This window comes from Amaranthus tricolor, chromosome 12 (assembly GCF_026212465.1).
Source record: "Amaranthus tricolor cultivar Red isolate AtriRed21 chromosome 12, ASM2621246v1, whole genome shotgun sequence".
NCBI lineage: Eukaryota > Viridiplantae > Streptophyta > Magnoliopsida > Caryophyllales > Amaranthaceae > Amaranthus > Amaranthus tricolor.
Genome location: NC_080058.1, coordinates 9,497,205 through 9,641,383, shown reverse-complemented (window position 1 = coordinate 9,641,383; position 144,179 = coordinate 9,497,205). Strand labels below are relative to the sequence as shown.

Here is a 144,179-nt window from a genome sequence, read left to right as displayed (position 1 = left end):
AAGTCCGCATATTTGAAATCAATAAGCAAATTTAGATAAAAAAAAGTCAGAAAATAAGTTTGGAGTAAGCTTATTTCAAAAAATAAGCACCTTTGATTCCGATGCTAAGGTTTCGGTATGTTCGCATTTAACAACAATGGGCCGCTCTTAATAACAACGGCCGATTGAGTTGACCTTCATTGACTTTTTGGATATAAGTTTAACCGAAGCTTATTTATGAATTTGTTTTTCAAGAAATACTTATTTATTTCTAATTGTCACCATTTAAAATATCACTAATCACTATGTAGCCCAATGGTCCAAAATACAGAAAATTAGAAATAAATAAGCATTTCTTGCAAAAAAAAATTCATAAATAAGCTTTGGTTAAACTTATATCTAAAAATAAGCGCTTCCAAACCAATGCTAAGGGTTTGTTTTTGTTCGCTGTTATTAATAACGGGCCATTAACATTCAAATTTAACAAGTCAAAAAGTCAACAAAAGTCAACTCAATCGGCCGCTGCTAGTAAGAGAGGCCTATTACTTGGCTGAATTTTGTTGACTCATCCTTAAAAATAGTCTGCTATTATTAAATGCGAACATACCCAAACCTTAGCATCAGAATGGAAGGCGCTTACCTTTTAAAATAAGTTTACTCTAAACTTATTTTTTGACATTCTTTTACCTAAATTTACTTATTGATTTCAAAATTTCCGAAATACAGTACTCTTATATGAAGTGAAAGGTTAGGGGTTTGATCCATCACCGGCCCATTCACCCTTTTCAATTTCTTTTTACATCAACAAAACACAACTAACCCAAACAACTACTCGACTGCCTTCCCTTTGCAATCCACGATTGCCAGCCAAACATTTGTTGTCGGCTTGTGGCACACTCTAATTATAATGAGTTATTTTTGTGAAAAATCGTCTTTTAATTAGACGATTTTAATCAAAGAGATCAAAATTTTCATAGCATGCATTAGATGAACTATTTAACCCATGTATAAAATGCATTTCTCAGTGAAACCATCTTATAAAACAATTCATGAATTATAATTTATTTAGCAAAAGACTTTGTTTTACATTTGTATCTATAAATTAAATCAGTTTTCTTTAGTAAAAGTCTTTGTTTTACATTTGTGTCTATAAATTCTTGAGTGTAGTGAGTAGTTGTGATTGTAAACAAATACTGAATACACTTTATTTCTATGACTATTTGAATTTGTAATTGAAGAATAAGAAAAAATTACAAGTGGATGGAAGAAATTAACAATTAAGAAAGAAATAAAGAATAAATCTGTAAATAACATTAAAAGAAAGAAATTGAGATCAAATATGCATGAGTGAAAGATGAGAGCAATTTGTTGTTGAAGATGTGTTTTGGATAGTGGCTTAAGTCAACTCGACTATTCTAAAAGGCCCTCAAAAAGCTCAATCAGATTCATGTTTGTTCACTTTCTTTCTCTTGTTTTGTTTTTGTTTTGTGTATCACATGATTCATATGAAAGGGTATATACATAATAAATACCTCATTACATTAGAATTAGTCTTTTAGTTTTTCATTAATTGTGTTCTCTCTCTTTTGTGATTCTCTAGGGACCCTAATTCACTCTTCTCCTACTCTTTTTAAATTTCAATTGTAATTCTTCATAAAAGTTTGAAGGAAACTTGTTATTAACATCAATGAAACACGTAGGTTAGAGAGGATGTAGCCTACATTGGATGAACTTCGTTAAATTTAGGGTATGTTGATTAATTTTTTTTTTCTTGCAATAATCTTTTAATCAAATTAGCATTTTTGATTTAAAATTTTTCCAAATCGATTGAGAATCTAATCATTGATCCTAGGGGCATTATTATGTGTTTTAATGACTTTAAGTTCTTCATTGGTATTTGGGTTGAAGATGTCATCCATGGAGTTGGATATTAATAATCTTGATAGAAACCAGTTTGAATGATGTCCCGAAAAGCCTCTTTAATGCTTAAGTCAGACCGGGATATATAAGTGATAAGTGTCAGTATGAATGTGAGAGTAAGATTGCGTACCCTTTTCATGTAAATGAATGATGTATTTATAGGATTGTGCAAGTAGTTACCTTATTAATGGTATTTCATGGTGATCATGCTTTTGGAAGTGGGAGTAGTGGGTAGTTATTTTAGGAGTAATGGGTAGTTATTGAAAGTAGCAGTTTAGGCGTTGACTTTGTATTGACTTTGACTTTTAACTAGAGGTATTTTCGACATTGTAGGTATACTAGATATTTAATCCGTAACATTAGCCACATGCATATGGAGGAAGAGAGGACAACCAATTAGAGGAAACGATCTTGGTCTATGTGCAGAAGGAAATGATAAGGTCATTCAGAGAAAATATCTCGGATTTTGGATGTTTCAACATTTGGACGTCTCAAAATTTAAAAGATTAGATATCTCGAACATAAGATAAAATTTTCGCCTTATTTAGGCCCCAACCTTTCTAGTTGGGCCAATAGGGGGTCCGACTTATAGAAGTCTCGGACCTGAATTAAGACGGCATGATTTTGGTCCCAACCCTTTAGGTTGGGTCAATAAAGGGTCCGACTTATAGAAGTCTTGGACCAGGATCAAGACTTGGCTTGATTTTTCCCCCAACCCTCCAGGTTGGGCCTATAAGGGGTCCAACTTATAGAAGTCTCAGACTAGAAAAATGACTTAGGTCAATTTGGCCATAAACCTCCAGTTTAGGGTGATAGGGGTCCGACTTATGAAAGTGTCGGACCTGGCAAATGACTTAGGTCATTTGGGCTCCAAACCTCTAGTTTGGGGTGATAGGGGTTCGACTTATAGAAGTCTTGGACGTGGCAAATGACTTAGGTCATTTTGGCCTTAAACCTCCAGTTTGGGGTGATAGGGGTCCGACTTATAGAAGTCTCGAACCTGGCAAATGACTTAGGTCATTCTGGTCCCAAACCTGTAGTTTGGGGTGATAGAGGTCCGACTTATAGAAGTCTCAAACCTAGCAAATAACTTATGTCATTTGAGCCCCAAACCTCCAGTTTGGGGTGATAAGGATCCGACTTATAGAAGTCTCGGACGTGGCAAATGACTTAGGTCATTTTGACCCCAAACCTTTAGTTTGGGGTGATAGGGGGTCGAACTTATAGAAGTCTCGGACATGGCAAATGACATAGGTCATTTTGACCCCAAACCTCCAATTTGGGGTGATAGGGTTCCAACTTATAGAAATCTCGGACCTGGCAAACGACTTAGGTCATTTGGGCCTTAAACCTCCAATTTGGGGTGATAAGAGTTCGACTTATAGAAGTCTTGGACGTGGCAAATGACTTATGTCATTTTGGCCCCAAACCTCCAGTTTGGAGTTATAAGAGTTCGACTTATAGAAGTCTTAGACCTGGTAAATGACTTAGGTCATTTTGGCCCTAAACCTTGAGTTTGGATCAATAAAGGAGTTCGATTTACAGAAGTCTCAGACCAGATGATGACTGATTATTTTTGGCCTAAACCTCCAATTTGGTCCTAGGAGGGGGTCTGATTCATAGGATTCTCGGACCAGATAATTAACATAGATGATTTTTGGCAATAAACCTATAGTTTGTGCAAATATTCATAGTTTCATGCTAGGTGAAAGTTTCAGATTTGATTTTTGACTTATCCTAGGGGAACTTTATTCCTTTTGAATCTTTTAATAAGGATCCGAGTTATCAAGCTAAGTGATATTCGCAAGAATCTCACTTTCAAGCTAGGTGAACGCTTTAAAATTAAAGATACTTGAATAAATAACGCCCTTATTTTGGGGCTTAATAATAATTCGTTGGAAAATTTATTTATTTTTTTATATACTAATATTATTTGCACAAAATATGTCTAAGTCCACAATTACTTGTTCCTTCAATTTATTAAATTTACCTCTCTTCTTATTGCCAAAACCTGTGACCTTAATCACGTTTGATTTCAAATATGGGTCATCTAAACCATAATATTAGCCCCATGCTTAAAAGTGATAAAGAATGAAGTTTTACGAATGAAGATATCGACTTTTATGCAGAAAATTAATTAAACCTCGGTGGATTCATTTTATGTGGAAACCCTCAGCCCTAGGTTCTCAACTTGTGGACCAAGTTGAGTTCAACAATAATAATTTACTAGATAGATTCTCACCATGCACGAAGATTGAAAAAAAAGTTTTTGAGTTAATTTTATACATGTATAATATTTGTTTTAAAGATTATATATATACTTTAAAGATTATAAAGAAGGTTATTTGTTAGTGTTTTGAAGAAGGTTATATTTATTTTTTTCATAAATATATTTTTTATGAATAAATTTTCTTTAAAAGTTTTTTATAAATTAATATAAATTTATTTTTTTATATTAAAGCTTAATTTATTGAATAATTGAATGTTTTTTTGAATATTTTTTAAAAAGAGTTTAAAATATTACAAATTTGGTCTCATTTTAAAGATTTTGAAAAAATATTACTATTCGTCTAATTATTTTCTTAAAGAAATTAATTTTATAGGTGAAAAGACCCATTTATAAATAAAAGTATTTTGTTAAGCAAATAGAATTATGAAGTTGATAAGTAGCATTTACATGAATTTGCATGTCTAATTATGAGGATATAATTATTCTACAGCTGGTAAATAATCTTAAAAAATATTTTCCTATATCAAGATATTATTCTCTTTTGTTATGGAAGTAATATTGGAAATAATATTGAAAAATAATATTGGTTTACAAATTTAGTCATGTTTTATTTTGTCATATTAAGAAGTTATTCTCTTTTACTAAGCTAAATACTTTTGAAATAATACTACTTACCAAATCTTCTTATGCACGTTAAATTGTACTATATTAGGAAATGGTTTTCACCATAAATTCATCTATTACGTCAATATAAAAATAAGCGGGAAAATTTTCGCTGAGAGTCTGACACATGTCATTCTTGTTTTTTCATTAGTAGTTTTTATAGATTATAGATTTGAAGGACGGCTATTAGAAAGACATGATTATCATAAAAACCATGATTTCCAATCTCGAATTTATAATTAGTAGATTTCAATTTCCACTGATGTTTCTGATGAATAACCAATCAAAGAAGGTTCGACTTATAGAAGTTTCAGACAAGGATCAAGATTTGGCTTGATTTTAGCCCCAAACCTCCAATTTGGGCTAATAGGGATCTGACTTATAAAAGTTTCAGACCAAGAAAAAGACTTAGGTCATTTTGCTATGTGAATCCTTCAAAAGAATGTATAAATATTCAAACATAGATCCGCAGCATAATTAATAATTAAAATGGAATCGAGTTATCAAACAAGGTGATACCCACGATAAATGCTTATTAGGGAAACGACACTGTTTGAGTAACTCTAAAATATTTACCCAAAGTTGGCGATGCATGTTCGTAAAAACCAATGATGAAATGCTTTCAAACTTCAATTTGATGAAGACAAAGGTGGAATTAATGACTCCGAGATTGCATGCGCAATATAATGCAACATAGCATGGTAGTGATTATATTAAGGAATATCATAAAGGCAAGATGACAGTTCAAATCTTCTTGCTTGTGAAACCACATTAATATATATATTTTAACTTGGCTAAAATTTCACCAAAATCACATTTTGGGCTTCGTATAGCGATGATGACTTGCGCCATCTTTTTAAGTTCATTCGAATGTTGCCCCTCGCTCTTTCGGAGATCGTATGTAAGGATGATGTTGCTGAAGCCCATTATGATACTCATAATAAGGTTGATCGATAATAAGGGCCAATCCTGAATTTATTATACTTGAATACAACTGAATAATCATCATCGACTTTGATTATTACTTAATTTTCCGGTAGGATATCCCATTGGCCCTAAATGAAGATGATTATTCAACATTTTTCTGTTGACCGAGTGGTATCATAATTACCATACTATAATTAACATTACGGGTGCTGAATTGCATATGATCATACACTAATGGCATTCTGGGGATGAACAATGACACATCAATGTTGCTAGTATCATTCGGCCCCTCCAGAAGCATCCAGGAGATCATATACTTAGAGCCCAAGAATTTGATGAAGATGATGACATATTTCTGTACAAGTAACCAATTTACACCCTGATAACCACGATTCTCCAAGTTTTTTACTTCTTTAATCATGGCAAATTGGCAATCGCCGAATCAAACAATCCGATGAAATTCGAAAAATCCAACCCTATCAAATTCCCACAATTTGTATCCCAAACCGCCAACCATCACTGGTAAAAATACTTAATTCCATGCATGCTTTGATTGAATAGGGTAAAATGATTTGCGCACTAAAGAAAACAATTTCTTATCTTGTTGATTTTTATCATAGAGACAATCAAGAATAAAAATTAATTGTCAAGAAGATAGAAGTTTTTCGATGAATAAAAGAGTGAGTTATTGCAAATTAAATGCTTAGGATCGGAATAGGGATATCGGTGGATGATTAGCATGAAGCGGTTGCAGTTTAAAATAAATTGGCAGCTGCAAATGAGAAACTTATGGCTATGGCATTTAATTGGTTTATATGGGAATTTCAAGAAACTCTAGGCTGCCCATTTAATATAAGGAGACGTAATGAATCAACATATTAGAAAGTGTCGTAATCGAATAACAACCAAATTTGGGTGATTGTGTTTTTGTTACGAGACGTAATTGAATAAGGTAATTTGGGTTGATTAGGAGATATGACTTTTATATTCGTGATTCTTTAGATGGCGTCAAACTATTTCTATTAAGAAATGGTCAAATTTATAAAAGGGATTTTAAGTAGGAAGTATATTCGATTTACGAAAAGTGAGATGCTTTGACCACCATGAGTGGTGTACCTGCTACCATAAAGAAAGACTAAATCAGGGGCTGATGTCCCGAAAAACCTCTTCAATACTTAAGTCAGACCGGAAAATATAAGTGATAAGTGTCAGTATGAATGTGAGAGTAAGATTGCATACCCTTTTCATGTAGATGAATGATGTTTTGTAGCCATAATTCGTAGGATTGTGGAGCTGGTAATTACCTTTAAATGGTAGTTCATGGTGATCACACTTGTGGAAGTGGGAGTGGCGAGTAGTTATTTTAGGAAATAATGGGTAGTTATTGGAAGTAGTAGTTTAGGCGTTAACTTATGTATTGACTTTGACTAGGGGTATTTTCGACATTGTAGGTATACGAGATATTTGATCCGTAACAAAGCTATATATGATTGTTTTTAAGGTTTATGTAATTGGTTTTAATATGATCAATTTTTGAGCTGTGTGTAATCACTAGGAACCACTATGTTATCCGTTTTAAGTTGTAAATGATTCATTTTATGATGTACATGATCATTTTTTATCTGTTAGTTTTACACATTTTAAATTTTAGTTGCAATGAAATTTTAAACTGTATGTTTTCATTTTAAAGCTATATGTGACGAATTTTTAACTTAATGTGAACGTTTTTAAGTAGTTTCTGGTGGGTTGTCTCAAATGCGGCGTCCTAATATTGAGATGGACGCATATGAGACGCGCACAATAATTTGATGGAAATCGACCAAATTTCAATCCCATTCCCTAGCTCATTATTTTTAATTCCATTCCCATTAATCAAACACGAAATATTCACATTTTAGGATTTTTAATTCCATTTTCATCCTTAATTTCCTTCAACCAAAAACACCCAGAGTGCATATAGCTTTGGATATGATTTTTAAGATACCAAGCAGAATAACAATTACATAAGAAGGGAGAAATATGGATTTAAAGGATCTTTATGCAATCAAATTATGCCTATGAAGTTTTGACATGTTGTGAAGGAAGGTAATATACTTGAGGTTTTTTATATATTGTTGCACAATTGTGATGGTTTTGCATTATGTTTTATTGTCAAGTTATGATATCTCTAGTACTACCATTTTTATTGTGATTCTAATATTTCATTTATGTACACATAAATTGAATATTAACAAGAAATTTCGACCATAATATTTACTAACATGATCGAAGTAAAAATAAATGGAAAAATGATAATAATAGTGGAAAATAAGACTGTAATTAAATTTATTAATGTAGATCTTGCTTGAAATTATGATCATAAGGTGGAAATAACAATATGGGTTGGTTACATGGTTGCACGTACTAAATACTTAAAAAGTGAAACACGAGGAAAATAAAACATGCCAAAGTTAACCATATTAAGTTAGTATTGCTACCAAGTGGTTATGAGTTGTTTGTCTTATACTGTTTGGTCTTCCTTTTTATTTGATCGAATCATAATAAATTTATCTAAGGCTACTCATGTGTCTAGTGAGATGATGACCTCCTATTGATGCAGCCGTTGGGTAAAGCTCAAACCTACTAATGTTCTCGTTCCCTTAAACTAATAATTGGGAAATAAAATTGCTCAATATCAAATTTTATACTTAAATAATTAGTATTATATTAGAATCATATTTAGGTAGAAATTTATCAGTTTAAAATCAAAATTGACACTTATAGGTCAAAATTGAAAATTTTTTTATTTTAATTGATCTGTTTAAAGTTAATTTAAGTTGAAATCGATACTTTTTATGTCAAAATTGATAAATGCCCAAAAATGGAAAAAACAAGGAAAAACATAAGAGGCTGTTATACGCACAAATTGGGTCGGCCCAAATTGACGGTCTTATAATGAGGCCGTCTTGGCTAAGTTTTTGTGAAAGATGGAAACAACAATTAATTATTCAGCTGGTCACCTGAGAGACCGTCTCTTTAAGAGGCGTCTCTATTAAACTCTAATATCCACTTACTGTATTCTTAATACCTAATTATATTATCCTTAATGCCTACTAACAATATACTTAATGCTCACTGAAAAAGTATTTAAAATACATACGTACAATATTCTTAATGCCTATCGAGAAACTTAGCCTACTAGCCTACTTACTATATCCTTAATGCCTATTTACAATATACTTAATGCCCACCAAATAAGTACTTTTTTTTAAATTTCTCCTAGATATTATATTAAGTCAAGATCCGTCAATATTTGAATACTTTAGGAAAAAGGAGCTATATAAATTTTCTCATAGTGAAAATCCGTGTTCCATCCGTATCCCATCTAACAACTAAATAAGCTATAGTATTCCTACCTCGTCTCGCATGACTACACATAAATCTAGAGAAAATGCACCAAGAGCATACATATTCTCATAAGTCATAACTCATAAGTAAGATGTAAAGGAGTGAAGCCTGCATTCGTTTTCAAGATGGCAGTAATGACATTCATAGCGTCACCTTTCAAATGGACCCAGTTGTATTCCACTGAGTAAGTACTTACAATATTCTAAATGTCTATTTATAATATTTTTAATGTCTAATAAAAAACATACTTTATAATTTTCTTTTTGAATCAGCCTAATTAAAAATGGTCTCTCTAATAGACCGTCTCTCACAAGAATTTGTGGTAATTATTTTAGGGTACGGTTATGTTTCTCCTTTAGCTTAGCTTTTAGGGTAAGATTTCACGCATAAACTATTTTGGTCATTTTTCCTTCACAAATTGTTGTGAGAGACAGTCTCTTCAAGAGACTCATTAAATATATGGACTAAATAGCTCAATTAATAAAAATCAAAGAGAAAATTAAAATATTGGCCTTATGTTATGAGTTCGTCTCTTCAAGTGACGGTCTCTTACAAAAGTAGTTGATTTTCCTTACATTTTAGGTTTTATGCCTTGTAGATGTATAAATTATGATGCACAAATTTGAATTGTGTTAAATCATCTAATTAAATTAATTAAAATATTTACTTTCGACATTTAAAATACTTACTTTAATTTGGTAAAATAGCGCAAACTAAATTAAATAAAGTATTTATTTTCGTACCTATAATACTTACTTTTAACTGTCCGATATTTAACATATTATTTTGAATTTTAAAATAAGCATTTTAGATATTAAATTTTTCTCCATACAAGAGTTGTTCTTGATCATTCATGAGACGTGCACATTGAAATATGTCTATATAAGGAGCCCTAATTAAGAAATAAGTGTTTTAAAATATAAAGTGTTAATTTTAATGGTTAAAATGGCATGCTAAATATCAAATAACTGAAAATAAGTATTTCAGCGATTAAATGACATGTTAAATATTAAACGATTAAAATAAATATTTAGTGTTCACACGTGGATTTTTTAATTGATTAATAGTGGGCTATTTAACCTAATTTAGAATTATCTCACGAAAAGACCGTCATATATGAAAAATTTATAGATTATTAGTGAATATACACACTACTAAACGTGTTGATATGGGGTTATATGTGATGATCCTAAAATTGATTCATTTACTTGAATTTGAAGAACTTATTTATTTAAATTGTTGTTGAATTTAACGTTTTATTTAAATTATTGAATATTATTTTTTATTTAAATTATTGAAATCACATTTTTTCCTAAATTCGCCATATATCTAATGTAGGATCACCTACATATAATTCTCATGAGCTAGCTAAGATCAATACAATGATACATCAAATGGAAGACGCTCAAATTCAAAGTCCAAATGTCAAGCCTTTTAATTTCGTAGTCATAAACTAAGTCTTCATTAATTTGAGTCCTTTAGAAATGATTAAGCTAGGTTTAGGATCAAGCTTAATCATGTCTCATGTTTAGTTAGTTGATTTGTAATTTTCTTTTAAGTCTAGTATTTATTTTTGGCTCAAATGGGTTCGAAATTTACAAAGTGTGTGAAGCAAGAATCGAAGCAAAACATTCAGCCATAAAATCAACAAAATGGCTGAAAATCATCAAGGATATATGAAGATTATTGAAGGACATTTGCAAATCAAGTCAAATCAAGCCAAGCACTTTATTTCCAAATATCCTCTGGATTTCAAAATATAGTTGTTAGAAACTTGCTTTTTTCCACTAGATTTAAAAAATATAGATGTTGGGAGATTGCTTTTGAATAATATTAAGATTTTTCTTACAGTTGTAATCTTTGATAGCTGAATTCTTTAGTATAACTATGCTACTTGCTCTCTTGTAATTTACTCACTTCCAAAACATCTTTAATACAAACAACCTTTGAGCATTCCTTATTCTTTCTTTGCAATTTAATTTTAACTTGGGGTAGTTGAAAGTAAGTTGAAAGTAAGTTGAAGTTCCTTGCTTTTCATTTTTTTGGCTAAAGATTGAATGTGTTCTTAGGAGTCCATAGCTTTAATTTCGTGGTGAATTCTGTATCGAAATTAAACCTTTGGTTCAACCATTTTTAAGTTGTTCAATCAACATATCTTTCTCAATTTTCCTTGTTTCAAACCACAAAAATCACAAAACAATTCCATTACAATAAAAACTAATCAGCCTTATTTATTGAATTCGAAACTTCAAAATACAAATGTGTGCTCATAGTTTGGTTCTTATTATGTAGGCAAATATTATGTAGGCAAATATATTTAAATAAGAGCATAAATTGCATAATTCATCAACACTATTTCGGATTGAAATGTATGGTAATCTCATTGTACAATAATCAATACAGCTCGTCTTGTATGAGACCGTCATATCATGAGAGGAACCCATATAATTAGCTTATTTTTTAATTGATTACTTTAAGATCGTAAGTGATCGTTTTAGAGTTATAAGTAATCATTCTAAGGCTATAAAAAATGATTATTTAAAATTGTAATTGATCACTTTAACGTTATAAGTGATCACTTTAAAACAAAAAATATATATTGGGCTAACCCAATAGAGATGGTATCACTGTGAGACCGTTTCATTTAAGAATTAGTATATAATCAATAATGTGACAAAATTCATTTCAAGAAAATAACGTGACAAACGGACGATTATTACTTTAATGAATTGACTAGTTAGTCTCAACTAGGGGTGTTAAACTCGGTCCGTTTTTAGAAGGGTTTTTAAAGGGTCAGGTTGAAAATAAAGTTGGCCAGAACGGGCTATACTATAATTAAAATGAAGTGGACCCTAAAAAGGGCTTAATAAGGGTCGAAAACGAGCCTTTATAAATAACATAATTAATGGATAACTGAATTATTATAAATGACAATGTTAATTGCGATTATTAGCATTCCTATAATTAATTATTATAAATGATAATTTAATTATTATAATTTATCAATGGGGATCAAAATAATTTTTAATAATAAAAACAAGTCGGGTTGGATAGGGCCAAGCTTTCAAAACCTGACCAATGTAAAGCCTATATTAATTTTAAAGTGCCCTTATCCAATTTGGCTCATATTTGCTTAAGCCCTACCCAACCCTTATTCAGTCCATTAAACACCCTTAGTCTAACTCACAACCAAATAAGTTATTTTCAATTTTAAATTTCACAAATGTAGAAACTGTTAGAGATTGTGAACGACAACAAGAGGGGGGTAAATTGTTGTTTTAATAAATTCAAATATTTTAGCCCTGTTTTTGCGAAATTAGATAGCGGAATTAAAACTTAAACTTAAAGCGAAAAAGTAAAAGAGACAACACAATTTTACGTGGAAATCTTCTAGGCCTAAATAGAAGGAAAAACCACGACCCCTCGGGATTTCAAAACTCTCCAATATTTTTTAGGCAATTAGTTACAATTACATAAAACAAATACACATAACTAGGCCAACTTCTCTTTCTCTTTCTCTTGCTTCGCTCGAAGCTTCTCAAATTCTCTAGCTTTACTAGAAGCTCTCTAATTCTATAGCTTCACTCAAAGTTCTCTAATTCTCTAGGTTTATTAGAAGCTTTCTAATTCTCTAGCTTCACTCGAAGCTTTTTAATTCTCCCCTAGACTTACTCAAGTCTAGTATCAACAAATCTCTCAAAAACCCTTTACAAAGGATAAATTTCTAAAGATAAAATTAAAAGTTGCACAAGAAAATATTATAAATTAATTGTCAATTTTTTGGAACAAAAATATTTCTTGTTAATTTTAATCTCTCACGTATGGATTCTCCAAGTCATATGCATACCCTTTGAAAAATAAACAACTCTCCGTTATATAGGAGTTTATGCAGCTAGTAAAAAGGGAATAACTACCCATTACATCCTTATTCCTAAGATTGTGGAGAATAAAATGGATCTTGAATCTTAAGAGAAATGAGTGGAAGCTTGATGTTCAAGTAAAAAGCCACGGCTTATTTTTTCTAATTGATTTGATCTAGTTTTTCCAGTGATTTCTAATTGAGTTGTTTTTTGGTCACAAATTAAAATTTTTTGATTATAAGACACTAATTTCTAATCAGTTCCAATATAGAATTAATTATAGTTTTTCGATTTTATTTAGAGTTCCTGTACCATTCAATCTATCTATAAAAATAAATCATTTTCATAGAAACAAACAAGCAATGTTCAATGGAACTAACATTTATAAAATAAAACTAAAGTACAACAACATAAAATAGTTTAACTTCAAACATAAATTAGTCATAATGATGACTCATTTTATTTTATTCTTAAAAAATAATCATAGTATAGACTAGATTTAACCAACATAAGGTTGTTATTTGCAAGAAAGTAATGGAATAGGAGTCCACCAACAAGGCGTCTCATATTAAATAAGATATTCTATTAATTTGGCTCAATAAAACGAGTCCAAAATGATCGATGACTATTCCATACTTAAAACACATATTATTCTCATATTCTATAAGTTCACTAACATGATATTTATTTGAAACACGAATTGCCCCATGAATATTTCCGGCAATCAAATCGACACAACTATAAGAGTATGTTTCTTCTGTCTCATGGCGAGGCCACACATACTTAAAATCTCTCAGAAAAGGAATTAAATTGCGCCTTTAAGATTCATCAAGTGGATCATATGCAATAATACGTGAACCACTGCTCCAATAGACCTTCCTACTATAGACTACAATATAGCTGTATTGTCGATAAAGTGAATTTATATTACATGGCCAATCCCAAATAAAATTCAATGAGCATTCTACGCAATATATTTCCCAACACTCCGTAAAAAAGTTATAGCATTCGACTTTCAATACGACAAAATCCATCTTATTAGAAAGATAGGAGTTCGAAGAGTAACACATGAATTCAACCTGTGAAATTTTTAACCATTGTCTAGTGAGCGGATTACTTATGTAATAAACACCATTTTTGGGTGTTTTGTTGTTTCTTTCAAAGCCACGTGGCCAATATTTTATTTGCTTAGAGATCAATTTGTGTAACAATAATCTTTGAGAAATGTCTACTCTTTCGTGAATGAAAATAGGGCGAAAAATCTAAAAATTTATCCCTAGCAGGCCAAGTAGGAAGGTTTTGGTAATCATAAGAACAACGAAGTCAACGAAAAATCTGGCACAGCTACATATTCATAGTCATAGTTACCCGGAACGCGGGATCATAGGGCGTTTTCCGATGGGGGAAGAACGTACCAAACGCGGAACGGTGGCGTGCCGAAACACTGAGGTACGCGTACCAAATCGCTAACGTGGGCGACCCGCAAATCCCACCCAGTTTTACTGGACAACTTTCTGTGTTTGCCATTAAAGTTTGTTGTTTTTTTAATGTAGAGATGGACTGAAGATTGAAGAACAGACGAAGAAGATGGAGAAAAAACGAAGATGAAACACAGAATATGAAACGACGAAGAAGATGTATATTTCTTATGTCCGACATTAGAGGACGGATTAAATGTCAGACAACTAACAAGGCTATTTTACTTTTTCTAATAGTGGGTAGGGTACTAGGGTTGATGCTACGTGTCAAGGCTATTTCGTTGTAATTTAAAACCATAATATATTATTATTTTTTATTATTATTATTATTATTATTTGGAAACGCGCTTTAAGCAATGAACATTATCTATCGGAATTTTAATGAAAATGGTAATCAAACCATTCCAACACGACTTCGATGTAATCGGTGTCTTCTTATTAGGATCATCAAAACCTTCCTACTCGGTTAACTAGGAATAAATTCTTAGATTTTTCACCCTATTTTCTTTCAAGAAAACTTCAACAATATGCAAGGTTCAAAATAGTAGGTATTTCTCAAGGATTTTTGTCACACAAATGATCTCCGAGCGAAAAAAAATTAGCCACGTAACTTTTAAAGAAACGACAAAATGCCCAAGAATGATGTTTACTACATAAGTAATCCGCTCACACGACAATGGTTAAAAATTCCACTAGCAACTCATCATTAACATTTTGCAGTTTTACAGGTTGGATTTATGTGTTACTCCTCAAACTCCTATCTTTATAATAAGACTGATTTTGTCGTGCCAAAAGTCAAATGTAATAAGTTTATAAAAGATGAATTTTTCTATGCTTATGTTTTTTCTTCTCTTACGAAGTCTTGGTAAATATATTGCGTGGAATGTCCATCAATTTTTATTTGAGATTGGTCATATAATATAAATTCACTTTATTGACGATACAACTATGTCATAGACATAGTCTATCGTGGTAAGTTCCATTGGAGGAGTGGTTCACATATTATTGCATATGATCCAGTCAAGTAACCTTACAAGTGCAATTTAATTGTATTACTCATCACATAAAATAGAAATGGAACATTAAAACACTCACTTGGGTAAATAGAAATATATTATAAGAAGCCTTATAATAAGTGATTGATTAATTGTATTACTCATCAGTCATAAGACAGCTTGCACTACTGAATTTGTACTATATATGATTATTTTGAGTTCAACTCCCCCTTTTGTGAAGAATAACCAAAAATTTTAGATCACGAAAATTAACATGTATTTTCACAAGTAATCTCAAAAAGCATCAACAACTCAAGTTTCAGGAAACCGACCAAATAACAAAGACAATGTCGTATCTTCAAATTTTAAAGAACCAAGAAACGGGTAGTTACCATATGGGCTACCAGGAAAGCCACCAGAACGAAATCCACGGTGAGGTCTTTGATCTTTCATCAGAATAATGCTGATTTTCATGAAAGAACAGAAAATGAAGGCACTCCACCATCTGCATCTGCACAATCATCAACAATCATCAACTGCACCTGTGTCCTTAGATAATTGATGCCCTATATTCTCAACAAATAATCACAGCCAAAACAGCATTTCAGAAAGTTTACCCAAGAAAAACTGCATCAACACAATGAAGATACGATATAATGTCAAAGTTATGCATAGTTCCTGATCATTAATACACAACGCAAAAAGATGTTGGTGAACTGTGTGCACATACAAAAACAACAATGCCAAAGCTTATTTGTAATTGTACACCCTATATTATGGGTACATTAACCCTATATTATGGGTACATTAGTTGTTAATAATCTTATGTTGATATTTCCCTGCAACGTAGAATGGGAATTATATTTGGATTTCGCAAATCAAAGGAATACGTTCCCACAAAACTGAACCAGTTTCAGCCTCTACTCACTCTCAGCAAAACTTTATCGGATAAGCTCTTGATTTTAACAACAACAGCAAGCACCCTACCAAATTATTGTCTAAGACATTTAATCAAACACTTAATGGGCATTCAATTAATCGATGAAAAAAACAATCAAATACCCTAACAAAAATTCATTTGATCAATGAAAAAACCCACAAACAACTAAGCCAAAATAATCAAAAATACGAATTCAAATCACTAAAAACGTACCTTCCAAAGAAATTGAAAAAAGTCAAAAAAATCAGTAGTGGTGAGAGGGAGTTGGGGATACGGTGGTTGGCGTTGATTGCCTATTGCAGGGGGTAGTAGATGTGGCGCTAGGGGGCAATGGTCAGTGGTTGTCTTTGTTGGGCGGTGGTTCTTGTTGTCTTGCTTGGGCACTGGTGGCCTCTAGTAAGGAAGGGCGTAGTATAGTAGAGGTAGTAGGAGAAGACAAGTCATGGCCTCATCGAGTAGTCTTTAGTCGTTAATAAGTGGGAAACGAAGCAATAACATTGTAGAAACTTATGATTTTTAAAATACACTTTTTTTAATAAAAAATAATTTTTGGTAACTATAATTTTAGTAAATTTAAATGACTAAACTATTTATTCTACCTTATTTATGATACAAAACAATTAAAATAAAAAATTAGTTATTAACTAAAAATAACCTCATATTAAAAAACTCTTAAATTATGTATTAATATTCAAAATAACGTCTAAATATTCGTCAGCTTAATTAATTATATAGCTACTTTAATACTTATAAAATAATAACTAAAATCTTGTCTAGAATAATTTTACAATGAAAATTATGATAAAGAAAATTATAAGTAGAGCATGCCATCAATTAAGTGTATGTGTATAGGTATACTTACTTCATAGAAGAAAGTTTGATATAATGTTTGCACAATAATTTAGCCTCTGTTTAGTAAACCTTAAATTCATATATTTATTTTGATTAATTAGTTTACTTAGAAAATAAAATTTTTCATTAGTAAAACTTATTTCTTATCATTTACCAATAATCGTTTTAGTTAGTAAAAAATAGTTATGATCAAAATTGTTAAAATCAAGATTTTACTTAGAATCGTTCAGACCTGTAGAATCGAAACGTAGAATCGTAAGATTCTACAATTAACTTAAATTTGCTATCTTGACATGATTATTCACCTCAAAAGTTTAAGTTCATTAATTAAAGTTTCACTCACTTTATTTTTAAGAATGAAATAAATAAATTTTTAATAATTTAGTTTAAATCTTCATTCCGATCAAGAAACTAATTTTTAATAAATTACGATGATGGATCGTTAAATTGTAATAAAAATTAATGAAAATTGATACACAAGAAAAATTGAAAAAACAATTAAGAATAAATTTGTAGAATCGAATCGTTAAATCGTAGGATTATAGAATCGTGTTATGATTCTACCTCTACAAATTTTATCTAAGTTAGAATCATAATATTCTACAAATTTACGATTCTACCTACGATTCGAATCGCTCGCTTATTTTTGGATTGTCAAATTGTAAATCAAAATCGTGATTTTAATAACCATGGTTATGATTAATTATAATGGTCAGTTTAAAAAAATAAAAAAAAAAATTATCATACATTCATAAACTGATATATTCATGCATTTGCAGGGGACATATACTAATAGTTCATAATCAATAAACGTGATTTGTAAATCATCACAAAAGACAAAAATAAAGCAAACAAAATTAAAAAAATAAACTTAAATCACAAAATTCTCACTCTATCAAATCCTACTATATAAGGGTGATTTGTTAATTTCACAAATTACCATTATTTACTAAGACTCCCTTAATTAACCCGCCAAAATTAATTACAATAACTTTTACGAGAGAATGTTAAATTTCCCAAAAAAGTCCTTGTGTCTATTAAATAAAAAAAAAATGTTAAATGCAACAGAATGATGTGTGCTATGTTATGTCAAAATAAAAGCAACATTTGTTCAAAACCAATTGTTCTTAAAATTGCTCTCAATTATATTTTTGAATCATTGAACTCTAAAATTACACAGAAAATGAAGTTGAAAATGGTAATCTATCTATTGAATCATCAAGAAAGATTGATATGGAGCGATTAATATTGGCCTCAGGTGATCATTCACGAATATGTGGAGGAAACGATCAAGTTTGAATATTTAGAATCAGTAATATAAAAATAATGGAAAGATCAATGAAAATAAAATGCGTTCAAGGGTACATGAAAGGTTTCTTCATATTATACATGTTAATAGATACCAATTCAACACTTAAGATGGCAATTCAATTTGTTCATTGGGTATGTCTAGAATTCGTAGGCAAGGATATGAAGGGGCTAGAAAAAATATTGAAAATCTTAAAATTTAATCCTTTATATTAAGTCTTAACTTTCTATAATCTCCATATACGGTCCATCTAACCCTATGCCTTATGGCACAGGATTAGATACATTAATTACATATTACTCTCTTCTATTTATAGAAAATCAAATATTTTTTTATTGGGTCAATTTATTGAAAATGTCTCATTTTTATTTTTGTCATTCTTTTTAGGAGTTGTAATTTTCAAAGACTCCTCTTAAATGAGGGATATTAACAAAGTAATTTAATTAATTATAGAACTATGTAATTAAAGTCTTAAGTAACCTATGCTTTATGGCACATATTAGAAAGACCGTTCCATATAAAACCGAGAGAAATCTCTGTAAGAATACATTTTTTACATCTCCCAAAATTGTAGGATTTACCTATGAAGAATTAAGAGAGAAAAAAAATTTCTAATTTGGTGTTCAATAAAAACAAATTCTCAAAGTGGTGTTCATGGGTGAGACATGTCACTAAGCTTATTTATTTTTGGTATGTCACTAAGCTTATTTATTTTTGGTTTGGAGCCTTCAAACTTCAATTGTGAACTAAAACTTCAAGTCCTTAATGTATGATGTATCTCACCCATAGAAACTATGTTCAGGGACTGAGAAGGGATTGAAGACAGCAAATCACCCCCATAAAGGAGAATACAAGACAGCAAATCACCCCCATAAAGGAGAATACGGTTAAAGAGTCTTTCGACTCATGACAAACACCCAGGTAGTGATCAGATTTCTATAACGAGAGAAAGTGAGTGAGGTTAGACCCATTAATTAAAGCAGTAAACTAACAATAAAAACTAAAATAGATAAATAATTAAACTGTTTAAAATCGTCCTTAATATTTTACCCATGCCATCCTAACGAATTTTTTTCAAATTTCCACCAACCCATTAATTAAATGTTATTTTTAGTAACATTTAAACGAGAAATTAAGTTGATTTTTAATTCTTTGTTGTGATTTCATATCTATATTATAATCATATTACAATTGATCCTATCTAGCACTTGTTCTACGATGTGTAAACAAATTATTTTGTCGGTTTCATTTTTAGGTTTGAAGTCTCCAAATCAAATTAAGATAAGTTGGTTAAATTTGTTTCCTATATAAAATCTCTTTTAGAAAATAAATTTTAGTGAACATTAGAGGATGTATTGTTTTCTTTTCTAATTCTACTTAGGCCTACTATTTTAGTGGTTTACAATAAGGTTTGAAAGCTCCAAGCCAAAAATAAAATAGCTTAACGATAAGTCTCAAATGCATAAACATTACTTTGGAAAAAATTCGTAAGTGAGCAACAAAGTAGGATTTTTTTTTTTTTTTAACTCCACTTTGATAAATCATTCCCCAAAATCCCATTTCCATATTATTTTTTATCTCTTCATTTCTTTCGGTTTAATAAATTATTTCTAATATCATCTCAATACCTTAAAATTTCATCATCATTTCAAAATGAGCAAAACAAAACAATCCCAAGAAAACAGTAACAAAACAATCGAACTTTTTCGTCGAAACACACTGAAACTAACTATGCTTTCAAAGGTCATTGAATCATTTGTCGAGGGGCGAGGTATTAAAGGCAGAAAAAGAAATGGTGCGGCTATTCTTGGCAAAATTTATCTTAATTAAAGTGAAGGGGTTTAATTTTGTAATTTGCAAAATTTAAGAAGCTTAATTATTACCCACATTTATTTAGTAGATTAGACTTGAATTTTATTTATGTTGAACACTTATATAGTACTTTACTCTTTTTTTATGATGGGAAACCCTACTTACTCTCTTAGTCTCCTCTCATTTTTTATGATGGGAAACTCTACTACTCTCTTAGACTTGTAAAATAGAATTTGCCGAGGCAAACTTTTTTTTGAATAACTTTGCCAAGGCAATTTATATCTGAGCCGCTCAATCATTACCAGAAAAAATCAAACATCCCTCAAAAATATCATATAGCACTTAAATTTGAAATGCTCATTCTAATCCCTTTTATTAACCCTGTTTTAAAAAGACGATACTTACTTCAATTACGATAAGACTTGATTTCCAACCTCTTCAACTTTTAAGTTTCATTAAGATGTTCGAATCGATCTGGATTAGGATAATGGTTTTTCAAATAGTGAAAATCATGATCCGATTTCGATCCGAGAAAATCGGGTATATAAAATTCAGATATTCGGTTTAATCCATATATCCGATTTTATAATTTTTTTTTTGGGAAATTCCACATGGTAACATCCAGTTTTCATGAAACGCTAGTGGTAGCACTTTTAATTTGTAAGATTTTTCCACATAGTAGCATCCAGTTTCTAACTACATTAGCATTTTCCGTCAAATTCTTGATAATTTTCCATTTGATTCATCATTTTGTAAGATTTTTCCACATAGTAGCATCCACTTTTTGCTCTCAAATGTATAATTCACCCATTTTAACTTTTAATTCACCGATTAATTTATCAACGCCCTTAAATATTGTAACAATTAAGTAGATATGTATTAGTGCTTTGAATAAATGCACCTTTTGAACTTATGAAACACACCTTTTAAACTTATGAAATGCACTTTTTGAGCTAATAAAATGCGCCTTTTGAATTATTTATTAGTGTTTGTAATGCACCTTTTGAATTTTATAATACCAATAATTTGAATGAAAATAAAATTGTTACTACATTTAAGGGCGTTGATAAATTAGTCGGTGAATTAAAAGTAAAAATTGTGAATCAAACATTTGAGAGCAAAAACTGGATGCTACCATGTAGAATAATTTTACAAAAATGATAAATTAAGCGGAAATTAACAAGAATTTAACGGAAAATACTACGGTAGTTAGATAGTGCATAAACTGGATACTACAATGTGGGATAATCTTACAAAAGTGATACTATTGGCGTTTCATAGAAACTGAATGCTACCATGTGTAATTTTCTTTTTTTTTTAAAAAAAAAAAAAGTTTTTACACATATCTTTCTTTAATCAAGCTTATTTTTATAGTTTGAAAGAAAATCATTTTAGGAATGTGATTGAATATTTATATTCTATTTTAATAAAAATTATATTTATTAATAAATAAAATAGAAAAAATTAGGAAAATTGGATATCCGAATATAACATTCAAATATCTTGATCTAAATCTGCTATCCGGTTTAAAAACCGAACATTCGATCCAAATCATCTAATGTTCAAAAATCGAATAAATTATCTGATTTTTTAAAATCGAATAACAGATATTCCGAAACGTATATTTTTGCACACACCTAATTTTAACCCTTTATTGTAATTTGTAAACTTGTAATTAATCTTACCCGATTATATACTGCCTTAAAATTACAATGATGGAAATAAATTAAAATAACACTAATTTTCTTTTGATATCGTCTTACTGTGAAACGACTTTAATTAGGCAAGTCAAAAATATTAAAAAAATAAAAAGTTAAAATTGGTAATAAGAAACGATTTCCTGTATGTGGTCATTCTTCTCTTTTACTAACAGGTCATTTGTATAGACCCGTTATTTCACAATGAGACGGTCTAATACAAGACGGATTGTTAAAATAAAACGCCAAACTTCCCTAAAACCACTAATTACCATAAAACCCATTTCCATTTTCGTTTAATAAAATACTTTAATGAAAACTTCCCAAATCCCATTCCAATACCTTTGAATCTCATCATCGTTTCACAAAATGGGCAATTTAGGAGATCCAATGAAAATGTTGCAAGAAATGCTAGAAACATCAACGAGACACAGGGAAGAAATAGAAGAATTGGAAGAAATGGAAGAAGAACAAGAACAAGAACTCGACTTTTTCGAGCAAAAACGCTTGGATTTAATTGGGCTTTCGCAGACCATTGAATCGCTGGAGGCTGATGTGACGAGGTACGACTTGGACGTCCGGTCGTTAGAGTTATCAAATGAAATGGTGTCGAATTTTATGAATTATTTGACAATAAACAAGGAAAAAGTGGAGATAAAGTTTCAAGAAAAGAAAAAAGAAAGAGATCAGGTAAAGGCAATGTTGGAAGATTGGATGATTAGGGAAAGAAATTACATTAGGGAGGTTAAAGAATCATTAAATGTGATTAATAGGAAAAACTATAGTTTAGAAAGGATAATTGTTGAAATAAATGACTTCATTAAAGAATTGGATTTTACAATTAAAAATATTGATCAAGTGCTTGCAGTAGTTAGGGTGTTACAAGCACTCCAACCATTTACATTTGAATAGTATTACTTAGTATATATTTTTGTTGTTTCTTTGGTGGGTCATCACTCTCATTACTCAACTATTAGCATTTTTTTTTTTTGGTAATGGTAAATTCATTACAATTGAATTAGAACAATAATACTCATTTTCCATGTCGTTCTTAATTTGTGTTTGTTTATTTATGATCTTTAATTTACATTTAATTTTAATTTATAAGTTAAAATATAGTCAAATTAAATCTTATCTGATTCGTTTTTATATGAAAATTATTAATATTAAATTTTTATAATTTTTTATTATAATTAATTAGAAATATTAAGAATTGTTAGTAAATATTTTGGATTGTATCAAAAGTCAATGTTGTAAATATTTTGGAACCCAAGAAGTATTAGTTCCTACCTCCTCTTTTTCATGAAAATTGTCCATCGATAAATTATCGGATATAAATATTAAAAAAAAAATTAAACAAGATACCACTTGATTATAATTATTAAAAAATATTATAAGAAAAATAGTGAGAAAAACATAGGAATCAGACAAGATTCCACTTGATTATATTTTAACCTACAGATTAATAATAAAATACAAATTAAGAGTAAAAGACGAATAATGTCCAAAAAGCAAATGGGACACTTATGGAGAATAGGAGGGAGTATAAAAATATGTGACTGTTGTATAAACTTAGTAGGTTACAAAAACATATGACAAATTCAAACCTTTGCTTAACATACACCAAATGTAAACTTCATCATCGGGAATCACCATATATTGAATATAGTAACAAGAAGATTTTGTATGTGACTTGATATAAGTTCTAGGCGAGACTCTCTTCCTAAAACATCATCTCCTCCCTACTACGGTGATTGGGAATGTATACCGGAAATATGTTGTGAGATATAAAGAATTACACTAAATTCCTAGCATAAGGAAATTAGAACGATATGAGAAAAACTTAAATAGAAGAAGAAACTGAAATTTACAATATCGAGGATTGCAAGTTCTCTATATACAATGCCAGAGAGGAAAAGAATTTAGAAAATGCATGTATATTCCATATATATTTCATGTAAGAAATAACTTACACGTGTCTTCTATATTTATAGAAGAGAATACAGCCATTCATGAAGTAATATGTCACTTCATGAACCGCAACATCGATTCACGAATCAATGTCGATTATAAATCAATCCTCCCAATATATTTAGTTAATATAATCATATTAACCATAGGTAGTTATAACATAACTAACAAAATCGAATAAAATGAACATTGCAAAAACCAGCGGGAAAGTCGCGGTCCGCGACCAAACTCGCGAGCCGCAATTAATGTCGCGAGTCGCGACCTGTGCTTATACCAAAACAGATCCTTTTGCAATTTTGGGATATTTTCAATTAATTATTTATTTAATTAGTTTATTGAATTTAATTGATTTACTTTTTTCCAATAACCATTATATGCTCTAAATAATAGCGAAACAAATAAAACAAAAATCTTACATATATTTTTTTTTTATAATAAACAAAATATATAAATTATTATAAAAAAAATAAAATAGCGCCAAACTTAGTTTGGCCGCAACTAAAAGAAAGAATGTAGTTGAAGTAGTATCAAAACATGTTGACAAAAAGATTTGTGAGTTTGCAAAAAGTAAGAGACATTGGTAGCTGCGGTCAATCTTTCTCCGACGAATCAGCGAACCACGTGCCTTGGTGACGATAATCTGACGGTGGAAAGGACTCTAAGAAGCAGTCAAACTGTAACTGTGAAGACGACAGCAGACCTCAACTTTGGGAAAACTGCACAAATCCAGTGCTACTATACTCGTAGTACGTACTAATAAATAATAATGGTCAAATTATGTTTTTTTTTTCTATTTAGTGAGCATTTCATTCAACGAGATGGATCAAATAATTTTTTATTTATTATTTTAAACAGCTAAATGTACACTTTAATCAAGTCCATATATTCATACTACCACTAAATCAGAATAGTTTTCATTTGATATTTTAATGGTATTTCTATTTATTTGTATTTTATTCAGAATAAATTTATATAAATTTTTAATTATACACGATTGAATATATCTAGGATTAAATTAGTGAATTGAATAAAGTAAAAAATCAAATAGGTCAATTTGTGTAAATCGGATGAAATATATGTTTGGCAAGTGGCAACTCGTCGATAATCTGCTCTATTTCAATTTAGTATCTACTTTATTTTCATTTGCATGCCTTTTGAGTTTAGGCAAGCCTTTTTGCGTTAGTATCTATAAAACTGACACAAAAGGATGGTCTAAGCTTCACTCAAGGCAAGCCTTTTGAGCGTCAGTTTCTCCAACACCAACACTATTAGAAGACGGTCTAAGCTCCGCCCTAGGCAAGTCTTTCGAGCATCAGTTTTTCCAACACCAACACTTACGAGGCTTGTCGGCCTAAAGTTTTACTTTTTGGAGGCATGTTGAATTAATTTCGAAGAAATATATTGACGAAGAAGTCTTACCTAAGCTTCATTTTTTGGACCCCTTGTGTCATTTTTCAACCGACACAAGGCTTGATGCGTGACCGCGATTGCGTCGTCTTACAATCGACACAAAAGGCCCTTTGCAACCACAACAAAGTGGGGTATTTTGTACTAATGGTGATTGTAAAAAAAAAAGTTTATAAACTCCATTATTTCGACACTTATAAGTTCGTATCATTTGGACCTCTGCAATTCGTTTTCATCTTATTTGGCTCTTTAAATATAATTAATAATTAATTGGTAATGTTTGTGATCTCTTAATAACTTTTATCTCTTTTCATACCCAAAATACAATACTAATACATATAATAAGATCAAAAACGCAACACTGATAAATATAATTGGATCAGAAACCTAATAATTTTAAATGAATGTATTATCTAATCCGTTAGATTGTGTTATTAGTTTTCTTTATAAAGTAACCATTATCGTTACTTTGAGGAAACTGGTACCAGCCCACTCTCAACCCTAGAGAAACAAATTTATGAGTATAGAAACGAAATATTTATTAGAAGTATAAAAACAAAATTACATCTATTAATGTATTATTTTGAGATCCATCTTCCAAAATAAAGCATTTGGTATAGGTGTTAAAATTATATTTCTATTTCTCATATAATTTGCTATAAAGATAAATTTTAAGCAAACAAAATAAATGGATAAAAAAATGTGATTTATGAGAAAGGGGGAGAATTTGTGAATAGGAAGAAAATATAATTTAAATGTTTGAATGATGATAAAGTAGGAGTGTGGATCTTATCCAAAAATACAAATATAGCTTATTACAAATGACAGACAATAATAAAAAAAAAATATAGCAAAATTTATTGGACATAAATAGTGAGTATTTCAGTTTTCATTAATGAATTATTAAAGAAATATGAATATATGATCAAGCAATTGCACTATTGCATGAAATATTTTGATAGTAATATACTAAATATAGGCATCAGACGGATACATGCATATAATTTTGAGAATAAATGTAATTTTAGAACCACTATAACATAATATATTTTTAATGGGATATTATTTAGTGATATTTAATCAAATCTCAGTACCTAAAATTTCTAATGGTGTACATAGTGGATTTAATGACTTTTTTATACTCTTTAGCAGCATAATAAAAATCGTAGTCAAGCTTTTCGCGACATAGAATCTAATAACTTTTCTCATAAATGTCAATATAGATTATAGTAGTAATTATATATGTCACTAAAAATCAAATAAAATATCATTAAATCACTTTAAAGGAAATGTAAATTAAAAATCAATAATCATTATACTAAGTCCTATATAAAAAAAATTAATTTTATTAATTTAAGCAAAGCATAAATGGACTAGTGGAGAGTGGAGTGAATGTGGTGTACTCTTAACTCTTGTAGGAATGACATTAATTTCAAAACTCTAGGAATGGAAGCCTCCATTTTTTGTCCTCCCCCACTACGCACATAGGGCTTGTCCTGTCACAAGAAGTTTCATCATTTCACGTTTATTTCTTCTTGGGGCTACAAATAAGTAAACAATAGCCAATAGGCGTGCAAATTCTAGCATTAGATTGTATAGATTTTTTTCAAGGAATCCTATCTATTCACAAAGGCTACGACAATAATGGTGTAAAAGTTTATTAAAGTGAAACAAAAAAAACAAATATACATATTCGACGTCTCATAATACATACTTGAATGGGTTTATATATAGAATTGTTGGACAATGATAGGGTGTTTCTGACAAATAAATATTTTAATTTAAGGTGCTAAGTGTTTTGAACATGCAAAGTAAGTATATTACAAAATGAACAATCAAGAGCTCAAAATGAGCTTGCGCGTTAATTCTATGCTCGTTCCAGCAACGTCTTACTCATTCGATCACTTTGTGTTTGTTTTTGGTCAGCTTCGAGGCCATATGCTATTGGAAAGTTTTTTAGCTCTTACTCGTTCAAGCACTCTTATGTACTAGTCCGAGCACTTCAATATAGTCGCATATGTTCAAGGATATCCGATTATTATTTCAGATAAAGAAAGTTACATAGAGCTATACTTCTTCATTAATATTGATTGAAGAAATCAATTTTATGTTGGAATAGATGGGATGAAATCATGCTAACTATAAAATATAGAGAGAGGAAATTGCATGTATGGGAAAAGATTGTTGATATTTCTGTATCATTTGTTATTCTAGAATTCATGTATTCTTGTTGTCCTCTTTTCATATGAACATTCAAAGACCTCTTCGTTTAGTTTCTGATTTCTTAATCTTCAAGAACAACACACTTACTACCAACTGTGATAGAGTAATTATTTGTATCTAATTGTGAATTTTATATCATATGCGCAGATATTAGTGTGGAAAAAATATTACAATAGTAAAGTTTTCATACAACTACAATTAGCTAGTATCACGTTTTCGAATGACATTCATTGTTGCAAATTAATTTTTACGGTGTTCTACAACTTGGCGATCATACAACAAAAAGTCCATTGCCATACTCACAGGGGAATACAATTTTTTAGTTTGTAATTTGCATTATATATTTTGGTTATATTTTTGATAAATTATTGTGATATCTTTTTGAACCATAGCAAGGGTTAAGGATCTCACTTCAAACTTTATCAGGTTGAACAAATATCATGAGTGTAGAATTTCGAAGATGGCAAAAGATCAAGATGTTCATCCGCTTGACTTCCCTCAATGTGGCCTATATGACTAATACACAGAAACCGAAGGAGCTAGAAAAACGATGAAACCGGTAATGAGGAAAAAGAACAAATAATTGAAAATTGATGACTTCATTGCCAGGGACATATTCTAAACAATATGAAGGATTCTTTGTTCAATGTTTTATCGATTTTCATGAATTTAACCTTTTATTTATGTAATATTAATTATTTATTATAGTATCTAAAATATTTTTTAACGTACTTTGTGTTTTTAATATTGAAGAAGGAGCTTTGTGTAATTCAGGACGAGAACCCAACAAAAGGACCCCTATTAGATCTATAAATTTGGAGGCCAAGAAAATGTTGATGCCACAACTGCCGGCAAATAAAAAAAAAAAAAAAAAACAGAAACGAGAAGTGAGGTCTTGATGGGACAAAAAAAGGTGAATACCTTTACAAACAAACAAAATTGATTATGTTGAATTAGAAAAATAAAATAATTGGACAAAACTACAGGATACTTAATTCCATGTTCCAAGAGATAATCTTAGAAACAGATGCGATTAGATCTTCTAGATTAACACGTATTTCCTAGAATGACAACCCTTAATGTTATCACTCTTGATTCTCTCTGATAATGAGATGGCAAGAGAAAAGAGAATATGTATAACCTAGAGACCATAACTGCTATATACATATAATAACTTAATGTTATCTCAAATAGTAGTTTTCTTAATAATTTTTTGAAAAATTATTGTCTAAAGCTAATTCGTATTTAAGAAACCGATTTTGAGATTAAATTTATACCAAACTACTGTTCATATCAAACTTCTTTCTCAAATGGTGGTTTGGTCTAAAAAAGTAAAAAACAAAAAAAAAATTATTACGTGAAGAGTACCATGAAAAATGTAGGACGGTAAGTTTCCAAATTGCAATATTTAGGAAAAAGAATCACTAAAGGCTCCATAAGAACAAAAGGTGGAGTCCTTTTCAATATAATTCCTTGGTATGAGTACACAATAACTATAGTCCCTACTTAAAGTAAGACATCTATCCATTGGATTAGGGTACTTACATTTTCAGACTTGCAGTAACTAAAACCAGTAGGAGAAGCTTTCTTTGAATACTCCTACACAACTCTTTTTTATTTTTTTTATTTTATTTATTTATTTTTTTTTTTTTGTAGCAATGGCTAATCTGATGTTTCTTCTTAAGAATTGGAAAGTAGATTGACTTTTTCTACTTTACTACACATCTGTAGTTGTTACCCTACTCTCTGTCGTATTTAGCTTTTCCAGAATTGCTTTCCCATATATTAGACCACTGTTTTAATTTGGACTTTTGATGGAAAGAATTTTATTTTTTTTTAACATTTTTATTTTAAAGAAATATACTCATGAAATATCCAAAATTGTTGTATAAATTCCTAGATTCATGATATGATTTTTATAAGATTATAAATAATCGAGATCATTTAAAATAGGTTTTTTTTTTTTTTTTTTTTTTTTTTTTGTGTCCTTGGCTCCTTGCTTTCAAAGGATATTCACATCTGTAATGAAATGCACGATGGTTTTGAGCATGGTAGATTCAAGGTCAGTCAATAATTTTAACTGACAGCATTCAAGTTATATATTTTCTTCGTTTTAAAATTGTTAAATTAGGCTGGACTTATTGTGAATGCCAGTATATTAACGGGGGGACACAAGTGCACACACTTCATAAGCCAATGAGATATATACCATCCCAAAACCATATGGCAATGGGAAGAAAGTCTCTAATAGCTTATAAAGCGTGCACACCATTTTTTAATTTATCGATGTGGGATAACTCATCCCAACACCCCCCCTCACATGCGAACCCCGTCAAGTTCGCATGTGGGAGTAATCAATTAGGGTAGGAACGCCATTCTTTTCGAACCTACCATTTTTAAATTATTGATCGAACCATCGGCTCTGATACCATGTTAAATTAGGCTGGACTTATTGTTAATGCCAGCATATTAACGGGGGGACACAAGTGCACACACTTCATAAGCCAAGGAGATATATACCATCCCAAAACCATATGGCAATGGGAAGAAAGTCTCTAATAGCTTATAAAGCGTGCACACCATTTTTAATTTATCGATGTAGGAAGAAAGGCTCTGATACCATGTAGAGAAGGTTTTGGCTAAAACTCTTGCCTTTGTTTATTGCATTACTTCCATTATATTGAATACAAAACGGTTCTCAATATGGAAAAGATTGAGATAATAGCAAAAGATTACAAGAAAAGATATGGAAAATAAAAATAATTCCTATAATCAAGCATATGATTTGGGTGATTTATCTATATTCCTAACAAAAATACTTGCTATTAACGGTGACATGTTTAGTGGAGAAATGTTACTATCAGTAGCAAATATAGCATAACATGGAAAGTATAAAATTATATATACCTTAAAATCTAATACTTCATCTAATAGTTAAGTTGATAGAAGCTTTGTTGTATCTATTGAGCTGAGTTTAAACAATCTTAAGCAATTTTTTTAAAATATCATCCACATTATTTAATTTTGTTTAACCAAGAGGGTTTTGATCATATAATAAATTGGGTTTCTATTTTTAGATCTAATCTTAGTAACAACAATGTATTCTGTGTGGTATGAAAGAGACTAGAGTTGTTCATGGTTGGGCAGGCTACCTGCTACGCTCGACTCACCTGGCTCAAAAAATGGACGGGCTTGGACAATATTTTTAAAATAATAAAAAATTTGAAAGGGTAATACCCGCCCGCCAAGATAAAAGGGTGGATAACGACACAATAAAAAATTATCCGCGGAAATACACCCGCCCGCTTAGTTTAATATATTAATTATTAAATAATAATTCTATTATTTTTTATGTTAGCTCTATATTACCCAACTTACTTTAGTACTCTAATTTTCCAAAAAATCTCATTTTTCAATCCTCATATACTCTACAACTCCCAATTCTCACCACCCAATTTCCATTTCTCAATCTGCTATAATTTTATATTTATGTAATTTGAGTATTTTGAGATTTTTTATTTATTTGGATTATTTTGGACAATATAATGTATTATTTTATTTGTTATTAAGACTTAACTTTATAATTTTTATTGTAATTTCAATTTTTATATAAGAAATACCCACTGGGTCTCACCCGCTAAGAAAATAGGCGGATAGCGACAAAAAAATATGTCCGCAAACATAGGCAGACTTTTGAATATTTGAGCTCGCGGGTAAATTTCTAAGACATTATCCAATTCGCTCTTGCCCAAGTCCGCACATGAACAACTATAGTTGAGACGTAGAGTAGTAGTGTGTACTATGTAGGTTTCCGTCACACATGTAGCTCAGAATTCACAAGTTAATAACTTACATAAGTTAATAACTTTGGAGTTGTTTGGCAAACAATCGATAGTTAATTATAGTGGCCGATTTAATTAATTGATTTGCCTAGCTAAATTTAAACCCGTTGGTATAAGTAACTTGTTTGAAAACACCTTATTCATAACAATAAGCTATTTTTATCAGCTAATTTACCAAATATTAGCATTCTATAATTTAACCATCAAACCCTCTATTGATATCAAAATAATCTAAAATTGTCCAATAACCTATTTTGTCAAACACCCCTTTATTCACTTCATCTCACAATGTATTGTTGGGAAATTCTCTTCCTAGCTACTACCCAATTTGTGTCAAAAGCAGGGTAAAAATACACTATTAAATTTAAGAATCTGTTTGTTTTATTTTTTACGAAATTTTATGGCCTAAAAACAATTGGCTTTTAATGTAGGCAAAAAAAACATTTGTTTAAGGAGATATTTGATAAATTAGGTATTATTTATTGGTTGTTTATCAACAAAAAAATGTATACTAACAAATTAAAATCCAATGAAAAAACTAACAAAATTGATCTTTTCATTTTGTCTTTAAAAACCAACTTTTTAACTAGCTGAAATATTAATAAATAAGCTTTTTGACCAATAAACAAACAAAAAGCCAGCAGAAAGCCTTTTAATCACTCCCTTGCATAACATTACCACAAGCACATGTTGGGTCAATACTTAGGAAAAGAAGAAATATATTAAATGTGAAAAAAAGTATTAAGAATAGCTTGGACAATCACAAAAATAAAATGGTAACAAAATTATATTACAATGTTACTCCACATCAGATCCGTATGACAAAAACATACTACCTGAAATAGTGAAATGTTAGAAGTTTAGAAGTGGATTGTATTTGACATAAATGGGGTTTGATAGAGTGGTTAGAGAAAGTGAGTGCAAATTTAAAGAAGCATGCGATGTAGATTGTAGACTATGTAGTCCTTTGTCTAATCTACCCCGTGATTCGTGCTAAAAGTTTGTTTTATCACAAACAAACATGGTTTAAGACCTTTGATTTGTTTGGTGAAATTAGGTCCCTTTTATTTTACCCCCATTCATTGTAGGATCAATCATGTTTTGCCAATTGCCACCATAAATCCCTATTTGCAAATGATTTTTTTTATTTATTAATAAGGTTCCCACAAGAAATATTCACGAAAATTAAAAAATCGATATTGAATATATTATTTTATTGAATAATAAATTTGATAAAGAAAAAATGAGTACAATAAACATTAATAAAATATTAAAAGAAAGTTAGTGAAAAAAATGGGAACCACAACAAATAAAAAATGGTATTACAGCGTTAGTGGGGAAAATATGGGGACTATAAAAAATATAAAAATGCTAAAATAGAGTTAGTGGATGATATGTGGGTACTATAAGTATTATTAAAATATAAAATAGGAATAAAAATGTTATTTTTGTCCAAAATTTATAATATTAATAGAAAATTTCCTTATGGAAACAACAAATAGATTACCTTAAGATGAAAAGTGATAATTTTATTTAAGGAACGAAAGAAGTATATAATAATTATATGTATTTATTATTTATCAAATAACAATTAAAAACATATTTAATTTTTATCAAGTAATTATCAATTGTATAAACTATTATTTTTTGTTTTATATTCACTAACATTTTCCTTGACATACGCTAAAATAAAAGGCAAAAAAAACTAGAGGAGTTCGGGGTTACAAACAAGTTAATCTGCCTATGAAATCGTAGGTATAACGCTTGGGGACAAAAGTAGGTCCGCATTTATGATAGTCCCCATTTTTTAAGCAACTTATTTGCTAGACAAAGTCAGAAAACCATAATAAAAAAAGAGTCTTAGTAAAAGTTTTCAACCCAAAAGTTGACTTTATAGGCAAAATCCAACTAATAAACTACCACTATTGGTAGTCTAAAAATCTAATCACATTTTCCCACTCTCCCAAACTTCCTACCCCATACTATAAACTTCCATCATCCTTTTCCCACAAAGCCACTATGTTTATAAATTTTTTTCACTCAATATTTCCCTTTTGATTCTAAACTAAAAACGGAATTTTGAAAAAATTTAAAATTAATCAACAATCATCTACTCTAAGAAATAATAATAGCATAATTAAAATATTATTTCAATAAAAAGATAATAGATATTATCATCAAAAAATATCAAAGATATTATTATTTTACTAATGTGATAGTAGACTGAGGAAGGTTAGTTATAGCTAGGATAACTACAGGGCACACTATGGCAGTGTGTACAAGCCCTTACTAGGAAGGGGATGACCGAACGACAGAAAGCTCGAGAATCCCCTAATCCCACCACTTTAATGCCCTCATTTGGGTCATGATCCCATATACTAGGGAAATCTACCACCGAAGCTATATATGTGTTAAGAAGATTGATGGAAAAATATAGGGAGACGAAAAAGGATTTGCATATGGTGTTTATAGTTTTAGAGAAGGATTCTGATAACATACCACGATATACCATTTGGGAGAACCTAGAGCCTAAGGGATTCTCACGAAGCCATATTGAAGCAACACGAGACATGTATAATGGAGCATCAACTAACATACAGACACCCTTGGGATTACAAAGTCATTTCCAGTCAAAGTAGGCTTACATTAGGGATCAACACTAAGCCCATTCCTTTTTGCAGTAATTATAAAAGAGCTCTCCAAGTCTGTTTAGGAAACTATGACATGGTGTATGTTGTTCGCTGACGATATAATGTTGGTAGAAGAAACTTGCGAAGAGGCTAATATTAAATTGGAAGAATGGAGAGTGGTTTTAGAAAGTAAAGGGTTGCGTATAAGTCGTACAAAAACATAATATTTGAGATGCAATTTTAGTGGCAATGAGCAAGTTGATGCTCAAGATGTGACAATTGGAGAACATGTAGTCGCAAGTACTAAAAAATTCAAGTTGATGGGGATATTACACATCGTACACAAGCGGGCTAGCTTAAGTGGAGAGCGGCTACCATGGTGTTATGCGATAAGAAGTTCCCGATAAGACTGAAAGGTAAATTCTACAGATGTGCCATTAGGCCAGCTCTGTTGTATGGGTCAGAGTGTTGGCCTATTAAGAAGATTCATGAACAAAAGATGGAAGTAGCAGAGATGCGAATGCTAAGGTGGATGTGCGGTAACACAATTATGAATAGAATTAAGAACAAGGAGTTTAGAGAGAAGTTAGGCGTTGCTCCATTATTTGAGAAAATGCGTGAAAATAGGTTAAGATGGTTTAAACATGTGCAAAGAAAGACTCTCGATACTCCCGTTAGAAGGATAGAAAGCATCATTGTGGAGGGTAAGAGAAATCGAGGAAAACGTAAGAAAACGTGGGTCGAGAAAATAAAGAACGATTTGAGTGAGTGAGCCTCTCTGCGGACCTGACTAGGGATAGAAATAGTTGGAGACGTCAGATCCATATCTTAGACTACTATCAGTTTCGCTAGCTGCCTTCATGACCTAGTGTCTAGTTGCTTCTTATCCACTCCGTTTTTGTTTCTTTTTTCTCTCATCGTGACTTCATTTTATCTATCTTTTATCTTTTATTTGTATTTTATTTTTATGTTATTTTATGTAGACCTAGTCTTTCTCTGCAAGTAGGTGTTATCTCGAGACAACGTTGCCACTCATATCCTCTTATGTAGGGTTTCTTCTATTTGAGGGTAAAATCGATCGCTTTCCTCTAATTCTCCCTGTGAAGGGAGTACGGGTATGGATTGTTCGTCAACTTTCTTCACCCAAACCCTGCTCTCGAGCGGGATATTGGGTATGATGATGATGATGGTAATGTGATAGTAGAGTTACGCGAAAATTTTAAGATAAGTGGATAATTAATAATGAGTATTAGGTGATATTCTTTTAGTAATGAGATGATAAATGTATTATTTTGATTATGACATGATTAATGTGTTATTTTCAATAAACAATAATTGATTATTTAATTAAATAATTAGTCGAGGCTATTTTCGTCATAAAAAATATGGTAAAATTAGTGTAAAATTCTATATGTAACTATGAAATACTTTCTCCGTCCTGAAATATTTGCTACCGATGGTGACATTTCACTGATGGTGACATATTCAGTGGAGAAATATCACTATCAGTAACAAGTACAATGAAATAGAGGAAGTATTAGAATAGAATAATATCCTTAAGATATTATTTATTCTCATTGATGTTTATAGCCGGTATGAAATTCATTATTTTGAAGAGTATAACATATAAATATAAAAGTGGATATGAATAATGAGTGATTGAGGGTTTTTCATTTCACCTTGTGATAGATGTTTGGTTGTAATACCCCGGCCCAACAGATCACTGGTGACCATTGATGGAGACTGTAGACTGGCCCTACAGACTAATACAAGTTTTTCCAAAGCACTTTGGCCTCACTCGTGCGCGCCCGAAAAACTTTTTTGGATGTTACCCATCCTAAGATTGCTCCGAACAAAACACGCTTAATTGTGGAGTTCTTAGCAAATGGACTCCCTAGAAAAGAAAATGCACATTGTTGATATGAATAGTCTATTAATCTCTTTTCAAGCTAGATCTGGGATATCACATTGCTTCTCACCATTTACAGGAACAATGAAAAAAATTAATTTTCTTTTTACCCATTGCTTGTAAAGATTGTGTAGCATGTAAGCCTCCATTGAATAAAAAAAAAACATAATAAATGAAAGAAAGTAAATATTATTAACTTTTTTGACCATGAGAATGGTAGTGAATTAGTGATTACTAGATGAAAATTTAATTCTCCTTTAAATGCTTATCTTTTAAAGGTTTAACTTTTTAATAATTCTACAAAGATTAAATCGTTGTATAATTTCTCTTTAGCAAGTTATTCAGATAAAAATTGTGCCACATGCCTTAATAAACATTTTTGAGCTTTACGTGACTAATTCCCTCCTACTCCTTTAGCGCCACACAACAGACCACCACTTTCTCTTTTCTAGCGCTACCACTTTCGCTTCGTTTACTTGTTCCACTCGCCACTCCTTAACCTTCCCTTGCCCTACGGAAGGGACGGGGTGGCCCTAGTCATGGGCGTACGTTGATAGTATAGTCGGTGTGTAAGTAGTTACGAGTGGTTACAAAAAGGCCATTGGTTAATTTTATTTTATTTTTTTTAAAAGGAAAATTGTTAAAAAGTATCTAATAATATTTTTTTTGAAAATGTAGCTAATAAATTTTTTTTCTTTAACAAAGAGTATTGACTAACGTTTTACTTTAGTTGATCTTCAAATATAACGATTAGCTGGTCAAAATAAAATTTTTTTCTTCCTCATCTTTAATTTCTTTTCGAATTTAGTTTCGATTTTGAGTAAAAAGTAGAGAAAGAAAATAATGATGAAATTGAAGATGAGGAAGAATAATTTTTTGATTTTGACGAGTCAACTAAAGTAAATTACTTGATACTCTTTGTTAAAGAAAAAATTTTATTAGGTATGGTTTGACATTTTTATTTTTATTAGGTGCTTTTTGGAAAAAAAAATTTATTAGGTAATTTCTTATACTTTTCCCTTTTAAAAAATATTTTTCTCTATATATATTTTTTTCTAAAAAAATTAACTTTTTTGAGAATTCTTAACAGTATCATTAATTTGATTCTCATCTAATCCTCTCGAGCATATCAATCAAATCCCAGTCTATAATTTATTTTTTTTATAATCTCAAAAGAAAAGATAAAAATAAAAAGGAAAAAAAAACCCACATTTCCTCGGTCAGCTTCCCTTAAAACAGAGGTGATGTCCCTCAACTGTAGGGGCAGTACTTGCAATTAAATCAAAGAGGCTCCTCCTTCTCTCCTTCAGTCTTAATAGTGCCTTAAATCCTCTGAAAATTTCTTCTGTTATCCCAATTTCCTCTTCTTCTCTAGTCCCTTTCCCCAAACACGCCCTTATAACACCCACCTAAACCCACTTTCATTCCCTCTCTTACTCAAAAATGGAAGTAAGTTATAAGCATTCTTCCTCTATTTTCCTCCATTATTTTCTTTCCGTTAACTTGAAAAAGATACACAAATTAATAACCCATGTATTTCAGATCAATTAATTAATTAATAAAATAATTATATGCTTAATAATGTTTGGAAAATGGAATGTGTAGGAATGGAAGATGCGTGAACGAGGGAGTCAAATACCGGCGTTTGGTAATTGGGAATATGTAAACGATTTGCCAATTACACAGTATTTCGAGTGTGCTAGACAAGCTGGATTAATCCGCTACAGCTCATCCTCAGGAGAATGCTGTGATCATCATCATCATCATCCTCCTACTTCTGTTTCCCCTGATTTCATCAAACCTCGTACTGTGCGTCCTAAACAGGTCTCCTTTTTCTCCTCTGATCACTTCCCCTTTATCAAAATGAAATATTATTGTTCTGAATCTGCTATTGTTTCCGTCGGAGCACATATCAGTTATTCGGGACAAGTTTTAACCGGCTTGTTCAAAATTGTTTCAACCAATTAAATTACCGACTTAGTATTATTTCATTTCATCATCTAACCCTTTATTTATACTTAAAAAAGTTGAAATTAATCAATAAACTATTTTATCAAAACACCTTAAAAAAAGTTACTTTTAGATAATAGACATATTATTTTATAAACAGAATAAAATAATTACTTTTAGATAATAAACATATTATTTTATTGAATAATAAATTTGATGAAGGAAAAAAACGGACTATAAATATTAAAAAAAATTAAGAAAAAGTTAGCGAAAAAAACATGAGAACTACAACTAATACAAAAATATTTTTATAAAGTTAGTTGTAAACATGTGAAATTCATAACATATTTTTATTTGTATTGGAATTTTGCTTAAATTTGTACTATGTTTTGTGTATCTGTAATATCTCCTTTAGCTTTCATACATACTAGTTTGGTTTCATGTATTGTACATTTTAAATATCTTAATTTTAATTATTATAGTATCTAAAAACAAACAAAATTGATAAAGTAAAAATTAATACTTCTACAATGTGTTGCAAAATTCATATGACATGAATGTTTATTATTCCTTTTTTTGAGGAAAGGCTGTATGTCTTAGATTGCTGACAATGTTGTAAGATATGGTCAGTCTATGTTTCTTTGAATAAATGCTAAATTTGTTACAACTTCAAAAGGAAAATACTTTCTATAATTATAAATTCTCATAATATCATTCACATTTAATTGAGACAACCAACTACCAAGACTCCAATACTGAATTTCAAAATATGGAGTAATGGTTGTACTTGCACAGTTCCTATCAACTTTTGCATAATTTTTTATTTTAACTTGTTTTATTTGACTTTTTATCATTTTCTATTTTTACAATGAGTCGGCTTTTTTTTACTTTAATCTCATCAACAAACTTGCTCCATCTTCTTATCTTAATTATTTATTTTTATCGTTTACTTGTTTTTTGTCTCACTTTAAAACTAATTTTCCTTTATACTAAATTTCATTTAGTTTGCAAGTTGTGCAAAAAGAGTGACAAAGGATGATGAGTAGTGAGAAATTCTAGGTTGATAATTGTTATTTGCTGACTTGGCAAATCACACTCATGTAAAAAGATTTAATAGGATGGCATTTTTTGAGTTGTAGTTTATCTTTTTGGATTTTGCATATTTTATTTATATTTTTGGTTTTTTATGGTGATTTACAAATTATAGTGATTGATTAAGATTTTCTAGATGAGTAGTATATTGTAGAACTGATGTTGCTAGTAACTGTTATAGAAGTATATTTTTCAATTCATATTGTATGAGACAGTGTCATCATGAGACAGACCTATATGATTAGCCTATTTCAACCTATTTTTCTAGTTGACAATTTTAAAATTATAAGCGAGTTTAAAAGATTAAATGCATATGAGTCAGCTCAATAAAGATAATCTAACCATGAAATTGTCTCATTTATGTGTATTAACAAATCTTGTATAAGACCATCTCACAATAAGTTGTTCTTATATAATCGGTCCATTTCTCTAACTGATCATTGTAGGATTGTAAGTGATTACTTTAGGTTTAAATAATAACTATAATATTATAAGTTATTAATTTAAGGTTATAAATGATCTATTTAAGACTCTACATTAAGGTTATAATTAATTATTTTCAAATTATATAAATGATTATTTTAAAACTGCAAATATATATTAGGTCAGCCTAATAAAAATAGTCATACCAAAAAATCATCTCATCTTAGAATTTGTCAATAGAATATTATCAAAGGGCAATTTTCATTAATTTGAGCAAAAATTCCTATACATGTTATGAAGAAATTACAGAATGTCGTTATTAAATTTGGATCGAAATACCACTTTGATTTGGTGAGTAATTAGTTTAAGGAGAAAGAAGATAATTAATAAAGGGAATAAGAGTGAGACAGCATTTATGAAGTTCATGTGAAAATGCATGGTAATTATTATACTCCGTTCGTTTTATTTTCATCTTTTCACATTCTCCGTGTAAAAATTTTAAAATAAGAAGAAAACATTTAGAACCAATCTATTATTAAGGAAATTATTATATTTACAATTTAATCCATAGAAATTAGTTTACATTTTAATTCTCAATGTATTTACTTTATATACATCAAATGAAATTTAATGACATTATTATACTTACACTATAATTAATAAAATATTTATTTCTTATACTATCTCTGATTCAGTAACTTTATCCCATTTGATTTTTTTTGTCACTATTTACAATGCATTCTTAATTTGCATTTTACTTTTAATTTGTATTTTATTTATTGAAATAAAGGGAGTATTATTTTACCCAACTTTCATAAAATCTATTGTGTAATTATTATTTTATCTTGATTTTTTCTCATATTTCAAATGGAACAATAAAAGAAAATCATTTAATTGTGGAGAAACACACCCTGAACCTCAATTGAGTAAACAAAAATTGATGTAATTAGAGTAAACAATAGCACTACAAATTTCTCAAACATAGCATTTAATAAAACTGACAGATTTCTGGCTCATCTCAGATCCTCCAAAATGATAGTAATTGTTTATAATCTACAAATTAATGACTAATTTTTAGAGGGTGACTTAAATAAATAGAAATAACTTTTTAAGTAAAAAAATAAAAATAAAATCCTACAGTGAACTAAACCAAAAAAATTGACAAATTAAGTTGAGATAGAGGAAATACAATATTTTATACAAGTACAATTTTATTTGTACATAAATATTAAACTCACAGTAAAGAAAGTGATATGTCTTGGCTTCACTTATACACTTTCACATGAGAATATTCAATATTCACATCAATTATTTGGAAACATAAAAATCATATTAAGAAACAACAAACCAGTGAAGCATTTAATACAATGCCTTATTTACCCACCGGGCCACCGCCCATTACCATTCACCGGATCCTGCAAATCTCCACAAAAATAGGCTGTGGGGTCCTCGCTCATTATCAATTTCACTGACAACTTGTATTTCCTCCGTGTTTTTCTGTTGCATCAATATTCACTTCAACGCTATATTTATTTAATTTCATTTATTTATTATCCTTAATCAATAAATGATAATTTTTATCTTCTCAATTGAAAATTTATATAACTTTTTATTTGTATTTTTAGTGATGTTAACAATTGAAAACGTGCTGAAAAATAAAAAAAATTCATTAATTTTTTTCTTTTACATAGTACTTCTAATATTTAATGCTAATCAATCCTTTTTTCTACTAGCTTGTTTTCCTATTTTGTGCTTTTGGATTTTCTATTTTTGATGTTCAAATGTAGTAATGCCTACAAAAATAGTTACATTTTGAAATAGTACTTCCTCCTTTTTAAAATACTTGTTATATACTTTCTCCGTTCCATAATACCCGCTACATTTTCTATTTTTGGCAATTTCATATTACTTGCTACATTTTCATTTTTAGTAATAAAACAATCATTTAAAGTTCTATCTACCTTTATTTTTATCCTACTCTATACTATAATAAAATACTATACTATACTCTATAAAGTAAACTAACAACCTATTTTTCTTTTTTCTTTTTCAATTAACAATAATAGAATACTATACTCTATAAAGTAAACAATCAGCTACAGTGTAGCCGTGTAGGTCAATCACTTTTTTTAATACCCGTGCCCATACAAATGTAGCAACTAAAACGGAACGGAGGAAGTAAGACTTAATTGTACTATTTATCTTTCAATCTTATTTTATATATTGCGGTTAATATGTAAGAAAAAATATAATCAAATGAAATCGTTTTTGAATTGTCTAATCGTATACTTTCATAATTTAAAAAATAAATTATCAAAATTACTTGTGCAAATTAGGTTTTATTATAATGGAGTATCCTATTCTATTATGTTTAAGGAATTTGCACCTATTGCAACCGGGATCAAGTCTACATGATTTTATCATTGTTATTTTTTTAGCGATAATAAAAATATTATTTATGACCTGCATAGGTCTACGATTATACGTACATGAGAAACATTTATGAGATCTACATAAGTACTGTATAGTATAAATGACTTTTTAACTTCTATGATTGTAGTCTAAATTTATTTGCTTATTCTTTTTTCACAATCTTATTCATTTGAAATTATGTTGTTTGCTCATTTACATTAATTTAAATTAGTATTTATTTGACAGAAATGTGAAAAAGTGCAGATGAACAAGGGAATTAGAGAAAAGAGAACAGGAGGAACGCATGGGAAGGAAGGAAGTAAGAAGCAAGGAGGGAAAGTGTTTGACGTAACGTCAACGGAGCTACCCCAATCAGAACCAAAACTCAAACGTACTCATATTCCTTCATCTACGCTGCCTTCCGTTAAAAAGCAGCAACTGCAATTCCAATCTGTCACACAACACCCTCGTAAACCTCCCATGCCTGTTGATGAAGATCTCTATAAGATTCCTCCTGAGCTTCTCAAGAGGGTAAACATTAACACATCATTTTTTACTTTTTATTCTTCATTTTATTTACCTCACTAAAACATTTTTTTTTCTATTTTTTTTAATTTTTGTGTCATCTCAATTCGGAATAAAAGTATATAATGCTTTGTTTTTAGTCTACGTTTAATATGGATATACTTAATACTTTAAATTTACAAATTTTCAGATAAGATTGTGTCATAGTAAAATCATCTCCATTAAAGTGATCATTTATTGGGTTCTTCTTATGATGAGACAGTCTTGTTAAAAGATTTGTTTGCGCTAAAAATTCACACAATACAAACTCTCGTTAATTACTCCAATAATCATTATTAGAAATTTGTGTTTTGATCTAATGCTAACGACTTGTATATTTATTTATAATAAAATGCAGAAGAAAAGGCTGGGATTCATTTCAAGATGCTTGGTTCCTCCATGTGCAGTCTAAATTCTGATGGAAGCTGAAGAATTAGGGTCAACCTAAAAAGTACTTAAAAAATTAAATGATTAGAAAACTTTTGGGTAATACTTGTAGAATTTAGTATTTAGAGTACAATAACTAAACTAGTAATTAATTAGTACCTTTTTTTGTATCAAATTTTAGTTTATCAGTCAATTAAGCTACTGTTTTAAATTACTCGTGTATTATTATAGTGAATTAATGATGAACATTTTGCTGTATTGTCAACATTTATTCTTAATTACAAGTATTTTCTACTATCTGGTTGTCTACCGCTTTGAAGTGATTTAATATTTCAATTTTAGGTCAAAATTACGAAATTATAGTCTTTGTTGTTGACTTTCATTTAGTTGATTGCTTTAGTTTTATTGGTCGATTTTTTGGATCATTGGTTAGTCGGAGGAAAGTAAAGACTAGTTGTGATTTAAATCATAATTTTGCTTTGGAAAATGAGATATTTGCGTTAATGGAGACAAGAACTAATTTCATTTTTTGGTTGTTAGGACTAATAACTAATAATTGAATTATTTTCTATTTATTTATTCAACTAATTTTGTATGAGATCGTCTTACAATGAGACGAATCCATACAAGTAGTCTTTTTGTAAAAAAAAAACATTAAAATTTGGATTGACTCATTTGAAGTCGTCTCACGATGAGATGACCTTAATAAAGAATTAATGTAATTTTTATTTCAGCCCGTTTTATATGAGACTGTTTTATGGTGAGACAACCTCAAAATAAAAAACCCATAAGATAAATGTTTCTATTATTGAGACATTTAATCTTGAGTATGAAACATATGTCATAGTAGAATTTGCATTTTTATTTATGTTTGGTTTGTGGGATGTGGCAGAGGTCAACATATTTCTTTAGTCATTTACAAATGTTTTTTCTTTTGGTGTGTTTTGTAAATCAACCTAAAAAGATGTTCAAAGTTTTTAAGCTTTGACAAAGATTTTAAGCTCGATATACAACAGACTCCAAAAGAAAAAAATATGATGTGCAAAGCGAGCTTAAAAACTTGATTATACATAAGAATAATATATATTGCAAAAGCGTAACACAAGACAGACCAAATTGACGGTTGATTTTGACGAACACAAATTGCAGTGAGAGAGATCGTCTTTTAAAGAAATGGTTTTAATTGGGCCGGCCTATTAGATTTTTTAAAAAAATATAAAACCGAAAAATATAGTGTAACTACACGCTTACTCGGTAGGGGTTTAGGATACCTAAAGTAGGCATTTAGAATACGTAAAATACAAGTTCACATTACGTCAAGTAAGTGTTTTTAATATGCTGAAGTTGTCAAGTAGGTGTTATGTACTGTAGGTGTTTAGTTTATTTGCTGTAAGAATTTAGGGTATGTGCAGTAGGTATTTAGGTTATTTATTGTAGCTGCTTTTGTTATGTGCTATAGGTATTTTTGTTATGTGCTGTAGATATTTAGATTATTTGTTGTAGGTATTTATATTATGTGTTGTAGGAATTTATATTATATGTTGTAGGTGTTTAGGTTATTTGGTGTAGGAGTTTATTTTATATGCTGTAGGTGTTTATATGTTTACTTCAATCCAAAAATGCTTACTGTAACTGATTTAAAATATGTACATCAACTATTCAAATTACCTATTTGAGCATGTAAAAATATCTACTAAAAATTACCTATTTGAGCACGTAAAAATATCTACTAAAAATTATAATGGATGTTTTTTTGTAAAATACATGCGTGTAATAAGTGTTCTTGTAAATTAAGTTGGACTTACGGTTTCTCAAAGAGATCTTATCGTTTGACAAATTAGAACACAATAGAGCATAAATTATGACTTATGAAAATATAAACAAGTATAACAACAAACGATTTTTCAAGGGTTTCGTGTATTTGAAGCTTGAGTTTTCTTGTTTCATAAAATTTTGTAGTTTCTGATCTGAAGGCTAATGAGGTTTATGTATATTAAATGTCAATACGTTAAGGTATGTACAAATTTTCGTATGAGACGGTTTCACCTTGAGACATACCTTATATTTAGGTTGAATAACCCAATAATATAAGTTTTTAACTTATGGGCTTCTTGTTTTGAGATCGTTTCGCCGAAACGACCCTATACGAAATGAGCTGTAAGGTATGAAATAAAACAAGTCCGCAATAGAATTGAGGTCCTACAACAAAAACCCAGTACTTAAACGAGCGGCCCAACTGCTCATTTGAGCGCAACTCTAGCGAAAAGAGTCTAGAGATAAAAACCACCCGTGATCGTTTGATAAGTAAAATCATTTTCAATAAGTACCAATCGCTAGCCACATTTAGTCTACATCTAATGACTTATGGACCCATTTAAGCCCTTGTAGGCTTGTAGCGTATTTGAGTATAGAAACAATTTATGAGGGCTATACTCGCGCCCACTAATTCTTAGATAATAGCCTGTATGTATATGATTATGTATATGGTTTCGTAGCTCATGAACAATTGTATGTTAGATATTAATATTGTTTATTACATTAGGATTAGGATAACTATGTGTTGAAGACTCAAAATATTGGATGGAAAGTCGATAACAATAATGATCGATGGTATATGTATTTGTCTAAATTAAAACTAAGAATTTTTGTAAGATGTTGTAGAGAGTAAATTTAAAAGTAAATTTTAAATGTTAATAAAAAAATTGTTGTCTTGACAGCAACTTCTTATGGTCAAGATAGGTCAATGCAAGTCAAGACTCTAGAAACTGATCAATGTTGGTCAAGAAGGCAGGTCAAAGTTGTTGTCAAGGACAATGCATTTGGCTACGATCTTGTATTTTCCAATGATCTAGTCCTCCAGCCCATTTCAGTTTAAAATCGTTATCCTTAACAGTTACTTTCCTAAACGCTTATTTTGTGAATTATGTTTACTCAAAGCTTTTTAAATTCATAAGTTGTTGAATGAGACGGACTTTTCGAGACACGCGCCTCACATGGGTTGAAAAGCCCATTAAATATATACAATAAGAATATGAGTTCCTTGTTTGAGGTCGTCTTACTGAAAGACGGTCTCGCACAATAATATCTCTTTTAAGTTTTTTAAATTATAGTTGGCTCATTTATTTCAAAAGTTCTAGCAGTATCCTTATTGGGTTGGTTAGTATTTGTTTCAAGCATTACGGAAAATTTGAAATGAATAAGCTAAATTATTAAAAAAAAAGTACGAAATAAGACGAAAATCAACTTATTTTCAAAAATAAGCGTCTAATTTCCAAACTTGAGGTTTGGTTCTGTTCGCAGTTACTAACTGCGAACAAGTGCTTAATTTTTTAAAAATCTATTCGCAGTTAGTAAATGTGAACAGACCTGTTCTCTGTTCGCAGTTAGTAACAGCGAACACCATCAAGCATAATAACAGCTGCAACTCTCTTCTTTCTGATTTTCCCCAAATTCAAAACCCTAACTTTGGAAAACTCGACATTCCCCTTTGAAAAACCACTCTTGGACCACCCTCAATTGCATAGTGTCTTGACTATGCAGGAGGAGCACCGGAGCACTCCTCTTAGGGATGCCCAGGTTAGTATACTGTTTTGTATCATTTGCATTATACTAATGATAACATAGTAACAACTTATTTAAATGTCTATTTTCATAGGTGTCCGATGTAGACACGTGGGGGATCGATGAGAGGATCATCCCGGACCTTGAGCGCACGAGGTTGTATGACTTTCACCTCATTGCGTACGGTAGAGTTGATCGTGCTATTATCACAGTACTAGTAGAGAGATGGCGTCAGGAGACGCACACCTTTCATCTTCCTCTCGGTGAGGCTACCATCACACTACTTGATGTAGCCTTACTAACACGGCTTCCCATCGAGGGACGTGCCGTGTCTACCGTCGGATGCCAGCTATCAAGCTAGAATGACATGGTGCAGCGCATCTTGGGAGAGTGCCCTCCAGCAGATGTCATTAGGGGGAGCGGTTTGCAGTGTACATGGTTGGTGCAGACCTTCTCACATCTCCCTAAAGGTGCTGATGAGGGCACCATTTCGAGGTACGCCAAGACGTACCTCTTATATTTTATAGGAGCTGTCTTGTTTGCTGATAAAACAAGCAACCAGGTTCAGCTCCTATATTTGACATTACCTGACGACCTGTGGGAGCGCATCACCGAGTATAGCTAGGGCTCCGCAACCATAGAATACTTGTACAGGAGGCTCTGTGGTGCTGCCAAGAAGAATGTCAAGGAGGTTGCAGGACAATTATCCATATTACAGGTAATAACAATAACATCTAATTCTAATTTATCCTTGGTAAATGATATACTAATTACATTTACAATTGTTAGTTGTGGACGTGGGAGCATATTCTAATCGACCAACCTTACAGAAGTGTTGGTCGTGGTGAAGCTGCTTCTCCGCATCAACCTCCACCAGATGTTGCATATGGATCACGATGGAATCTTGCGCGCCGAACCTGCAAACACACAGGGAGTGGTCTAGGATTCTACCAGGATCAGTTAGACCTGCTGCGACCGAACCAAGTAGATATTTTAGTACTCATTAACATTACTGCAATTTAATTAACACATCATTTACATTTTCATAACATATATTATAGTTTTTGTGGGACCCGTACCCTACCGAAGCCTACCCAACTGTGCCCGAGCACTCGGGGATTCAGTCAGGTGCGTAGAGGGCTTCTGTGCCACTCATATGCTTTGACATTGTCGAAGTACATCTACCAGAGCGCGTACTGCTCCAATTTGGGTTGGTACAGGGCATTCCACCACCTTGCGATACTGAACTCGAGTTGCATCTGATTTCGCGCAATAATCAGGGTACGACGAATTTGACGGAGATCAACGGTCGCCACATCGGTTATTGGGATCATAGACTGGAGCTGCTAGCCCAAGGTGCGCCAATCGATGCTGTTGGCGCGCCTACTACACGTGACTACATGCCGTGATTCCTCTCCATTACTCGCCGATGGATGAAACCACGTGGCATCATTGCAGCGCCTACGATGACCCAATTTGTAAGTTTTCATTCGCATTTGAATGATTAAGTTGCCTATTATATAATATAACATTACATTAACTAACTATTAATTGCAGGCACAAGGTGCGGCAGCCGTTATCCGGTCTTGCCACGAGGAGCCGGTGAGGGAGATTGTGCAAGACATGATCCTCGGCACGCAATAGTAATACTTTGTTTTGTGTATTTTTCTATTTCAATTTCGGTTTTATTAAGTAGAATTTAGATTTAACTATATAACAATTAGAGAAATTACTTTATAGAATAGTTTTTTTGATGTAATTCTCTAAGATGATAATCCTAGTCTTATTAGAAGGTCATTATGTAAATATATCATTTCAAGCAATGAAGAAGAAGCAAGCAAAGAATCGGATCAGACTGAGATGCGCGGCCCACGGAGTTTTACGCGGGCTGCGGAGTTCAGTCTGTAGGCTGGGCGGCTATTTCACTTTTCCCATTTCGGCTTTCATTTTCAAATGGATGTTTAGAGGGGTTTGAGAGGCGACTTGCAAAGAGGAATGATGAGCAAATCCAATGGCAAGAAGCTTAATCAAATCTCTATAAATAGGCAAGAAAGCTTAGGAATGAGATCATCTTGTAATTTTTCATTAAAATACTTCTTCTTCTTCTTCATTTTTGATTTTCCATGGTTATGGAGCTTCAAGTATATTAAAATACTTAATATACTTTTGATTATTGAAGAGTTCTTATTATAATCTTATAAATGTTATTTGAATTGGAAATCAACTATTGTTCTTGTTATTGCAATATTCATTTATGCTAAATCTATTTGCAAATCAGTTAGTTTTGTACTTGGATTAATGGTAGCAACTAGTTCTAATTGTGAATGCAGATTATGAATGATTAGAATCTAAATGAACTTTTCATTTTGATTGAAAAATATTTGCTTGAATAGTTTTAGCAAACCTATTTATTCTCTTTTCTTAAAGCTATTGTTGGATTGAATTTATTCCCTGATTGAAGTGAATTAACTAATAGTAAGAGCTTTACATTCAAACTGATTTTGATGTTTAGCTACACTTAAGGAGAATAGAAGTATAATCATCTTCACAATAGATAGTCAAAAGTGAATTTCTTAAGTAAAGTATTCAATGATCAATGAGAAACAAGAAGTATACAATCAACTTAACTCAAGATATCCATTCCATTGATTTTTAGAAAACACCATTGTTATAGATTTCACTTAGTTCATTGCTTATTCAAGTTATTTTATTTCAGAAAAGCAAATAAAAGCCCCCCTTTTCTTTGTGTTATTGATTGTTTTCAATTTCATCTGCTAAAACACATATCATACTAAACCTTCTCAAACCCAATCTCTTTGTGGATATGAACCTTACTACCCTACTACATTAAGTTGTATTTGAAAAGTAAGTGAATTTATTTTTGTTTAGAGTTTAGGCGACTAAGAAAGAACTTACCACGTAGTTCCAGTACTTCATATCAAAAGTTGTTGCGAAATCATCACCGGCTACCGCCGATGTGCACGTCTCATCTCCTCCTTATGACGTTCATTTGGAGGAGATGGACTTGTTATACCCTGGTGACGTTGCAGGGACCTTGTAGGCTGAGCCATCCCAGCCATCAAAGTACCAGTCCCCTCCCCTACCAGAGCGACACACGAACGCCTCTTGTTACCGTAAGAGGAGTAGGAGACCAACTCGGTTGCATAGGGTAGATGAGGGTGATGATAGTTAGCATTAGGTTTTTGTGTATTTTTATTGACTATGTATATATATGTTTATTTAGTTGTATATTTCAAACATTTGTATATATTTAGTTGTATATATATGTTTATTTAGTTTATCATAATCTTCAAACTTTGACTTACGAATGCGCGGACTTTTGGCGATGATTCATCCCGCCTAGAACATACATTGACTTGTAAAAAACTTATGATGATGTCTTTATTGCAAATACATCAAACAAAAACGACTCGGTAATTAGGGAGAATGACGCCAAAAATTCAACATAAATTCATTAACAACAATTACAAATACATAGGTAGTCCAAGAGTGGTTTTTGAAAAGGAAATGTCGAGTTTTAATTAGTTAGGTCTTTAAATTTGGGAAAAATGGAGAAGAAGAGACCTGCAGCTGTTAATAGTGTTCATAGTTCCTAACTGCGAACAGGGTCAAACAAGTCAACAGGCTTGTTCGCAGTTAGTTAGTAACTGCGAACAACTTGTTTGCGTTTTTAAAAAATTAAGCACCTGTTCGCAGTGCAGTTAGTAACTGCGAACAACACCAAACCTAAGGTTTGGAAATTAGACACTTATTTTTTGAAATAAGTTGATTTTTGTCTTATTTTGTTCTTTTTTTTACTCCCTCCAATTCAGCACTAACGTCCCGTTTGCTTTTTGGACACTATTCATCTCTTACTCTTAATTTGTATTTTATTATTAATCTACAAGTTAAAACATAGTCATGTGCGATCTTGTGTGATTCGCCTCAGTGCAAGGATTATTCATATGAACTTTTCATAATTTTTGATAATGCACATTTACTGATATTAAGGATTGAATAAGTATATTGGATAAAGTGCATAAAGTAAATGGGACGTTAGTGCTAAATTGGAGAGAGTATAAATTATCTTATCTATTTCATTTTTTCATTACACACTTGTCCCCACCTATCTGCCTCCTTTAAGCCCAAACATAAAAAATTTTAAGCCCAAAAATAAAAAATAATATTAGCTTGTCTTGTATGAGATCGTGTCACAATAAAAGGACCTCAAAATAAGAAGTTCATAAGCTAAAAGTTTTTATTATTAGGCTATTTAAGCCAAATATGAAGTATGTTTTATAGTGAAACCTTCTCGTACAAGAATTTGTGAAAATAATATCTTGCCACACATGAAATTCTTGAAAAAATTTGAAATAAGTAAAGCTCATTGACTATTGTTATAAAAAATTTCTAAATTACTCTTTGAAAAAAATATTTTTCAAACTAAATGTCTAGAATAATTACTATTAAGGAGGGTCCTATTGAGCTGTCGGCTGAATTTTAAAGGAAGTTGGATATCGTGGCCAAGGACTTCGATTTCCCTTTAATGAACAATGTTGTCTTTAACAATAATTTTGAAGTTGTTGTTTTGATGGTCAAGGCAAGGTTAAAAGGTAAGACTGGATATATGAGAGCTGAAAATCGCTGTCAAGGACAACAACTTTTACCTTTCCCTTGAAACCCAGCCTACAGCCTAATAGGACTCAAAATAACTGTCCTTGGCAAAAATTTTCGTGGAAGTTTAGTTTGAGAAATACATTTTTTGAAGTTTAGTTTGAGGATTTTTTAAAAAAATTTCGAACTCTTAGAGGGGCTCTAGCCCTAAATTTTTGTGCTAGCAGTCTCGATATGATTTAACAAACAAATAATCTCCTACAAGTTTTGGATCAAGCTATGCGCTCTCTTTCTCTTTATCGTTTAGATTAATATTATTATATGAAAAACATGGTTATATCTCACATGGCAAACTTACAAGGTAATCTTTCATTTTATTTTCTATTAAGCATCACTATAAATAATGCAACAATTATTGTGAATAGCAATTTAGTTTCTATTTATGGTTACGGTCACACTCATCGTACCGCAATTCAACTATTACATACTATTATAAATTTTCTTAATACGCTAAACTTATTTTAAATTATATTTCTATTCACAAATTTACTCCTAATAAAGTTCCCGTTGAGTTGATTTTTTTGGTTTTTCTGTGAAAGATTATGACACAAGGAGAAAATTCTAAGAAGTAACATTACAAGCAATCTTTATCGATTCCATTCTCATAGCACTAGTCTTTAGCACTCTCATTTAGGTCATCAGATATGCACTTTTAAATTTCTTACACAAATATATTCAGTTTAATTAAGCTCCAATAATATTTCTCACTCTTGTCTTTTTAAAAACAGATTAACCATCCTTTTGATGCTTCTTTATCTTATACGTCTATGTCATTTGATATCAATTATAGTGACATGTAGACTTATCATGTTAATAATATGTTTGTTATAATACTAAATTTTTTTCTTGGTAATTACAACAATTATTTATGGACTTTCCCTTTAGTAAAATATTTGAGCTACACAATATTATGAAATATTTTCGAACCTACATCCGCACCCAATTAGAAATTGACATAAAACTTCTCATTGTGACATACCGGTTACTCTTTTGATAGATCATCTCTTAAAACACAACCTTAAATAAGAAACTCACATATTTATTTTCTCTTTAAATTGTATTAATTGGGCTATTTAGCCCATACACATAATGTGTCTCCCGAAGAGATTGTCTTTCCGAGAAACGTATTAGATATATAGGCTTAAATAGTCCAATTAATACAAATTTTTTTTAAAAAAATAAGAATGTGGGCTTCTTGTTTTGAGGTCGTCTCTTTGAGAGAAGGTCTGTCACAAGAGTAGTTGATTTAATTTTATATTTAATTTTATTCTATTTATTTATAAAAAAATAATTTATTATGGAGATAAGAGGTTACCTTGATGGATTCTTAACAAGCACTCTTTATAGTTAAACTTATTCATATGTAATCAAAAATTAAAATTATTATAGAAAAATTAATAAAAGATTAAATTATTTTAAATAATTTTTCTTTAATATATGGAGCTAAATTAGGAGATAATAAGGGCCAAAGGAGTACATTAATTCATTGAACTTGTTTTGTAACGCATAAAAAGTTGTTATTTGGATATTGATAATGCAGTCAATTTTAGAGGTTGCCAAGTGCCAAGTAGCCAAACCATTTACGTTGTCCATCACAAATATTCTTCTTAAGAAAGTATAAATATATTTTCGGTTGGAAGACGTCTTTCAATAGTAACTGTACTCAACCACCTATTCGGCATCCTACATTTGCCATTTTTGCTTTACTGAATATTCCCTCTTATCATGTTTATTCCCTTTTATATTCCCCAAACTATTGTATCTTAAATCAACTAATTTAATCAACAACCAGTCTCTTGAGATATCTCTTAGGTCTAAGATCAGATGATAAAATCATATAAACAAATTAACTACTCCAATCAGCCATCAAATATTTACGAACATCTTTATTATTTAGCCAAGGAAATAAAAAAGACGTCTCTACTTAAATTTTCGAATCTCTTATCTAAACCGTCTTAGTTTAGACATAATAATAAAGTAAAAACATTAAGTGAAAACAAAGCCCAAATCAATGATTTCACCAAAGATTAGAAAGAATCCATTCTAACCCTTATATAAACATCTTTCATTGGGTGCATTAGAAAGATATGTGACATAATCAAATTATCCAAGAGTAGGAAAAAGCCAAACAAAAAGATAACTAAATAAAATAAAAATCATAAGTAGTTGGCAAGAGAAAAGGTTAAGAAGAAAAAGCATGAAAAACACCCCCAAACAACCAAGCTAGATAAGGTCTAAAAAAGAATGGAATAAGTAGTCATATAAACAATATTGTAGTTGCTTCTACCTTTTTTCTTTCCTTATTACTTGTGATATTCAACCCCCTTTGAAACTACTTTCTTAGCCACTAAAATGTGTCAATTATCACAAAGGACTTGAAAAACTATATCATCTATAAAGGAAAATAAAAGGGTGTGATTTTATTCCAGAAAAGCAAATCAATTAAGGCAACCGACACTTACCAAAGCAAAAGGCATAATTCTATTGGACAATTACTAAATATAATAAGAAATATACTCCCTTCATCCCACTCCGTTCTTTCTATTTCTAAATGTACGATTTTTTTAAAAAAATTATCAGAGACCACCTAAAAAAGTAACCTCTGTGCATCCCTAAAAGCAAAAGGTGAAACAATCGGTAGACTGATGAATAAAATTCAAAGCACTCTCAAGTCACGTATTAAATATTATAATGTGATTACTACTTTAATTCATTATAATGCATGTGATCTTAGTATTAAATATTAGATAATTATTATATAAAAATTTTCTAATGGTACTAATACAATAATTCACTAATTTGTTTACTATCATAAAATTGAAATCATACCTCCTAATGGCCCTACCAGAAAGACAAACAAATATTGATGGTGATCACAACTTCATAGTCATAAGGTGGTCCTGTTTGTACCAAATTTTTATTGACAAAGAGAAGTAAAAAGGACCAACTATATTCAATTCATAACAAGAAAAGAGCTACACTTTTGTCACTTCTAATGGATCACATATCAAACCCCTCCTTATTTAAAACAAATAGAAACTGCAAAACTTGTAGTAATACTGTACATTACTAAAAAGAGTTAAAAAGAGCAAATCTGGGAAACAGAACTTACTTACCCCAGATGTATCAGACTTTACAGGTATACAGCAACCCGACAACAAAGCAATATGTACAAAGGAAGCTCATTTGCGGAAAACTCTTTATGCAGTATGAGTGTAGTTTATGTGTCTGCTCGAGTTGAGCTTATTGAGTATGGAATTTGCCTTCCTTTTAGCTCTTGAAGTTCCATTCTCCGTCAGCATAGAAAGTGTTTTGCTGTCTTTCTCGTCATCCCGAACATCCTTCATTGCATAACGGCTATATCCACATATGTCGTGTATAATCACAATGCTATTTTCCCGGTCAGCCTCACAATTACTCTCCCTGATTATGCTTAGCAAACACCTAACCGTGGCTTGCTCCTCAAGCTCGTCAATTGCTCTATGATTGGTCGATAAAAGTGCAAGGATAGATAATAGTTCAGAGACAAACACCCTCTGCTTGAGCTTATTCATTATCACTTTAATGGCCCCCTCACGAACAGCTTTACTCCTGTTTTCCCGTTTTTTACACAGGTTAAAGATTGCCGAAGTCACATCTGTCATGGCTGATTCATTACATGATTCCACAAGGTCAAGCAAAGGCTTTAAAGCACCAGAATCTGCGATGAGAATCTTGTTTTCATCGAGTGCCGACAGTGTGAAAAGTGCAGCGGCCGCGTTGGCTTTAGTTTCGATGCTACCACATTTCAACGATTCGATGAGTAAAGGGATAACAAGTGGATGCTCCGCAATAAGCTTCTTGTTGTTGTCGTGAATAGAGAGATTTAACAGCGTTGTTATAAGATCCTCTTGAAGATCAGGATGATCCGTAAGGCTTCCCAAGGTAGTGAGAGGGGCTAGAAGTTGTGGAAGGGCATTAGTTGACTCCCCAAAGAAGGATCGAAAAGAAGGCATTCGCCTAGTCAGCACGCGGATCTCTTTTGCAGCTTTCTTTTGTTCCGGCACAGTTGAAGACAGCTTCTCGAGAAGTGCGTTCAAATTGTTTCGATCAGCATCAGTTACAAATCCATCATTGATATCCTGAGGAGGAGGGAGTTCGGTTCCATGATCCTTGCACCACTGTGATATCAGCTCACGGACTAAATGGTTAGGGGTGAGCTCGATATGAGAAAGCACTTGCTGGGTCTGAGGGCATGTTCGGTTTCCTTCTTTTAACCATTTCTGAATGAATGGTCGATCATAAGTCTGCAAATGTACAAAGATCCCTCATTGGTTCAAGGCCAGAACGAGGTCAAATTGCATATAACAATTAAGAATGCAAGATCAAATGGTAAAATCTCAATTATCACTCAATGAACAAGAATCTCATACCAACTTCAGCACAAACTTCACAAAGACAACAAAAGCCCAACAATAACTGCCAGTTGGCATTGTGCACCTATCAAATTCAGATAAATTTTTACATCTTCAAGTAAAAGAATCACAATACTGTCCTCTACATCAAGTCACCATGTACATGTACAATAGTGCATAGTGCAAATGCGGTAACATTCGCAATCGCGGTAAAGGTCATGGTAATGCGGTAATAGTAATAGTAAAATTGGTTGTCATACAAACAAATATCAGCTAAAACCATGAAATATCCCATAAATTAACCAAAAATACGGTTTTTTACACCTTTACAATGTGACTAGTATCAGTTCAGTTAATCTAAAAACCTTTAGAACGCAATCGATATAACACAATGCAACTTTTTTTCATTATAAAAAGTACTTCAACTTGCATCAACAGTCAATCAAGATTCAAGAACTTCATAAGGCATTTCCCGGACAAATTACCCACTTGGTTATTATATTCAGAACAAGAACTCTCAAGTCTTATATACACATATAGAGACACAAGAATTACATGTCATTATCTAATGTATTTGATTTATCAAGTAATCCAATTTGCATAAACAGTTAAACAAGGACATTAACTCATTTCCTCCAAGATAATTTATTAAGCCTAAACAAATCAAACCCACATTAATTCTAAAATTTCCCTACACATTTATAAATGGATAAGTCATAATTTCCCAACTTATAGTACAACCATTGTCATTTCTTGTCTTCCTAACTACTCCCTCTATCCTAAAAGAAATGTACGGTTTAAACGAAAAGATTAGTTAAAGAGTGGACGAAATTGAACAAAGAGTGTGAGTACATTCCATTTCATTTCCTCAATGTTATTAAGCCACCCTCACCTGGATATACGCAAACATACCCTCCCTTTGGCATTTGTTAACAATAAAACTAACAAATAATTTATTTCCAATTTACTTTTAGCATCAAATATCACAAAAATTCTTAATCAATCACCATGATTTATCATAATAAAAAGATAAAAAAAATAATAATAAAATAAACAAAACAAAAAAGATAAATTAAGATTACAAAATTATCAACCTATCAAAACCTACCACGTAAGGGTGATTTGTTAACTTCGTTATTTACTAAGACCTTCTCTCATGTATGATATGCAACTTGACATAAATAAAGAAGGGCACATAACTTCATTATTTTTAGTATTGTGAGTCGTAGTAATGGTCATCAGCCTACCGTCCTGTACAAATTCAGGTCCCGAAAGAATAGCGAACAAATCATAACCATACCGACTTGAGAGAGCAGAAAAAAATACCGACTTGAGAGAGCAGAAAAAATACGTGCAGTCAAATGAAACCCATCAGTGTCCCGTGGCTAATAGCCAAAAGCATTCATAGCAAATTCTTTAGTACGTGTTAAAAACGAAATTGTAGCAATTATTTAGAATATATGGAGCAAATTTTTGTTTGAGGTACTTGGATGATGAAAGCAAACCAAATACTGCTAAAACGCCTGACATTCTCTGATCAGACGACTAACATGCCCAATTGCCCATAATCAGAGAAAAATCATACTCAACAAAGTTTAATTACCCAGAAATTCAGGAAAACTCAACAACTAGTAAAAATCTCAACTCACCAAACATTAAAAATTTATGTAGTATACAAGAAATGTCAAACCGACACTCCAACAGTAAATAATACTATTAAACAAAGAATGAAAACAAACAAAACCCAGAAAAATTAAAGAATACCCAAATTAAAAAATTACCTGCCCAGTAGATAAAATAACTGGGTCCTTCATAATTTCTTTAGAAATTGGACAACGAAATTCCTCAGGAACATTCAGCACATGAATTTTAGAAGAGTGTTTAATCTTTTTATTTATCTTCAATTCTTTCAATGAAATCAATGTCTGAATTGTTTTATCGATTGTATCCAGAATTACTTCTCCATTGATACTCTCATCATCTTTATGATCTTCATGATTATCTTCAATTATCTCAATGATTAGTTGCTTTAATTCCTTCTTAAGCTCTCTTGTATTCTTCATAATTTCACAATCTGCAACACCATTAGCCTCACTCTTCCCCATTTTTCTAATGAAAGAAAAATCAGACGAAATTAGAGAAGATTTCTGGTGAAAGTGTAGAGGGATATAGATTCATCAACATTCACTCGTTTTTATTCTTTCCTTTTATATCTGTGTCGCAGTTTCTCTCTCTAAAATGTTCGTTTCTCTCTCTCTCTGAAATTGTGTTTTTTTTACTCCGTTTGCGTTAATAGAGGGTAAAAGAAACACGTTGGTTGTGAATTTCGTCTACGTTTGGACGGTTTTCAGTTTGAAATTGTTTATTATGCTTGCGGGATTTTTTTTAAAGTTGTTTTGGTCTCTTATATATTAAATTATTTATATTTTAATAATATAAAAAGTTAAGATTACGAAAATATACGTTTAAATGATTACAGTGGCAGAGTAAATAATTTTGAAATTCTGTTTATTTTTCATAAATTTTTAAATTGGGGCCCTTCATAATTAAAATAAAAAAAAATATTTTTTTAAAACTTAAATTAAGTTGTTAAAAATTAAACTTTCTTCTTTAATGTTAAAATGGAAGAGAAAAAATAGAAATAGATTGATGAACAATAATAAAAACCGTAAAAGTTTGAAAGGTTGAAAAGTTTAAAAATAAATTGTTGATTATTTTTATTAATTAAGTTAGTGATAATTGATATTTGATGAATGTGTAAACATATATGAGGTGATAAAAAAGGAGAGAAAAAAATGTGATCTACAGGTTTTAAAGATATGACCATTGGTATGTTATTAGAATTTTTTAATATGAGACCCTTTAGGTTCGGGGCCCTGTGCGGTTGGGCACCTCACACGGCCCAAGAACTGCCCCTAGACGACTAAAATAAGATTTCACCTGATTATATTTTTTATTGCACATTAACCGTAATGGAGGGGGTTACCCAGAACCGAACCGGTCCCGAACCGCTTGAAACCGTCCCGGAACCAAAACCGTTCGCGACAGGTTTTGAACTGGCCCAAACAGCGGAACCGTGAAACCGCTGGAAAAAACCGCTTGAACCGGCCTGCGGTTCTTTGGAACCGGACCACCGATACCAAAAAACCGCGGGCCGGTTCACCCGGACCACCGGTTCCAAGGAACCGGACCGGACCGGTTCACCCGGCCTAATGGTGCCTTGGAACCGAACGGTTCACCCGGTCCAACGATTCTTTGGAACCGGCCAACCGGACGGTTCACCCGGCCTAGCGATTCTTTGGAACCGGCCAAAAACTAGTCGTTGGGATTTTTGTATACATAGACCACACTTTCAATCATCTTCATTACTTACTCTCTCTACTTAATTACTTAATTACGCAATTATTCTCTTAATTATATAACTAGTATTTTAATTATTTCTTAATTACGTAATTAGTCTTTTAATTATTTATTTATTTCTTAATTCCATTATTATTTTAATATTATCATTTCTTCTTTTTTGAAAAAAGCCTCTAAAATTACTAAAGTGGCAAAATCATTGAGAGATTTTAGCTCCAAAAGGAAGGTCACTTTAACACCGTCGGTATCAACAACACCTTCGTTTAGTACTTATAATTTTGAACCAAATTATCCAGAAGGGTACGACCAAGAATTACACGATTATGCAGAAGAAGTGGAAAGAGAAATACAAATTTAAGAAGAAGAAGAAGACGACGAACCAACGACCCCTATTGGGATACATAGATCTCGACAGTCATCAACGAGATCATATGAAGAACAACAACAACAACAACAACAACAACAAAGACAAACTCGTGGTAAACGAGTCAATTTCCAAAGTATCGGTTAGTTTTATAATTTTATTCTTCAAATTGATTAAATTTTTATATTATTATTTATTTATATATTGTTGTATTTGAGTATGTCATTCTATTTAAATTTAGATGAAGATGAACCAGTAAGACAACCTTTTCCGGCAATGTCACCTCCTAGTGGTAGAGCTGTTTCACATGTGTGGTCGTATTTTACAAAAGAACCAACCGACATTCGCATAATGATACTAACATATATTTAAAGTTGATTCTTGGAGATATGATGGACAAGTGGAAGACGTATTTTACTGATTTTCCTTTTATTCATGGAATTGCGACAATTTTAGACCCATGTTTTAAGACAGAAATCCTTACTTAAGTAATTGGATTTTACTACCAATCATTAAATCGTCCGCCTAGTGATGTACATAATTATGTTGGAAATTGTAAAAATCTTTTAGCAGAACTTTATGATTACTATGCTAGTGTATATAACCCAAGTCGCGATACGTCTAGGCGTGCTAGTGTCTCGGCACGTCCCACTTATTATAATCCTGTAATAGCTAACATAATAAGCCAAGATGATAGTTTTGTAGGACCATCTTCTTTCTCATCACCCTCCACTTCATATTTAGAATTAGATAATTATCTTAAACATCACTTTAAAATTGACCAAGGTAGCTATAATATTTTAGAATGATGGAAAGAAAAATCCATAAAATTTCCCATATTATCGAGAATTGCAAAGGATATCCTTGCAGTTATTGCTTCTACGATTGCGTCGGAGTCTGATTTTAGTGTAGGTAGAAGAGTTCTAAACGAAAAGAGATCTCGTCTTACTCCACATACTATTCAAATATGTGTTTGCAAGAAAGATTGGAATCAAGCGGAGCTCCGAACACAAGGACTCAAGAACGATGATGATCAAAGGCAATGATGATCCATTGATGATGATGGATACATCTGCATCATCGTCAGGAAGAGAGTCAATGGAAGCATCTAACCAACAAGATGATGATGACGAAGACGAATATGATCAATCGGACAACGATCAATCAACATTCAACAACTACAAATAAAAAGGTATGACAAAAAACTACGTGGACTTTGATTCCTTCGGGATACGTAGGCAACTTAGTATTCATTCGGGTACTAGGTTCAAGTCCATTTTCTCCCTCTTTTTTTTATTAATCATCTTTATCGTTTCTTATTAATTTATTTTTTTCATTCTTTTTAGTGAATATTTTAATAACGATGACAAGCAATGAATTTCGCTAATAATCAAGTAATTATCAAAGATACGCCCGCATTATTATAGTATTTTTATATTATATTTAAAGGAAAAATAAGAATGAAACTGATGGTCCGACCCACCTGACCCGTGAGTTGGAACCGCCAGAACCGCCAATGAACCGTTTTGAACCGCCCGGAACTAGAACGTTCGAATCAAGTTCCACATGGAATCGAAACCGGCCCAACCCGGACCGTGGCCATCACTAGCCGTAATACATAAAATAAGCTTGAACTATAAATAGTGATAATAAACGTTAGGTAGCAAGTATTTAAGAAGGGAGTAAGTATTATACTTCTCCCTTTTTAATTTATTTGCAATATTAGAAATATTATATTATTTATTTATTATTTTTAATTTACGATTAATTTTTAATTTATAAATTAAATTATGATTAAATAAAATTTTATTTAATTCCTTTCAATATAAAATATTATCAATATTAATTTTTTTTTAATTTTTATTATACATAATTAAAAATTATATTAAAAATCGAATCAATATAATAAATGGCGTGACAATTAATCATTATAAGTATTTTGAAACATAGTAAATATTTGAGGTTGGATTAATTTTGAATAGGAATACTAATGGAGTCAATAATAGTGGTAAAGCATGGTATTTTAGTTTTGGCCTTTTTGGGGTCGATGAGAGGAAGTATGAAAATGAATGGAAAATTGAGGACCGAAAAAAGAAGAGCATTAAATGACAATTGGATTTTACCAAAAGGATGATTTATCAATTATACTCAATGCACGTGGATTATATATGGTTGCTTTGACACTTGTTATACAAGGTTAAACTAGTACTATATCACTTGTTTTTTATTACAAAATCCTATTTTCCACTTATTCATTTATATGAGACACAAATTCTTACTTGAGAACGTCTTTAAAAGACGTTTCAAGTTTAGGCAAGCTTAATTTTTAATTTTTTTTTAAAAAATAATTAAATTTTTTAAATAATGCTTTTTAACTTTTATTTTTGATTTTTTTTCTCTCTTCTAATAAAACTATTCATCTTTTTCTCTCAAACTCTATTTGTGTTTTTTAATTTCCATCTTCTTCTTTCAAATTTATTGTTATTTATTCTCTTTTTATTTTTTTCAACGTTTACAAAACCATCAAAGTTATGCATTTATCCTTCATCATTTTCGTTTTTAAAGCTTTTATTTTCATTTTTTTGGGTTGATTGTGTTATTATATATTAGTTGGATTTACAATTTTCTGATTTTTTTTGTTTTTAAAATTAAGCTTCATCAATGGTATAAATAGTGATGTTGAAGAAGACAACAATGTCTACTGTTTGGGGGAAATTAATAAAAACAATTGTGGTTATAACATAATATATTAGGAGTTATAACATAATATATTTGTAATTATAACGTAATATATTTGGGGTTATAACCATAATATATTTGGGTTATAACATAATATAGTTGGGGTCATAAAAAAATATATAATTGCGGTCATAACGTAATAGATTTGGGCTTATAACATTATATATTTGTGATATAATACTACAAAATTGACATTATAATAATACAAGCAAATATATTATGTTATAAAACCTCAAATATATCAAGTTTTAATTCCAAATATATTGAGTTATAACCCTAAATATATTATGTTATAACCACAAATATATTATGCTATAACTCCAAGTATATTATGTTATAACGCTAAATATATTATTTTAACCCCAAATCATAAAAATTAACCATAATTGTCATCTTCAACATCACTATTTTTCAACATTGATGAACCTTAATTTTTAAAAAAAAAATGAAAAAATCTAATTTAAACTAAATGATTTTTTATTTTGCTTTAGAATAGACAATTAATCAGAAAACTTTTCACCTTCCAAAAAAGAAAGCAGTTTTCTACAGTTTTTTTTTTTTAAAATAGCAATTTTTTTTAAAACAACAATTTTTACACCTTTTTTTTTAAAAAAAATAGTAATTTTTTTTAAAACAACAGTTTTTTTTTTGAATTAAGATATTTACTAAAGAAGGAAAGTGAGCTCTACTCTTGAGAGCCGTCTTTAAAAAAGACGGTCTCTCAAAAGGTTGGGAAAAAGTCATATAATTAGGTTTGAATCACGGACGAATTTCTCCATTTGTTATTTTTCAGGTCGGATCATTTTTAGACACTAAGTCTCAAATACCAAGTTATGACCCATTAGTTTTTGAGACATTGAGTTTCAATTTTGATTCAAGTAGAATTAAAAATGTTAAATGACTTTTTTTTTTTTTTTTTTAAGTTTTTTAAAAAAGTTTTTTTTTTCAGAAAAGTTTTGAGAAAAGTTAAATGACTGGATAATGTATAGTGGAACAAGTAATATTACTATTTATTAGAAACTAATAATTTTGACTGATAAAATTAATTCTACTCAATTGAAAAAAATTAACGCAACTTCTCTTATACTTGTATCAATTCAATAAATTATTTGAGAGTAAAAGTGATGGATATACCATAAAATAAGTCTAAATTAATTTGGAGATTTGGATTAAAAATACTTAAAAAATGAATCTACTCATTGTTCCATATACATAAATCATAAATCACGACGGATAATAATAATAATAAATATAAAAACTTCTATGATTGTACACTTTAATTTGTAAAAATGTGTTATAAATAATATAAATAATTTCAAATTAATAAAGCTAAAATGTGAAAGAGCATAATCTTGATTATGACTTTTAAAAGTTGATTCAGTTGAAAAATTGTCTAATACCAATTTAAACGCCCAAAGTGTAATAATCAATAATCAATTTGAGTCAGAAGTGATCTAAATTCGAATTTAATAAATTATATATCGAACAAGGAACTTTGTATGTGAGTGCTCGTTGCTCATTGTTGATCTTAAGATCGGGTTAAGGATGACATTATGCAATACGTTTATGACAATAAACTTTATAAAATTTAGTCACATCCCATTAGCATGATACATATCTCACCCTTTATTACAATTGATCCAATATGCATCGAATTGACATGATATGGACATGAATTTTTACCAAAGCTTGACATGACTCAACCTAACGTAAACTCAAAACCAAAATAATTTCCTTCCCTTCCTTCAAAAAGTTCTAGTTGTAATTTTGAGTGTTCCATTTGTTATTCCTATAAATAATCTTTTTATTTATATCGTAAATTTTAAACAAAAATAACCCGTTAGTCCTTATTTTAATATTTTAAAAATGCTTATGTGGTCGCCACATATCTTGCATTAACTTCATTTTAACATTTTATATTGCTTATGGTCCTTTCCTACTAATTTTTTTGTAAAAATATTTTTATTAATTGTGGTCTCTATATTTTTTCAATAACTTTCATTTAATACTTTTTTAATATTTATAATCCTCACTTTTTCTCCATCAAATCTATTATTTAATAAAATAATAATTTACCATCTAAAAAATTCTATTTTTATTAATTATCCTGAATATTCCTTGTGCAAGGAACAGAGAGACTATAATTCAATATCCATATCCTTATTTTTTTATCAATGGTTTTCAATAAAAAATATAGAAACCTAATATAGAGCGAACATATATGAGGTGAGTCCAATGGGTATGAGCCGGGCACCACCTACTCACAACCTATGACTGATAAAACTTTTCACACTAATATCCATTCATTACCCACTAAATTCATATTCATATTCACTCCTACTCCAAAAGATGCATTACAAAACCGTATAAATTTATCACCTATACTTTTTTATAAATGAACTATTATTATTTCAAAATGAAGGTCATTTAGCCATTTTACAAAGAGAAAATTGTCAAAAATAAATCAATCTTTGCTTAATCCGTTAAAAATAAATTCAAATATTGATTTTTTTTAAAATAAAACTTACCATACGATATAATTGCTGAAAATAAACTTAACTATAGTTAATTCCTAATTGTTTGATCACAAAGAAGCTTTTAAGATGGTTATAAATAAAGGTGTGTTTAATTTTAACAAATATATTTAATAGATGAGTTTATTTAAAAATAAACAATAAATAGGTTTATTTTTAGCAGATCAAACAAAAATTAGTTTATTATAGAAAATTTCCCTTTTACAAATGAACACAAAAAAAAACTTAAATGTATTTGAGTATACCTTCTTTATAGACATGCCCACGTACACGTAACTATTTGTATCAGCAAAAATGGAAAAAAGTGACTGCAAATCTGCAATATAGTAATGGAAATCATCTACTATACAAGTAGGCAACAGTACAAGAAAATCACCTAAGAACAGTGAAAACCCACAATTGGTCATTAAATTAGAAGAGAAAAAATGTAAAAACACATCTTTGCAATTTGAATAAATAATACTCCGTCACTTTCAATTTGCTCCTTAATCATTTTTTGTAAGAGTTTTTTTGATTCAAATGGAATATACTCCAAAGGACGTAGGGACTATTAGCAAGCAGTCACCCTACTGTCATTGGCTTCCATTTGCCTCCGTAACTCTGTTGATCTATAATCATCAAGGTAATTTTGATAAATATAAGAAACAAAACCCCAAAGTGCAGACAACATGGCAATTATCTTGACACCATTCATCTTGTCATGGAAGACTACGACAGACGCAATAGGACCAACGACCAAAGCAACTGTACTGATGACATTCGAAAACAACGATGTTACCAAAAAGATTAAGCCCACCACACCAACCGAGCAGACTTGCCAACATACAGCAGTCCCGACCTGAGTCAGCACATATGACACTTTCCCAGTGTGATAACCGTGCATTTCTCCTTCCAAGTCTCGCCATTGCCCACTAACAAATAATGCTACAACTGTAACAATACTTGCAACAATTGAAGTGTAGATTTGCATCTCTAAAACAACAGAAAATGTAGATTTTTTGATTGCTTTTTCAAAGGTAAGCTGCATGAGTGAAAGCACCAGTGAGTACAGAGCTGAAGCTGAGATGCTGCAAATGAATCCGACAGCATATTGTGACTTAGTCACTCCTTCTGGTGCATCGGAACTTTCGTTTACCCCTAAGAGGGCGGCAGAATATGATAAAATGACCACAGCATTTAGAATCAATGGGGTGAACTTTTGAGAGTTGATGAAATACGAAAATACAGCGTTGAAGGCTAATTGGGTGGCACAAATTAGAGAATATGTGGAAGCGGAGAGGTATAAGAGTCCTTTAGAATATAAAAAGTTGTCACCAGCAACAATTATTCCCAGAAAAATGTAGATTAAGAAAATGTACTTTCTAGAAAGTGAATCAGGAGGGGTTGGAGACTTATTGGACGCAGGAATAAATAGAAGTGGAATGAAGAGGATAGGAAATCCAGCGGTTTGAACAAGTGTTGCCAAAAATGTACTAGCTCCGCCCTCATTATAATAAAAGCGTCCTAAAAGTACAGCAGCTGTTTGTCCAGCTACAACGAAGAAAATATTGAGTCCCACCAAGATCCACCATTGCCAACGATTTAGTTTGAGAAGTGCTTGGACCGTAGTTTCTGCCCTGTCTTTAGCAAAAATAGGATCTCCAACATCTGTTCAAAATATAAGGTGTATATAAGAATAAGTACACTGAAATAGGCAACAAAAAGATAAGCTGTAAAAAATATGAACAACTTCCATTTAAGAAATAACACATAATTGACACAATAGAGCTAATCATAGACCATCGTCCACATTCTCAAATTGAGCAAACAGTAAAATCCAGTATCCATTGTACTTCATTACTTCGCTTGATTTATGAACAATTATGCAAGATAGATATAGGAAGGAAACACTTGATGAAATCAGAGAAATTTCAGCATAAATGAATTCATTAATTGAACTGCTTGCAGTCGGGCAATGAGAGGCATCAATCAACAACCAAGAGACTAGAATACAGGCTAATGTTAAACAAAGCGTTTTGACAAGTTACAAGAAAATTTATGAAAAGCAACACTTTTTTGCCTTTATACACAAAGAACACAACCCACGCCTACATTTTTAATTGAATTGAATATCTTAAACCATCCAAGTCAAAAAATATTTCAAATTTGATCACAGACTAAGGTAATATCAGAATCTAGCTCATCAACTACAGTACAAACTTAGGACTTCCAGTACTACAGCAGATACTTGAACAGACCATATTAATATCAGAATCTAGCTCATCTATAAGATTCTATTTGATCACAGAACAATACTCAGTTTGAATTTGTTTGCTTCATTACACTCAAGAAATTACTCCTACCCAGTGCCGAAGCCACATGGAGGAATGGGAAGACATGCTTCCCGGTCCAAACTTGCATCTTATTTTAATCCACCCCCTTCCAACACCACGTCTCATTGTATTTTTAATCTGGTCCCTTATTATATATGACATAACGGTTGCTTAAGTATAACAACATCAAATATAATTAAGCGGCCGAAGTAGGATAATAGATCGAATCTTAAAGTTAATTATCAATTTTATAGTTTTAATACTTTCTAAGACTACTACTTTAGTAACAATCTCTCTATCACAAAATTTCTCATGGTCCTTGTTGACATCTCTTCTCATCCTCCTAAATTTTCATGTTCTAAGCATATTGTAAAAATACGGTAACGGCAGCAATCGTGGAAATGAAACGATGATGCGGTAATAGAGGTGAAGCGGTTATCGTAACGTCTAAATATCGGTTGAATCATATGATATACCTTGATATGGCCAAAATGTGGTTTTTTTTATGCCTTTGCAACGCGAGAAAATTGTTTGTTTATATTGAAAACCTTTATAATGCGACCGTTGAGATGCGATCAAAGGCGGATCCAACTGGATCCCGCGCCCGCACGAGCACTGATAATTCTTAAAAAAAATTAGATTTTGTAAGATTCGAACCCTGCATTAAAGCCTTTATGCTCACACTCATGACCAATTGAGCTACACCCCTTTTGTGTAACTCTTTTCTCTTGATTGTACTCTCGCTGAGTTTGACCCCTAGATCTGCCAATAGAAGCGATGCCACATTATTTTTACAATACGGTCCCAAGTTATAAGATTTTTCAATTCAAAAACAAAAACTTACAATTTTATTTGTTTTTATCTTTTTAATTTGCTAGTGTTTTTACAATACGGTCCCAAGTTATAAGATTTTCCAATTCAAAAACAAAAACTTACATTATTCACTATAATTTTGTGCTAGTGTTTGAGCTATATGACCCCTAATTCAAAACTCTGGCTTCCCCCGTGCTCATACCATCATCAAACCATTAGTGTTCGTGTATAAATGAGTAGAAGTATAATTATGAAACATTCTAATAAGAAAAGCTAAATATACAATACATTAGTGGGAAGAATAATAGATCCTAGATTGCTTGAATTTCGAGACAAACTCATGAAAAAAAATTCAAAATTCAAAATTCAAAGAATGCAAAAAACTCTGAATAGCTCTACTTTCCAAATTTCTATATAACAAAAATAATCCAAGGAAACCAGATAGAAAAATCAATACCCAAAAAAGCTTCATATTTAGGCAAAATTATTGCAATAAAGGAAACAAATCGAGGATAATTGGGCCAATAATCTGCGGATATTTTACATCCGTTTAATTCAATATCCAATGAATTACAGAAGCATTCAACAAAAAAAATCATTTATTATTTTCAATACTCCATATAACAAGAACTCAATCAATCAGAATGCCCTATCAATTTCCATAATTTGACTCCCTAAAATGAACAACAGCAATGATGCAAAATAGTTTAGATAGAAAAAGAGAAATAGAGAAGGAGAGAAAGTACCAGTAGCATCCATGGCGGCTAGAAGAGGAGTAGGGGAGAGAATGGAAAGAAGAGGAGTGAATGTGAGACTTGGGAGTGCATATTGTGTGAGACCAATCCATTGGCATCAGCCAATATATATACTCCTAGATTAATCTGAGATATGTTTGTCAAAGGCGGCTGACGCTTTTATTTTTTATTTGCGTTATTTTCTTATACCTACCTCTTCCTAAAACACATGCAATATCCAATATTTACTTTTTTACGCACCTTAATATATTAATTTAATTCTTAATATCTCCAATTACATATAATAAAAATTATAAAATTTGATATTAATAATCTTTGCAATAAGACGAATAAAACAAGATTAAAAATTAATCATAAATAAAAAGTAACGAATAAATAGTGTTATATTTTCTAATATTACATCTAATATGAAAAGGAGGAGGAAGAACTTATATTTATTTCCCTAAAAAAAAATGCTAAAATCAAAATGTTTTCCACTCCATTAATCCTTTCCTTCCTTAAATTTGTTCCATACAAAATATTCAAATCCTCGAAAAGCAGAATTTTTTTTATGGTCAATATATCATTTTATTAAATCATTTGATGATGGGAGAGCCGCGATCATAAGTATTAAAAAATATTAAAATAAAGTTAGTGGAAAAAAAAAGATACCACTAGGTTTTTTAGAAAAATATTTTATTAAACTTAGTGGAAAATATATGGGGCCCACAGGCAATATAATAATATTAAAATGAAGTTAGTAGAAAATATATGGGAACCATAAGCACTATTAAAAATATTAAAATGAAAACAAACAAGATTAATTATATCCAAAATTTGTCTTATATTGAAAGAGTTTTTTGGAAATACACATGTAACAATTCAAAATGACAAATATGAACAATTTTAAGAAACAAATAGAATATGCTATTTACTATTACTAGAAAATGCTACCAAAATTGAGAATTGAGTCTTGTCTTAAAGAGCAAATACCCTTTTGTAAAAAACGTGTAGGATTCAACTTACAAATAGCCCTTATCCTCCCTCGGTATAAAAAAAAATGATATAATATCATCTCCATACCCAATTCATCCCACTCATAAGAAAATATGATATGGGTGACGAATCTGAAGAAATACCCTTATTAAATAGGATATAAGAAGATTGCGATCAATGAGACCTCCAATTTATGAAGATTTTTTTTTTTATATTTAAACTTCTAAAAATTTCAAAGGAAATTAATATAAATTATTTTATCTACTACTAATCCATTATAAATAAAAAATTTATTAATTTGTTGGTAAATTTTAAATATTGTTTAGGTTTCTTCTGAGGATATAATGTGTCATTTACATCGACATGTGTGTGCCCCGAAAGTCAGCATGTTGGTGTTCATTTTGACTGATATCTCCACATTCATGAGCTAAACTTATCACGATTAGGAACCGGTTGAAACGGCTCAGATGGTTGTATGGAATCGATTGAATTGAATTCTAGGATCGTCTAGTCTTACTCTTACAAATAAACTTAAATATAATATAATGTTATGTATTCAGAATTTTCATTTCAATTAACTTTTAATTTTTCAATTTTTTAGTTTCATGTTATATTATTTAACCATGAGTCCATGACTCATTATAATTTTAGTTAATTTATGTATATTGAAATATTTCGTTAAGCTTGAAAAGCGGCATGTAGAATACATATTTTTTGAATAAAGGGTAAGTAGAGGCAAGTAAAAGGGAAGGTTAAGGCGAGGAGTAATAAGAATCGAACTCAAGTCTTATTTAAAAAAAGGATATATGATCCAATCAAGACAAAATTGATTCTGGACATTTTACTATTGATCCAAATTTCATTCCCATTTACTATTAGATTTTCTTCTTACCGTAATTACTAATTTTTAGACCGTGAGCAATGACTCTTTTAGCCACCTTTAGAGCTGACTCTGTTAAGAATTTATTGTGGTAATACGAAGTATATGACATCATTTGTTTCTTCTTTCACGACACTTTGAAGTTTTAGGAAATTTTATTTTAAAAATTTACTTTTGGCCTATTATTTTTTTAAAATTTCACCTTTTTATTTTTTAAATCTAACCTTTATCCTATATTTTCTTTAAATGTCTAAATGATTTGTTAAATGATAAGTTGTAATTTTTTATTTATTTTATTAGTATTTTAAGAATAAAAAAAAAAAACAAATACCCTCCCCACACCCTAGCGTCACCCCCTCCCTCCTCACCCTAGTGCCACCCTTCCTTGCAAACGACACCACCCACCCTTGCCCCCACAACTCGGGGTTTCTCCCTTAGAACTCACCTACTCCCTCCTTAACACCGTTGAAGACCACACCAAAAAATGGAGCAATAAACACGCAACCCACCTCCTCCCTTAAACTCAACGACAATTATTAATACACCAATCCTTAAAATCGCAACACCACCCAGATCCAATTTTAACCACCACCCACCCTTAAAAAGCCAAGGTTGAGGCATTCAAGGCTGAGGTGTCGACACGGATCAACAACAATCAGGTTCGCAATTGTTCTCCGATCTCAAAGAGGGATGTGGGGGCCTAGTGGGGGTCAAGGTGGAGGCCGAAAGGCGAAGCGTGGAGAGGGTAAGGAGTGTGGTTTTATTTTTTTTATTTTTTTTATTTTTCTATTTTATAGCTCTCTATAAAAATGGTTAACAAATCATAAATGACACATTTAATTTCTTTTTTTAAAAGAAAATTGGCTACTTTTGACAAAAACAGAAAATTCCTTCAAAAGAAAATCGAGAGTAAAGGTTGAATTTTTCAAAATATACAAAATTGACATTATTAAAAGAGAACCACATAAAGGTTCCAAATTCCAAGTTATAAATATGAACAAAAGTATACAAACTAAAGCTAGATAAAACTACCAAATCACTATCAAAATGGCGTATAATGGAGGAAAAAAATGATATTATACAGTTCATAAAATTCAACCTTCACTCCCAAATGAAAAACAGAACTGTATTTAACTAAGTATAATACGAAAGCTCAAATAAAAGAACAAATGTTTGAAACAATATTCAGCACATCATCATCTTGTGCATCTAGCACAATACTATGCACAGGCTAATCATATATAATAACTCCTTGCATGTCTCGAAACAACGATCAGTTAGTCAGTATCCTATACGGCAAATCCTACTGTTTTCCATTGACTGAGAATTGCCAAGCTGCACAGAGCAGTCACCTCACAATTTTTCCAACCTACAAGGAGAGCCGAGATGAGAACAATATACAAAATGAATGAAATTTTGCCTTTGTGATTCACGAGGGAAAAGATAACTCATACATAATCAAACGGTTCAGAGCGCATTTCAACAACAATAGCATTTTCAACAACGATAACATAGTTAGCTCACTTAATATTTATAGTCGTAAACTTAATTTTTTATGAGTTATAGCCGTTATAAATCGAAAAGTGCATCTACCATAACCATGTCATCGGAATCCAATGGCCAGATCGTTGACTCAACTTTATTTCCTTTGACGTTACCCAAGTTACCCAAACTACCCCACACCTCTCTTCATCATTCTTCCACCATTAATTTTTTGTGGCTCAACATTTCAAGTTTCAGGTTTGCTTTTAATTCTCGTAACGGTGGTGAATTATGGACATACTCTACCATTATTGATGAACCCAGGTAAAAATCGAAATTGTGAAGAAAATGAATAGTATTTGTATGAAGTTGGTCAAATTATCCAACCATTATTAAGCATCTTCTCATCAATTAACAATTAGAACTTCATAAGTGAGGCAGAAGCACTAAGAGTATAATTCGCTAAAAAACATCTTGACAAAATCAATTAAGCAAGCAACAACGTGCATCAGAAATCAGTTCTTCCTTTTCTCTTTTACTCCAAAATGGGATTTTTGGAGCAATTAAGAAATCGATTCAAGCTAAAAATGGAGGAAACTTTGATGAAAGAAGTGGATTTGGGTCAGTTCCCTCATCAAATGCAGTGATACCAGAATCAGCAGTACTCGTGCTACTTTTCGAATTTGGGTCAGTTCCCTCTTGAAATGCAGTTTGTTTGGATCATACACACTGGTGCTCTTTTTCTCGGAAATCTCCATCTTAAATTTAAGCATTTGAACAAAAAATGCAATCATTTTCTCAAGTATCCAAAAATAAATTTGCAATTTAAACACTGCCCATATCAATATCAATCTCAATCAAAAAAGAAAAAGGTCTCCACTTTTTTTATTTGATTTTTACTTTTGACACTCAAAATCAAAACTAGTCAAAAATTAATTTTTTCTAATAATAGAACAAAGAAAGTAAAATTGAGTGGAAGATATGGGATTAAGGAGAAGTAATGGGTAAGTTTATCTAAAAAGTTTTTTTCAAAAGAAAATGCTGGCAGATTGAAGAAAAGCAATCAATTAAGAGCAATAGATTGATGACCGAAGAGGAAATGAGGTATTAACAGCAGCAAAGAAGCAAAGATGAAAAGAGAAGAGGGAGATAAGGTGAGGGGCAGTTTGGGTCTATGTTACGTGAAATGCAATACGGTTCGGAACATGGGACCGGGTACGGGGTACGAGGTACGGTTACTCTAGCAGCCACAAGACCTAATTTCTCTCTCTTCTCTTTGCATCGATACAAGTTAGGGATGGTTTTCTGCTTCCCCTTCTTCATATGTATGCACTCCTCTCTTCACATCCTTGTTCTCTACTCACATTGTAGATAGGGCTGTTTTATTTTTTTTTTTCCTTATATTGATGAATAGAGCAGATATAATAAGGAACGTTGATGTTAACGAACCAAATCGCGAGCACATTGTTTTGGGTGTGTTCCGCCGGGCCGAACGTTCCAAATTGAAGATCGGTCATCCGTCCCGCATTTCAGGTAACATAGGTTTGGGTAACTTGGGTAAGGTCAAAGGTAATTAAGTTGAGTCAATGGTCATAAAAAGTATGGTCATTGGATTCTGGTGACATGGTAACAATAGATGCTCTTTTCAATTTATAGTGGCTATAACTCGTAAAAAATGAACTTTGCGGCTATAAATAATAAATGAGCCAAACTATGTATCTATAATTAATAAATGATTTTATTATAATACAACTTGAATTTCCAAAAACAAACAGCTTGAAAAACTAGTTTAAGTTTTATAAAAATCAAACAATTTACTTAAACCTTTGTCTAGTTTGTTTTCTTGAATTGAGAAGCTAAAGTCAGAAAGCTCCTTTGCTTAATTCATAGTGACGTGTAGGCTTGTGATTGTAGGAGCCTTTAACTCTTTCTGTGGGTGTCTTATCAAGAAGTTTGAAATCGTGCCTTACTAACTTTCTCCTACATTCAATTAAAAATGTTTCTCGTGGTGTCTTATCAATTAGTACATCTACATCTCACTAACATTGCAATGTGACTCGAGAATAATTCAAGTTATTTTGAACGTCTAAAAGACGAGGATAACAAATTGTTAAGGTGCAGTGACACATCCGCAAGTTTTTTTTAATTGGGTGGGCTGCAACTAAATATGATAAAATCCTAAAAATATCCTTATATCAATGCTAGTTTTTCCTAAAACTCAGAAACAACCTCTTTGTTTTAATGTTATTGGGCTAATGGAATGTTGTTATAAAGCTAAAAAATATTTTAAAATCGTGTAAAATAATGTTATAGCTGATATATTTGAAATCCAATTTATCTAAACTAATCCCATTCAGGACCCATCCAACCAACCACCCTCTAACAACTAAACTAATGAAAAAGGTTTCATTATACTTTTAAAGTATAAACTGAGCTAATTATCCAATCTTTTGTCTTAATTATTTCTCAAAAAAAGTTGTGCACCTTACGAACACAAAACTTGACTGCATAAAACTTGCAATTTTATAATACAAGCGTGTGGAAGAAAAAATGACATATACAAAAAAACTAAAATAAAATAAAAACCAACAACTTTCTAAATGCAACATAAAGACAAAGTAAAGAAGTAATTAAAATAAAAATGTATATAAATAAAAGAAATTTTCTATTTGTAAAAGAAATATAAAGAGAGAAATAAATAATACAAACTAGAAGCATAGTAAGCACACATCAAAGCTATAAAAAGATTTTGAGAAAAAGGCAACAAGAGGGAAAATTGTTATTAAAAAGGCCAATCAAAGTCATATGATAGAGACACACAAGTCCTTTTGCCTCTCGCGCTTTCTTATGTCGTCTTTCCAACTTCACGATTTGCAACTAAGTGTTTTGTTCCTATGTTCAAACTATATGGCTGGCGATGGCCTAGATTGGTCCATGGTTTAATTTTCTATGTCTAGTAGCACAAAGACTACTAAATGAGCACATGGTATTATTTGTGCTTAGAAACTGCTTGGTTCACTTGGTTTGTTTGATCAAAAGGTAGGACTAAGTGTTTAACTGCCATTCTTAGCTATTCAAGTCCGCTAGTAGCATTGCAATTACTAATTTAAGTTGTGAGTATAAAAAAATACGTATTTGGTCAATGTTTTATGAGATTTGATTAGATTAAAGAAGCATATCGTCTAAATAGAGAGCACGTACTTCCCTAGGCCTAGTTAGTGAAGATTTCAGTTAATAATCAGCTAATGTAGAGGGGAATCTGTCATGCATGAAAATGAGAGCGTGTGAGCAGCATCTAATATGAATTCAATAATAAAGAAGATGCCACAAAATTCTAGAAAAGGAATGTCTAGCCAAATATGCCAATAGTATCCCCTGTGTTACACTTGGTAATATAAAGATATGATGTGATAAGGCATAATCATCTATGAATGAAATAGAGTTTTATCTGTAGAAGGTAGTACTCGAAATCTGCTAAAATACCTTGTTTTGCTTTCCTATCTAATTTTTAGGTATCAGAGCATTTACATTCCATGGGCACCGCAGCTAAGAGTTTGCCTCCTTTTCAATTTCATATTGGGTTTAAGACTGCAATCCAATCATTTGAGCAGATGGATAAAAAATAGAGGTTCTGATGAGATCATTAGATTTGTTGATGGAAGGGCAATTAAAACCACTTGACTCCTAGAGGAGTGGATCCATGGAAGATCCAAGAGCCTCGTTTCAACCCAAATCCTAGGGATCATCACAGCAAAACTTAATCACTCTATTCACCTATCAGTTTCCTCAAAGAACCCAACCAAACAACACCAAAACCCAACTTTCCAAACTCATACAAACCTTATCACCACCTTAAACAACCCAAATAATCTACTCTTCAAATTCCCAATCACAACCAACAATAACCTCACCCACTGAAATCCAAAAACCCATCTATTTCCCCCACCAATTTGCACCACCTTCTCGCTTGTCTGAGATGAACATACCACAAATATCATTCATCTATCCCATTTTCATATACTGTTAAGAACATACCACGAATTTCTATTTGTCCATTCAAACAAAAACTCAATATCCAAGGAATATCCAAACCCCACAAAAGAACATTAGCTAAGCAGAGGAACAAAAGGAACAAGTTACAACGTACACCAAGAGAACCCAAGAAGATGATATCAAGATAGAGGAGAAGATAACCCATACCATCCTCATACCAAGATAAATGGAGATAAAGAGGTAGATTGAAAGGGAAAAAGAAAGTCAAGAAGAAAACTGAACTTGGTAAAATCAAGGTCACTGGAATTAATGGAGGTGTGTACTTGTAGGAATATATCAGGACTCTAGAGCAAGCTTCGGATGGAGCTTGGGCCCATCAACTCGAACAATGAGTCTTGGAGGAGATGTAAAACATGGTGTTTTCTCAATATAGGTGAAACGTTTGGAGAGAGAGAGAGAAATTTGGAAGAGGTGCCAAAAAAAGAGTTGGCACTGATGGGGGTGACGTTTTCAAGACTTGCTTGACACTAGGAAATGTGTATGTGGTGGAGTTCTTGTTGAGAGATGGAAGAGGAAAAACGTATTCTCTGGAAGCTGCTAAAGTGAATGAGCAATTAGGGTTTGTTTTGGTTGCCCACTCATTTTGAGAATGAGAAAATCAGAAGGCGTTTGGAAAGAAAAACGAGTTGATTGAAGTTTTCAATTGTGAGCACTTATTATGACTATAAAAAAAGAAGAGCACACCGGGTGGAAGATCATAGAAATAAGAGACGATTTGGAAAGGCCACATCAGTGAGGCAGTGACGTAACTGATAACGCAAGCCATGACCCCACTATTTATGTCTGGAAAGAAGAATTCAACAACCTTATTGTTATGTGTAAAATTTATAGTATTCCTGACCCACCTAACCCATCTAAGTTAAAATTTTGGCGCATTTCAAAAAACCAACAAATAAAAACATCAGCCCATGTCAATTTGGGGTACTCATCATCCATAAACTCCCCTTATTGGTGGTCAAAATTGGTACTTATTGGTTCCCTTAGCCCATTCTTTTACATTTTTCCAAAAGTAATTCATCTTAAATTAATCAATCCAACTCAAACAAATTCAACACTACCATCCATTCTCTTTCTTGCTACACAAATAATACAATCTTATTTACCTCATTTTGCTATTAATTTCCTCCAGCTTGAATCACATTCTACTTGAGCCAACACTAAGGAGAATGGTGCAAAGTCAATCCACATTGTGCCACCTTTTGTCTACATTGACTCAACCCACCTTGAGGACAAGGTGAAACTTTAACCAGCCAATATTGTATTTATCATGCATGAAAATGTGGGCATGTGAGCAGCATCTAATATGAATTCTGTTATAAGAAAGATGCCAGAGAATTCTAGAAAAGGAATACTGTGTAATGGAATGAGCCAATAGTATCCCATTTGTCATCAATTTGTTAGGCTTGGTAACTATTAATATATGATGTAATAAGGCATAGTCATTCATGAATGAAATAGAGGTTTGCTAGTTTAATCAGCGATACTATCTTTGTTTCTCGTGTTTCTTTCCTATCTTTTTCGTAGAATTTCCTATGTAGTTCCGATCTGTATCAAGATTTAAAAACCTCACTAATATGAATTTGTCACACACAGGACAGAGGAGCCAATATTGAAGACTTATCAAAGACGTAATAAGAAAGGGAAGGGGGAAAAGTCAGACTTGACAGCTGGCAGATAGTTAAGAAGTGGTTATAAAGTTCTATTTGTAATATGCTTCTGTTATGAGGATATTAGGCTTGGGGTACTATATAAACAATAGAATGTAAATAAAGTTGTCAAGGAATATTTATAAACAAGTGAGAGGAGCTGCAGCGCTCAAAATCTGCATCTATATTGTCTTTATTTTTTCTTTCTTTCTTTCTGAATTACTTTCTGTTCTTACTATCTTGTACTCTGTTCTGATAATTTGTACTAAAAGAGCAAAGGCAAGGGCTGGGTGTAAAACAGAGTTCTACAAAGTTCGACTATGATAAAGAAGGCAGGATACTTACCAAAAAACATACACCCATTTGAAGCTGAAACGGCAGAGGGAGTGCTATCAAAACCTTGTCATATGCTGAGGCATAAGTGAAGTTGACTGTGCAACAAGTTGCTCTGAACTAGGGGAGGCAAAGTCTGAGTGTGATGACTCCATCAGAGCATGTATCTGGCATATAATTTTGCGCACGAGATGATTTTAGATTTAAGATACCATATATAGAAAACACTGGCATAAATATTTCGAATTCATATATAACACATCAATGTTTTTAACTGATAAATACCATATCAAGTCGCTTTCTATGAACTTCACTTGAAGGCTGCAACCACCAGATACCATCATGTTAGAATAATCTTAAAAATTTTATCTGAGTGATGACAATGATAATAACACAACATTAATGATAGATTTTTCAAGGATTGATTGAACCGTATCTCTTCTTCACCTCTAAATTGAATTGAGTTGCAGAGAATGTTTTTTTTAACTCACAAAAAACACAAAGTCTCCCTCCAAGTGAGCTCTTTCTCCCTCTTGTACACAAGTGAAAAACCATGCAAGCCTTAAAAGTCACTAAAATTACTTGGAGTATTTCACAAGGTTCATCATGCATGCAAGAACTTTACAGTAAAATTCATGCACGCCCACTAAAAATTACTTATTATTACACAAGGTTCATAATCCATGCATAGACTTTACAGTGCAAAGTGTTAAACAAAATAAATGTAGGCACGTTTACTTAAACCTACAAATTAGACAATAGAAAATCTTACATTGTCGAAGTTGCTTTTCCGATCTTCACTCGAGTACCCTGGAAGTGTCAGGTGCCAATTTTTTTCTGTAATGTAGATTCTAACATTAGAATGACATCAGCTTTTATTTAAAATCTGTAGCAGGTCACCATATGTACGGTTCATATATTTAATAAGAAAAAATCTCATCATCAAGGGATAAACAATTTACATGATAGAATGTAAGCATAATTTCACATTTCATCCACTGTGAGGTCCTAAGAAGTAAGAAGGCAGTTTATTATCCACGTTTCATCTCAATTCACAATCAGCAACTCAATATTACATAATTGAAGAGGTGTAATGATTGTAGAAATAAATAAACCAAATAGAATATGAGACTATTACTATTTAGCCACAAAATCCCCAGTAAATCAACTACTAGCTAAACATTATATACTTCCTCAAAATGTTAAAAACTTCCTCAAAAGGCTGAGAAGTGCAAATGCAGTAGAACTTATGATTCAATGAAGATAACCAGGACCAAGATCTTATGGTTACATAGGTACCCACCACCATCCTTGTTAACATCAATACGGAGACTAACACAGGGGGAAGGGGGAAGAATAGACAGATGATATTACTCGGAAGGTAGAAGAGAAAACATGAATTTAATTTCACAATTATTCCCCTTTTCTTTCAAGCATATAATGTTTAAGTACTCTTGCAGTCCCGTTCTTTTTTAGTAGTAAGATACCAAGATGGCACAAATAGTAATGAAGCCTTGTAGGAAAGAGCAAAACCATGCAGAAACTCAAAAACAGTTTAAAACTATGATCCAATTTGTTGGATACCTGATCAGAAAAGGCAGGGTTTTTTATAAAAATCGATATATGATGTCCAGAAAAATCCAAAATCAAATATAGATACCATGAATCAGGTGAAACAATCAGCTTTACTTTTTCTATGAGAAAAAAATTTTAAAATTCAGTGTGTTGATTGGCAGAGCTTTGGATATCAAATATCTGGTGCTCACAACCCAAACAGTTCTAGATATTCAAACTATTCAAATATTTGATTATCAGATTTATAGATAATAAACCCTTTTTCACCCCTTAAATCCATCTGCAGAGAAAAGAGCTAGAGAGAATAGTTGAAGGTGCTACATGAAGAGGGGAAAAGATAGATGGGACCCATAAAATAAAAAGGAAAATCTTGAACTAATTTTCAGCAATTAGATCAAACTATCACCCTAACTAGCATTGATGTGGAATCCCATATGTGCTTAGAGCTTTCCTGTGGAACGGACATTCCATAGGGGTATTAGTCCAAGAACCCTTCAAATGGTACATAAGGGTAGGAAGGGCAACACGTGTTCAATCAACAAGTGCAAGAGTCAAGCAATGTCCATAGTAAGTTCGAAGTTCAAATGGTGAATCCTAAAGATACTAAAGTAGCATATAAGATGTTCTCATGTTATGGAAAAGTTTGAGATGATGAACAAGTTAACCTATCCAAAGATTAGAAGAAGAAAGCATCAAAGCCTCCTTGGTCCTCCACATGGGGAACATCCAAATACCAGCAAGAAAAAAAAAATTGTCCAAGCTCTTGAAAAGAAGCATCATTCACAAGAGGAGTTACAACTTTAAATGAAGGATTTGAAAGAGAAGGAAACAGAGAAGCTTAAATTCCTCATATGGACAGCCATATACAAGTCACTTTGGCGTTTTAAAGGGGAGTTTTATTACTTAAAATGGGAAAAGACAATAAGCTTCTAATAAGCATCCTAACATTCTTTCGGGGTTGGTTTATTTCATGAGAAAAATCAGCCCTTTCCTCTTTTAAAGAGTTGTTACATAAGCTTAAAACAAGGGAGTAATTCCAGCTTAAATGAGCATTAAAAATTGGGGTTACAATGATGTAGTACCGGGGATACAAATCGGGTAATACACTCTTAGAACGAAGAACACACATCAAGGCTAAGAGGGATTTGGGTCTGAAAGAATGTTTGAAGGTTTGAGATATTTTTGAAGGGTTTGAAATTGATGAGATAGCCGTTTTTTGAAGGATTGAGAAAGAAAACGTAGGCGTGAGTTCAAGGGTTTGAAAAAGAAGAGTTTGCTTGTGTTTGGTTAAGTTCCACAGACTTTGAATGTTTTGGAGACAGATTGTGGATTCAGCTATGATGTAGGTTGGGTTTGTGTTAGAGTGGTCAAGTGTATAAGAAGAAAGAAGAAGATAGAAAAGTTACATGACTTGGCTTTTGAAATTGGATACAAAAAGTTCACCACGAATAACTAAGTCTCATGGTTTCCAAGAACACAATAATCCTAGTTAGTGGCTATCAGCATGGACGACTTAAGGTCTACTCTAAATCCCGAAAGAGTAAAAGGAAAGACAAAGGCAAAGACTAAAGGCTCAAAGTAGTATGTTCGACTTATTCATTTCATATGTCCAAAGTGGACTTATATAATACAGCTAATTGAGCTTTAAGACAATAATAACAAAAAGAAATAAAACAGTATTGAAAACTACTTAGACCGAGTCACCGAGCTCCTAAATGAATTCCCTTGGACTTATTTAAACGAGATGGAAACATATTGATTCAAATGCTAACACTTTAAACCTTCTTAAACTTAGCATCTTCTTGCATCCAACTAAATCTTACTTCATTCTTTGAACTTCTTGACTAGTTTAAATTGATCTTCTTCAAGAGTCGAGATATTCTCTTAGTTTTTTAGGCATCCCTTTGAAGGATTCTTTAAGCCTTCAAATTGAACTTCTTGGACATGTAAAGCTTAGACATGTGTGAGGCTAGTCCAACACTCATTTACAACTTATTCACAACTTTTGATAAAACAAAGAAGCTCTAAAAAATTCTAAAATATTGAAAGGAAAAGATCAAGATGCCTAACATTGAACTAATACACAACATTGATTGGCCGGTTATCATTCTCCCTTCTTAAAAAGAGGTTGTCCTCAAATTTTGAAGCTCATCGTCAAGGTTGCTAAAACTCCATAAACACTTTTTAGAATAATTGTTCCCCTTTTCAAGAACTTTGAAAGGACAATTAGACCAAGGACTCAAATTATAACACCTCTTGAAGGGGATTGTTCTTTTTGCAAATAAACATAGACTAGGTCACCTTCTCAATTGCACATCTATTTTTAATTATGATCGCTTCTCCTTTACCTTTTCATTCATATTTTGCAATATTTGGTCAAACATGTTCGTGTAACCATTTGATCTCAGTTATGCGGGCATCTACTTCTTCATTGGACTTGGTGTACGCCGCAAAAGTCCATTAGAGTGTTGGGGCTGCAGCCATAGATAATTGCAAAAAGACTCAATTTGGTGGCTTTGTGAGGAACTCATTTATAAGAAAACTCGTAATAAGGAAGGAGGTTCTCCCATTGTTTTGAGATTTTTGAGATCAAAGCCCTCGACAAGGTCCTAGGGTTTGGTTGATGACGTCAGCTTAGCCGTCATTTTGAGGATCTAGAAGTAACGAATTTCAGTTTTGAACTCATCTTCTTCTGCATAGTTAAAACAAAAATGGCTAAAGAACTTAGAGCCACGGTCACTAATCATTGATCAAGGTACACCATGTTAGCGCACCAATTTCTTCACCATAGTTTGAGAAGCGACCTATGCACAACTTCCTTTATTTACAATCACGGAACACCTATCCCCAAACAATGAAACAAGTATGAAGAGATTTTCTCAATGTTGTTGACTCCATGACTTGCTACGCTACTTAAAACTCTCTGAGTAAATATGATTTGTCTCATAACATCCATTGTTGAAGGTGGGTTTATGGTTAGGTTTTTGTGGTGTTGGAATGAATTTAACCTAGATTAAACATAGGATCAAATACTATGATGATGTAGCATCGGGCGTTAGAAGTTGGGTAATAACCCTTAAAACAAAGAGTAGACATTAAGGTTAAAAGGATTAGGGCTTGAGAAGGTGCTTGAGGATCCTAGATTTAAGATATATGTGGTAAGCGATTAGACGTAGGGTTTGATTGTTTGAGAGAGATGACAAAGGCGCATGTTGTTTAAGGATCTGTTATAGAAGAAATGACAAAGGCGCGTGTTGTTTAAGGATCTGATATAGAATAGTTGACTTGTGTTTGATTAAGTTACATTAACTATGAACGTCGGGGAGATATGTTATGGATTCGACTATGATGATGCAGGCAAGGGTTTGTCCGAGTGTTTTGGTGTTTAGGAAAGAAATAAGATAGAATAGCTACTTGGTTTTTGAATTCCGATGCAATTCACCTAGAGAACGAAGTCCCAAAGTTTCTAAGAATACAAATGACCTTAGCTAAGGGCTATTTGCATGGACTAGAGTGTAAAAATGCGGTAAAGGTCGCGATCACGGTAATGGAACGCTAATGCGGGAACGGGAGTGATGCGGTCATCATATTGCCTAAAAATCAGTCGAAACTATAAGATACCTTAATGTGGCCTAAAACACGGTTTTTTTACACCTTTACAACGTGGGAAATATCGATTCGTTTATTTTGAAAACCTTTACAGCGCGGCCGATGCGATGCGATGCGGCCTTGTTTTTACTCAATGGCATGGACAATGTATGGTACGGAAGACAAAGGCAAGTCTAAGTTTTTTGAATATTTGACTTGTTCGTTTCAAACATCCAAAGCAGACTAATTTTAGGTTAAGCACTCATTTTCTGTACATAAAAATGGTGTGACAGCACCTATGGAGTAGAGGCCCATGAAGTAGCGAAAAACATGAATCTGGCAAAGCACCAACGAGTAAGTTTGGATTTATTGGAGGTCGAATGCTACGAATTTAATCCCATTGCAAATTATAGGACTTGTCCCATATTGGTTATATGGGAAACTAATGAGGGGTTTCCAGATCAAATAAGCTCCTTCACCCAATAGACTAGTCTTTTGAGATACTATACCATTTTGCCTATAACAAAGTGGCTCTAAAACACCATTATGTTTGGAACTTGGTGTAAAGAACAACTTGGTTTATCCTTTGTCCTTTGCTATGCGAAAAATATCCTTAAACTCCAAGAATTATCCCTTTAATTCATAGCATCCACAATGAGAAAACTACACAACATAATTTCAACACACAAGAGGCAATGACAAGCATGAAAAGTAACAGCAAATTAAAGTTTTCAAGGATTTGCAAGGATTTCCAAGTAAACCACAAACTTGAAAGCAATCAGAAGGAGCGTGTCATAGACTAGAAACTCCATGACTAATGTTTTGACAAGGATTTGCGCTAGTTTAGTTATTTAGAATAGCAATGGTAGAACATAAAAATGAAAATGTTATGTACTTTTGTAAAATGGAGAATAAAATGCAAATGTATATTGATATTAATTGTAACCTAAAAAGATTACACATAAAAGTAGTTTTCAAGCAATTCAAGAAGTTGAAATCTTCCAAAATGCGTATAAAACTCACTAACAAAAAGGCATAATTTCTCAATAATTTGTTAGTTTCTCTTCTTCCTATTTATACTAATTTTTCCATTTTATGACTTATTATCCACGCAAACTACAAACTTGGAAATCTCTGAAATACACCCAGTTAAGGTGCATTACGTAAAATCCATAGACACAAAAATGCGGTAGTGATTGTGATCGCGGTAACAATTGGAAATCTGATGATGGGAGTAATGTGTTATCATAACGCCAAATTTCGACCGAAAGTTTGAGATATCCCTACAAAACGCCCAAAATCATGTGTTTTTTACTTTGGTTCTTTTTGTTTTTGATAATCATTATAACACGACCATGCGATGCGGCCTTGTTTTTGCACTATGATGTATAACATTCCATTACCTCAACACCATTTAGGTGACCCCAACTAGAAAGGGTTTGGGGGTATTACAACCTTACCCTTGCAAGTGATAACAAAGAGGTTGTTTCTGACTAATGCTTCCTAGAAAACATCATTAGCTGCTTTCACATAAATATAAGTGCGCATGACTCAATAAACCATCATGATAGCTTAAAAACTAAACAATTAGCATATACAACTCAAATTTATCTCTAAAAGAAAATGTTTTGTTGAGGAAGTTTAAAAAGGAATAGAATGCAACCTAAGTGTAGCAACACATCCTTGGATTCTAATGTTGATGATTTTCGATGTTTTGCCAAATTACATGCAAATGTAGTAACCTGCAAAACACAACAATAGTGAAGAAAAAATGAGGCGCAATTGCTCTTTGTCATGTAGGGAGCTCTATAAGAAAGGAACCATGATAAGGAAAACAAAATGTTAACATAATAGATAAAAGCCATCATAGTAACAAACAAGAAGAAAACACTATAAATACATAGATACAAAATGCCTTTTGGTTTTAAGGAGCTCCATGAATATTTACTGAGTTGAAATGCACCATTAATAACAGTTTGTAGAAATAATTTAGATGACCATATATGTGGAACACGAAATGAAAAAACACATCAAGTCAACAACAATCATAACAAAACTACAAGAGGTTACACCTATGCAACCATGGCATATTATCACAACACCATGAATAAAGCCATAGAGGTCTCTTGTCCAATATCAAAAGACTTAGCAGCTCCTCATTACTCTCAAGAAACTTTAAAGATAAAAAAACTCACAGTATCAATGAAGTCATCGGCAATTTCTAGCAAAAGATCTTCAACTTCAGGTTCAAACTTTCCATGAACATCCATCTGCGAATGAAGTATCCAAACATAAGAACCAGATAGCCAAGGAGCAAAAAGTAGTTTGTTCACAATTTTGATCTAATTCAAGCTGGAAATAAGGTAGACATAACCAATACCACAAAAGTGGAACGCGCAATTGAAAGAGGCTGATAAGATACATTCAAGATTATCCTTGATGAATAATACTTCATAATTAAAGAAACCTATCAACCTTGTAAACTTTAACAAACAACTAATCAATCCAAACAGCTATGACATACTCAAGGCAGTTTTGCATGGTAGCTATTAACCATTCATCAACACATGAGCGTTAAAATTTGGCTAATTAAAAAATGATGACACGTGTAACAGTTTTCCACTTTTGACACAGGTATGGAAAATTAAAATAAAAGGAATTGCAATGTCCAATTTCCCCATAAATCCACCAAATGAAAAATACATTTAATGTTACAAAAACGATAAGGCAAACAACTATCAAGTACCTGGGAAACCAAATCTTGTATTTTCCTCTTTCCTAGCAGTTGATTTGTTGCTTCTGTTCCTTGACTAGAACTTCCCCCTGGAGTAGTTGCCCCAGACACAGTAGCATCCGGCTGTGATCCTGTTAAGCTTATTGTCTTTTGGCCTGCTGGTCCCTGAGTCCTTGGAGACAGCTGCTGCTGAAGCTGATTCATTGACGGCAGTTGCTGCATGACTTGTGGCTGATGCTGTTGTTGTTGTTGCTGCTGTTGCTGTACAGATGGTGATTGTTGCAGCTGCCGCATTTGATGAGATGGTTGTTGCTGCACCTGAGGATGCCCCAATGATGGTTGTTGTTGGACCAATTGGGACAATTGTTGGGGATTCAAGGACGTGTTTTGTGACAACTGAGGAGATTGACTTATCTGTGGTTGGATACCCTGCCTTTGGTTTTGAGACTGACGTAATGATGGTGAGCCAGGGCCAGAGACAGCAGGTATTTGCTTTAACCATTGTTGCTGGGACAAAGTGTTCTGGATAGATGGCTGTCCATTTTGAGATAAGCCAGACAACTGAGAGTTCATAAATGCCAATGATGACGCCCGTGACAGACTCTGACCCTGAATTTTCTGGAATTAGGTAGGTGACGACCATTAGAATCATCAAACTAATCAAATACAAAAAAGATACAAGCACACGTACTAAAGGTTAAAAGCTTAAAACAATTACAAGCAGAAAACGGCTATAATGAAGTAACAACGCAAATCGCAGCCAATGTGGTGTGATTTTTGGAAAAGCAAATCAGATAAGAGGAATTTTGAATTTATAATTTCACTTTTGTTGTTGAACTACTATTATTATGCAATAATATGCCTATTAGACTATAGCTATTATAATTGCATTATATGAGGTACTTTTGGTCTATAATTAATTAACTTATTATTTATTAGTTATTTATTTTCTTTATCAACTAAAGTTATAAGTAACTATTTTTTAAGTCGTAATAATTAAAGTTAATGGGTATTAATGAAATTTAAACGGGGAGGCAAATAACGTTGTAATGGTGAAATATCGTTATAACGGTGAAATAACGGGTGTTACATGTTACGTAAAGGCCAATGCGGCATTCTGACCGTGAAAATTCATGCACCTTTATATAAAGGGGATTAAACGTCGCGGTAACTCTCAAATAGGGTAACAGGCTTATGTAACATAACGAGAGAGTTTTTATTCAATGCTAACAAGTGCATATTCCTATTTATAGCAAGAATTAGGAATGCATATCTCTAACGTACTCCGAAGTTCCAATTCAAACAATCTTTATCGTTCCCATCAGGACAGAAGAACACTTTAGAAATACATGCTTAAGCTGCACCCGTGTAAAGCAGGAAGTTTCGATATAATGAAACTATTAGACAAAATAAAGAGATTTTCAGTTAGTTTATACCTGAGGTGACGGAAGTGAACCCTGTTGTGCTAACTGATGCCTCAAATGAGCTGCAGTTACCCGTTGTGTATAACTGAGAGGACCATTTGATCTAATCGAACTATAACCCATCATCTGCAATGCTTGCAAATTCATTGATTGCCCTGATGGAAATTGTGTCCCTTGGAGGATACTTGCCCTTTGCCTTGGCTGCAAAATTTAAAGGGGGAAAATCTGAAGATAACATGATGTCCACCTAATGAACATGTACTTTACATGCGGTTCACTTACTAAAACATTCATCTAATAGTTTCATATCAATGTTGTTAGCTAATATACACACAGGAAACCATTCACCATATCTCAAACACGACTTATGATTTCTCTCTATATTATCAATATCATAAACATTAATCAGATAGATTTCTTTTTCTCCACTAAGAGTGTGTTTGGAACTTGTTTTTGAAGGGATGGAAATGGAATCAAATAAGCAAATTCATTACTTAATCTTTGTTTGGGTTGAGTGGGTAATGTATCATTACTTTGCTATAAGTGATTCCTTTACTTTATTTAACATTGACAAATAAACAAGCAAACTCATTCTCGCCAACACCATTACCAACTAATAATATTATTATAAATAATACTTAACAATACCATTACCAGCCTTTAAGCAATCCCTTTTAATTTCTTTTCCACTTCTCATACCAACACCTCTAAATGTACTTCAAATTCAGGTCATGAACCTTATTATGGAAAACATTTGCATGTGAACCATTTCATTTTAAAGAATTCCTCTAAAGTACTTCGGTGTCATTTTGATGGCTACATTTGCTTTTAACACAGTTTTCAAATAATTCAAATCTCAATATTTATAGTCATGTAACAAAATGAAACGGAGGGAGTAATATACCACGTAGTTTTTATTGTAGGGAAAATGACAAACCTACTATAATCATGATACAATTCCTAAAACTATTATGGATTAGACAAGAAAAAGTATCATACCGAAGAAAGCAATTGTGGCTGGATATTAAATTGAGCAGCAGCTGCTGCTGCTTGGCCAGACATTCCAGGCAAAGACGCACTTTGTCCCATCATCGTCGATCGTGATAAATTTGCACTACCCAATTGTTGTTGCAGCTGCTGAGGTTGCTGCAATTGTTGTTGTGCCTGCTGCTGCTGTTGTTGCTGCAATTGTTGCGATTGTTGTGGCTGTTGTTGCTGTAATGGTTGCGGTTGCTGTTGCTGTAATGGCTGTTGTTGTTGCTGCTGTTGCTGCTGCTGCTGCTGCTGTCTAAATTGTTGGTTTAATACAGACGCACCAAAATTCATATTTCCATATAAGGCAGCTTGTTGTCTTAACATCCCATACTGTTGTTGCTGCTGCTGTGGGTTAGCCATTTGCTGTTGTTGCTGCTGTTGTTGTTGTTGTTGTTGCTGTTGCTGTTGTTGCAATTGAATCTGATTCATCCTCGATAATGATGCAGATCGATTTACACCTTGTTGAGACTGAAAATTATTGGGAATTCCCGAAACATTCATACCCATTCCCACTCCTACACTCATACCCATCATATTTTGCTGCTGTTGTTGAAACTGTTGTTGTTGCATAATTTGTTGTTGCTGCAAACTAGCATTAATACTAGAATTAACCTGCTGTTGTTGTTGAGGTTGTTGCTGTTGAGGTTGAGAGATTTGAGGAATGGACGGAGATGAAATTCTGGGTATATCAATAGAAGGAGAATTATGAGGATTTGACGGAGATGCCATAGACATTGAAGGAGCTTGTTGTGAGTCCATTAGATTTTGCGATTGAATTGTTTTGGGCGAAGACGTTGAGGTATCCGTCATGATTATAAAATCTTGATTAAATTTGCTATTTGATCAATTAGGTTTTGTGTTTCTAGACCAGATTATACTAGGTTTCGTTCAATTTGGGAAAATTTCTCGATTTCAGGTGACTTTGTCAATTTGGAACCAAGAGAGAGAAAGGATGAGGTTAAAAAAGTAGGAAAGTGCGTATTTTGGTTTGCATTTAGTAGAAACCTGTAATTTGTATTACTCCCTCTTTAGTGATGGCCAAGGAGTCAAGGACTATATGGCGTGTTCACTCGGCCCATTGGGTGGGTTCACTCGGCTCCCGGGGCGGATTTACTGGATCCAATCAGTTTCATAGAATCGGTCATACTAGCCATTATTTATTGAACTCTAACCGTTGGAAATATATAAAGATGGTATTTAGTTCATTCACACTTATTCTAATATATTGTTCTTTCTAATCTTCGCTTCACTGACCCTCTCTACTTACTTTATTCTCTTGATTACATAATTAATTTATTTTTTCTTCATTCTGTGGGCTGCCATTTGGGACTAATGTTCATGGACTTATTTTTTTTCAAAAGCTTATTTTATTAGAAAATAAATACCCGTTTTTTGTTTTGGGGCAATTTTATTTTAACTCATAATTGATTATAGAAACAGAGTGTCACTTTTAATCTGATGAAAATAAAGTGAGACTTTAGGTGACCTAAAAGGTTTAAAACTTAAACTCATTAAAATTAATAGGATTGACTTATCTAAATAAATAACCTATAGCGTTTAGCTCTAGCAAAGAGATATTAATAGTTAAGTGTTCTGATTAGTGAAGAGCTCATTTACCTTGCGATTTTAGTAATAAAAGTGGGCCAAAGTCTATTTATTATTTTAATCAATGTGATCTTAGTTATTTTATTACATAGAACTTAATTTATTATGAAATATCTTATGTTTTGTAAAAATATGATTTTAATTCTTCATGTTATTAATAAACTAAACTATTAAATTTCTGAAATGTAGATAATTGCTAACCAATCAAACAACGTCTTTAATCTTCACACTGTTCTTGAGAGCACTAGTGGAAAAAACCTTAAATGCTGCGGTTTTTTGGCCACTATATGCTGCAGTTTTTGACCCCAAGCATTAGTGATAGCAGCAGATGATGTAACAACCCGACTTACCGTTGACTAAGTAAACAAGGTTATCACAGAGTTCATTTTCCAAGAAACTTAAAATCACACTTCCAAAACTTGAGCAAAGGGGTCACCAGCTCTTTAACGTAACCAACTCAGTTAATTCTCAAACCAAACATCTAACTACAACACAAGGTAAACATACAGATCACTTTAAAGTTCAATATAACCAACACAACTAAGTCTAATATACATTTATCCAAAAACCTAATACAAAACTACAAAATTCCACATGCTCATCTCAATATGATATCCTTGGAACTCTAATCAACACCACTAACCCATCGTTTTCGACCAGTTCCGATCTGTAATGAAACTAAAAGTTGGAAACAACAGAGGATCAGATTAAACTGAATGAGAAGTAACAATCCAAAACAACAAAACACGGTAATTCAAAACAAAGATTTAAAAGCAACATCAGTTTTCTAGATTTATGTGCGCACAGGGAGTCAGTTGAGAGGAACGTCCATAGCTCTAAGGTTATGTCACTCTCGGATGAGGTTAGTCAATATTTGAATGACAATTCACCTCCAAATAGGGAGTAAGGGAGATTTTCCCTCCACTCCGTCAATGACCAGGACGTGAGCCCGATCCATTGACCATATCAATATCAACATAATCATTCATAACAAATTTGTCTCAACATTATAAAATTCACAGCTTTAATAAAACAATTTCAAATGCTTCAAGGAGTTGAAACCAGATCACAACTATCAACTAGAAAGAATCTTCGATGATGTCTCCTCCTGAAGCAAAACAAACACAACAAGTCGCAATACAAAAAGTTCAACAAAAATAATTGAGTCCCCAACAAGTCGCCAATGACGACCAGGTTGGAACTAGTGCCCAACAAGTCGTCGTTCTTGATTAGAAAAAAGAGTCCCCAACATGTCGCCAAAATCTAATACTTGGCGATGATATCTATTTAGCTTCTTTAAGTTGAGGAATAATTGGTTTATAAAGTTGAAGGGTTTTGTAAAAATCAACAGTCCTCATTTTGCAAAGCATCAAAATGAAAGACTTTGTTGACAAATGACCAAATCCATATGAAATGCCAAACTCTGAGGATTATGACTTTGCATTTTATCAAACATGTGTGCAAGGATTGTTATTTTCAACGTGAAAGGAGTGAATATTTGCCAATATCAAGATAATATAGGGAGTACAACTACAAATAATTATCCATTCTATAGAATGTGGCTTACCCGCAACAACTGTTGCTAATATACTGGAGTATCATTTTTCATAGAAAAAAAAAAATCAATATTAAATGTAACTTAAATTTATGAAATAAAAAAAATATATAATAACATAAAAATACTTTAAACATTAATTAATTAGTCATAATATTGACTTTAAATTTTTCATACAAAATAATTATAAAATAGACAAATTTAATAAGCATACAATTGTTATTTATTTGAAAGTAATGGTATAGCTGTCGGCCAACGAGGTTTCTCATATACGAATAAGATATCTTGGTCAAAATGATCTAGAACCTCTGTAGATGATTGATTGTCCACCTCAAGTATAGAAAGCTTCTCGGGGTAGCTGTGCTTTTTAAACCCAACATGATTTCCATTGATTTGGCTGAAGAAAACAAGTCCAAAATGATCGATATGTATTCTATACTTAAAACACCATATTTTCTTCTCATATTCTATAAGTTCACTAATGTGGTATTCGTTTGAAATACGAATTGCCCCGTGAATATTTCCACCAATCACATCGACACAACTGTAAGAGTATGTTTCTTCCGTCTCATAGCAAGGCCACACATACTGAAATCCTCCCGGGAAAGGAATTAAATTGCACTTGTAAGGTTCGTTTAGGGGATCGTATGCAATAATATGCGAACCACTGCTCCAATGGAACTTCCCTTGATAGACTACAGCATGATTGTATCGTCGATAAAGTGCATTTATATCACACGGCCAATCCCAAATAAAACCCGATGGGCACTCCACGCAATATATTTCCCGACGCTTTGTGAGAGAAGAAAAAACATGAGCGTAGAAAAATTCATCTTTTAGAAAGTTATTGCATTCGACTTCCAATACGACGAACTCAGTCTTATTAGAAAGATAAGGGTTTAAGGTGTAACACATGAATCCAACCTGTGAAACTGCCAAATGCCAATGACGAGGTGCTCGTGGAATTTTCAACCATTGTCTTGTCAGCGGATTACTGATGTAGTAAACACCGTTCTTGGGCGTTTTGTCGTTTCCTTCAAACCCACGTGGCCAATATTTTATTCGCTCTGAGATCAATTTGTGTAACAATAATCCTTGAGAAATACCTACTATGTCAATTCTTTCATATTGTTTAAGTTTTCGTGAAAGAAAGTAGGGCGAAAAATTCAAGAATTTATCCCTACCAGACTGTCGATTAGGGAGGTTTTGGTGATCACAATAAGAGATCGTAGATAAGGAATCGATTGCTACGTATTCATAGTAACCTTGTAGCGTTGAAGGGTACACTAAAAATTTATTTCCAATAGATGTTTGGCCACTATGACTTCGGGTATAAGATTGACCGAACCATGATTCTGAAATCAAAGCATTCCATTTTTTGGAGACACACTTTAAGCGATGAACATTTTCTACTGGAAGTTGAAATAAAATATTAATCAGATTATCATCATATAATTCTTCCATTGTTTTAGATAATGATGATGAAGAATCAACTTTTCCTAAACAAACTTTTGATTGATTCATACTAATCTCTTTTTATTTTCCTTTTCTGTGTTTCTCTTTTTTTTTTTTTAATTTCTTTTTCTATGTTTCTCTCTAGCGAGATATATTTCTTTTCTAGCCAAGCTATAACATTATATATATATAGGAGCAGTGGTTTTTTAGGGTTCCTAAAAGATACTTTTGTTTCCTAAAAATAGGGAGTATATATTATTCTAAATCTACAACTAATCTTACTAACTTTCCGAAAAAAATACAATTTTCTAAATGACCAAGTCTAATCATGTTTCCTAAAAAATATACTTATTTTGTTTTTTTATTTAAAATATGTAAATGATTTTAACTCTGTCAACAAGATAAAAAGATTGGAAACAAGTGAATTATTAATATTTTAATACTAAAAAAAGAGATTAATTTTTTTCCCCAAATTCACGTTTCAATAAATCACCGGGAAGAAATAAAAAAAAATGTTAACTGAATTTCCTAAAAGATATATTTTTGTTTCCTTAAAATACTATATTATTTTAATAATACATCTAATTTAACTAAGTTTCCTAAAAAATATATATTTGTTTCTAAAGTTATCTAAATGACTAAATCAAAAAATATACTTTTTTTTTAATTTAAAACACGTTAATGATTTTATACTCTGTCAACAAGATTGGAAAGAAGTAAAGTATTACGTCTATTATTTTAATTTGAACTAAAAAAAATAACAAAAAAGCAATTTTTTTTTCCAAATTAACGTTTTAATAAACCACCTTGAAGAAAATTTAAAATGCTAACCGAATTCCCTAGCTTAATTATAGGATATTAAAAAAAACATTATGTGATAAATAAGGTTGTGATTTGTTGTTGGGTCTTTTAGGTTTTGATGATGACTACACTTTATATAAACAAATGTATTTTAGAGATTCAATGCTTGTCGATATCTGGTCTTGATAGGATCGTTGATAGTGCCTGTGACTTAGTCTATGAACGTTGTACTTGTCAAATGTATCCACGGAAGTTAGATAAGGAAAATCGCTTAGGATGTCAAATGTAGACAGGAGGTCTACTGTTCCCAAGTTTGATGATCTAATGTTACTGGTAAATGGAGACTATGCTTTGTTCCCAAGACTAAAGTCTGGAGAATTTACGTCAGCTGGAATTTTTGTTAATTATATTTTCTGAATTTTTAGTTGATGTATTAGTTTAAATTAATTTGTTGCATTATTTAATTAATAAGTTTAAAGGGGACTTGTTTATTTTTCAAAGGGTATACATATGACTTGGAGAATCCATGCGTGAGAGATTAAAATTAACAAGAAATATTTTTGTTCCAAAAATTGCCAATTAATTTATAATATTTTTTTGTGCAACTCTTTAATTTTATCTTTAGGAATTATCTTTTGTAAAGAGTTTTTGAGAGATTTGTTGTTACTAGACTTGGGTAAGTTTAGTGGAGAATTAAAGAGCTTCGAGTGAAGCTAGAGAATTAGAAAGCTTCTAATAAACCTAGAGAATTAGAGAGCTTCGAGTGAAGCTATAGAATTAGATAGCTTCTAGTAAAGCTAGAGAATTTGAGAAGCTTCGAGCGAAGCAAGAGAAAGAGAAAGAGAAGTTGGTCTAGTTATGTGTATTTGTTTTATGTAATTGTAACTAATTGCCTAAAACATATTGGAGAGTTTTGAAATCCCGAGGGGTCGTGGTTTTTCCTTCTATTTAGGCCTAGAAGGTTTCCACGTAAAATTGTGTTAGTCTCTTTTACTTTTTCGCGTTAAGTTTAAGTTTTAATTCCGCTATCTAATTTCGCAAAAACAGGGCTAAAATATTTAAACTTATTAAAACAACAATTTACCCCCCCTCTTGTTGTCGTTCACCATCTCTAACAGTTACTACATTTGTGAAATTTAAAATTGAAAATAACTTATTGTGAAATTTAAAATTGAAAATAACTTATTTGGTTGTGAGTTAGACCAAGGGTGTTTAATGGACTGAATAAGGGTTGGGTAGGGCTTAAGCAAATATGAGCCAAATTGGATAAAGACACTTTAAAATTAATATAGGCTTTACATTGGTCAGGTTTTGAAATCTTGGCCCTGTCCAACCCGACTTGTTTTTATTATTAAAAATTATTTTGATCCCTATTGATAAATTGTAATAATTAAATTATCATTTATAATAATTAATTATAGGAATGCTAATAATCGCAATTAACATTGTCATTTATAATAATTCAGTTATCTATTAATTATGTTATTTATAAAGGCTCGTTTTCGACCCTTATTAAGCCCTTTTTAGGGTTCACTTCATTTTAATTATAATATAACCCGTTTTGGTCCACTTTATTTTCAACCTAACCCTTTAAAATAATGCTATGAATAATCCCTACAATTGATTATTTTTAAATAATCCGACCTTTGAATTTTTTTTTTGCCCATAGCACCCCTTTCCACATTTTAACCGACTACTATAGCTACCTACCACCAAAGAGGAGTTGGGGTAGACTAATAAAGAAGCATAAGGAGGAAGAAGAAGTGAACGTAACGGCTAGTAGGTACCTACAATAGTCGATTAAAATATAGTAAGGGGTGCTGTCAGCAAAAAATATTCAAAGCTTGGATTATTTAGAAATAATTAATAGTTGGGATTATTCACAATAGATGAGCAATAGGTCAGATATTTGGAACAATTTTTTCTTAAATTTATCAATGTTATTATGACTATTATTCTAGCTACGCAAAATATTTAAATCCAAAAGGTTATAATATAAGACACTTGATCTTCTCCCTTTGATGAAAACTTCAAACTTCAAAGCGATTTTTTCCAAAATAGTTCGAATCAGGCATTGATTTTTTTTTTTTCCTGAAGATAAGGCATTGATTTTGAACATAGTTAAGTGTATTAATAAACAGCTTTTCTCCAAAAATTAATTTCATTTTACTTATTCTTTTCATTTATCATTAACATTCTTAATATTCAAAAATTAACATGCAGTTCGAATTATAATTAAAAATACCTAATAGAATATCCCATTCAAAACACTAATCATATATAATGTAAAAAAATAGAAATAATAAGGTTTAGTAACAGCAATTGGCACATGATTTTGAAAAAATTCCAAATTAATATTATTGCTATTTAAAAATATATATTTAATATTTACAATATACCAATCTATCTATCATCATTTTAAATACTAAAGCAAAGACCACCTAATGACACATGTCAGCCTCTGGTAAAAAAAAAATTTCCGTTCAAATTAGCTTTTCACATACACTTTCTTATAACTTTATTGTAGCTTTCACGACAAGATTACTTAATGCATGCTATTAAAATAAGTTTGACTATTAATTTTGCATATTTAAAATTAATGAGATTTAAATCTTTATATGCGTTGGAATATTATATGTGATTTTAGTAAGATTGTAAACAAATTTTCTTCCCTTTATATGCGTTGCAATATTATATGTATTTTGAGTAAGATTGAAAATAAATTTTCTATTTAAGATTTATCTTCTATATATTAATACAAATTATTGTGACATTTTCTACCTCTAAATTGAGCATGACTCTTTATTTATAATGTATGTTATTAGTCATCATTCTATATGCTAAAATGTTTACTAAATGAAGTTGATAAATAACTTTATCGAGTAAGTGGCTAATTGCAAAAATAATTGTCTTCAATTGCGAGAGAAAGACAAAAGAGGTCAAACCAAAATAAATAAACTTGTTATTATCAAAAATGAAATGGGTAACTCAAAGGCTTAAAGATATTCAAATGAGGTGAGCAGCAAAGGCGTATAAAATGTCGTCATTTGCAAGATTTTGAATTTCATACATTATTCCTATTTATCAGCACCCAAAAATAAATGTTGCGTTCAAAAGAAAAGTTTTCCTAAAAAACAGAAAGGCAAATGAGGTAAAATTGCAATTTGATAATTTTGTTACATTTGAAATTCTTCTTTACATTTATAAATATTACTATATGGAAATTCATTAAAATATATCAACAATTTTAAATTAATTATATTTCGCCATGTACTCAGTCGGTGAAAAAGCGTCATTTAAAATTAAGGGGTCTTTCTTTAGTATTTTGTATGATATGATATGATGACTTTATGTCTTTGTCTCACTTGATTTGTGCACATTTTCAAATGTATTAATCGATGTCCTAATGCATTGTATTGTGAATAATTAATGGGAAATTATCAATGGTACCCCTGTATTATTGTACTTTATCTTTGATACTCTTGTATTTTTCGTAATTCCAATGGTACCCCCAACATATCTTGCTAATTATAAATGTGACACTTTTAAAGTTTTTTTCCTTAAGTGGCCGTTAATTTTTGAATTTGATCTAATCATGGTTAGTTTCTTATTGCTTCTTCTTCTTCTTCCCTTTTCCCTCTCCTCTTCCTTCTCTCCTTCCATGGCTGCTTCTTCAAGGTACTCATCATTTTTCGTTGGAGATTACATGAGCGGTAATTTTCTCAGTCGGAGATCATCCTCAAGCTTCCCACCCTTCTACAAATCATTAACCCATTAAAATTTTAGCGTAAGACAAAAAATAAACAAGAATCAAAATTAATAAAAATAACACTTAGTATTAACCAAACACTAAAAATCAAAAATTGGGCAAAGTCAATCAACTAAACTAGTTTAGAACCCTAATTAATGCTAATTTATTAATCCATCAATAACAAAAATTAACCAAATTTAAAGCAACTTACTTCTTCAGCTTTATGATCCGGAAAAAATTACCGCCAGGTAATCTCCAACGAAAAACCCATGTTCCAGGCGGTCTTCTGGTAGTACCGGAATACACCTTACCGCAAAATGATGAGTACCTTGAAGAAGCGGCCATGGAAGGAGAGAAGGAAGAGGAGAGGGAAAAGGGAAGAAGAAGAAGAAGAAAGCAATAAGAAACTAACCATGGTTAGGTCAAATTCAAAAATTAACGGCCACTTAACAGAAAAAACTTAAAAAGTGTCACGTTTGAAATTAGCAAGATATGTTGGGGGTACTATTGGAATTACGAAAAATACAGGGGTGCCAAAGATAAAGTGGAATAACACAGGGGTACCATTGATGATTTCTCATAATTTAAAAAATTATAAAAAGTTGATATTAATAAATTGTATTACAACGAATCAAACAAGATCTCAATTGATTATGATTTAATTTATATATTTGGAATGATTCAAATTAAGAGTGTTATGAATAATGTTAAAATCTAAATTGGTAAATGAAGGGAGTATGTATTAAGTATAGCTGAATTCGATTAATTAGAAGTGTTAAAAACTAAATATGACATAGGAGTTTAAGGTATCTCAAGGAGAGGTTTTAATAGAAGATAAATTGGAAATCGGTGAGAAATTGATTTCATGTTCGAACGTCAAAAGGAGAGAGAAGTTTTGTGTTTTAGGTTCTTCAAGAATATATTTTCCTTATCTTACAAGTACTCTTTATTTTCATTTTGTATGAGTTGTTTGATCTACAAAGCAAAATAAGAATGTATCCTTGCATTTTTCTTGTGTATCTACTCCATTACATACGTTGGAGTATTTATAGTCCATTCAATTTTTGATAAAATAAATTTTTATATATCGTGTTTAACATGGGTAATCAACTATTATTACATACAAACATTTAACATATAGTGATTATTAAATAGCTCGTGATTAGCACGAGTAATCAACAATTATGTTCTAATGACGTGTAAATATTGTTATTTTATATTCAATTTTCTTTGTTATGATTTTTTAAAGATTATTATTCATAGTTCTCTTCCTTAACTTTTATTTAATCTGTTTGTAACGATTATATTATTTATGCATAATAATTTCTAAAAGTCTCGTGCTTTAGCATGGGAGATCACCTAGTAACTATTACTAAAATAAACTACTGATAACATCATCACTTTTTAAATATTCTTACATGTCACAATTTCAACAAAATTTTTTCCTCTAAAATTCAATGATGATGTCATTGTTTTTATGACTAATGTTTTTATCTTTGATTTCACACTTTTCTAATTATGACTACAATATCATCCATATTTATTGATTTTTTTTACTTTTTAGGTCACATTATCTAATGTATTACAAAATCATATACTCCAATTTATTTTATTTTTTCATTATTTATATAATTTTTTCAATTTTATTTATTTAATGAGTATTATTTAGTATATTGGATATTTTGAGATGGATTACTTTTATTAGGATTTTTTTTCTTAATTATACTATTAGTTACTTAAATGAATGCTTAATTTTAATATGAGTTAGGTTGTAACTATCTTTATGTAAGTCAATAATATTTTTTATGAGAAAAATTATCTTTTTCATTTAAACTTTTATAAAATAACTTTACATATTATGTTATATTTGATTTTAAAATGTGTTATCAATAGTTGTAAACTTGTAGTACTTTATATAACTTAATGAAATATTATTTATCAGCAAAATTTCATATGTTGTTTTTTAATTAAAAAACTCATAATTTTTTATTGTATACTTCAAGTTCAAACCATTTGTGCTTTTATTCAAAATAAAAAATAGAAGTATAAATATGAATATATTAAATATATAATCAAATTTTTTTGTTAAAGAAGTAAAACTTTTCTCCTTTGTAGTGATTTATTTGGTTTGAACTAAATTTTTCACAATTACCTGGAGGCACAATGCAAATTATGATACAATAATGTATGTAACCTAGAGTGAAAGTAAATATACCTATTATGTAATATTTATTTCTTAAAATTTTAATTTTTTAGTTTATATAAATATTTTAAAAAATTTTATAAAATCGTACATCGTATGGATACTATCTAGTTTTAAAACTAAAATACTATGTCATTTAACAATACTCAAATTAATATGATGACATGTCTATATATTCTAATAATCATAGCACAAAAAGATCATTTCAACTATTGATTTTAATTTGTGCTATTAAATTTGCAACATTAAATTTTTATTTAGAAAATTTTTCGAAGAAATTTAGCATGTTCTAAGCCACAACGGGAGTACATATGGTTAGGGACTAATGGTTAATAATGTTGGCACATTGGTAGGTAAAGTACTTTAAGTTCAACGGTGGAAACTTTTAGTATGTGCAAGGTATTCGATTGTATATGACCCTCTAAATTTAAGAGCCTCAAATAGTCAACATTAGTTGACGTTACTTTTTCTTTAGTTTAATTATTTATTTTAATGCCTCAAAATTCCAAAAAAAAAAAAAAAAAAAAAAAAAAAAAACTAAATGATACTTTAAATTTATAGTGTATCTAATTTAGTCCGCTAGTTGTAAGTTGAAATTCAAAAATAATTACCCGCTAATATAATAACTTCTGGTGTTTTAGACTTATTGTATCGAGCTACTATCTACTACATACCCCCAATTTAAGACAATTATGATTTTAAAGTCTTAATCTTTTAGCAAAACTTGTTCGATGAATAATCCAAATTTGGTAATGTATTTTATTATGGTCCCTCTGCTAATTTGCTGGAGGAGGTGGTTGCTCACTTATTATATTGGCTTTGATCAATTAATCAAGTTTGCTTCATTTTGACACAAAAATTAGGGAATGCCTTTAATAATCTCCTCTACTCTGAAACTAACTTGTGTTAAATTTCTTGTTCAATTCTAGTACTCTTTTGAACTCTAGTCTTCAAACGGGCACTATCCCAAATATCATATGTAATTGGTTGATATGTATGAAGTCAAAGAGTTTAAGTATAAGATATTCTTACAATATGCCATTTAAACCTTAATTGTTAAGGAACCAATTCAACCAAAAGTTTAAGTTGATTGTTGAAGCTTTAGCATATATTATACACAAAAACTTGGACGAGATAGTCTCATTATGAGACCCTCAATTTGGGCCGGCCTAATTCACGCATATAACAACATTTTAATTTTTTTGGCATTTATCAATTTTGAGTTTAAAGGTATCAATTTTGAAAATTGATACCTTTAAGATCAAAATTGAAAAATGCCCCAAAAATTTTAAAATTTCCAGATTGTTACACGCGCGAATTGGGTAGGCCCAAATTGACGGTCTCATTATGAGGTCGTCTCGTTCTAGACCAGCTGTATCTTATATACTGTAACCTCTTGACACGTTGGCTTGTGATACCATGTTAAGGAACCAACTCAACCAAAACTTTAAGCTGATGGTTGAGGCTCCAGCACATGTTATATACTCCAACAATAATCGTACTTGATATACAACATCTTGGGCGTGTTTGACGTACTAGTTTGATAATTTTTAATTTTTAATAATTGAGATACCATTTTTAAGTAGACGTTAGAAAGTTAAGTAGTATTTCGTTAAACTTAATTAAAACTTATTTTTTGAGTAACCTTTTTTAAAAATCTATTAAACTTGTCTTGAGAAAAACATATTTTAATTTTATGATCCAACACAATGATACTTGAAACGTAAAAAATGTAGGTGTAATTTTAAGTTACATTAGATATAATAAAATAAGTAAAAATTGATAAGAAAAGAATATTACCAACAACAAACGATAAGAAAAAATGAAAAGAAGGGCTTTGGTATTTTACATGTTTTTGGGCTTAATCAAAAAAAGCATTTGGAAATTGCAGTTTCAAAAACGTTAAATCTAAAGTTTCGGAAACAAAGCATCTAAAACAAGATTTGATGAAAAGTTTTCGATTTCTGATAACTATAATCCAACAGTGAACATTGTATGTCAAATAACACTTACTATTAGTTCACAAATACCAACTAAACATACAATAAACAACAAAATATAGCTATATTCTTAATAAAGAATTTCTAATTACAAAATTGAAAACTATTTTATAGGGCATTAAGGTAACACCTTCCCTAGCTTACAATAACCTTGGTTGGTCCACAACACCAAAATCATATTATGTAACCGTTTAAGTAGAGGGGAAAAATAAAGCAATTAATATGATCGAAGTTCAAACTACTCCCTAAGACCTTTATATAGTCCTCCTAAGAAGAGCTTTCAATCCATCCATCCATCCTATACAAAAACAATTATTTGTTAATTAATTAATTTTACAACATAATATAAAATGGAAAAAATAGTTACATTATTATTGATGTTTACATTCATATTATTTTCTAATTATTCACTTTCGGAAGCTCAAAATAAAAACAATACTTCTAGAGCTTTCTTCGTTTTTGGTGACTCACTTGTTGATAGTGGTAATAACAACTTCCTTATCACTGAAGCTCGTGCTGATTCTCCACCTTATGGAATTGACTATCCTACTCATCGACCTACTGGAAGGTTCTCCAATGGCCTTAATATTCCTGATATTATTAGTAAGTTTAATTTTTCTATCTCTTATATTATTGTTAAGCAACTAATTCATGCAAAATCTTAAGATGATGATTCAGGTTGTAGGATATGTTATATAATCTAACATATTCTTTCATACAAAAGCTATTTGAGTTAGAAGTGTGGATGCAGTACAAACACTCTTCGTATTTGGTGCGAAGTGTCCACCTGAATTTAAGAGGTGGTTGAGATTTGAATTGTGATCTTTTATTTTATTATTTTGGCTTCTGATACCATGTTAAAGACCCAACTCAATCAAAAGGTTAAAGTTAAAGCTAATGGTTGAGACTCCAAATACGTTATATACTCTGACAATTATAATTATAATCATACCCTCTATACTTTTGAGTTTGCACCATATGACAAAAAGTTCATTAATATATGAGTCTGTACAGTTCAAACAAAAAATTTGTAAATTTATAATGTACAGTGCAAACTCAAAAGAATAAACGGATCGTTATAACTATGCGATGGACTTACATGTTTTGTGATGTATGTGTTATTTATTAGGCGAACATATTGGCTCAGAACCTACATTGCCATACTTAAGCCCGGAGTTAAATGGGCAAAAACTTCTTGTTGGAGCTAATTTTGCTTCTGCGGGGATTGGAATTCTCAATGACACAGGGATTCAGTTTGTGAGTACTCCCAGCTTAGCTTAATTCAATGCTCGTGTATATAACCTAACTACTACTCAATAAACATTTTTTCAATTAATTCATAATAGCAAATATATGAAGTATCATACACAATTTCAAAAATGTGCGCAGTTTAAGAATTTATTTAACTTACAGATTAATAATTAATTACAAATTAAGAATAGTGAATGAATAATGTCATATTTTCTAATATTACAATTAATATGAAATCGAAAAAGTAATTTACGTTGACTACTTCTGAATGAGACAACTTTGTTTAGTTTGTAGCCTTCTGCTCATCACTTATTGCACAAGCTAGTCATATTAATTTATACGTTATTTGACATTAATATATCTTTATTATAATTAAATAATTTTGAAAATTGGTTTTCAGTTAAACATAATAAGAATGTCTGGGCAACTGTATAATTTCAAAGAATACCAAGAAAGAGTGAGTAGATTAATTGGAGAAGAGAAAAGTCGAGAACTTGTTAACCGTGCTTTAGTGCTGATCACCCTTGGAGGCAACGATTTTGTCAACAATTACTTCGTCATACCCTACTCTTTAAGATCTCAGCAGTTCGCTCTCCCAGCTTTTGTCAATTTCCTTATCTCTGAATATGCCAAAATTCTTCAGGTATATATATGCATCTTTTATACTCGCTATATTTGACTTTTTATGCATTTAAATGTATTATTTTGATTATTTATATATTGATTTATGCACTTCTATCTATAAATTATAAAAAATCAATATTATAAAATATACGATTAGACGATCCAAACAAAATCCTAGTTGACTATATTATTTCTTACGCATTAGCCGTAAGATCATAAAATAAGCTTGAGCTATGATTCAGTGATCATAATGTCAACGTACTAGTAAAACCTTATAAAACTTTTTTTATTTCTATGATTTGGGAGAGGCCTGGCCTTTCGATCCAAACATGCCGCTGATTTATTTTTAATTTGGCGCTTTACTAGTTTATTAGATCTCATATAAGCATTGATTATCACAAAATCAAGTAATATGTAGCCATTAATGTAGTATAAATAAAACTTTAAGGATTGTGGTAAGAGTTTATGTGACGTAATAAATTTTTAGAACTATTAATTTGAGCTTGTATTTAGGAATATATAATTTATTTTAAATTATTGATTTCAATTACTAAATTATTGAGTAGCTCTTTCGAATTCGCAATTTTATCTATTTTTATAAAAATGAAATTGATTCATATCGAAATATGTATCCATAAATACTATAACATAAGAGAGTTTTTGTCGTATTTGCTATTTGCCAACCCGAAATTTAAACTTTTAATTTTGCCCTTGTTCTTTTAAACTACTTTTACAAGAATGAAATTGATTCAAATTTAAATTTGTATTCTTTAAATTGCCAAATTCTAAATTTAAGTCGATTTTAAATTTTCAAATGAAATCATGATTCTTACACATTACATAACAAAGTTTTTGTTGTGTTAGGTATTTGGAAACCCAAGATTTAAAATTCTGATTTCGCCCGTGTTCTTTTGTTTTGACCAAGTTTATCTATGATTTATAAAGTATTGATATGTTGAATATGTTGCAGACACTGTACGACCTAGGAGCTAGAAGAGTTCTAGTAACCGGAACCGGTCCGCTAGGATGTGTGCCTGCAGAAATAGCACAAAGAGGCAGAAATGGGAATTGTGCAAAGGAACTACAAACAGCTGCTTCTTTGTTCAACCCTAAACTTGTTGGACTCATCAATCAGTTGAACAACAAAATCGGATCCAATGTCTTCACTGTCATTAACTCTTTACAAATTCACATGGATTTCATATCTAACCCACAAGCATTCGGTAATAACTCTCAATTAATAAATATACAAATCTTCCAAACTTAAAAAAAAAAAAAAAAAAATACACCTAGCAAATTCAATGCGACAAAACGCCATTTTATACTCAAATGTCTTAAATTAGCTTCTACCAATAAAGGTATTCTAGTTCAAATACACGCAGCCTTACCCTTGTTCATGCAACTGGTCATTAGGTGGATTTCAATTTATATGTTTCGAGTCAGTTAAAAATTAGGTCTTGTATACATGTTGGTTTTTCCATAACAATTTATTCATTTTTATGTTGAGTTAAATTGAATTCAATTACAAGGTTGGATAAATTTTGGATTATTGGGTCTCATTTAAACCCCTTTAAACGCAACCTCATTCTTGTTCATTTGAGTCATCATGTCGACTTTGAGCCACATGTTTCGAGTTAGATCAAAATCGGGTCTTGTATCCATGTTTGTTTTTCCATAATTATTAATCCATCTTTAATGTCGGGTCAAATTGAATTTGGTTACAAAAATAGGTAAATTTCGGATCATTGGGCCTGTTTTGAACACCTTTAAACGCAACCTTACCCTTATTAATAGTAACAAAAAGATCTTTTTGATTGACGTATGATAGCAAAGATCATATGCATGCAACTTCATATGACTAATTAAGAAATGAACATAATTTAGGACCAAAAAACTAAAAGTTAGAGTTATTGTGCAGGATTTGTGACATCAAAGGTGGCATGTTGTGGACAAGGACCATACAATGGTATAGGACTATGCACCATGGTATCAAACTTGTGTCCAAATAGGGATTTATACGCATTCTGGGATCCCTATCACCCGACGGAGAAGGCAAATAGGTTGATCGTCCAGCAGATTCTGGGTGGCAATTCAAACTACATGCACCCTATGAATCTTAATACTATTATGGAGTTGGATTCTAGGGTTTAATTTAATTTAATTTAATAAAATTTAAAAAGCTAAGAGATCATGTATTAGTTGTAGTAGGTTCATCAATCTACTTTTGCTAGAGGAATTTAATAGGTTTATGCATGTTATCAACTTTCCTTATTATTACTTATTTTAAGAAGATTAGCTGAGTTTGAACAAAAACTACTACTGTTTGAACATTTTTAAACTAAATAATTAATACTAGATTCATGATTGTGTTTGAGAAAATTTATTATTTTTTTTTTTTTGTTATCTTTTGAGTTTTTCCTTGTTAGATATTATATTTATAATATTTACAATTCTCAACTACAAATAAGTCATATAATAGTTAATCAATCGTAAATTAATTTAGACTTTTTTCGGACTGAAATCGAATCATGTTCTTCAATATCCGAAAAATTAGATATCCGGATTTTCATATCTTGATCAATCTAGTATACAATTTCGAACACCTCTAGGAACTCGTTAGTCAAAATCTCAATAGAGCGGATATTGATATAAATTTTGTAGATAGTAGCTTAATATGGATATAAGAATTCTTACTAGCCATATCTTGCAATAAATTGTAACAATTTGCCTCATTCAACTCAAAAACGCATTCATCTTAGTTAATCCTTAAACATGTGCTATTCCAAATGGGAATGAAAGGAATTAAATTTTTTAAATAGGAATTAAAATTATGTATCAAAAAACATAATCAAAAATTGTCAAGTCATTTTTTAATAATAGTTTTCATCATTTTTTGGAGGTGTTATGGTGCTAAAATGTACCAATGAATGCAAATTTATATATTGGAGGTGATTTGCATGGGCACGTAAGGGTATGTTACAATGGCTCTGAAAGCTTTCATGCATGATTTGACTATGAAACTATGAATGCAAAAGAAAAGTCAATTTTAGATACTACGCTCATATAATTTGTTGGTTGCTAACGCGTGTTTTAAGAAGAGAGTGTATAGTCACCCGACACAAAGGAAAGTCAATTGACTTCTAAAACTAGAGCAAATACATTCTAAATTGAGTACTTTATGACACTGATGATAGATAGAGCTAATGGCCTAAATTATAAGGTTATCCCATGAGAGTGTGTAGTCACCCAGTACAAACTCCTTTTCCTAGATGTTCGATTAAAAGCAAGACTTAAGACAAAAAAAAAAAGAAAAAAAAAAAGAAGGAATGTAGGCTTAAAATGGTGGAGATCAATGTTAAACGAGAAAAATAATGAAGTAGATTGAGAGATGACTTCAGATACAGATGATAATTGGATTAAATTGCATCACTCGAATTGCTAAGGAGCTGTTAGGGGAATTAGGGGGGTACCATTGTCGTAAAGAAGGATACGAAGTGGAGGAATAAGGAGGTAAATACATCTATCAATAAAATGAAAAAAAATACTATCTTGCATTAGGAACATACGGGGATGAGGATCACTTAGTCAAATATAAGGAGATTAAAATCAAGGCAAAGTAGTAGTTTGTGAGGCAAAATCAAAGACTTATAAAGAAATGCTTGACAAACTAAATTCAAAAGGAGAAAAAGATACATATAGGATGGTAAAGAGGAGGCAAGTAAAAACTCAAGGCATAGGTGGAATAAAGTATAATAAAGAGATAAGAGCATTTAAGCGCAAGATGTTATAATTAAGGATCAACAAGGGAGAATTTTAATGAGCTATTTAATGGAGAACTTGAAACTGTTGCAGGGAACGCAATAATTATTAGTCTATTTGGTTGGTGGTAATGAAGTAATGAGAATGAAATGTTGTAATGGCAATAGTAATGAAAGAATAGATATGAGAATTGGTAATGAAGATTCTTTTGTTTGGTGTGCATGACTAAAGAATGGTAATGGAAGATAATATTCCATTGATTGCATTTGGTTGTTAGTAATAAAAAATGGTAATGACTCTTAGTTTCATTATTGTATATTTGTATCTAAAAGCATTATTGTATTTAAATTATTCTATCTAATGATTCTTTTTGTAATAATAATATTTTTTTAGATAATTACATACATTACCTTTTTTTTCTTCATTATTTTTTTCTTCAGTTCGAAACAACATTACCTTATTTTATTACCACAGTAATACTTCATTACCATTACAGCCTAATACCAGGTTGTTTGATGGTAATAAAAATGGCCCTTTTTGGTAATTTCATTACCTTATTTTATTACCATCCATTACCATTAAAGGCATCCAAACAACCAAATTTTTTATTACTTAATTTTATTACCATTACCGCCCCCTAATACCATATACCAAACGGGCCGTAGATATAATAGAGAATTTGCGCAAAAAATACAAAAATTAAAGATGAAACGAGTTTTAAAGAAAATGAAGCTAAAGAAAGAAGTTGGATCATATGATATTCTTATTCAAGTATGATGATGCCTAGGAAAGATTGGAGTAAGTTATCTAATTAATCTATTTAACAATATTTGAAAGACAAATAAGATGTGTAATTACTTAAATACTACTCTACTACCCAATTACAAGTGTTAAAGCAAGTACCAATAATCTTAATGATGACGTTAACTTTAAACATATAATCGAACATGCTTTGTCTTGTACTTTAGAGAGGGTCGATAAAGATGTGTCGAATATAGGTGGTTTAAGGTTTAGAACGGTTGATGAGAGTTGCTTGATCAAAGCAACAAATAGAGAATCAGAACAGTGAGTGGCTCAACCAACCACTCGATCGAGTGAAGTATTGCTCGACCGGTCGAGCGGTGTTGGCTCGGTCGAGCAAGGTGTGTAGAATAAGTCAGTAGCTTCTCTGGAAGCTCGCTCGACCGAGCGAGGTAGTGGCTCGGGTCGAGCGGAAGTTCAGCAGACTACTTTGGATTCTGTTTTGGTCAGAATGTGAAGTGACTATGCAATAATGTGGTGCATTACTTCTATTGTTTATTGTAATGTTTATTGTCATGGTTAATTAGGATGTTAATGTGAGTTTATGGTGATTTATGAGGGAATACTAAGGGTGATGAATACTTTGCTTATAAATAGGATTCATCACTCATAGTAACATTCACCACAAACACACATATTGTTGAGAGGGCTATTGCATTGTTAGAAACTTGAGAGTGTTCTTACTTTGCTTTAGTATTTGTGATCTTGAGAGATTGTTCTCAAGATAAGGGAGGTTTATTATATTTGTAATTGTTGAATTCATTATAATAAACTATATTTGAGGGGGAGGTATTCAAGATACCTCATAAACACTTGTGTTCATTTTGCATTATATTTTTCATTTGTTTTTCTTTGTTAAACCTCTTTAAGGCTTGCGCTTTCAACAAGAATAAGGGAGATGTCTAAGATTTCTTCGACTATTGATGAATAAAATCGATGAGCCACATTGTGAAGTTATGAGAAAGAGTGGTAGAGATACGTATGAAAAGATATATCAACATATCAAAGAACCAATTTGGATTCAAGATAGGGAAATCTACAATGGAAGCAATTAACCTAAAGAGACAAATAATGGAGCATTATAAGTTTAGAAAAAAGATTTGCATATGGTTTTTATTGACCTAGAAAAAGCATAAAACAAAGTATCAAGAGAAGTAATTTGGTGGGCAATAACAAAAAAGGTACTAAGAAATACATTATTATTATAGTTTAAGATGTATATTGAGAAGTAAAGACGATTATTAAGACATGTGGAGAGGCAACACAAAACTTTTCAATCATAATTAATCTTCATCAAGGCTCAGCCCTAAACCTCTTTCTTTTTGCAACAATCCTAGCTAAGATCACTTGATCGATGCCTGGAGACGTGCCTTAGTGATTGTTTTCCGCTGGTGACATTCGTTTGGTAAATGAGATTAAGGAGCGGTAAATACTAAGTTAAAAGACGGAGTTGGAGTCGCGAGGATTCAAATTAAGTCAAAATAAGACGAAGCATATAAAGTGTAACTTTAACATACACAAGATGACGACAGGCACTATAAAGTTAATTGCTATAAGTAAATGCATACCTTGGGAAAAGACGGGGGATTTTGAATATACACAAACTGCTCCCTGTCAAACGTATGCATTACTGATCATAGTATGCGTGCAGAGATATGTACAGCACTTCCTCAAAATCAGAATATGAGGAAACTCTCTAAACTAGCAAGTATTTACAGTTAATCGTTCAAAGTGTTAGAAATTTAAGAGAAATCGGGTTGCTCGTCCTCATCTTCAGATTTCAGGTCACTCCTAGACTCGTCCTTCCGCAACATCTTGGTATTACTAATATGTGAAGCCTGAAGAACAACCCAAGGTAAAGTACAATGAAACCGCACAACGCACACAATATCTTTGAAAACAATCTAATTGATAACTGATAATCAAGGAGTAAAATGAGCGGTACAAAATTATGAGATGCAGCATGCTATACGATAGTTTCGAGATATGGGAACTCTTGCAGAGAGTATTGTGTTCACCTGAACCCTGAATGTTCGATAATTGACATCCAGTCACAGCTTTTAAAAGAAAACCATTTGGTTTAATCGGTGTACTTACAATGTGGGATTTCCATTCCATTTTGGCAGTTTTGTCGTGGACATCTAGTGGTTGAGAGTGGCTGCCGATATGGTGGAATAGATGAACTAGAACAACCGCATCGAGAGCTGCATACTCTAACTGCAAATATCCATAATAATCAAATAAGAACATATGGCGCAACACAAGATATAATCAAAACAGAAATAGACAACAGAACCGACTTGCTGCTGAGTAAGAGGTCTTTGTTCCCAGTTGCTGTTCCTTCTTGTTTTGTTTAGACCAGCTCCCAATATTTTCTACAAAGAAGGGTACGGTTGATATTTGAAAGATCAAAAACGAAGTAGTGTGTGTATACTTGGGAATTATTAGAAAGACAAGTAGAACGGGAAATATACACACATGAGGCCCGAGAAAAGAAATTGGCAATAGATAGATGATGTAATGTACCTTTACGAGGCCAGATAACCCACCGCAAGGCTCTTTAAATACTTTCTGAATGTCGAGAAGCATTTCAAAGCGCTTAAAACAGTCCAGATTTTGGTAAGACTGAGCTAACTGATGCATATCACATTGAAAATTATAACCTATATATATTCAAAAATAAATAAATAAAGATCGCGATGTCAAAAAAATGAAATCATCTGGTAACCACAACACAAAAATGATTTGGATATATATGGTATGTGTTGTAGTGCGAAGAACACTTTAATAAAAGGGAGCTAAAGAATCACAAAAGAATGTAAATGATACACATACCAAGCTTTAGAACTCTAGGAGAGTGCAGAATGCGAGATAAGCAGCTGTTCATAATTTCAGGAGCATCATCATACAGCTTAATCAAATCAACAATGAAAGCGATCTTTTCCGAAGCAATTTGCATAATAGAAACCTGTTAATCAAGGAAGGGGTAAAGGAAATATTAGGATAGGAAAGAGTGAAAGAGACCTGAACCTAATAGCAAAAAGTCCAAGTTGACGAGCAGAATATTCATCAAGTTTCATGAAATGGCCACATTAAGTATACACTCATTAACATTAAATCAATTAGCTCGAAAGGAACCCAATTCCTGAATAGAAATTTTAAAACACTCATTCAAGAACTACAAGCTAGGACCATTTCAAGATACAATAGTTCAACTAGCCCAGAGCAGAGTTTTGTCTTAGCTTCAAAAGACATACTCAAATAAACTCCAAAACATCCATAATACCGAGTACAAGGAGCAGAATTACAATTCTTTAAACTATAAGCCTAATGAACATTCGTGGTCTTCTTTGGGTTATCTTTTCACAAAAGTGACACTAACGAATAACTTTATGGAGTTGAAAAAATATGAACAAGGACTTGGAGCACAAGTTTTCTCCGCAGGCGCATGTTACTCCTTACTCTCTAACGTGCACCATGCCATAGCAAAGAAAGCGAAGGCCAAAGCTCCAGCCAAGAAAATGGTGGTTGTTCCCTCTCCCACTCCATCCTCTTATCACTGTTGTTGATGAGACTCAAGTTATTAGTGACACCAAAACCTCGATGTCACCCAATGAAACAGTAACCTCCGCAGCATCTACGAAGATGGCCCTCAAAAGGCAACCCTTAGCTTGGATTTCAGCTCTCAATGGGTTTGAGGTCCATCTCAGATTACCCTGAAAGAGATTATTTCTGATCCTCCATTTTTCACCCTCCACTGTTTTTGTGAAAATTGATTTAGAAGATATAGAGGATAAAACTGCTTATTGGCAGCCTTCAGTTGTTTGTTATTGAAGGTATTGTTCGTACTATTTGAAAAGCTTTTGGTGTAGACAAAGTTGTTCATTGGATAAAGGTATATTCATAGTGAGGTTTCAGTCTCTGGCTAACAAGCATGAGATCCTTGATATAAATAGATTTCTGTTTGACAAAAAAACCTTTGTTCAAGATTGCTGGACAACTGAGCAAAGTCATTAAAATGAACCAAGCCACTGCCGACAAAGATAGATTACGTTTTTGCCTCTTTTCCTAAATGTAGCTTCTTTACAAATGAGGTGGATTGCCTCTTTCCTCAAGTGGTTAAGTATGAATGGAAGCCAACCACTTGCTCGAAATGTCAGCAGACACATTGGTAAAAACTGCAAAATGGGTCATAAGCAACAATGGTTCCTAAGCCTCGGCTATTGTTGCTCCAATAGTTGATGAGGAGGGTTTCTAATTAGTTGATATAAGAATCTAATGACTCTCATGGTAACGATGGTAATGATGATATTGAAGGTCCTGGTTGTAATATGGATGTTGGAGGAGACATTAGGGAAGAACAGATGCCAGGGGTGGAGCCCCACTCCTTGCCATGAATAAAATCCTAATTATAACATTAAAGGGCTAAACAACAAACCAAAAAATTTGTGGTTAGAGATCGTATGACAATCAAAATTATAATTTGTTTAGCCTTCTTGAAACCAAAGGTAGACGGCATAATATAGGTAAAGTCTATGATATTGTGTGTCCGAGTTGGGATTTCACTCATAATTTAGGTCATCATGATAATGGCAGAATCCTTATTGGATGGAAGGGCAATAAGATTATTACGAATTAATTTTTAGGAGTTACCACATTATACACTGCAAGTGTCTCGTGCTGCTGGTTCTCTTTATTTTGTACTTTTGTTTATGCTGCCTCCCACAAGAAGGATAGAGAGATTCTTTGGAATCAACTGGTTATTTGTTCTAAAGTCCATTAAGGGGCCATGAACTATTGTTGATGACTTTAACATCATCATTAATGTTAAAGAAAGATCTAGTAATGATAGAGGTTGATATCATGCCTCTAAGGGACTGCCTTAATTACTCTGGCTTGGAAGATGTTAAGTACACCAGGACATTCTCCACCGAGTCTAATAAGCAACATGGTAAGCAAAGAATTTTCTCCTAGATTGATAAGGTTGTTGGTAACATGGATTGGTCTAACATCTTCAACAATGTTGAAGTTTACTTCTTACCTGATGGTGATTCCTGCTCTAGTGCAGTTTCACAAAGACATCAAAGGTAATAATAGGCCCTTTTGATTCTTTAACTACCTCGCTGAGACGCTAACCACTATAAGTTTTTAAATTAGTGTAACATATTTCGCTCACTACTCGATTGGACTAGATGGTTTGCAATTGGGGTTGTTTGCGAGTCAAATCGCCATGATTCGCGATATGAATTAGTTAAATAACCATTCCAAAAGTAAGATGTGAGAAAGAATACCTGGAGACTGAAGATAACAAAAGTATTGCTTGTTGGTGAATGCCATTAATGATTTGAGGTTTTTTTTTTTTTTTTTTTTTTTTTTTTTTTTTTTTTTTTTTTTTTTTTCCTTTTTGCAAAACGATGGAGGACGAAGAGAGATTGAGAAGAAGGAAGGTGTGCCTTAAACTCAAACCCACGTGATATCTTTATGTTTCCCCAAACTTTTTACCTTTAAAACTCATATGATTTCTGATAAATTTTTGTTTTTCTCACCTTTTTATTCATTTATATCTTTATAATTTATTTTTAGAGCTTTTAAATGAATATAATTGGCTAATGAGCTTCTTTTCTTTTTTATTTGTTTTTTCCAATTTCTCTTTTATTTTTTTGCCTTTTTTTTAAAATCATGTAGTTAATTTTCTTATTTCTTTTAAAGACTTTCGATTTTGTAGGGGCTAATTCATTGTAATTGTAGGTAATACGTAAATTGTAAGTAATATCAAACGACCTAACCCAGCGAACAACAATTTTAGCAACTAGCAAATCATGAATCCAGATTAGTATAACAAACCAAATCAAACCGCAAATCAAGTGACACTAGTTTGAATATATTCAATCATGCTTGGTCTTTCACTGATTTTAATTATGTTAGCTTTCAAATTCAGCAAAAGTTGAAGGTTGTGAAGAAATGTTTTAAAGAGTTTGATCCTCTAGAAGTCCAAGGGTTGTTGCTCTGAGTCACATGTCCAACACTTGCTTAATTTGTCTCCAAATGATGCCTCACTAGCCAACAAAGAGAAAAAAAGCTGCTCATTTGTTAAAAGATGAAGAAAACTACTGATCCTTTTTGGAACAAAAAGGCAAAACTGAATAAGCTTCATCATGGGAATGACAATACCAAAGCTCTACATGTTCATGAAAGAATCATCACCGATAAAAATGCTATTAACGCGATGTTTTGCTCTTTTTATCAAGACCTTCGTTTTGAGATGAAGAGTAGGAAGGATCTAAACATAGAGATCATTGACTTAAGACACAAGTTATACAACAAAAAAATGCTTCACTTGAAGTTATCACATGATAAGATCAAAAATGCTCTGTGGTCCATCTCTGAGGATTGGTATAGATGGTTTAAATAGTTGTTTCTTTAAATAAGCCTGAGAAGTGATTAGTTGTGACATTGTTAAAGCTGTGAATGAATTCTGCACTAACGGTTTTTATTATTACCTAGATACCCAAAGTATTGTTTACACCACCGGTATCCCTCCCTCCTTAGTCCTTAGCTCAATACATGTGTAATAGTTTTGGTTTAGCCCATGGCTCTTTTTCCTTCCATTCCTTGGGCACCCCATTTTTACTAAGCCACTTAAAGGAAAGGATTGTGACATGCTTATTGAGAAAATTAACTCCAAGATCAAAGTGGGCAAGCAAAAAATCTATTACCTAGCCTGGTGTATTATATCCTCCTTAGTGAGACTAACTTATAGTCTCAAATCATGCTTCTCCCAAAATATATTCTCAAGAGAATCAATGTTATCATCAAATTCTACTTGTGGCGTAGGGTTACTGAATGCTAATAGCCTTAAGCCTAGTAATGTGGGTTGGGAGTCTGTTTGTTCCCCTTAAAAAGTTGGGAGTCTTACTATCAGGATTTAGGAACATGATAACCTAGATTTATGTTGTTGGTAATCTTGTGTGGAAGATCCATGTAAAGGAGGACACTCTTTAGGTTAAATAGGTGCATGGTAGATTTATCAAAGGGGTTGACTGGTGGCTTTCCAACCTAGTGCAGTTGGTAGTTGGTTTCTAAGACACCTGTGTAAAGTTAAGAAGAAGGTGAATTATTTGAACCTTTTTACAACTCCTGGTCCCTATTATATTGTTGGTATGTATTAACAACTTCAACCGCTAAGTTCAGATTTGCTTGCTGCCGTGAATAGACTGAAAACAAGGTTGTTTCTTGCCTTGATCAATGTTGTTAATGACACTGCTTGCTGTGTGTCTGCTAAATATATTCAAACTCAGCAAAACCTCTTCTTCGATTGTGCATTCCGTCATTGTTTTCTGCAAGATCTTAGAATCAAGATTAAAATTCTTGTTATGGAGATTGGCAAAGGCTTATTATTCTCAAGTATTGGAAGATGTCTCCTCATAGAAAGTTTAAGGTTTGTGCTGCTATCTCATGACTAGTTAACTGGATATGGCGGAATAGAAATGAGAGTCTATGGAATTATAAATCTTTTTTTGTCTGTTATTAGTCGGGTTAAATGTAACATCAAAGTTAGATCTCATGGCTTATCAAGAAGAAAACAATTCATCGAGTCCAACTTTGTATATAATCTTTTGAATCTTCTTTTTGGTCCCCTTTAGTTTTATTGGGATGAACCTCCTCTAAACACATGAAGGATGATACCTAGAAACCCTTCCTAGAAGATGGGTTAGATAGCATACTAATGTGATTTGTAAAGAGTGCATCTGTAGTTTGTTTGTCTATTTCTTGCTTGTTTTTGTTCTTGGTCAATAATAAAATTCTTTAAATTGCCAAAAAAAGCAAAAAAAAAATATGAACAAAAAAATAACAAGATAAGTATGATGTTGACAAGGTACCTTGTTGGCTTTGCTACCTTTCACATAGTTAGGCTTCCACTCACAATCTACACCAACTACCTTACACCCTTCAATATAAGAAGTAGCTTTTTGCAGACTATCAGTATCATCAACCCAAATTATGTCATCTATGAACAATTCATGAAGATGCAAATATCGACTCTGAAGAGGAAGGACATCAGGTTCTGCAAGCACAAAACAAGTTTTTCAGGGAGTTGAACAAATGTTTTCAAGCCCACAGCCCTACAACAATACATCATATTATTTGACTGCCTTAGTTAATGAGCAAGAAAGAGTGGCTGTCTCGCAACCAAAATATTTGAGACTCTCGGGAATAACTTAAACAGTCGCAAGTATAAAGCTCCTCGTCTTGACAAGAGATCAAATGTTTATTTAACTATACATGAGCAGATATATTAACGATTAATGAAAAAAGTTAGTTTCATGATATACTTCAGTTAAACAACGCATTTGATTAGAAACGCTTATGCTGGGACGAGAAAAATGTCATATACTTTATAGGAAAATTTGTAAATAATACTCTCAACTGTTACTCATTGGCTCAAAATACCACAAACTATTATTTAACCTTGTATACACTCAAGTATTGGGATACTTAACCTAATATACCCCCAACTATTGATCATTGGCTCAAAATACCCAAAAAAAGTTTGTTAATGTGTACAGTGTTCAAGGTTAAGAAACCCAATATTTGGGGGTATACAGAGTTGAATAATAGATTAAGGTATTTTGAGTCAATTAGCAATAGTTAAGAGTAATATTTACAAGTTTTCCTACTTTTATGCCAATTGGATAGAGAGGGGAAGGGTGAGCAGAAACCTGAATCTTGAAGAAATAACTTTCAAATGGTTGGAAGAAGGATTGAACATTTTAAGACTTAAAAGGTCATTCACTTGAGATTCCAATTGGATAGTAGACTATAATTTTGTCTAACAAGCTTATATTCGACATGGAATAGAATATAACACGACTTTTACCTTTAGCTTTTACAAACCCTTCCAGCATGTAGCGTTCACATAATTCATCGACCTTCTCAGAATAGCCAGCTTCCATCGCTAGATAAACCTGAATGATTTGATTGGTAACAAACAAGAGCTCAAACTCAAAGATGGAAGGCACTAATTCCAGCAATTAAACAAATATCAAATTACGTCACAAAGGGAATTGGTAATGACGGGTAGTCTGGTACTCCAAAGTATATAATTTACATTTATTAACTCGTTAAGCTAGACATTTTTTAAAGTTGTCGGAGTGCATTAGAGCAGAGCTATTACAATTCAATCTTTTGAGCTTCACCTATTCAAATTTACTTATATATTTATATGTGCATATTACATATAATTTTCACATACAGGTATTATTAGTATGATCATTAAATATTTAGATGCAATTTATTCACATTCGAACAAAGAGGAAGAATAACATTAAACAACATTTCATTAACCCAATTCCATTATATGGCTCATTAAAAAATGTTAATCTAGAGTAATCAAAAAATGTAGTTCATAACAGCAAAATCCTCCAGATATTGGCTGGACAAACCATTAAGTCCTCAGCAACTTTAGCAAGTGGAAACTCGTGTGGAGAAAGCAGCTTACCTTTCGGCATGATAAAAAGAGTTGCATAGTTGGAATAACTGATTTCAAAAGAGTTTACAAAGAAATTCAAGCCCGAGCTCTTAACAGGCCATTACCAAAGCAAATTAAGATTTTTTCAAAATAAATATATTCAACTGCTTTCCAAATTTTCAGATCAACAACTCCATAAATAACCTCTACTACAGATCATAGTTAAGTTATAATTATTGCAAAGAATTTATTATGTTGCTTCAACTAAGCCACTCACAAGATATTCAAGAAGTTGCCTATCATTTTTTGCCCTATGCTCTGCAACATCCCAGCATCCTTTCTCAGCTAGAGTCTTCAATTTGCTACAATATAAACAACCATTTTCAATCAGGGTTGAAGCAGAAAAGATGTGTTTGCTTCTGAGGAAATTTTGTCTCAAGAAAATTCACCTTTCTTTACACTTATGGTAAACATCCGGAAAATCTTCTTGTAGATTGTTCCTCTTTATAATCCCATATGCACTTTCTAGCATATTCATCTTAACATGCTCCTGGACAAGAAGACACAACATTGACTTACCCATATATGAAGCCCATTTCTCTGCTGCTCTCAAGTCTTTATCCTCTAACATTTTTAATAGGAAAGAATCTCCGGCGTGGCGGATATCGAATTGTTCCAACAAGGAAACAGCGGTCATGTATGACTGAGCATCTATGCGTCGATGAATATACTGTTCCATGAAAGTTTCAGCCTTGTCATAAGAAAAGTTCTTAACAACCGAACGGCGCAAAGCCTTTTCAATGTTCACCAGCTTCACATCAAGAGCTTCAATTATTTTTACAAGTATCCTCTCATCATGGTTTACAAAACCCTGATAAACATCAAGGAATAACTGTGCAGCAAGATCCTGTGCTTCTAGCAAGTCAGCTGAATTGGTATAGGATTTCAGGAATTTACGAAGAGAAAGTACAATCAAGTGACTAAAACCCTCAGCATATGACTCAAATACTGGAAGTACATAGAGGCAATGAAGAACAAATACAGCCGGTCCAGGCTTAGGCGCATTTTTAAGTGCTAGATTGACTTGTTGTTGCAGAGCTCGAAATTTTTTTGTCGCTTTTGACTTCCCTGAAAAACCAAATTCACAAATTAACAAGTCCCTTGTCCCTTTCTTTTCCTTAATGAGCAAAGGAGACAATGCCGAAAAATATAGAAAACATTATGGTTTCACTTGCAGTTTAGGCCACAAAACTTCTTAGACTGATGACTCTGAACCATATAAGGGTAACCCTAGTAAGCTATTGGAACAAAATTCGTTAATAGAACCAGAATTAATGACACCCAGATGCTTAAAGCACTAAAAAAATGGAGAAAATGAACTTGCAAGTTCTGACCTACGTGATATTATTCAGCTTGAAGTATTCAGAAAAAGATACAAACAAGGACAAAAATAGTTGATTCAGAACTATGCAGAAGAGGAGTATTACCGTAAATATAAGATTCTTTTAAAAGGTACAGAAACACAACTGGTGAAACACATGATAAATCAGAAAAAGAATGCAGGCTGAGGGCCCACGGTTGCTCATCTTGGTTCGCAGCATCTTGCGCAACAACTCGGTCCTCAAAGTCCATGATAAAACTGCTGATGATCTTGGACACAACAAAAGCTACAGCCAATTAGAAGACGCGCGGATGAATTATAAGCACATTTCATCACTTAAGAAGTTAATTGTCAACCATTTCACAAACATTTGGGAAACAAATTCAGATGATCTCTCAAAGAGACGTCTCTCACAAGAATTTATGAACTCTGAATAGAGTAGTTATTGTGAAAGTGTGAAACCGGCCAGACATGTCAAAGCAAACCAGAAGAAAGCATCAGGTAAAAAGAATGATAATCAAGAAAAATTCTGCCGTAGCTAATTTCGCTTATAAATAAAAAGAAGAGTCAGAACCATAATTATCAACTAAATTTTCAAGGTCCAAAAGAGTCACAGGAACGGGAATGAAAATGAATCTCGAGGAGTAAATACTGCAAATATCTACATGTTCTCTCCATCACTGAATAAGAACAGTAGCAAAAACTAATGCTGCTTTCACATGGATCCAAATCCTTAAAACACATCATCATAGCTGAATCCAAATCCTATCTTCATGACATTCAAAGTCGGTGAAAATTAACCATACACATGCCATCCATCTATCCCAAACCGTCAAACACACCCCTATCTCGTCTCTCTCAACCCATTAAACCATAAGCCAATCTCATCCCTCCCCCACTCTCAAACACATCTCAAACCCTCAAAACTCTCTCTAACCTTAGTAAGTTCAATATTCTAAGTATGTATCACCCACCTTGTACGTCCGGTGCTACATCACACATGAACTACTAATTAGGTAGTAAAATTACAAACAAAAAGCAATCAACTGTTCTTACTCCAGAAAATCGCACTGTCGAGTATACAATTGTACAGAAGAAATACTTAAAAGTTAAGACAAAGCAAATGCAATCATCATTGAAGAAATACCATTCCAATTTCCAACCAATTCAACAGAAGAAAATGAAAGATCAAGAACTTCAACCCCCAGAATTCTTTCATCAACTGATTTGGGTCTGAATCAAAGAAATGATTACAATTTTTAAGACCCAAAACTAAGAGAATGAACAGCACCAGGATCAAATGGAAAGTAACTAGAAAAGGAGGTGACTAAAATTTTAAAACAATTGTTTAGTAGATTCATAATAACCCAAAAAAAGTCTTTTACTTTTTTCCCTTTTTAAAGGAAACCCATTATCATAGAATGTGTATATGTTCATGCAACAAATTCCAACACCCCATGATGACAAAAACGGAGCAAAATTCATATAAATTTAGCATAATTTCATGGAAAAACAAAAGCATGACAAACCCAAAAATATATTGTAGAAAATGCAAGAACGAAAAAAACAAAGTGGGTGATAAAAAATTTATCAAGAACAGATGAAATAAACCCAGAAATTATAAGCAAGGGAGGAATCCAAACCTGAAGAATTAGAAACAGCTGAAGCACATAACAATAGAAAATAGGGAATAGAAGAATGATGTCTAAAAAAACGAATAGCAAAGTACAAGAAAGAACAATTAAAAGTGGGATTTAATCATTTTTTACTATTGTTTTGATTTTATTGCAGCACTTTCTGATGGGATTTGATGGGGACATTGAGCTCATGGTAAATGGATAAGAAAAGCCCTAAAAAATTAGGGAGTAGAGTACAATATGGAAGAACATCCAAAATGCGGCGGTGTTGTAGGCCCGGAAGGAAACGGATGGGATCTTTCCATGATTCGAAAATTTGAAAAAAATAAGATTATTTAACAACTTTATTCAAAAAATAAATTTTGTTTAAACTTTATTTTTAAAATAAGCGTCTGGACCTCCAAACCTAGGCTTGGTGTATAATCGCACTTACTAACCGCAAAATGAAAGAAATGGTCAAAAATTTTGTCCAGGGTCAAGTCGTTGTTAATAACAGCGACCTAATGTTTGACTGGTCAAACATAATGTCGCTATTACTAACAGCGACATATCCCTTGACCTGGTTTGACTTTTGTTGATCTTTTTGTATGATTTAAACTAGCCGTTGTAAAATTGAAAAATAGTCGTTATGAAGTTGAAACTAGCCGTTGTTATTATGTTCTACAAATAACTCCATCATCTCCCTACTTCATTGTATCCAAAATTGTGTTGAATTTTCGAGAGCATTTTTCCTATTTGAATATGATTGTCTGTTTGTTTTTGATTAAATTTATACTACATTCTTGGCAGAATGATTTATCTCCAAAAACTCTGAGTACTTAACATCATTTCATTCATAATAAACGTGTGATAATTCGATAAAAATATATACATCTACATATATATTACAAATTATACACAAAAGTCCAAATGTTACAAATATTGAATATGTACAAATGTTCAATTTATACAAAATGTCACTAATGTTCAATATATACAAACAGTATACTAATGCTAATCAGTGCGTCAATGGCCCACGGAGCAGAGTCGGGATGCCTGGTGTATATTATCTCCACGTCGGACACCTAAACGCAAAGATTATATTAGCATAAAGTTAAAGTATAAAGGCATGTACATTCAAAATACTAAGTTCACTAACCTAGACATCCCATAGTACACTGCTCCTGTGATCTGCCTGCATCATCAGTACACTAGGGTCTTGAGGACCTGGAGCTGCTGGATCCATCTCTACTGCAATTCAACAATAACTATGATGGGGTTATGATTATACGTAAAAAGACTTAAGAAATACTCAAATTGTTTACTTATGTCATTTATTTGTTTCATAGTCTTTATGTTTATATACTCAAATACAGATACTGTTTACCTTGACGTGCAAGTTCTAGTGTTGTGACCTTCACTACCACACCGTCAACAAGCGTTGCGTCTCCTTGATCCTTCGTCCATCTCGTTGGTGATCCTCCTTGACTTAGGTCTTCCTAGTTCACGAATGTGATCTGGATCGTGTATCATCTCAACACCCGTGTATTGAGGCCATGACCTCTTATATGTATCATATGCTTACGAACACACGCCATAAACAAGGACCACTCGACTATGCATTCTTTCTCTACTAAAGCAAAGGCAAGCGGGAAGATTCCCTTGTTCCCATCTTGAGCAATCACAGTTAACAACGTATGGCGATACTTACCATACAAATGTGTTCCATCAATGGCAATAAGGGGTTTGCAATACTTGAACCCCTCAATAGTAGGTTTAAAAGCCCAGAACACACGTTGGAAAGTTCTAATACTAGGACGGACGTACACACCAACATCATTATCTACCTTAAAGAACCACTCAACTACAGTCTCGAGGTTAGAAACTAGCATTGCTTTCAAGAAACATGGAAGAAGAGGATAAGATTCTTCTCATGTCCCATAGATGGAGAGAAGGGCTTGCTGTTTAGCACACCATGCCCGCTTATAGGTCACTTCGAAACCAAATTGGTCTTTCACCATTTGTCGCACCATAGAGACCTTAATTGATGGGTCTTCAGCAACACAATTTCTAATAAGATTGTTAATCATGAAAGATGTCAAATGAATGTGTCCAGCTAACACATTTTCAGTACTTAATACACAACCCCCATGCTTCCCTTTATATGTAACAATCTCCCATGTAGGTGAATAGGAGCTCAACCTAGCCCTAAACTTCCAAGCACACCCTCTCTAAAGAAGGAATAGAGGTAGACTTTGAATACTCCCACATTGCATCTATAGCTTCCTCATCCTCAACCGGAAGAGCTAACAATTCTCCACTCATATTGTATTTAAAACTTACATTAACATTACTTTTTGTAGTGTCAATGCCAATCTTAGAGCATATAAGATGTTTAAATTCATTCAAATCCATGTTTGAGTTGCATGCAAACAGCTTACGTCTTCTCCCAACATACTTAACATTGCTACTACTTGATCGAATTGAACCATTCCAAAAACATACAGCAGTCACACGAAATGAAGCCATTTTTATAACAATACGTGCAAAATCAACATCACCATCAAGTTCATAAGAAAGCAAGTACATTGTTCAAAATTTATAATAAAAAGGTACCTTAATAAGCTGTAGATCACCAAAGAGTAGTAATTTGCAAGTTTATGAACCTGCATTTAATTGAAACTTCATGAACAAATATAAACCCAAAATTTTCGAAAAAAGAAAAAAAAAATTATTACCTAAAGTGAATATAGTAAGATGACGGAACTAATTGGTAATACAAACTTGGAATTTGATGAGATTAATTGAAGGATTGAAGTTGATTTTAATGGTGGAAGAAAGAGGGAGATTTTCGTGGGTTTTTAGGGCTCTCAATAAAGTAAAGTGAAATGAGGAAGAAGGAGCTTCAGCAAAAATTTAGAACGCATAAAGTCGCTGTTAGTAATAGCGACATTATGTTTGACCAGTCAAATATTAGGTCGCTGTTATTAACAGCGACTTGACCTTGGACAAAATTTTTGATCATTTCTTTCATTTCGCGGTTAGTAAGTGCGAGTATACACCAAGCCTAGGTTTGGAGGCACAGACGCTTATTTTGGGAATAAAGTTTGAACGAAGCTTGTTTTTTGAATAAAGTTGTTAAATAATCTTATTTTTTTTAAATTTTCCCGTGATTCCATATTAAGAAACTTTCTTTGAGGAACACATTTGAGAAGGCAATGAATTTTTTTATTTTTTTTGAAAAATTATCTAGAGACTAGAATAATTTAATCTTTGATTAATTTTTTTTAGGGAAATTCCACATGGTAGCATTCAACTTTCATGAAACGCAAGTGGTTGCACTTTTGAAAGATTTTTCCACATGGTAGCATCCAGTTTACGTCCTATCTAACTGTCGTAGCATTTTCCATTAAATTCTTGTCAATTTCCGTTTAATTCACTATTTTGACGTTTCTACCCTTATTAAATGTTAGTTGTTATCTTTATAATTTGTCTTAAACCATTTTTATGCTCTCAAATATTTAATTCACCATTTTGACGTTTAATTCACCATTTTATTTATCAATGCTCTCAAATATTTAGGGCAAATTATAAAGACAAGAACCAACAGTTAATAAGGGTAAAAATGTCCAAATGGTGAATTAAACATAAATTAACAAGAATTTAACGAAAAATGCTATGACAGTTGGATAAGGCATAAATTGGATGCTACCATGTGAAAAAATCTTACAAAAGTGCTACCACTAGCGTTTCATGAAAATTCAATGCTACCATGTGGAATTTTTTTTTTTTAATAATAATTTTAACCTTGATCAATCATTAATAATCTCAATTTTAGGTTACCCACTCAAGAACACTATTGCCAAAGGATGACCAAATTTTGCAGGTTAATTGGACAAATAAAATAAAAATTTTAAAAATATTAAATATTAAAAGTAAAATTTTTTTTTTAAAAAAAAAATCCTACTTAGTTTCTCTTTTTAATTTTATTTTTAATTTTCAATTTCCTTATAATTTAGTTTTGTATTTATTTTTATTTTATTTTATTGAACATGACATGTTATATAAAGTATAGGTAAGGGGTTACTTTAGTGCATTCTTAGAAAGTACTCCTTATAGTTAGATTATTCATATTTAATCAAAAGTTGAAATTATTGTGTAAAAATCAATTAAAAATTAGAGTTATTTTAGATAGACTCAATTCTTAGAAAAGCAATGATTTTTGAACTCGATCTAGATCCATGAATTCAGATCAATTTTATAAAATCTCAATTCTATATTTCTATTTGTTTAAATCCAATTATTCAAATCAGGACTGGAATCATAGTGGCAACCTTTATTAATAGCTTTCTTCATCTTTTTTCTCGTCATTGTTGGAATTATTGTTGCAACAATTAGTAGCAAATAGTGAATAGTGATGAAAATAAAAGACTAGCAAACTAGCATTTTACTGAGATTTGCATTTACGAATTGTATAAATATGTCGTTGTTATTTTTATATTTTAGTTATTGTATTTATTCTATATTTCGAGTTGTTTGAATTTAAACTATGTTATAGCTTATCTTTTGTCAATAAGATAAGTGCTTTAAATAAAATCAATATTTTTTGTATTATAAATTTTGCCAAAAAATAGCCTTAATTCTTGTATGCGATCATTTCACAATTAGACACATGCATACAAAAGGCTCATTTCAAAAAATAAGGTGTTTTAATATTCAATCTATCAATTTTACCATCTAAAATGACGTATTTAATATTAAACAACTAAAGTGAGTATTTTAAGTGCAAAAGTAGGTTTTAATTAATTTTGTGTTATTTCGCATAATACAGAACTATCTCATGGAAAGTCTTGTCTTAAATAATTTGTTTTGTTTAATTAAAATTATTTAAACACGAATCCTAATCTCTGAATCCGTGAGATCCACGTATCTAGATCTAAATAATATATATTTGAATCTAGGTCAAAGGCAATTATTTCCATCCCTAACTATGACATTTATAATTTTGCTTGAAGTAATGCTTAAATCAACCATAATTTTCAATGTAAGGCCACTTAATTTATTTCTCAAATTTTTGAGTCTTGTTGAATGATTTAAGTTTTTCTAAGATGCTTAGTAATTGTGATGGTTAAGATATTTGAGGTAAACTAGTGCAAATTTGCATTCTAATGGCTCAATGACATTCAACTACATCCTAAGAATTCAATCTTGTCTTAGTTGGAGAGCAAATGCCTCTCTTTATAAAATGTCACCTATTATTCGATTCTCATATAACTATATTTTAATGGCTCCAATATAAATATATCCTTATCTTTATCCTTATCCTTACTAAATAATCAAATTTAAATTTCTACCAAGCATTTCTTCAATAAATGAATAACTTCATCGCATGTTTACATTTATATCCTTCTCCAACTCCATTATTCTCCTTTTACAATTCAAAGAAGTGCTCTATACTTTTTTCCAACTCATTGAGATATTTTTCTATAAATCTTTTTCTCGGTTTTTGCCACCTATTTTCCTTTTCATAATCTTTTCAACTTTCTCTTGGAAAAATTTTATTCTTCTTATTCTCTCCTTATAATCCATCAATTTCTTCCAAAAACCGTTACTTAAATAACAAATGATTAAAAATTTTGAGTTACATCAAAGGGAAAAAGGGGAGAGAGATGATAGAATTGGTAAAATGATTGGTTGTCATTTCATTTCAAAATGAGAGAATAAATACAAGAGTAATCTTGAAGAGTAAGGAAACTAGCTACAAGGGCAATCTTAGAGAGTAAGAAAACTAGCTAATAACAAAATAATTACCAAAATATAAAGATTTACAAGATATGCACAATATTCTATTCTATCACAACCCGCAGTCAAATCGGGAGGTTTGCGAACGCTGAAATTGGATCGAAAATCATCAAAAAGAACTTGAGGCAGACCCTTAGTAAAGATATCGGCAATTTGATATTGAGATGGAACATGAAGAACCCGAACATCACCACGCTGAACCTTTCCACGAACAAAATGAATGTCCATTTCGATATGCTTAGTGCGTTGATGATGAGCAAGATTGCTCGACAAATAAACAGTACTAACATTGTCACAATAAACAAGAGTGGCCATGGGAATAAGACAATGAAGCTCAAGAAGCAAGTTACGAATCCAACAAGTTTCAGAAACAACATTAGCAACACCACGATATTGAGCTTTGGCACCAGACTTAGAGACCGTAGGTTGGCGCTTAGCAGACCAAGAGATCAAGATGTCACCGAGAAAAACATAGTAACCGGAAGTGGAACGGCGGGTGTCAGAACAACCACCCCAATCAGCATCAGTATAGGATAAGAGAGAAGAAACAGGGGACTTATATAGTTGTAGTTCATGGTCAAGAGTCCCTTAAATGTACCGAAGAATTCTATGAAGAGCAGCCATATGTTTAACTCGAGGATCATGCATAAATAAGCACATTTGTTGAACGGCATAAGAAATATCCGGACGGGTGAAAGTAAGATATTGTAAGGTCCCAGCTAAGCTGCAATACAAGGTAGGATTATCATATGGAGACCCAACATCAGCGTAAAGTTTGCTAGATGTAGTAACAGGAGTAGGAGCAGGAGCAGGAGCAGGTTTGCATTCAGACATCTAGCTTTATCCAGAATTTCAACAGCATATTTGATATGAGAGAGAAATAGACATGCAGGAGTATGAGAAACAGCAATACCCAAGAAGTAATTGAGAGAACCCAAGTCCTTCATAGCAAATTCTGAACTTAATTTAGACATGATAGACTGACGGAGAAGTTCAGAAGAAGCAGTGAGTATAATATCATCCATATACAAAAGAAGATAAACAATATTGGACCCATGACAATAAACAAAATAAAGAGTTATCAGAAATGCTATTACGAAAACCAAAGGTAGTCACAAAATTAGCAAACCGTTGATACCAAGCTCGAGGGGCCTACTTTAGACCATAAAGAGACTTTCGGAGAAGACACACATGATCGGGTTGAGTGGGATCACGAAAACCCAAAGGTTGATGCATGTACACAGTTTTATTCAAGTGACCATGGAGAAAAACATTTTTAACATCCAACTGATGAATGGACCAAGAATTAGACAGAGCAATACTCAAAACAATGCGAATAGAAGCAGGTTTGACCACAGGGCTAAAAGTCTCATCACAGTCAATGCCCTCTCTTTAAGACTTGCCATCACCAATAAGACGCACCTTATAGCGCTCTAAAGAACCATCAAACTTAGTTTTCACTCGGAAAATCCACAAGGAATGAATAAAATTAGCATTCGGAGGCCGCGACACAATATCTCAAGTATTATTCTCAATTAAAGCATCAAATTCATCCTTCATGGCTTGTTTCCAGTTAGGGTCACGGAGGACATGGATAGGATTTTCGGGATTAGGATAGAAGGAGATAGAAAAGGCGTGAGAAGTGTATTTGGGATTGGGCTTGAAAATGTCATGCTTACTACGCCTAGTCATTCCGAGCATAGAAGGAGAAATTGGTGATGAGGGGAGATTTAAGGAAGAAAGTGGGCTAGAGGATGGGGTTTGTGATGGGGAAATAGGAGCTGGAGGGTGGCTAACTGGGTTGGGCCTAGTGTTCTGAGTTAGTGGGGGAGGGTTTGTATTCTGGGAAGTTGTTGTTGGGCTAATAGGGAGACGAGGCCTAGTAAATAAGGGGAGGGGGTTAGGAGATGGGTTGCTGCTGTTGGGCTGAAATTGTTGAAGGAAAAAATAATGATTGGGATCATCTAAAAAATCATATTCTCTAGGAGAGGATTGTGAGGACCAAGAAAAAGGAAAGGAGGCTTCGTCAAAAAGGACATGGCGGGAGAGAATAATCTTATGAGAGTAGAGATCATAGTACTTGTAACCACGATGCATAGATGGATATCCCAAAAAGACACATGGAGATGAACGAGTTTGTAATTTATGAATTTTTTGGAAGAGATAAGAGGAAAATATAAACACCCAAAACCCGAAGATACGTATATGTGGGAGATTTATAGTAAAGCAAGTGAGTAGGAGTCAAATGACCAAGTAACTTGGAGGGGAGAATGTTTAGGAGATAAGTAGCGGTATTCAAGTCGTGGGGCCAAAAATAAGAGGGAAGGGATACATGACACAATAATGTATGAATGATATTATTTATTGTGTGAATTTTTCTTTCAGATTTTCCATTTTAGTATGAAGTTTGGGGGCAAGAGAAACGAAGAGAGATACCCCGAGTAGCACAAAATTGGTGCAAAATTTTATTATCAAATTCACCCGTGATCACATTGAAAAGATTTGATATTAAGCTCAAATTGAGTATTGACAAAGGTGTTAAATTGCACAAAAATATCATACACTTGAGACTTGTGAAATAACGGAAAAGTCCACAAAGAATTTATATAATGATCAAGAAAGAGGACATAGTATTTGTATCTCGAAGGGCTTGAAACAGTAGAAGACCATACATCATTATGAATAATATCAAAAGGTTTAGTACTCACCAATTGAGAATTAACAAAAGGTAATCTAACATGTTTACCAAAAGGACAAGAATGAAACACAAAAGATGGAGTTTTATTACATTGGATAGAATTAGAAGAATATAAGGAATGTAAAATGTCATTTCCCGAATGAGCTAAATGGGAATGCCAAATATTAGAAGATAAAAAAGCCGAATGTGGAGAGGAGGGGATGGTAGCTCCATATGTTGAATGGAAATGACAAAGATTACCAGTGCTATTAGACCGTAAGAGGATATTCCCTATGCCCAATTCTTTCACAGAAAAACCAAAAGGATCAAAATCAACAAAAACTTTATTATCACGAGTAAACTTACGAGCAGAGATAAGATTTTTAATGTGTTTAGGGGCATGTAAGACATTTTTGAGAGTAAGGAAAGGATTAGAGGGAGAAATGGGTAAATCACCATGACCTTGAACGGGAATCATATTACCATTACCAACAATTATGTGATTATTATGATGATGCTTCAATGGAAAATACTTAAGAAAATTACCTTGAGAGTGAGTCATATGGAAAGTAGCACTGGTATCCATGTAGAAATGTTCATCTGGAGAGGACAAAGAGAGAGTATGCATAGCTTGATTGATATTCGTCGGAAAGTAGTCCGACGAGAAAGATGACCCGGTAAAGAAATTATGGGCTGGACAAGGCCCAAGGATACCCGTAGAGGAGTTGGTGATGGGATGAATTTTAGGAGATGCCATGGAAGACGCAAGAGAGAGGGGGGGCGGCGGTAAGGGTGGGGAACGGTTGTCTTGGGGAGCAAGGAAGAAAATAAAAAGGGTTGAAGAGAGGAAAAAGAACCTAAGCTCTTGATACCATGATAGAATTGGTAGAATAATTGGTTGTCATTTCATTTCAAAATGAGAGAATAAATACAAGAGTAATCTTGGAGAGTAAGGAAACTAGCTACAAGGGTAATCTTAGAGAGTAAGAAAACTAGCTAATAACAAAATAATTACCAAAATATAAAGATTTATAAGATATACACAATATTCTATTCTATTAGGAGAGACCTTTAAATAGAGAATGAAGAATCCAACTCCTATTATGTAATAAACTTGCTAAATGACTTCGACTACACGCCTATTAGTTGAGACTATTCTAATCACTGGCTAAATATTCCTTCATTATTTAGGAACACAAACAACAACAACAACAACTACAAGGCTAAAGCCTTAATCCTAAAAGATTGGGATTGGCTATGTGAATCAATATATCAATTTCAATGTCGCCTACAAGGATTCTTCTTCTACATTCATTTTGATTTCTTGTCATCTCAATTTGTAAGTCTAGATTCTTCATATCATTTTCCACTTATGTCTTTCAAGTCATATTTGGCCTTTCTCACCCTCTTTTTAGGTCTTCAAAGTTCAAACTTTTTATCTTACTTACAACTTGATCAATACCCCGTCTATGCACATGCTCAAACCATATTAAACAATTATTTTTCATCATTTTCTCAATATTTGCGATTTCTAAATCCTTTATGATATCTTCATTTTAAATTCTATCCTTCAAGGTATGCTTACTTATCCATCGAAATATTTGCATTTTTCAACTCCCACCTTTAACCTATGATTATTTCTAGAAGCCCAACATTATGATCCACATAGTAACATGGCTCTAATGGTTCTTTGATAAAACTTTCCCTTAAACATTAAGGGCACACCTCGTTCACATAATATTCTAGTTGTTGCTCTCTATTTTTGTTACCTACACTTAATTCTATGAGTTACATCTTAATGGTTGTCAACAAACATACCTATTAGAACCACAAGTCAATTCAATTAATAAGTTGTCCCATAGAATGTTTGGGAGTAGTATCTCAAACTCACTACGCCTATCCTCATCATTTGTTGACCCCGAGGAGTATGTTCCCATTCTAAGATACTAGTCCATTGTGCCTAACTCCCTCTAGCGTTTGCTTATGCCTAGCATGACGCGTAAACCCAATAACACCTCTCCGGATTAAAAGAGTCGCTTTTAACATGCCTAGTACTACTCCAAAACAATTAACCTCTATATAGTATTTTTCCCTCTATTATGAATATTTAATTACAAACCATATTTCTACATAATTAAACATAAATTTAAAATAAATCTTAAATTATATTAAATCTTAAACGAATATTTAAACGTATAATTATATTCAACAAATCAAATGATTAAACATATAATTAAACTAATATAATAAATAACTAAGTCAATAATCAAACAAATAGTTAATTCAAAAATAATTAACAATAATAAATCATAATTATAAAAGAACTAGGAAAAGCCACATGAAATGTACAACTTGACCTAAGCCAAGTGGCGCAATTTGTACAACTTGCCTTGTTTTCCTTTTTGAAAAAAAATACGAATAATGATATAAAGTATTTATAGACATAGCTTACGTAGTTAAATGTTGTATCCCATTGCTCCAATTGCAAGAAATGAAAGTCTGAGTGAAAAATTTATTCAATTTTAGACAGAGAAGAAAGTTAAGAGAATTTTCAAGAGAGGAAGGCATATTTGAAAAGTTTATATAAAAAAAGTGATGACACAATAAAAAAGACAACGATAATTATAAACAAGATTAGAAAAACAAACTCTTGATAAAATTAAAATCTTACTAAAAATATTAGCTTTCTAAAATTAGAAACTTCCAAACTTAGCAAACATGTCCGGTCTCTAAAATCGTTGATTCCATGGATGGTGTATTTCTAGTGTCGTTCCTGATATTTTATGAGCCCTATGCAAAATAATAGATATAGACCCTCCTTATAGAAGATCGATTCTTATCTTTACTAAGTACTTCAAAAAAATAATACAAATAAATCCCTTTAAATTGAAATAAATTATTTTTTTGAGATTCATCTTCTTCCTCCACTTTCAAACATGACTTCTTTTTAAAAATATCTACTATAAACTCACGAATTACAATAAAATTAGGCTCCCTATATTAATGGGCTATTGACGAATTACAAAAAAATTAGGCTCCCTATATTAATGGGCTATTGGATCCTAGGCAACGGCACTCCTTGCTTAAAGTAAATACCTAGAAGTTCTCTACTTGAGCACACTTTTATATATACTCATGATGTTGACTTGAGGTTGAACTACACTGCTCATTGCAATTGCTATTTTTGACACAAAACAAGGCATATGTGAGCCCTTAGGCCTTCTTAAAACTCTATTCTGCAAGCTAGTGATGAATTTGTTCTTTGTATTTGCCAATAATTGCTCCATTTTCGCTTCGTGTCCCTGAGAAGGAATATGTATTCACCCTGTATCCAAGTAGAAGTCATGAATGAACAGCAAGCATGAAAGATAATACCCCAAACAAATTCGATGAATGATTCATCAAACTCAAAGAAACAGCAACTCGGTTTTCAAACATGCATAATTTAGGTCACATTATCAGTACACAAAATCCTAATCCAGCTAAAAGCGTTAGGCATAAAAGTCGCTGAAAGGGATGACTTACCAGTGAAGACTGATGAAGCTGTTGAAGATAAAACATGCTACCATGTTTTGATCACTGAATGTCAATTTGATGCATCATCAAACTTCAGCACACTCATCTTATAGTTTTTTGGTTTCATATAATAATGGACTATGGTAAAATGACCATTAACCATGTGCACTCCTTATTTATGTGAAGCTGCACATGATGTTTGCTACCAAGGGTCAATCAGAAACATCTTTGTTACTTTATCATTAACAAGAGTAAGGTTGCGTACATACGACCCTCTCAAACCCCACTCTAGGTGGGAGCCACTTATTGGGCTAATGGAGTGGTGTATACTGTGCCAGGTACTGTATACGTTGTAAATGTCCAAATGTCATATCCTAATCTGAGAACCCTCATTGGACAAGGTCATATACTCATATGGGTATGTAGGATATCAAGATATAAAGCTTGATATATAAGTTCATTTGCTGCAAGAATATATGCAACACCCACACTGTTTGTCATTATTTAGAAAACTATGCTAAATCATATGATAAGCAGTTCCATCAAGGATGGCACGGTATAGTGGTATTAGCTTACATCTTGGATCAAACCTACTAGAGGCAATTTGGGGGTGGGGTCTTTCCTGTAGAAGCCAGGCTGTGTTGCCCCATATGGAGTTTCAGGTCAAGACGTCAAGTTAAGCAGTTCATGTTACTAATCAAGCAGCTCACATAGACCGTAGTACCTTAGTACCAGGAATATGGCAGGGGGAAGACTTATGATTGATATCAATTATAACCATTACATAACAATACCAATAAAAAAGGCAAATCATATAATTTGTAGTAATCGAAAGTTCAAAACCCACAGGAACATCAATCTAAAAGACTAAACGGTAAAGGTAATCTTCCCTGACAACATATGTAAGGGGTGGCTTAAAAAGATTTGGAATGGGAGACTCTGTAACAGAAACATTTTCCTTTTCCCCCTTAGAAAATACCGATGGACTAAACACAAGGTATTACTAAAGCTAAAATAAACAAAGCATAGTGTACATATGAATTCCATAAATTGTATTATTTTTAATTTTGAGATTTTTAAATTCGAAAATACTGATGAGAACTAAACAAAAAGAAAACATTACTAAAGCTGAAATAATAAAGCATAGAAGTGAACAGCCTAGTCTTTGTAATCCTTTTCATTTTTCACTAAAAAGGATGAGGGAAAAATAATACGTACCAGTTAGCAGCCTTCATGACACGGAAAATATTTAAATTCTTTGAGCTTCATAACTTCTCGTCTTCAACTCCGAAAGGATTACAGAGACACTTCTGCTAAAAGCTGACCATTTTAATACAAATTGTAGCAATTAGGACATTAGCCAAATAATTAAAACGATTATTAATACACAAATTATACATCATACCCAAGATCCGCCCATCACTAACTGATTCACACATAACATGCGCATTGATGTCTCGCGGAGGTCTTTAACATCCCATATGAGTTACAACCAATAACTTCTGATGGAAGACCTGAAGACAAAATATGAAAATTACAACAATGTGACATGAAGTGTTTTCTCAATTCAAAAGGCAACAATATGTACCGCTTCAAAAAGCTTTGCTTCTATCGCTATTTTTCCCTCTAAGTCCTTGGCTAATAATAGCATCTCTGGTTCCAGAAGCATAGGCTGGCCTCCTTTCATTACGAAAAACTGCAAATAAAAACATAAAAATGTAAGGATTCAACTATATGAGCATACAGTAGGAATTCAATTAGAGCTTGTTAGGATTGGCTGGTGCTTAACACCTCGTTTGAGAAATGGAGCATACAGCGTTATAAATTGCAGATAGAGAAAAAGAGGGGAGAAAGGGAATTGGCCTATAGAATTGTTTTGTTTACGTTTTTAGCTTTCTTGGGAGAGATTTCAAGCCTCTTGAATGCTTGATCCTATCTTTATCTTGTGTGTTTTTTAGTAGAAAACCATTAACGCAATCTTCAGTTTTGTTTCATCAACAATTCACCATCTCAATTCATAGCACTAACCATTGAATTTTTAGAACTTCTAGACGTAACTTTTGTCCCTTATTTCGATGAACCCAAAAATTGTTCTTGGTTTCGGATTATAATGAATTATATTAAAATGACTAATTAACTCATGTGCACTTTTTATTTATGTGAAGTCAGATGATATTTAATATCAAGGGTCAATAAAAAACAATTTTTTTGTTATCACTAACAAGGATAAGGTTGCGTATATCCAATCCTCAAAACCCCACATAAGTGGGAACCATTTTATGGCATTTGGGTAATGGATTATTAATGTCTTCTACATCAAACCATAAATTCAAAGTTGAATAAACAGAAGGCCAAATTTCTGTAATGTTTCTGTCTTACCAAGACAAAACCTTCGCTAGAATCGTCAAAACTGATTTCTCTGAGTTCCAATTGAGTGTGTTTCTGGATGATGACTGATATGCGTAGAATGGAGCAAATAATTCCAAATTTCTGATCATGTCCAAATCCCACACAGACAATCATTTTACTGCACCTTTAAAGATATGTAAAAAGAATACTTTAACTGGAAATAGTACAATATGATACCTCCTTAGAGACTCCTTGGAGAGAAATCAATTCAATGTTAGGGAACTTCTTTCGGTGATATCTAGCAAGTTGAGCTATCAACTGTAAAATTAAAAATAGCAATGACAGGAAGAAGCAACGGTTTAATGAACAAAGATTCTTATCGATAACATATAGAATTACCTGATTCTCCACAATAGAGTAACCATCAAGTTCACTCTGTTCCTGCCACAGAATTCCATTTAAGGAATAAGTTCAACAGTAAATGGCAAATTTAAAAGCTAAATTTCTAGGTTAAGATAAAAAATCATGTAGCACCAACATAACAATAAATTGGAATGATGAAGCCTTAATGTTAACAGTAACTACACCATTCCTGACTGAAGTTGTGCAATTTTCATTAAATTATTCACAAAGACTACCATAACGACTAAATGACCCATTTGGTTGTTGGTGTTAAATGGTAATGGTTATAAAAATTGTAATTTACCAAGAAAAACTATTGCGCAAGGCTTATGATCTTGTTTAACTAAAAAATTGTAATTCATTCTAATTCATTACCACTTGAAATTGCGGTATTAAGTGGTAAAGGAAAATTATTGCATTCCATCACCCCAATGCCATTAAGTGGCTCCCACCTAGAGCGGGGTTTGAGAGGGTCGGATGTACGCACCCTTATACTTATTAATGATGAAATTTAACAAAGAGGTTATTTTCGATTGGCCCTTGGTAGCAAACGTCATGTATAACTTCACATAAATAAGAAGTGCGCATAATTTGTGAAATTTATGAAAAAAGAAAACACATGGTTAAGGGTGACAGCTCAATTACCATGGAAATGTTTTATGAAAATCAAAACTAAAACTCATTCCCAATACTACTATTTGATATTGATTACCTGTAAGTGTCATTGTCTCCCAAGTATACATGACGTACAAAGAACCGAAAGAGTTTGTGACTTGAGTCTTGTGTAGAATAGTTTAGTCTTAAAGGTTAGAAGTAACAAAGTATGATTACTAGACCTTAAGCATGTATTATTATGAGTGGTAAAGGACACTCTAAGTCATGAAGTAGAACAAACTCTCATTGTGTGCATAAAACAAGTGTATGGAGTGTGGCACATGGGTTTGTCATTTATAAATAAGGAAATGTAGTACACAACCAGCTACATCAAGCTATGGAAGCATAGGGAAGACCATAGGGGACCTAGAGGGCTGTGCAAACAAGCTGGAAAAGCGTCAGAAGCATGCCTGCTCCTTGCTCTACCAGGTGGCTTGATCGAGCAGAGGGTCGAGCGGCTGCCAGCTTCACTTGCTGCTACTTGCTGGTTTTCAAATGCTGTCCCATGTGTCCCCCTTTGCTTATATATATGTGTATTTGTTGTATGTAGTATTTTAAAGAGCCAAGTTACATGCTTGAGCCTCCCATTCTTTATCCTTACCACACTCTAATTAATTCTTTACTCAAATGTACAGCTCACACACTACTCTCTATTGATGTAATTCCTTCACTGTTGTAATGAGCTTTCAAGCTCCTTTATCCTATAAACACATAATGATACACTAGCCTAGGATGGTGCATGTAGCCTCATTAATGGTGAACCAAATTAAATCTTAGTGTTAATATTTGCTATACTTTTATTGCTTAAATCACGTTAATACTTGCATATAACCATGGTTCATTAGTGCACCTTCAAGCCATGGTCATTAACCTTTCGTGCCACCTTTAGGCCCACACTTCCGCATTCGGTAGCCTACTCTAACAAGAACTTTGCTGATGGAAAACTCACTTCCTCCCCCCTCCTCCACACCCCCCACCCCCCGCGAAAACTAGCACCAGCCCACCTGATCATTGGTGCATAGTACAATACATCATAAGCAACACAAAACAACAGTTTCCTCCTCGTTGGAAAAACCACATACTATCTGAATCAAAATGCTACCTTGCCACTGATGTGACACAATATGTGCAACAGCAGCAACATGTTCTAGCTAAAAGGAAAATCAAAAGTTATTTCATTCCTAAAAATCAAAATGTCTATAAACCTAACACTTGATAATCTTGACAAAACACTACTTGATAAGTATTCCAAAAACCCTATTCATCAAGAAATATTTTTCATGCTTGAAAATCTCGCTCATCCACTCTCTGTCATTCAATTTAAAAGGGATGGGGAGTATTATATAAAATCCAATGACAACAAACTTATAATATAAGACACAGGAAAAACAGTATATGAAATGATCATTTCCAAATTGAGGGAGTATCATAGCAAAGAAATTTAACTAATATAAGGCAGATATCACACCATGACAATACTATAGGATCGCTTATGGTAGCCCTTTTTCCCAAAATAGAGACCAACATTGTGAAGCATGCAAGCAGCTTCAAGATACTCGAGATCCTTATCATTCAGACAAATATCAACAGCAAAACGATCGTCTACAAACTTCTTGTTCTTCCTCAAACCTCTAAATATCACCTGCCAAATCATTCAACAAAAAACCATCATTAGCAAATATGCAAACTAAAATTGATACTCAATTGCAGTTCCATGGAACTCCAACCAGTAACACCTTAGCAATAGCCAAACACTCTGCACAATTTTTCATCCTATCTTTTCCATTAAACCTCATGGCAAGCCTCTTAACGGATTTCCATGCCTCATTGACATACAAATTAGAGCCCAGACAATCCTCCGAAACATTTTCTGCCACCACACCCTCGCCCAATGCGTAACCAGAAACCATCATCTCATTGATCCCAAACAACTCTAGTATTTCATCCAAAAGGACCGCTCCCGCCACAATGAACTCAGACCTTTTACCAAAAAACTCATCTCTCTTAGCTTTCTCATTTTGACTAAACCTAGCCCTAACCCCACACAGTCCCTCTACAAGACCCTTCAATTCTTCCCAACTAAACCACCAATTCTTCCTCCTGCTCCGTCCACAATTCTTCAAAACCTCCCTCTTTTCGCCACCACTTCCATAATCACTCCATATCGCCTTCTCAATTGCCAAAATCGTCCCAGATGATCCAACTGCAACCTCAAAACCCAAATTTTTAACCTTCCCAACCAACCCAGATGCTTCAATGACCTCACGAATATAACCCTTCAATCCAACTAAATCATTCTCCCCAAATTTCTGGGTCAATGTCAAATGACCTAATCTTATTGAATCAGCAAAAAGAACCCTACCATAATTTCCAACAACAAATTCAGTAGACCCACCTCCAATATCCAATGTTAAAACCCTTTTATCATAAATAGGCAGAAATTGAAGTACCCCAAGATAAATTAACCTAGCTTCTTCTACACCAGATAATATATTCACATGAAAATCAAAACCTAACTTTTTCTTCACCTCATTTAAAAAGATATCCCTATTGCTAGCCTCTCTAATGGCTGATGTACCAACTACCCTGATTCGAGTCACATTCTGTGATCGCAAAATTGACTGAAATTTCAATAGCACTTCAATTGCCCGGAACTGGGAATCAGGAGATATTAATGGTTGTGATGATGACAATGGATTACGCCCTAACCCGACAGCTTCAGAATGGGTTTGGAGAGTGGTGAGTTTAGATACGGTAGGTTCGAAGTGGATAATTTGAAGTTTGAAGGAGTTTGTTCCCATGTCAATGGCTGCAAATAGGTTTCTGGATTCAAATGCCATCGCCATTATTCCCCGGCTTTATTTTTCAAATTTCAGATTTTGCTGGTTTTGTATTTTCCGAATTTGGGTGTGAGTTTTGAGTTTTGACAGTTCGTAGGTTCGCTTCAGCCTTCGGCTAGTGTTTGGCGGCAAGATGACGCGGTAGATATCGGTAGTTGAAAATAGGATAACATGCCGGCAAAATTAATTTTATTTATTTTGTTTTTTTTTTGAATTATTTCTTTTATTAGAAATTGCAAATTTTGGAATGAAATTATAAGTTTTTGGTGGATTTACAAAATTAATATCTTTTTTGAGGAGTTAATTTTTTAGGTGACATGTTGTTCAGGTTAACGGTCAAAAAACCTATAAAAGCAAATAACATATAAAATTGGAGTCTTTAAAAGAAACTCTCTCTATTCATTTTTGTTTGTCTATTTTAAGTTTTTTCACTATATGAGAGAGTAATTTAAATTTGATTTTTTAAGTATATATTCAATAAAAAATATATTCATGTAGGATCTTGTTACATTTGTCTTGATACAAAAAATTTTAATATATAATTTTTGTAATTTTTTAATTAAGCATATTATGAGATATGGAGACTCAAAGTATGCTTTAAAATACATGAAAAGGTAAAGTGAACAAATAAAAAGGAACAAAAGAAATGACATAAAGTTGAAACCTTTAAAAGCAAACGACGTAAACGTGGAACCTTTAAAATCAATTTTTTCTAATGTTATGTCTTTATCAAAAACTGTTGCAAAAAAATTGATAAAAGCCTCAACTGCTCGGTTGATGACTGCGAATAGTCAAGAAGATTAAACATAAAAGTTTTTAGAAAGTATTTGGAAAATATAACATTTGTTAAAAGTTATCTAAAATAACTTATTTTGTCAAAATCAACCTTAAAATATATTTTTACCAAAATATACATAATGATGAAATTCATCCAATTATCCGTTGGTATGATCAAGTGCAACTCATATATTGTATAATTACACAATAAAATACAACTTCGTATTGCATGTCGACCTTTTATAATCAAACCTTAATTTCTTAAGAATCATTTGCTAAGAATAGCTACGAAGTTTAAGAATTTAGAAATCACAGGCAAATCGTGTTTTTTGCTAATTAATGTTATAAGAATCATTTTAGCTAGGTTGTCGGACGACAATAGCATTAACCGAAGATGACATGCTTGATTTGAATTTTACCTTTGACTAAGCATAAGCGACCATTTTTAAAACTCACTTTTAAACAATCAATTTCTTAGTTATTTTAAATTTAGACACATATTTATTTTAATATAATTGTATTTTAACATTTTAAAATGTTTAATTATATATTTTCAATAAATTTGTTGCCATATGGATAAATATATTAAGCTTCTAAAAAGATCATAGTAAACTTTTTGATTGACATTTTCCTTCTAGATTTGACTTTAGCTCAACCATTTACATTTAACCACCCCTTCACAGGCTTCCCATTTCCCTATCTACCACCACCACTGCCTCTCCGTCATTTTCTCTTTCCCTCCCCTTGATCCTTTTCTCTTTTCTCCTTTAGCTTTTTCTAAAAATGCATAATAATCATACCAAAAACGAAATTAAGTTCATCAATTGAATTGGGTAATGTAGATTGGACCGCCAACTATTGTTGACGTGCTCGCCAAGCCACAATCAACCTACCGCGGCCACCACCACCATGACCATCCACCACCATAGTTTGTATTTGCCATTAGTTAATAAAACACTTTTCTTTTGTATTGCCTAATTTGATGTAAGGTTTTGATAATTAATTATATTTATTTGAGGGATTTTTCCAAATTAGTGATATAATTTGGGGAATCAAAAGGGTTTGGGTTTAAGTTAGGGTTTAGATTTTGATGAAATTTGAATTCAGTTGGTGACTTACTTGCTTGGATTTAGTTTCAATTGGGTAATTCAAGAGGGAGGAAAGAGAGAAATGATGATTGATATTTGGGTTTTTGCAAATATGGTTACCTGGGTTTCAATTGGTGGTTGCCATGGAAGGAAATGTTGAACAAGAAGGAGGAATGAGGAAATGATGGAGGGGAGAGGGAGTTACGTTGAGGGGTGGTGGTGGTGGTGGTAGAATGTGAGGTAGGAATGTTGTCATTCGCAAACATGAAATATTGAGACTGTAATATTAAAACAAGTAGATATAAAGGATACTGTTCGCAAAATATTCTTTAAAAAATTAGAACAATCGAGTGAATGAAGGGCTTAAAAAATTGTAAATAAGCTAAAAATGAAGAAGAAATCGTATATTAATAAAAAGACTATAAGTATATCATACTTTTGGGAGCACCACAAGATGGAATGATTTTATTAATGGTTGCTTACGTGGCAAATAAAATTAAGGAAAATTTATCTAGAATAATCTAACAATTTCATAAATTTTCTATAATATTTCTTCTATTGATTAATCATATTCAAAAACTTTTACGTAAATTTTCAAGATTTTTCTCTAATTTTACATTAATTTTTTACTTTACTTTTTTGTGAAATACATACTATAGCAGGTCATTTAGTTACCCAAGCTTACTATAGGCAAATACCCCTTAAAATTATGATTATTCATGGTTAATTAATAGGTGAGATCATTATCATGAAAAAGTTGGATTATTCTAGCTAATTTTTCCTAAAATTAATCAACATGTTATTTTTAGCTATTCTAAATATTAATTAACAAGAGTAATTTACCATTTTTAAATCATACAATCAAGTAAAAAGACTATAAAATTCCACGTGTCATGCTCTTGAAGCTCCACAATCATACAATCTAATAAAAAGACTGTAAAATTTCACGTGTCATGCTCTTGGAGCTCCATAAGATGGAATAATTTTATTAATGGTTGCTTACGTAGAAAATAAAATTAATCAGCAATTGCTACTTCATCTATATTATATAGTAATAGTATGTATATTATTACATATCTTTGAAAATTTTATTTATATATCTTCATACTAACAACTTCGCGCATTACACGAGTTTTTATACAAGTATGGTATAAACATTATAAAGTTGGCAAGAAAATTGAAGTAATTAGGTTATGGGATTGTGATTGATTTTCGAAAAAATTACCAAGAATAATACAACATTTTATTGCTTTTCTTATTATATATAATCTCAACTTTTGATTAACTGTAAATAATCCCAATTTTATTGTCACTTATGCAAGAACATTGTTTCCCAAACGGCGATTGATATTTGCAGGTTAATTGCTAAAAAAAGAAAAAAAAGTTAAAAACATTAAGATATAAAGTTAAAATAAAAAAAATACTTACTTAATTAATCTTTTTAATTTTTCAAAATTTTTAAATTGGTTATTTTAATTTAATTTTGTATTTATTTTTTTATTTTTTATACAAAAATGACATGTTATATATGTAAAAGGTTACCTTGGTGCATTCTTAGCAAGCATCCCTTACAGTTGAGATTATTCATATTTAATCAAAAGTTAAGATTATTGTAGGGAAACTAGTAAAATGTTGGATTATTCTTGGTAATTTTTCCTAGTAATGTAAGGTGGTTAAATGTTTGTAAAAAGAAAAAGATGGGGGTCTTAGCCTTCAAAATATTAAGGAGTGGAATGAAGTAGCAGCGAGGAAGCTTGCTTGGCATGTCCATCATCTATCTGAAACCTTATGGGTATGATGGGTTCATAGGGTCTACACCAAATGGGTTGATTTGTGCATCTTTAGTCCCTTTCCTATTGTGAGTTAGTCCTCTAGGAAAATATGATATGTTAAGGACACGTTAGCACACTGGATACCACAAGAGTGCTATAGCCTCAAAGGGATCTACAACAGTTGTTGTGAAGATGCATGTTTCTGTAGTTCCATGGAACAAGTTTGTTTAGGATAGATCATTTATTCTTAAGGCTAGGTTTATTCTTTGGATGTTGTGATGAATAAATTGAAAATAAAGGATAAACTTATGCAAATGAATCTATTGGAAGAGGATGAGTGCCCTATTTACTACTTAGGCTCTGAATCAGTGAATCATATCTTCTTCAACTACCCGTTCAGTCTTCAATGTTTGACTAGGTTGGGATCTTGGCTTGGCATTTCAGTGAATCATATCGTAACTTTAATAATAATACCCTAGGTTAGAGAAACTACCATCAAAACTCACACTCATGCTACCAATTTACGATAGGTTGTTATTAAATTATAAATAAGATCATGAGTATTGTGTCAACTTATCGTTAATGGTTGCTAAAGTTACTTGTTGTGATGTTTTGATGGTAGTTTTTCTAACCTTGGGGAATGTAACGAATGATATCGTGATTCGATAACTTTAAGTTTTGTCATTATCGTCATACTAGTATCATATTAACATTGTAAGATTTAAGTGTGAATTGTTATGTTTTTAAAGTAACGTGAATCATATAACTCACATTTTGTTGATGTAAAGGAACGATTCACAAAATGCTTCTATTCTTAAAGTGATGGAAAGACTTGTGTCGTTGTTAAGTTGTTCCCATTTGAGAAAGTATTAGATTATGATTAGCTGGCGTGACTCAACTGGATTATGTCCGGTTGATTTAATAGTCCCCTAGGTGAGATCCGACGGGATCACCTTATGGGGGGTATGAGCATACTTTTGTCATTGCGCGCCGGGTGGCCGATACTGCACCCTGACCGAGGTGTTACCATGCGGGCCTTGCAAATCCCAATATAGTGACCTCTTCACTGGATTAGTACCCCAGTGTGTTAGTTTTTCCCGAAGGTAGGACCCGAGAGGGTCAGCTGGAGGGGGTATGAGCTCATACTTTGTCATGGGCGCTGGGTGGCCGATAACGCCCATGGTCGTGTCACTATGCCATGAAGTGGAGAAAAGATCCACAGATAGAATGTTACTTATTGATAGAAAGTTTATTCATTCATAGAAACTAGAAAGCTTACACATTGATAGAACGTTTACTTATTGATAGAAAATTTATTCAATGATAGAGTAGTTTATGCTAGTAAGAAGTGCACTTAAGTTAAGTTACCTCTAGGGAGTTACCAGTCCCAAAGATAGACTATGATCACACTTACTTTAAGACAGACAAGCTCTATAAGGTCATGTGTAGCTCTTGTTTATCTTTTGTAAACTTTGGTTGTATATGTTTTGTTATGAGGCCTTGTGTCCTCCCTTGTATATTTATATTTCCGCTGCGTAGTTTTTAACTTTGTATGGTTTTAAGGAGTTAAGTCATTTTTAAAACGCAAGCGTCGACACTGGAACTACGATCCATGCATGGCATGTTGATTTGAGAAGCCGACGATGAATTATTCCGCCGTGGTGTGAGATTTTAAAGGCAATGATGCCTTAGATTAGTTTAATGTTTTTATTGTTCTAATTGCTCTACCACATGTTCGATTTTTAGTAGAGATGCTGCCGAAATTTCTACTCATAATTTCTTTTAAATTTAATATTATCTTATTTATTTTATTTCAATGTAACAACCGAATTTCCTCCCATCTTTTGCAGTCTTATTTTCGTATAAGGGGTCAGAAATTTTAGGGGTTAGAAATTTTAGGGGTGTTACATGAAGAGTGAATGATGTAACATTTTTCGTAAA

At 32.2% G+C, this 144,179-nt stretch overlaps 8 protein-coding genes and 1 long non-coding RNA gene across 16 annotated transcripts; 3 read left to right on the top strand and 6 right to left on the bottom strand.

Annotated features, from left to right (window-relative positions):
- Nucleotides 1-14,498: 14,498 nt before the first annotated feature.
- Nucleotides 14,499-16,858, bottom strand: LOC130828122 (uncharacterized). Its single transcript, XR_009047322.1, has 2 exons — nt 16,593-16,858; nt 14,499-15,950 (listed from the first exon to the last, which is right to left on the bottom strand). It is a non-coding gene; the product is annotated as an uncharacterized LOC130828122 (long non-coding RNA).
- A 17,640-nt stretch (nt 16,859-34,498) lies between these two features.
- LOC130828543 (uncharacterized) lies at nt 34,499-35,668 on the top strand. The gene is made up of 3 exons (XM_057694507.1): nt 34,499-34,826; nt 35,173-35,237; nt 35,612-35,668. Exons 1-3 carry the CDS (start codon nt 34,499-34,501, stop codon nt 35,666-35,668), a joined length of 450 nt encoding a protein of 149 aa, XP_057550490.1.
- A 1,565-nt stretch (nt 35,669-37,233) lies between these two features.
- Nucleotides 37,234-43,157, top strand: LOC130828121 (uncharacterized). Of its 2 annotated transcripts, none has more exons than XM_057693933.1 (4): nt 37,234-37,480; nt 37,637-37,855; nt 42,155-42,439; nt 42,831-43,157. In XM_057693933.1, exons 1-4 carry the CDS (start codon nt 37,475-37,477, stop codon nt 42,882-42,884), a joined length of 564 nt encoding a protein of 187 aa, XP_057549916.1. In that variant the 5' UTR covers nt 37,234-37,474; the 3' UTR covers nt 42,885-43,157. The 2 variants fall into 2 exon arrangements, with proteins under 2 accessions (XP_057549916.1, XP_057549917.1); XM_057693934.1 differs by having other exon boundaries at nt 42,173-42,439; nt 42,831-43,156.
- Nucleotides 43,158-53,978: 10,821 nt separating this feature from the next.
- Nucleotides 53,979-57,827, bottom strand: LOC130828120 (U-box domain-containing protein 9-like). The gene is made up of 2 exons (XM_057693932.1): nt 57,270-57,827; nt 53,979-55,380 (listed from the first exon to the last, which is right to left on the bottom strand). The coding sequence occupies exons 1-2, from the start codon at nt 57,591-57,593 to the stop codon at nt 54,295-54,297; spliced, it is 1,410 nt and encodes a 469-aa protein (XP_057549915.1). The 5' UTR covers nt 57,594-57,827; the 3' UTR covers nt 53,979-54,294.
- A 6,953-nt stretch (nt 57,828-64,780) lies between these two features.
- On the bottom strand, nt 64,781-68,509 carry LOC130828119 (probable purine permease 11). The gene is made up of 2 exons (XM_057693931.1): nt 68,357-68,509; nt 64,781-66,132 (listed from the first exon to the last, which is right to left on the bottom strand). The coding sequence occupies exons 1-2, from the start codon at nt 68,367-68,369 to the stop codon at nt 65,036-65,038; spliced, it is 1,110 nt and encodes a 369-aa protein (XP_057549914.1). The 5' UTR covers nt 68,370-68,509; the 3' UTR covers nt 64,781-65,035.
- A 2,660-nt stretch (nt 68,510-71,169) lies between these two features.
- LOC130828117 (transcription initiation factor TFIID subunit 12b) lies at nt 71,170-89,112 on the bottom strand. Its single transcript, XM_057693930.1, has 9 exons — nt 88,055-89,112; nt 87,068-87,256; nt 85,644-86,249; nt 85,093-85,167; nt 84,561-84,639; nt 78,507-78,571; nt 78,020-78,055; nt 77,747-77,901; nt 71,170-71,589 (listed from the first exon to the last, which is right to left on the bottom strand). Exons 1-8 carry the CDS (start codon nt 88,898-88,900, stop codon nt 77,794-77,796), a joined length of 2,004 nt encoding a protein of 667 aa, XP_057549913.1. The 5' UTR covers nt 88,901-89,112; the 3' UTR covers nt 71,170-71,589; nt 77,747-77,793.
- A 12,701-nt stretch (nt 89,113-101,813) lies between these two features.
- On the top strand, nt 101,814-105,596 carry LOC130828116 (GDSL esterase/lipase At5g33370-like). Its single transcript, XM_057693929.1, has 5 exons — nt 101,814-102,063; nt 102,590-102,717; nt 103,112-103,354; nt 104,306-104,558; nt 105,254-105,596. The coding sequence occupies exons 1-5, from the start codon at nt 101,838-101,840 to the stop codon at nt 105,484-105,486; spliced, it is 1,083 nt and encodes a 360-aa protein (XP_057549912.1). The 5' UTR covers nt 101,814-101,837; the 3' UTR covers nt 105,487-105,596.
- A 3,770-nt stretch (nt 105,597-109,366) lies between these two features.
- Nucleotides 109,367-120,607, bottom strand: LOC130828115 (uncharacterized). Of its 2 annotated transcripts, none has more exons than XM_057693927.1 (11): nt 120,389-120,607; nt 118,852-119,014; nt 117,814-118,492; nt 117,642-117,726; nt 116,774-116,861; nt 115,776-115,960; nt 110,731-110,863; nt 110,422-110,558; nt 110,196-110,270; nt 109,993-110,112; nt 109,367-109,733 (listed from the first exon to the last, which is right to left on the bottom strand). In XM_057693927.1, exons 2-11 carry the CDS (start codon nt 118,994-118,996, stop codon nt 109,638-109,640), a joined length of 1,743 nt encoding a protein of 580 aa, XP_057549910.1. In that variant the 5' UTR covers nt 118,997-119,014; nt 120,389-120,607; the 3' UTR covers nt 109,367-109,637. The 2 variants fall into 2 exon arrangements, with proteins under 2 accessions (XP_057549910.1, XP_057549911.1); XM_057693928.1 differs by having other exon boundaries at nt 118,852-119,031; nt 120,389-120,588.
- Nucleotides 120,608-131,705: 11,098 nt separating this feature from the next.
- LOC130828114 (uncharacterized) lies at nt 131,706-138,821 on the bottom strand. Of its 6 annotated transcripts, none has more exons than XM_057693920.1 (9): nt 137,498-138,821; nt 137,230-137,403; nt 135,105-135,146; nt 134,943-135,023; nt 134,736-134,846; nt 133,945-134,052; nt 133,762-133,870; nt 133,575-133,676; nt 131,706-132,165 (listed from the first exon to the last, which is right to left on the bottom strand). In XM_057693920.1, the coding sequence occupies exons 1-7, from the start codon at nt 138,605-138,607 to the stop codon at nt 133,826-133,828; spliced, it is 1,671 nt and encodes a 556-aa protein (XP_057549903.1). In that variant the 5' UTR covers nt 138,608-138,821; the 3' UTR covers nt 131,706-132,165; nt 133,575-133,676; nt 133,762-133,825. The 6 variants fall into 6 exon arrangements, with proteins under 6 accessions (XP_057549903.1, XP_057549904.1, XP_057549907.1 ...); XM_057693921.1 differs by having other exon boundaries at nt 135,105-135,140; nt 137,498-138,813; XM_057693924.1 differs by lacking the exons at nt 131,706-132,165; nt 133,575-133,676; nt 133,762-133,870; nt 133,945-134,052 and having other exon boundaries at nt 134,943-135,016; nt 135,105-135,140; nt 137,498-138,816.
- Nucleotides 138,822-144,179: the final 5,358 nt, after the last annotated feature.

Bases quoted from the DNA above. Each gene is read 5' to 3' on its own strand.
- LOC130828543 (XM_057694507.1), top strand. From the start codon at position 34,499: ATGGTGTTATGCGATAAGAAGTTCCCGATAAGACTGAAAGGTAAATTC. The intron at 34,827-35,172 runs GTAAGAGAAATC...CCTCTTATGTAG, and splicing joins AGAAAGCATCATTGTGGAGG to GGTTTCTTCTATTTGAGGGT. The intron at 35,238-35,611 runs GTATGGATTGTT...TGACATATTCAG, and splicing joins TCCCTGTGAAGGGAGTACGG to TGGAGAAATATCACTATCAG.
- LOC130828120 (XM_057693932.1), bottom strand. From the start codon at position 57,593: ATGGGGAAGAGTGAGGCTAATGGTGTTGCAGATTGTGAAATTATGAAG. The intron at 55,381-57,269 runs GTAATTTTTTAA...GTACATTTGCAG, and splicing joins TTATTTTATCTACTGGGCAG to ACTTATGATCGACCATTCAT.
- LOC130828114 (XM_057693920.1), bottom strand. From the start codon at position 138,607: ATGGCGATGGCATTTGAATCCAGAAACCTATTTGCAGCCATTGACATG. The intron at 134,847-134,942 runs GTATCATATTGT...GGACATGATCAG, and splicing joins TCCAAGGAGTCTCTAAGGAG to AAATTTGGAATTATTTGCTC. The intron at 134,053-134,735 runs GTAAGACAGAAA...TTTTATTTGCAG, and splicing joins CTAGCGAAGGTTTTGTCTTG to TTTTTCGTAATGAAAGGAGG.
- LOC130828121 (XM_057693933.1), top strand. The intron at 37,856-42,154 runs GTCTCCTTTTTC...TTTATTTGACAG, and splicing joins GTACTGTGCGTCCTAAACAG to AAATGTGAAAAAGTGCAGAT. The intron at 42,440-42,830 runs GTAAACATTAAC...AATAAAATGCAG, and splicing joins CTCCTGAGCTTCTCAAGAGG to AAGAAAAGGCTGGGATTCAT.
- LOC130828115 (XM_057693927.1), bottom strand. From the start codon at position 118,996: ATGGACTTTGAGGACCGAGTTGTTGCGCAAGATGCTGCGAACCAAGAT. The intron at 115,961-116,773 runs GTAAAAGTCGTG...TTGTGCTTGCAG, and splicing joins AGGGTTTGTAAAAGCTAAAG to AACCTGATGTCCTTCCTCTT. The intron at 110,113-110,195 runs GTCGGTTCTGTT...GGATATTTGCAG, and splicing joins GACCTCTTACTCAGCAGCAA to TTAGAGTATGCAGCTCTCGA.
- LOC130828116 (XM_057693929.1), top strand. From the start codon at position 101,838: ATGTTTACATTCATATTATTTTCTAATTATTCACTTTCGGAAGCTCAA. The intron at 102,718-103,111 runs GTGAGTACTCCC...ATTGGTTTTCAG, and splicing joins ATGACACAGGGATTCAGTTT to TTAAACATAATAAGAATGTC. The intron at 103,355-104,305 runs GTATATATATGC...AATATGTTGCAG, and splicing joins AATATGCCAAAATTCTTCAG to ACACTGTACGACCTAGGAGC.
- LOC130828117 (XM_057693930.1), bottom strand. From the start codon at position 88,900: ATGACGGATACCTCAACGTCTTCGCCCAAAACAATTCAATCGCAAAAT. The intron at 78,056-78,506 runs GTAAGATTTTCT...TGGTGGTTGCAG, and splicing joins GGAAAAGCAACTTCGACAAT to CCTTCAAGTGAAGTTCATAG. The intron at 77,902-78,019 runs GTATTTATCAGT...ATTATATGCCAG, and splicing joins ATAGAAAGCGACTTGATATG to ATACATGCTCTGATGGAGTC.